Consider the following 144,179-nt stretch of genomic DNA (forward strand, 5'->3'; position numbering starts at 1 on the left):
AAGAATGAAGTAGTGAATTTTTTTCACTGCTTCATAAATGGACACCTAACGCGGTAGTAAACTCAGATACTTCTACCACATTCTTTTTTGTAAAGCTCTTTTTCGGTTGCAGACGCCGCCATACTGACTGCTGTGTTCTGCGTTCAATAGGATTTTTACTCCCACCCTTGCTCCCTCTCCATAATCTCGGGCGTGCTCTCTCGGGCTCAGTCCTGTGCTGCACTCATCACCTCCACAACCCCTGTGACGTAGCGAGTCACATGGAGTTAAGGCTCAGTTTGTGAATGGGAAACTAGTCTTGCGGGATCTCGGACCTGACAGGCAAAGGGAATGACGTAGCCCCGGCATGTAAACACCATTTTTCAGGTGTTCTATAGGATAGTGCCCACTATTGAGAAAGTGCCCGGGAGGAACGGCGCATGCGTGGCACAGAGAGGGCATATGGAGCAGCACAACAGCTGATTTTATGATCAGCTGTTGTGACGGCGCCTGCGCACAATAGCCTAATTGTGCCCCGTGCTGGCGAGGTGTGTTCATGTCAGTGAGGGGCAGATTATTAAATGATGGGCAGTGCTGCTAAACATATCTTTTTCTGATAGAAAAACCCACCCTTCAGTTGGCTAAACGCCCCGCAAGCGTCCAGGAAGAATAGCAGAAAAAGATATGTTTAGCAGCACTGCTCATCATTCGCCCCCCATCATGTACAAATCCGCCCCTCAACGACATGAACACACCTCGCCAGTGCGGGGCACAGTCTGACACAAATATTTTACCATCGGCTATTTTGCACAGGCGCCGTCGCGCCGTCACAACTGATTTTCGTAAAATCAGCTGTTGTGCTGCGCAAGCGCCGTTCGTCCCGGGCACTTCTCGATAGCGGGCACTATCCGATAGAACACCGGCATGAAGAGCCTGCCGGAAAAATGGGACTAAGTGCACATGTGCCAATTACGTCATTGCTCAGAAAAGGACTGACTGCACAGAAAGGAAGAAGAAAGGAAGAAGGTAGGAAGCATTGTAAATAAAAAGAAGATTTTGCCAGCCACGATGGTATATTGCCTCAAATATGGAGATCACCTAGCTTCCCGCGCAAAACATGTTTCATATGCCGTGCAATCCAATGTATACAATAAATACGCTGCGCTAAGGTGAAAGTATCAATCTGGAGATTATTAATGCATATGAGGTATACTGGAAATGCCTCATAAATGGCTTATCTAGCCACAGCAAAGGCACAAAATATGTATAAAACCAAGTGTTATTTAAAGTGCAATGTGTAGATAATATACTGGATGTATAACATCCGAATAAGAGTAGCGATTACTCAACTGGCGCCTATATATATATTGAATGAAAAAAATAATTTATATTGCATAACAATACCGTGTACAGAAATATATCACAGTTATAAGTGCAAAATCCAAAAAGTGCCAAGTGCCACACAATAATGCCCCGTACACACGGTCGGATTTTCCGATGGACAATGTCCGATCGGAACGTGTTGTCGGAAATTCCGACCGTGTGTGGGCGCCATCGGACATTTTCCATCGGATTTTCCGACACACAAAGTTGGACAGCAGGAGATAAAATTTTCCGACAACAAAATCCGATCGCGTCAATTCCGACCGTGTGTGGCCTGTTCCGACGCACAAAGTGCCACGCATGCTCAGAAGAAATTCCGACACGGGACAGCTCGTTCTGGTAAACTTAGCGTTCGTAATGGATACAGCACTTTTGTCACGCTGCAATGTTAAAAATGGTTTAATACAGCGCACTCTCTTCTTCTTTATAATGTGACAAGAATAAAGTCGTTTTGCTGCTCATATTCACACACACTTCTCACAAAGTTTTATTTGTGTTTTTTTAGTGGGATTCCCTCAATATGTTGTTATTAGTTGTCACATCTGACAGTTTTATATATTTTTTTTTTTTTTTTTTGGATTTTCAGCCTTTTTTTTTGTTTAATGTTTGTATTTTTTCCAAGGCTGATCTTTGTTCAATGTTATTTTCATTTTTACTCCAGAATATTTTTGTGTGTATTTTGTGTGTCAAGTTACCCCAACACCATTGATATCTTTTATTATTTAATCTCCAGGAGATTGTTTGTTGTTGGTGTCCCTTGTTCATTTCACATTGTATATTTGAAATGTACCTGAATCCTCACAAACAAGCTGTCATTTTTGAAGTAAAACACATAGGAGAGTATAATTCAAAACAAAAATCCTTTATTAAGGGAGCAGAACCAAACAAAGAGGAAGGCAACACTGGATCAACATGAGAAATTAGTGAAGCCTGGGACCCCCACGGCAGACATAAATTCTTCAACATCAAAATTGGTAGCCTGAGGAGTCCATATCTAAGGGAGGACAGTCTGGTCCGGGATTCGCAGAGATCCGGATAGCAGCAAATGACATCTGTGTCCCCAGGCTGTGGTACCACAAGAGGCTGCATCTTTTGGCCGACCAGACTGAACCCAGGGCAATCACTGTCTGGTCTTCCTTCCACGCTTCCTTCCGGGCTGTGGCTGTGCAGTTGGAGATGTGGCAGGAGGAGGAGCAGGACCTGGAGGAGGAGGAGGAGGAGGACTGGGAGGACCTGGAGGAGGACTGGGAGGAACTGGAGGAGAGGGAGGAGGAGGAGGAGGACCTGCAGGAGGAGGAGGAGGACCATCCCAAAGCTGTGTGTGAGGTGTAATTTGGCCCCTCATACCTTTCTCCAGAGCCTCTGATATGAGGGCCTCACACATGGCTTTTTGGCCCTCCTCCATCCTCTGCATTTTATATGCTATGAATGCAGCAATGTTCTCCTGCATGGTGTGTGGTGCTCCCAGGACCTCTGTAGCCCTCCAAAAGAATCTGATAGCCGCCTCCTCTAGGGTACTTGTCCTACTGCCACTTTCTGTTTTCAGGTGTGGTGGAGGGACCTTGATATCAGCCAGCCGGCTCGGCCCGGCCACCTCCTGGCTGAGACTTCCCTGTGTATGAAAAAGGGACATGGTTGTAATGTTTTGCATCATCAATCACAATCCTAAATTAGTACTCCCAACTAACATCTAGTTAACATCATTGATTGGACAAGCAGAAATATTTAGAGGAATGCTATACCTGGCTCAATCTGGGCTCCTCCACATATGGCCTGGAAGGCCCAGGTTGGGCGTCAGAAGCCTCAGCCGGGGGGGGAAGGAAGCGTGGAAGGAAGACTGGAGAGGGATGGCCTGGGTTCATTCTGGCCTGCCAGAAAGTGCAGCCTGTCGTAGTACAACATCCTGGGGACATAGATGTCATCTGCTGCTCCGGATCTCTGTGAATCCAGGACTTTCTTGCGCTCCCTCAGATATGTGCTCCTCAGGCCACCAATGAAAATCTTTAAATAAGTGATGTCTGCCGTGGGGATCACCTGCTTCACAATTTCACACAATTGCTCCAGTGCTGCCTTCCTCTTTGCTTGGTTCTTGAAATGGGGGTGGGTAATCTCCCACAGACAGGGCAGCTCACTTAGCATATCAATGAATAGTGACATGAAGTCAGTATCTCTCATTAAGATATCCATGTTCACTGCAAGACACAACACAAGACAAAGCCTAATGTCAGACAAAACTCTCCTAATCTTGTAACAATATAGGCCTCAATCTAGAAGCAGTATAGGCACAAGTTTGTCTCTTACCTTCGTTGTTACGATCGGCGCGTCCAATGCTCCTTCCTCCGCTCACAGATCGTACGTAATACGCACGCGCTCCATATGCTTTTAGTAATTGTAACGTTTAAAAAGGTCAACTTTAATGTTCATGGGCCCATTATTCGTTCGTATCAAACATTTTTCTTTCGGCCTCTAGAACACCATTGCATTTTCACACATTTTTTGGGGCCTACTTGGATGCCAAATGATTGTTTGTGTAGATGGGTTTGTTACTAGAATGAAATGCCAACTAGATTGTGTGTAAGGAGAGGACACTGAGCAGCTGTTTTCACATCTGGACACTGGAGCACTAGTGTGGGACACAAGAACACCATTTTTATTAGGGGGGGCACACAGGTGCTCCAGTGTATACTATAGGGGGGGCTACATCTGTGAAGCTTGTACTAAACAGGTAAAGTATTGCAGCTTGACAAAGGGCAATAAAAAATATACATCTTGGAACTCGGCTAAAATAGACAATTGTACCCCACTTCCAAGCAATGTTTCCTAGTTCTAGTTCTGCCATCAAATATCTGTGTGCTAATTATACCATTTTTGTTTTACATAGGGGAGAAAAGACTCGGAGGACACCCCTCATCCGAGGAGACCAGAGACCCCCCACCTCTGGAAGAAGGGGAAATACCAACACAAGAAGCTGAGCAGGAGGAAGAAGAAGATGTGGTGGAGATTGGCACCACAACAGGTGAGTGTCTGCGACCACAGACTCAGGTAAAAGAGATGGATGGTGGCAGATTTTTGAGACCTTTTTTTTTGTTCTTTATCTCTTTTTAGGTGATCGTGATCCAGAACGCTTTACATCTGAAAGTGCCCAGATACTGATCGGGGAGATCATAGGGTGTAATCTCCAATTGCAAAACATCCAGCAACAAATCAGTGATGTTATTAAAAAAAATAATAACATCATTGATGTTTTGGGGCGAATTTAAACCCCACAAAATCACCTGTTTTATCCTACTAAAATTTTTACAATGTTTAGAAAAGCCAAATTTGGAGGATGCACACAGTGTGCCAACATGTGCTATCTGCCATCACGGGAGATCAATGGACGCGTTTTGGGGGTGCAACCCCTTCCTCAATTATAAAGTCGCATTGAGGAAGGGCTTGCTCCCCCAAAACATGTCCCTTGATCCCCCCTGATGGCAGATAGCACATGTTGACATTCGTAAATTTGTGTGCATCTTCCAAATTTGGCTTTTCCAGGGGTGATTTCCCCCCATCTGAACGCTATATCAAACACAGTTCCTAAATACTCATGTCTGATATAGCCTTCAGGTTTTACCATATGTGAACTTTGTAAGTTCAAGTTTTTTGGCTTTCTTGTTGGTTTTACACATGCCTGTTTTATCTGAAATGGACATTTCGATTTTTGATAATGCTACTGCAAACATTGTTATACAACAAACATGTTGGTTTGTTTTAAAAACCTTTCGTAAATGCACATGTGATTGTGCAGGTATAAAAAAGTGCCTTACTCAAGAATGTGTGGATTATTGTCTCAACACTACAACACTTTTGGGGTGATGTAATTGCTGTTTTATGAAAAAATGGGGGTTATTTCCTAAGGGCAATTACACTTTGCACTACAAGTGCAGGTTCAGTGCAGTTGCAAGTGCACTTGTAGTGAAATGTGTTTTGGCATTTAGGAAGTACCAGCCAACACTATTTTTTATAAGGTTACCCAATCACGACATTTTCTGCACTCAACACATTTCTGTCAGGGTCAGCTAAAACAAACACAAGCAGTAAATGTCCACCAAGAATTTCTTTTGTTTGTTTTTTATTTGAAAAAGGTGTCACAGATTGTCTGGCATATTGATAGCCCCCCCTACCCGCAAAGAACTCCAGGTAGCGTAACCGGTCATCACGGGCATTCAGGGAGGGCAAGCCAGGACGGCCACTTTCAAGCGCCGTCAGTGTTGATGGATTTGGGATTCCGGCCTCAGGCCCAACTGAGCCAGCATAGTTGGCTGAATGTTTTCTTAAAAAATTATGGAGAACACAGCAGGCAAGTATTATATGGTTCAGTTTATACTCCGCCATATGGATGGGTGTCAGAAATAATCGGAACCGGCTGGCCAGGATTCCAAATGTGTTCTCCACCACTCTTCGGGCTCTGGCCAGCCGGTAATTAAAAACCCTCTGTTCCGGGGTGAGGGTCCTCATCGGGAATGGCCGCATCAGGTGGTCCCCCAGCGCAAATGCTTCATCAGCAACGAACACAAATGGGAGACCTTCAACATTGTCCTCTGGAGGTGGCAAGTCCAAGCTGCCATTCTGGAGACGCCTGTAGAACTCCGTCTGGGCGATCACTCCACCATCGGACATCCGGCCATTCTTCCCCACGTCCACATACAAGAACTCGTAATTAGCCGACACCACCGCCAACATATATACTATTATAACAACAATACTATTAAACCCCTTGTAATTATAATAGTACGACCCCGAGTTGGGTGGTGGGACGATGTGGACGTGTTTCCCATCAATTGCCCCTCCGCAGTTAGGAAAGTCCCACCGCTGGGCAAAGTGGGAGGCCACAGTCTGCCATTCCTGTGGCGTGGAAGGAAACTGTTGAGGAAAAAACAATAAACATTACTATTTTTTCACAGAAACATGGCAAGCAGATTATACACAAACATTATGGGGCAACCTCCAGATAGCATTTATTAAGGGGAATTTAACAACAACAAAGTATAAGGTACACCATATCATATTCCCCCTCCCCCCTCTCATGGGCCATTTCTAACATTATAGGGGGGGGGGAACTCTTGGACAGGTAACCCTCTTCACTTCATTGAGAGATGAATGCCTAAATACAGGGTATTACTTGGAACAGCCCCTCCTTAGTTACACTATTGGCAGACCACTGGACAGGTAAGAAGTGTCTGAATACAAAGATATAAATACACACTGTACACATTTGAGGACATTTGGACATTCTACTATTACCTATCAAGATAATAATAGGATACAAAAACTTTAAACAGTTCCATTGGAAAGTATACAGGCAGGCCCTTGCACTACATGCTTTGGGGAATTCATCCATAAATCTGAGCACAAAAGAGATGGGTATAGTGTGTATGGGTTTGGCAAAGTCAGCAGATAGATGATTGAGGATAGAGAATTGGGATCAGCTGACTTAGCAGTTGGGGGGAGGGAGGGTTACCAAAAATTTGGGGACACCACAAAAAAAGCCTTTGGCACTCTGCCTGAATTTAAAGCTAAAATAACATTAACAAATATTTTAGGGGGTGTTTGGGGTAAAGCACTACTATATAGCTGATAAAATACATTGTTAAGTGACTACATGAGGTGAATATAGGGCAGGAGACACCATGCTGGAGAGGTTATTGAAGGGCAAATATGTATGAAGGACATAAAATAATAATTACATAAAAATCCAGCATGCATGAGAACAAAGGGGACATTCACAGCATATTACAATCATGGTAATTAGGGAATGAGGAAAGAAATACAATATATTAGCAAACATTCAATACAATAAAATGTGATATAAAAGGAAAAAAATCTTACCTTCATATACCTTCTTGCAAAAAGACCTGAACAAATTAATGGGGTGGGCGACTACATGGCAAATGAGGTTCAATGTAGAAAAATGTAAAATAATGCATTTGGGTGGCAAAAATATGAATGCAATCTATACACTGGGGGGAGAACCTCTGGGGGAATCTAGGATGGAAAAGGACCTGGGGGTCCTAGTGGATGATAGGCTCAGCAATGGCATGCAATGCCAAGCTGCTGCTAATAAAGCAAACAGAATATTGGCATGCATTAAAAGGGGGATCAACTGCAGAGATAAAACGATAATTCTCCCGCTCTACAAGACTCTGGTCCGCCCACACCTGGAGTATGCTGTCCAGTTCTGGGCACCAGTCCTCAGGAGGGACGTACTGGAAATGGAGCGAGTACAAAGAAGGGCAACAAAGCTAATAAAGGGTCTGGAGGATCTTAGTTATGAGGAAAGGTTGCGAGCACTGAACTTATTCTCTCTGGAGAAGAGACGCTTGAGAGGGGATATGATTTCAATTTACAAATACTGTACTGGTGACCCCACAATAGGGATAAAACTTTTTCGCAGAAGAGAGTTTAATAAGACTCGTGGCCACTCATTACAATTAGAAGAAAAGAGGTTTAACCTTAAACTACGTAGAGGGTTCTTTACTGTAAGAGCGGCAAGGATGTGGAATTCCCTTCCACAGGCGGTGGTCTCAGCGGGGAGCATTGTTAGCTTCAAGAAACTATTAGATAATCACCTGAATGACCGCAATATACAGGGATATGTAATGTAATACTGACACATAATCACACACATAGGTTGGACTTGATGGACTTGTGTCTTTTTTCAACCTCACCTACTATGTACTATCTATACTCCTTCTGCAGGACCTGTATGATGGCAGAACAGGTCTCTGGGATAATGATCCCCAGAGCCTGGGGGGAGATGCCTGTCGAGAACTTGAGGTCCTGCAGGCTTCTCCCTGTGGCCAAATACCGCAAGGTAGTGACCAACCTCTGCTCCGGAGTGATGGCTTGCCTCATGCAGGTATCCTGCCTGCTGATATAGGGGGTCAGCGAAGCCAACAAACGGTGAAACACGGGGTCCGTCATCCTGAGAAAGTTCCTGAAATCATCAGGATTATTCTCACGGATATCACGGAGCAAAGGCATATGACAGAACTGGTCACGCTGAAGCAACCAATTCTTGGTCCATGAACTCCTCCCCACCCTGTTCATGGACTGGACTTGTGTCAAGGTCAGGACCCCAACACCAAGCCCCCGCACAGCACGAACTCTACGAGGAGTACGCATACGAAACATGGCTAGAAAACGGTCGGCTGCTCAGAACGAAGTAACAGAACGCACTGAAGAACAGCAAGGCCTGTGAAGAGCGACCTGAAAACCAGTAACGAACGAACAAGAATACAATGACTCCTTAAAGTCACGCTGAACTTGCTTGCACGCACTGAAGAGCAGATACAAACCCACAAGCACAAACTGAACGGCAGAAAACGATCTGAAAGCCACGAGTCTGAAAAAGCGCGAATCGTCTCTCACCAAACTTTTACTAACATGAGATTAGCAAAAGGAGCCCAAAGGGTGCCGCGCTTGGTTCTGAACCGGCCTTTTCTAGTCTCGTCGTACGTGGTGTACGTGACCGCGTGGTTGGCGATTGGAAATTCCGACAACTTTGTGCGACCGTGTGTAGGCAAAACAAGTTTGAGCCAACGTCCGTCGGAAACAATCCTAGGATTTTGTTGTCGGAATGTCCGATCAATGTCCGACCATGTGTACGGGGCATAAGTGTAAATATCAAATCCTCAATAAATATAGTACATGATTATTAAGTCCAATGTATGAAAAAATGTATATAAAGTCCATAAAACAATTCCTAAAAAATCCAACATGCGCGCAATAATCTTAGTGTTTGGTGCTCAAAATTCCATGCTCAAGTGCCATCCAGTGACCCCCCGGGACAACCGCTCACCTCAGTGCGTGTGACTCAGCTGTGAGACTGAGTCTAATCATGCTTAGGAGCCATTCCACGGCTCAGTGATGGAATCCAGATACACAGCTTTCAGCAGTAACTCCACAGTTAGAAATAAAGGAAAAAAAAACTGGATAGTGTGATATAGTTTATAAAATATTTATTAGAATAAAGCTCCCCACAATAGGGTACTCACATTTATAAGGTGCGCAAGTGCACCAATCTAATAACAGTCTCTAAAGTTTGCCTGTTAGGAGGAATAATCTTTGCGTCGCATCTCAATGGAGTGGATAGTTCTGTGCTCCGTCCTGGCCCCTCCCCTACGCGTGTTCGACACAGGGTCACGTGTCTTCATGAGGGGGTTCTCCATCACTGAGCCTAGGATGGCTCCTAAGCGTGATTAGACTCAGTCTCACAGCTGAGTCACACGCACTGAGGTGAGCGGCTGTCCCGGGGGGTCACTGGATGGCACTTGAGCATGGAATTTTGAGCACCAAGCACAAGATTATTGCACGCATGTTGGATTTTTTAGGAACTGTTTTATGGACTTTATATACATTTTTTCATACATTGGACTTAATAATCACGTACTATATTTATTGAGGATTTGATATTTACACTTATTGTGTGGCACTTGGCAATTTTTGGATTCTGCACTTATAACTGTGATATATTTCTGTACACGGTATTGTTATGCAATATAAATGATTTTTTCATTATATATATATATATATATATATATATATATATATATAGGCACCAGTTGAGTAATCGCTACTCTTATTCAGATGTTATACATCCAGTATATTATCTACACATTGCACTTTCAATAACACTTGGTTTTATACATATTTTGTGCCTTTGCTGTGGCTGGATAAGCCATTTATGAGGCATTTCCATTATACCTCATATGCATTAATAATCTCCAGATTGATACTTTCACCTTAGCGCAGTGTATTTATTGTATACATAGGAAGCATTGTACACAGAGCAAGAATTTCACTAGTTAGGAAAGCTTCATGTGGCAGAAATAGCACAAGATGGGTTTACTACCGCTTTAAAGGTACCACGGCATACGTTTTACATTATGGAAGAGATTATCTCCACTGCTCAAACTGTTAAAACTCAGGGCTCCTCCCCATTCCCATCATTACCAAGTGGGGGTGGGGGGGAAGGGAGGTATAAAGACACAGGTAGGAAGCCAGGAGAGCACAGTTGCAGGCATGACGCTGGTGGAGGAGAAGGGAGAGCAGGTCTCTTTGGAGGATGACCAACAGAGCCGGGTTACGATGCTGGAGGACACCTCAGATCAGGGACAGGTAGGAACCTGGGAGAGGACGGGGATGGAGGGATCGCAGACTCCACATATCAGAGGGACATTTATCAACTCTGTCACACAGTACGGCAATGTTATACAGGAACAATGACCAATGTATTATAATGTCATATTTTGTGCACATTTTTGAAAAGGCGGCGAAGGATTGTACTTAAGAAGACTTACGATCCAGATCTACTGATAACAGTGTCCATACATGGAGTGATTTTTATATAGAATTGTAAAGTCAATCAATTTACTGTCAGGGATTAAAATTCGATCACACGATTGACCAGGCACCAGTACTAGAATACTTAAATGACTCCACCTCTGGAATAGCAGATAACCTCTGGAATAGCCTTCAAGATCACAACAAAACTTAAGGCTCCATTCACACCTCAGCGTTTTGGAGCTTCAAGCTCCAAAACGCTGGAGAGGAAAAAAAATCAATTTATTCTTTATTGAGATGGTTCACATCTCCACTCCAAGTCACCTGAAGCCAAACTCCTGAAGCTCAAAAAAGTTCTGGAGTTTTTTTTTGTAGCTCGAATCGGACAGATTTGAGCATTTTTGGGGCGTTTTTATTCTAATAGAAATGGATGGAAACGCGACATTCGCGCGTTTTTATGCGCACTCTGTCGTGCATTTTTGCGTGATTTTCTGCTCAAATACAAAAATATAAAAAAAAAAAAAATAGTAATAAAATATGAATAAATAAATGTAAAAAAAAATACAAAAAAAGCTAAAAATCATCATAAATAAAATCAATTATAAATATGTAATACTACATATAAATAAATATTAACCCCTAATGTTAAAATAAATATTTTGTTATTATTATTAGTAGTATTATTAATAAAATAACAAACACCCGAACAAAAAAAAAATATATTAATACTAATTATTTATTTATTTTGTGTTAGGGTGTTTAGTTAATTATTATTTTATTTTTTTAAGGGGTAGGGGTTAAAGCTGAAGATTAATTATTTATTGTTACTTAGTATTAATTTATTGAATTATTTTTTTATTTGTGTATTTTACATTTATTTATTAATCTATCATTAGTAGTAGTAGTAGTAATAATAATATTATTATTATTAAATAACCCCAACTCCTAACCCTAACTAAACTGAACTCTAACCCCTTACCCTAACAAAAAAACATTATAATAAATGAATAATGAAAGAAGAAATAAAAGCTAATGGAAAAGCTAAAAAAGCTGAAATACCTAGCAACAGAATAGTTTTCTATATTGGCTAATTAAAAAAAAAAAAAAAAAAGTCTGTGTAACTCTGCCGGCTCTATACACATCCCCACCCTGCCAGTATGCAGCCAGCTGTATATGGAGCATGACATTCACTCCCCCCTCCCCTTCTGCAGTGACAGTGTGTTGACTGCTCACTTCTGCTTCGCCCTTCTCCTACTAGCAGAACAGATCAGGTTCAGCAAGAGCTGCAAAGGACACTGGAACTTGCATTTCTTGAAGGGGCACAACGCAATACAAGCAAATGGGGGACAGATGAGCTCTGAATTGCAATTCTCAAACAGCCCTGTTTATAGAGGAGGAGAGAGCAAGAAGTTTTTGTCCAGGCAAATTCTTCAGGAAAGGATTAGTGTACAGGGGCTCAGAGTGCAGTGAGGAGGGGCATAGCTCCTGGCTGTCCCGGATTTCGAGGGACAAGAGAGAAAGAAAGAGAGAGAGAAAGAAAGAAAGAAAGAGAGAGAGAGAGAGAGAGAGAGAGAGAGAGAGAGAGAGAGAGAGAGAGAGAGAGACACCTTTTTTTGCTGTGGAAAGCCGTGGCCTGTGGTGTAAGGAGCAGAGTCACTGACAGGATATAGATCTGCCACTGTCAGACAATCCAGAATGAGCTGACATCTGATTGGAGGGCCACCTTCTGCTGTGTTGCAGCCACTGTTTGCTACCACCCCTAAAGACTGAGCCATTAGGTACTACCTAACCAGCTACTCTATAGCTCTAATGCTGCCTGCAGGCCTTGTTGACTGCCTTTAAGCATGCCAATGTTTACCGGGCCCCAACGTTTAACTGGCTGAAGAGTCAACACTAAAGACTGCCCCTAACAGTTGTTACCTAGAAGCCTTTTGCTTCCTTTGTCCAGTCAGCCACTTCCCGCCAGGAGGGCGTACATGGACATCCTCCCGTTTCAGTGGTTATACCGGGCTGATGCCTGCACCTACACGCATCAACCTGGTATCATTCTCTTCAGCCGGTGATTCCCTTCACCGTAAGAACAACCATAGCCACTTGATTGTTCTTACTGGCAACGGGAGAGGACATCTGCCGCCTTCCGGTACTTCTTCCAACTCACCTGTGCGATCGGTGAGCCAGAGAAGGAATCCACCAGCGGCAGAAGTTGACCATAGAGATTTCCGTGGGAAGAGATGGTCCCCGATCACCTCTGATTCTCGGAGGTCCAGGCACGATGTCATGCCCGGTCTGGCAGTTGTAAATACTGCCATGTACTCGGCTGGAAAGTTTTTTGATCTTGGTCTTTCCAGCCTGGAGGAGAGATGTGGGGTCTTATTGACCCCACATCTCTCCATAAAGAGGAAAACTAAAAGTGAAGGTCCTTCGAGCTACCAAGTGAACTAATACTAAAAACGTGAATGAATTAACAAAACTGTGATAATCGAACTCAAAACTAGCTGCAAAACCTATTTGTGTTCACAATACACAGATAATAAATAATAATAAACAAATGATCTTGCGCAGTAATAAATGATCACAAACAATAATCTAATATAAGTGTGCAAAATGGTTTAATAAATCAAGTCCCAAAAACATCTAATCCAAATGGTTCTTAATGCTAGAGGTGTCTCTAATCTGTATTCATTTTGTGCCTTCACACAACTGTTATGTGCTCTCAAAACTCTCACCTTAAACCAGTGAATATCCAGCCTCAAATTATAAGGGAATATCCAGCCTTCAAGTATATCACTCCAGGATCCTCTTACTGGTATATTCACGCCTTCCTGAAACCCATAGGATAAACCAGCATGGTGACTCCAAAACACCAGACTTTAGAACTGCTACCAAATCTCCGTAGGCTCCTTTTAGGTTCAGGCCACAGCCAGGGGAGGCCAAAGTATATAAAAGTTCCACTTCTTTGGAAGTTTGCAGTCAGGGTGTCCAAGCCGAGGTATCCTCCCACACACCAATAAACAAACGGTCATCAAGAAAAAGAAGCATCCGGCAACTTCATAACATCAAGCGTATTTATTGTAAAGCCTTCATAGTGAGTACAGTCCCTGATTTGGAGCAATGTCCCTTTGTCCCTCTGCCCTCCATTTGTCCCTCATTTTGGTCAGATCTATATAGTTGTGTATAAAAATGCACTTTTTATCTTTCAAAAAGTGTTTCCCAGTTCTAAACCTTTCATCAAATTTCTAAATTGCTGCATTTGTACATTTGAAAAACCAATATAAAGGAATAGTAGTTGTAAAAAAGCCCTTTTTTTTGGTTAATTCTTATTTCAATCTTAATTTTATTGGAAAATTATTATATAAATAGACAAATGTGCATACATTAATGGCATAATCATACCATCATTCAATTTACAAAGACATTATACAAGCTTACAAAACAAAACGTGGGGGGAAAATGATGGAAACACATAAAGATCATGTTTTGAAAGATTATGTCTTATTAAATTCCCATAAATCATTCTAATTTCCTGATGACTCCCTATAAGTCCTCCAGGGGGGCCATACCTGATGGCATTTTTCATATGTATTCAGTTTGTGTGCCAGGAGGGTCTCCATCCTCTCAATGTAATCCATTTCCATTATTCATTCCTTCATTGATGGCGATTGTATTGATTGTCAATGTCGTGGGATAACCAATCTTGCTGCTGTTAACCAGTGTCTAAGTAGACCCTTTTTATTATTTTTATAATAGCCTGGGAGAATTGATAGCAGAGTCATTTGTGGTGTATTGGGGACTAGCTCTCCTGTAACTGTAGTATGCAGCTGCCTGATCCTTTCCAAAAAAATATGAATCTGGGGGCATTCCCACCAAATGTGTATCAACGAACCCTTAGCAGAATGACACCGCCAACATATGTCAGATGCATCTGGGTATATACGCTGCAGGGATGCTGGACATATCGATACCAACAAGGAACAAGCTTATAGCTTGTTTCTTTGGCTTTAGTCGTCGGTGACAAGCAATGTGTGAGAATGTCAATGTAAGAAAAGTTGCGCTACATGAAATATTTCTTAGAAATAGTGTGAACCAATGCCATACAGAAAACAGGGACACACCCGAATCAGGAGTGCACCCTGAGCATCCTAAGCTCCTTCAGGTGATGTGTACATAAATGAATTGTGAAATAAATAAAATAGCAACAGTTGAAATAAATCATGTGCATATCAATCAATAAATGAATAAATAATGTCCATATGACCATTAGTGTCCATATAAAGATTAAATGAAATGAGCAGCGTTTTCTTTAGATGTGATAAAAAAAGTAAAAAATATGTGAGTTATAATCCACAGCAGGTAACAAGGTCCAGGTATTCAGCCTTAGTGCCGGTTCACACAGGGGCGATTTGTCGGGTGACCTAGCCGCCTGACAAGTCGCCTCCCGTTCTGTACTACGGAACCGTTCTAATAGGAGCGAAACAAGTCGCTCCGACTTAGAAAAAGGTTCCTCTAGTATTTTGGGGGCGACTTCAGGCGACTTGCATTGACTTCTATACAGAAGTCATTTTGCAAGTCGCCGCTGAAGTCGTGTGCAGGACGCCTCGGTGAGGCGACCTGCATGTCGTGCCGCCCATGTGTGAACCGGCACTTAAAGTGTCCACAAATGAGAGACAGCTTGATGTAAACTCTGTATGTGATAACCCTTACCAGAGCCGGTGGACCCCCTAAAGAGCAGGGTCATACGAGCAGACAGATAAAGCCCTCTGCGGTGACACTTGAATCCTTTGGTATCTGGAGTCCTTTGGTTGCCTTGAGCGGTCCGCAAGGATTTCGCCAAAAAGCAGTAAATGCTTAGCAGCTGGATATCCCCAACCTGAAAAGAGAAGCACACTCGGCTCCCAGCGATGACTGAGCAGACAGAAAGGGACTCCAGTCGTGTAGTAAGTTAAAATTCAAAATCTTTAATGCTCCAGGAAAGGAAAATTACGGAAAGGTGAGTATTCAATGTTCCATTTTTTTGTCTTCAAAAAGTGTTTTCCAGAGCTAAACCTTTCATCCAATTTCTAAATGCTGCCTTTGAAATAATAGGACATAGATATAGATAGAGAGAGAGAGAGAGACTCTGACTTTTTTGCTGTGCTTATCTGGAAAGTGGAGCAAGGAACAGATCCACTTCCAGGATACAGATCTGCAGTGCTACCTATCGGACAATCCAGAGTGAGCTGACATCTGATTTGAAGGGCCACCTGCTGCTGTGTTGCGACCACTGTTTGCTACCACCCCTAAAGACTGAGCCATTAGGTACTACCTAAACAGCTACCCTATAGCTCTAATGCTGCCTACAGGCCTTGCTGACTGCCTTTAAGCATGCCAACGTTTACCGGGCCCCAACGTTTAGCCGGCTGAAGAGTCAAGACTAAAGACTGCCCCTAACAGTTGTTACCTAGAAGCCTTTTGCTTCCTTTGTTCAGTTAGTCACTTCCCGCCAGGAGGGCGTACATGGACATCCTCCCGTTTCAGTGGTTATACAGGGCTCATGCCTGCACCTACACGCATCAACCTGGTATCATTCTCTTCAGCTGGTGATTCCCTTCACCGTAAGAACAACCATATCCACTTGATTGTTCTTACTGGCAAGGGGAGGGGACATCTGCCGCCCTCTGGTACTTCTCCCAACTCACCTGTGTGATCGATGAGCCGGAGAAGGAATCCACCGGCGGCGGAAGTTGACCATAGAGATTTCCGAGGGAAGAGATGGTCTCCGAACATCTCTATGATTCTCGGAGGTCCGGGCGCGATGTCATGACATCACGCTCGGCCTGGCAGCTGTAAATACTGCCATGTACTCGGCTAGAAAGTTTTTTGATCTCTGTCTTTCCAGCCTGGAGGAAAGATGTGGGGTCTTATTGACCCCACATCTCTAAATAAAGAGGAAAACTGTGAAGGTCCTTCGCGCTACCAAGTGAACTAATACTGAAAACGTGAATGAATTAAAAAAACTGTGAAAATCAAACTCAAAACTAGCTGCAAAACCTATTTGTGTTCACAATACACAGTTAATAAATAACAAACAAGTGATCTTGCGCAATAATAAATTATCACAAACAATAATGTAATATAAAATGTGCAAAATGGTGTAATAAATCAAGTCCCAAAAACATCTAATCCAAATGGTTCTTAATGCAAGAGGTGTCTCTAATCTGTATTCATGTCGTGCCTTCACACAACTGTTATGTGCTCTCAGAACTCTCACATTAAAGCAGTGAATATCCAGCCTCAAATTATAAAGGAATATCCAGCCTTCAAGTATATCACTCCAGGATCCTCTTATGCCGTGTACACACCGCCGGACTTCCCGACAGAAAAAGTCCGATAGGAGCATTTGGTTGGACATTCCGACAGTGTGTATGCCCCATCATTTATCTGTCGGCATTTCTGACGGACTCAGATATAGAACATGTTCTAAATCTTTCCGTCGGAAATGCAGACGGAGTTTAGCCCGTTGACAAGTCCGCTCGTGTGTACGCGGCATTACTGGTATATTCACGCCTTCCTGAAACCCATAGGATAAACCAGCATCCGGACTCCAAAACACCAGACTTTAAACTGCTACCAAATCTCTATAGGCTCCTTTTAGGCCCCATTCACACTAGCGCGTTTTTTGATGCATTTTGCATTTTGCAGAAATGCACGGGAATTTTTTAACATGGGTTCCTATGGAACATGTTCACATCAATGCTTTTTTGTATCTCCGCGTTTTTGGAAAGGGTCGGGGACTTTTTCTCATGCAAAATGCAGCGTTTTGCATGTAATGGTTTTCAATGGACAAGCATCAAAAACGCAAGTGCACCTTTTTTGCAGCGTTTTTGATGCGTTTTTGATGCGTTTTTGGTGCGTTTTTGCCGTTTTTTTTTTTTTTTTTTATTTTTTTTTTTTTTTGTAATTTTTTTGTAAGACTGTAAAAAAAATGAAACAAAAAAAAAAAAAAAAAAAAAAAACGCAAAACGCAAATCGCGGCAAAAACGCGGCAAAAACGCCGCTAAAACGCGGCAAAAACGCGGCTCAAAAACGCGGCAAGCATGAAAAAAAAACCTCCAAAAACGCTCAAAAGCAACATGCATAGGTGTGAATCGAGCCTTAAGGTCCATGCCACAGCCAGGGGAGGCCAAAGTATTTAAAAGTTCCACTTCTTTGGAAGTTTGCAGTCAGGGTGTCCAAGCTGAGGTGTCCTCCCACACATCAATAGAAAAACGGTCATCAAGAAAAAGAAGCATCCGTCAACTCCATAACATCAAGCGTATTTATTGTAAAGCCTTCACAGTGAGCACAGTCCCTGATTTGGAGCAATGTCCCTCTGTCCTCCTCATGTGTCCCTCATTTTGGTCTGATCTATATAGTTGGATATAAAATGCACCTCTTTCATAAAGTGTTTCCCAGTGATAAACCTTTCATCAAATTTCTAAATTGCTGCATTTGTACAACTGAAAAGCCACTATAGAGGAATAGTAAAGGTAAAAGCATTTTTTTGGTTAATTCTCCTTTTAAGGGGGTGTGTCCTATGCCTACATATGTTTGCTAGTAGGTGTGCCTCATTTCCATCTCAAAATGTTGGGAGGTATGCACGTATCTGTCTACCAGCAAAAGCCATCATTCCAGTATATTCCATAACTCCTGAAATAATAATAGCACAGTCATAATAGGGACATATTTACTTTCCTCAGATAATTTGTAACGTTTCAAGTCCAGACACCCCTATGTCAGACCATATGGGGAACCACTTGCACACCTTATTCCTCCTAAGTAAAATAGATATCGAAAACCTTCCATATTTATATTCGTTTTGAACCAAATTTCACGCTGGACCATAATATGGACATTAGCAGTCTGTAAACAGTAGATATTCAGAGATATGAATACTTATCACAAACTGTAACTGGGACATGGTCATGAATGTGGTGACCTCTTAGCAACCACCCCTCAGACACTTAATTGGTCAGAGGGCCTCTGTCAACACCCCTTTGATCCCAAATAAAAAAGGAATGCCAAGAAAATCTGTCAAGTTTGAGAACCGATAATACCTGGCTCATCAACTGAACTCTAATAACACCCAGGACCCTGCAAGTATACAGTGCCTTGCAAAAGTATTCACCCCCCTTGGCTTTTTACCTATTTTGTTACATTACAGCCTTTAATTCAGTGTTTTTTTTATCTGAATTATATGTGATGGATCAGAACACAATAGTCTAAGTTGGTGAAGTAAAATTAGAAAAATTATAAAAAACTGATAATTGGCGTGCGCGTATGTATTCACCCCCTTTGTTATGAAGCCCATAAAAAGCTCAGGTGCAACCAATTACCTTCAGAAGTCACATAATTAGTGAAATGATGTCCACCTGTGTGCAATCTAAGTGTCACATGATCTGTCATTACATATACACCTTTTTGAAAGGCCCCAGAGGCTGCAATACCTAAGCAAGAGGCACCACTAACCAAACACTGCCATGAAGACCAAGGAACTCTCCAAACAAGTAAGAGACAATGTTGTTGAGAAGTACAAGCTAGGGTTAGGTTATAAAAAAATATCCAAATCTTTGATCCCTAGGAGCACCATCAAATCTATCATACCCAAATGGAAAGAACATGGCACAACAGCAAACCTGCCAAGAGACAGCCGCACACCAAAACTCACGGACTGGGCAAGGAGGGCATTAATCAGAGAGGCAGCACAGAGACCTAAGGTAATCCTGGAGAAGCTGTAGAGTTCTACAGCAGAGACTGGAGTATCTGTACATAGGACAACAATAAGCCGTATGCTCCATAGAGTTGGGCTTTATGGCAGAGTGGCCAGAAGAAAGCCATTACTTTCAGCAAAAAACAAAATGGCATGTTCTGAGTTTGCGAAAAGGCATGTGGGTGACTCCCAAAATGTATGGAGGAAGGTGCTCTGGTCTGATGAGACTAAAATTGAACTTTTTGGCCATCAAAGGGAACGCTATGTCTGGCGCAACCCAACACATCACATCGCCCAAAGTACACCATCACCACAGTGAAACATGGTGGTGGCAGCATCATGCTGTAGGGATGTTTTTCAGCAGTCGGGACTGGGAAACTGATCAAAGTTGAGGGAAAGATGGATGGTGCCAAATACAGGGATATTCTTGAGCAAAACCTGTACCACTCTGTATGTGATTTGAGGCTAGGACGGAGGTTCACCTTCCAGCAGGACAATGACCCCAAACACACTGCTAAAGCAACACTTGAGTGGTTTAAGGGGAAACATAAATGTGTTGGAATGGCCTAGTCAAAGCCCAGAATAAAAGCCATAGAAAATCTGCAGTCAGACTTAAAGATTGCTGTTCACAAGCTCAAACCATCCAACTTGAAGGAGCTGGAGCAGTTTTGCAAGGAGGAATGGGCTAAAATCCCAGTGGCAAGCTCATAGAGATAGCCGCAAAAGGTGGCTCTACAAAGTATTGACTTTAGGGGGTGAATAGTTATGCACATTGACTTGTTGTTTGTTTGTTGTTGTTTGCTTCACAATACAAAAAAAAACAAAACATCTTGAAAGTTGTGGGCATGTTCTGTAAATTAAATGATGCAAATCCTCAAACAATCCATATTGATTCCAGGTTGTGAGGCAATAAAACACGAAACATGCCAAGGGAGGTGAATACTTTTGCAAGGCACTGTACTTCCTTTTCAACTCTGTTTTATTTCTCTGTTGCTGTATGTCTTTATTTCTTTTAAACGCCTTTTTTTTTCTGTAAATATTTTATTTGCACCAATTTTACCCTTTTCATTATCAAAACTTCACAAACCAACACTAACTGGTACTGACACTGGAACTAACTGATATTTACACTGCCAATATCTGACCCTAAGGACTCATTCACACCATACATGCATGCATGAAAACTGATGGGAAAATCGCACAGATTTCATTTGCAGAGACATCAGTTTACATCAGTTTTTATGCACACTGACATCAGTTTTCATGTGCGTCAGTTATTTGCACTGTTCACACTAAATGTTGATGCCATGTCAGTTTTTCCCCCCATGCAGAAAACTGATTCCTGCGCCACATTTGATCAGCACAGGAAATATTCCAACAACATTTTTTTTTGCCTTTATATGCGTTTATTTGCATTTGTACATGCGCTTTTACTAGTCGACTTGCTATGCAAATTTACTATAAAAAAACTCTGAGTCTTTTTAGATTTAATATTCTGACTTTTGTAAAGAATCGTTCAATCACATTGATCGGACATTCCGATGGATGTTGGCTCAAACTTGTCTTGCATACACACGGTCACACAAAGTTGTCGTAAAATCCGATCATTCTGAACGCGGTGACGTAAAACACGTACGTCGGGACTATAAACGGGGCAGTAGCCAATAGCTTTCATCTCTATTTATTCTGAGCATGCGTGGCACTTTGTGCGTCGGATTTGTGTACACACGATCGGAATTTCCGACAACGGATTTTGTTGTCGGAAAATTTTATAGCCAGCTCTCAAACTTTGTGTGTCGGAAAATCCGATGGAAAATGTGTGATGGAGCCTACACACGGTCGGAATTTCCGACAACAAGGTCCTGTCACACATTTTCCGTCTGAAAATCCATCCGTGTGTACGAGGCATAAGAAGAATGATGATGCAAGCAAACTTTGCATGCAATATACCAATGTCTCTGATAAGATATGAGTTACAGTATGTATTATGAATATGGGTATTTATTGGAAAATGATGATTCAGTTAAGCATTTTGTGGCAAGAAAGCCCAATCATAGTATGTGGGAGTGCAAAATGTATCCGGTTTGCTTTGGTGTACAGTTGTTTTACATACAAAAAGAGAGGCAACAAGATGAGCTAAGTATTATTTCCATTTATTCTTTGCGACATCCAGGGGCCAAATGCTGTAATTTTCCTTTTTAAATCAATTAAAAACAAACATTCATCCACTATACATTTATTGGGGGATAGTAGGGGTACATTAGCCTCAATACACATTTTTCTGGGATGGACAAATATAAAAGTAAGAACCCTTTTTTGGCAGACATCCCAGCGTGTGGCTGATGTGTTCATACATGAGTGTTGGTAATTGCACATCTTTAATTGTAATCTGTAAATGTATTTAACTGTAAAGCTGACATTAGATTTTTTTTGTTTTACAATAAATTGTGTTAAATTAAAAAAAAAGAACAAAAGAGAAATAAATGTAAAATTGGGATCCAAAATGAGTATAATACAGTGAGGGGGAAAAAAGTATTTGATCCCCTGCTGATTTTGTACATTTGCCCACTGACAAAGAAATGTCTATAGGTCAATAATTTTAATGGTAGGTTTATTTTAACAGTGAGAGGCGGAATAACCACTTCATCCACAAGCCTCATTTTGAGATTTGGTGTTAACAAGTTAAACTTTTTTTTTGCTAGAAAAGTACTTAGAAAAAAAAAATATATATAATGTTTGGGGATTCTAACACCCTAGAGAATAAAATGGGGGTCGTTGCAATACTTTGTCACACCGTATTTGCGCAGCGGTCTTACAAGTGCACTTTTTTGGGCAAAAATACACTTCTTTGGATTAAAAAATAAGACAACAGTAAAGTTAGCCCAATTTTTTTTTTATATTGTGAAAGATAATGTTACGCCGAGTAAATTGATACCCAACATGTCACGCTTCAAAATTTTGCCCGCTCGTGCAATGGCAACAAACTTTCCCCTTAAAAATGCTAGAATTATTGCTCCGCTCTAACGATTGCGGTGATACCTCACATGTGTGGTTTGAACACCGTTTTCATATGCGGGCTCTACTCACGTAAGAGTTCACTTCTGCAGGCGAGCTCTGCAGGACGGGGCGCGTTAACATTTTGAATTTATTTTTTTCTTATTTTTTTACTTTTTATTTTGCTCTTTAAAAAAAAATTGTGTCACTTTTATTCCTATTACAAGGAATGTAATTTTATGTGTTTAGTTTGTCCCATTCCCAAAAATATTTTGGAAAGTGCAGTTACTCTTTGAAGTGTAAAATACACCTTTTTTCTGAAACTACATAGATTGTACATTGCTTTCTTTTCTTAAAATGTTACTCAACAACATCATCGCATGTGTTTTCTTGCAGACCGAATCCGACTGCCCTGTGTGGAAGAGACCTTGGTGCATATGGGTGATAGCAGCCATGATTGTTCTAATATCCATCATAGTAACTGTGGCTATATGCAGAACTACAGTTCCTGGTAAGCCAAACATCTGAATAGCTCTATCAGACTGCAGACCCTTTGTTTGGCCATGAGATCTGGAAGGTGCTCTGGTTTGACGGCTCAAAGAAGGTGAAGAGCACAGGGTCTGATGTATAAACGTACAAGGAAGAATATTTTTTCTTGACCTTAGCAACTTTTTGTAGAAGAATCCAGACCACTGCAGTGTAATTACAATCCAAGTATATTAATTGTATATACATGGCACTTTAACATCAAAGAGTACAGTGCTAAATTGTTTACATTTCAGGATATACAGTTAGGTCCATATATATTTTGACAGGCACAATTTTAGTTTTTCAGGTATTTACCAAAACATATTCAAGCTATATTTATATAATGGATATGGGCTGAAAGTGCACACTCTCAGGTTTAATTTTGAGGGTTTCAGGGCTGGGTTCAGCCCTCCTTCTCAAAGCTGGCCACTCAACTGTCGGCTAATTGCCAGCTGCTTTCTCTCCACAGTGACTCACCTGTTGATGATATCCTGCTCGTCAGTCCTGCCTACTTAAGCCGTCCAGCCCAGATGATCTCTGCCTTCACCTTGGTGACATCTCTAGAGACGCTCTCCTGTGTTTCTGTTAACCACTTCAGATTTACCCCCTTCCTGACCAGAGCACTTTTTACAATTTGGCACTGCGTCGCTTTAACTGCTAATTGCGCGGTCATGCAATGCTGTACCCAAACGAAATTTGCGTCCTTTTCTTCCCACAAATTGAGATTTCTTTTGATGGTATTTGATCACCTCTGCGGTTTTTATTTTTTGCGCTATAAACGGAAAAAAAAACGAAAATTTTGAAAAAAAATATATATTCTACTTTTTGTTATAAAAAATCCAATAAACTCAATTTTATTCATACATTTAGGCCAAAATGTATTTGGCCACATGTCTTTGGTAAAAAAAATGTCAATGTTGGTTTGCGCAAAAGTTACAGCGTCTACAAACTAGGGTACATTTTCTGGAATTTACACAGCTTTTAGTTTATGACTGCCTATGTCATTTCTTGAGGTGCTAAAATGGCAGGGCAGTACAAACCCCCCCCAAATGACCCCATTTTGGAAAGTAGATATCCCAAGGAAATTGCTGAGAGGCATGTTGAGCCCATTGAATAATATTTTTTTTTTCCCAAGTGATTAAATTTTTGATTTCACTCCTCACTACCTATCACAGTTTTGAAGGCCATAAAATGCCCAGATGGCACAACCCCCCCCCCCAAATGACAACTTTTGGGAAGTAGACACCCCAAGCTATTTGCTGAGAGGCATGTTGAGTCCATGTAATATTTTATATTTTGACACAAGTTGCGGGAAAGTGACAAATTTTTTTTTGCACAAAGTTGTCACTAAATGATATATTGCTCACACAAGCCATGGGCATATGTGGAATTGCCCCCCAAAATACATTTAGCTGCTTCTCCTGAGTATGGGGATACCACATGTGTGGGACTTTTTGGGAGCCTAGCTGCGTACGGGGCCCCGAAAACCAATCACCGCCTTCAGGATTTCTAAGGGTGTAAATTTTTTATTTCACTCTTCACTGCCTATCACAGTTTCGGAGGCCATGGAATGCCCAGGTGGCACAAACCCCCCCCCAAATGACCCCATTTTGGAAAGTAAACACCCCAAGCTATTTGCTGAGAGACATGGTGAGTATTTTGCAGCTCTCATTTGTTTTTGAAAATGAAGAAAGACAAGAAAAAACATTTTTTTTTCTTTTTTCAATTTTTAAAACTTTGTGACAAAAAGTGAGCTCTGCAAAATACTCACTATACCTCTCAGCAAATAGCTTGGGGTGTATACTTTCCAAAATAGGGTCATTTGGGGGGGGTTTGTGCCACCTGGGCATTCCATGGCCTCCGAAACTGTGATAGGCAGTGAAGAGTGAAATAAAAAATTTACGCCCTTAGAAAGCCTGAAGGCGGTGCTTGGTTTTCGGGGTCCCGTACGCGATTTTCTAGGCTCCCAAAAAGTCTCACACATGTGGTATCCTTGTACTCAGGAGAAGCAACAGAATGTATTTTGGTGTGTAATTTCACATATTCCCATGGCATGTTTGAGCAATATATCATTTAGTGACAACTTTGTGAAAAAAAAAATTGTCTTTTTCCCGCAACTTGTGTCACAATATAAAATATTCCATAGACTCGACATGCCTCTCAGCAAATAGCTTGGGGTGTCTACTTTCCAAAATGGGGTCATTTGGGGGGGTTTTGAACTGTCCTGGCAATTTATGCACAACATTTAGAAGCTTATGTCACACATCACCCACTCTTCTAACCACTTGAAGACAAAGCCCTTTCTGACACTTTTTGTTTACATGAAAAAAAAATTTTTTTTTGCAAGAAAATTACTTTGAACCCCTAAACATTATATATATTTTTTTAAGCAAATGCCCTACAGATTAAAATGGTGGGTGTTTCATTTTTTTTTCACATAGTATTTGCGCAGCGATTTTTCAAACGCAATTTTTTTGGGGAAAAAACACACTTTTTAAAATTTTAATGCACTAAAACACACTATGTTGCCCAAATGTTTGATGAAATAAAAAAGATGATCTTAGGCCGAGTACATGGATACCAAACATGACATGCTTTAAAATTGTGCATAAATGTGCAGTGGCAACAAAATAAATACATTTTTAAAAGCCTTTAAAAGCCTTTACAGGTTACCACTTTAGATTTACAGAGGAGGTCTACTGCTAAAATTACTGCCCTCGATCTGACTTTCGCGGTGATACCTCACATGCATGGTGCAATTGCTGTTTACATTTGACGCCAGACCGACGCTTGCGTTCGCCTTAGCGCGAGAGCAGGGGGGGACAGGGGTGCTTTTTTTTTTTCTTTATTATTTTTTTGCTTTTTTATCTTATTTTTAAACTGTTCCTTTCATTTTTATTTTTTTTTAATCATTTTTGTTGTTATCTCAAGGAATGTAAATATCCCCTATGATAGCAATAGGTAGTGACAGGTACTCTTTTTTTGAAAAAATTGGGGTCTATTAGACCCTAGATCTCTCCTCTGCCCTCAAAGCATCTGACCACACCAAGACCGGTGTGATAAAATGCTTTCCCAATTTCCCAATGGCGCTGTTTACATCCGGCGAAATCTAAGTCATGAAATGCTCGTAGCTTCCGGTTTCTTAGGCCATAGAGATGTTTGGAGCCACTCTGATCAGCTCTATGGTCAGCTGGCTGAATCACCAGCTGCATTCTCAGGTTCCCTGTTGAGACAGGAGAGCCAGAGAAAAACACGGAAGACGGTGGGGGGGGGGCATTCCCTCCCACGGCTTGTAAAAGCAGTCTAGAGGCTAATTATCCACTAGGATTGCTTTTACATGAAAGCCGACCGCTGGCTGAAAAGAATGATACCAAGATGATACCTAAACCTGCAGGCATCATTCTGGTATAACCAGTCAAAGTCGTGAATAGCGTACCTAAAGACAAAAAAACGGTTAACAATAAAACACAGTAAACGGTAAAGTATAAAAAATTGCATACCTGAAAAGCAAACATGATAAAACATAATAACAATAAAATATTGCAGAATAGAATACAGTAAAAAAGAGCAGAACAATAGAGAGAGAATAGAGAGAGAGAACAATAAAACGACAACTATTTTTTTTTAATTTTATATATTTTTTAGTTTTTTTGTTTTTTTTTACCCTTTTATTCGTAACTGTAACTTTTATAACTGTAACCGGTTCCAGGTTCGGGTCTCTCAAAATGCGATGGCATCTTGGGAGACCCTGTGAAAGTGCGCCTAGTCTGTGCAATGCTGTACCCTACGCTAATACTCAACTAGTGAATGGTAGCGTTCAAAATATTCACCAATGCAAAGACCAGGATTGTCAGGACAGGAGGGACAATAATAGCGGGTGTCACGCCTATATCCGCACTTGCTGCAGACACGACATCTTTTTGGGGGGGGTCGTTGGGTAGGGGTACTCGGGAGGACCTAAAAATGCCTCTCATGCAGCCAACTGCATTTGGTTGGGGATGTGAATGACGGGTGCTGCAGAAGCGATGGGTTCCCAATTAGGATTGATGAATGCAGCAGGAAGGGCACTATGGGCACGACGGGCCTGTTTGTCTTCTTCTTGGTGGCAGCGGGACACTACTTGTGCTTGCCACCTCACCAGCTTGAACTGCACTTATGGGACTCGCCACGTCACCAAGTGTTACTGCAGTGCTGGTTTGACTATGACCGGGGTGTACTAGGCCGCTGGTGCTTGCCACTTCACCAAAACGCTACCAAAAAAACTGTTATGCCCCGTACACACGGTCGGATTTTCCGATGGAAAATGTCCGATCGGAGCGTGTTGTTGGAAATTCCGACCGTGTGTGGGCTCCATCGGACATTTTCCATCGGATTTTCCGACACACAAAGTTTGAGAGCAGGATATAAAATTTTCCGACAACAAAATCCGTTGTCGGAAATTCCGATCGTGTGTACACAAATCCGACGGACAAAGTGCCACGCATGCTCAGAATAAATAAAGAGATGAAAGCTATTGGCCACTGCCCCGTTTATAGTCCCGACGTACGTGTTTTACGTCACCGCGTTCAGAACGATCGGATTTTCCGACAACTTTGTGTGACCGCGTGTATGCAAGACAAGTTTGAGCCAACATCCGTCGGAAAAAATCCATGGATTTTGTTGTTGCAATGTCCGAACAAAGTCCGACCGTGTGTACGGGGCATTAGCGATCGCAGGGATCAGGCCTGACTCTGCGAACGCTGCAGTTATGTGTGTTTAGTGTTTTGTGAGTGACAGTGATCGATTGATACTGCACTTGGGTGGGCTGGGGTGGGCCGGGCGGAGGGGCAAAGTGCAGGTGCTAGCAGGTATCTGGGATGATCCCGCTAACACTGCGTTTTTGGGAACCCTAAACTGCTGGGGACGCTAGTATAGATCTGATCAGATCAGATATTGATCCGTTCAGATACTATACCACTAAGGGAGGTGTACGGTGTGTGCGTGGGTGTTAGCGGTACTGGCGCTAACCTGACGCTGCTTGGGGCTGGTGCTTGCCAGTTCACCAAAATGCTACCAAAAAAACTGTTAGCGATCGCAGGGATCAGGCCTGACTCTACGAACGCTGCAGTAATGCGTTTAGGGTTTTGTAAGTGACAGTGATCGATCGATACTGCACTTGGGTGGGCTGGGCTGGGCGGAGGGGCAAAACGCAGGTGCTAGCAGGTATCTGGGCTGATCCCGCTAACACTGCATTTTTGGGAACTCTAAACTGCTGGGGATGCTAGTATAGATCTGATCAGATCAGATATTGATCCGTTCAGATACTATACCACTAAGGGAGGTGTACGGTGCGTGCGTGGGTGTTAGCGGTACTGGCGCTAAACTGACGCTGCTTGGGGCTGGTGCTTGCCAGTTCACCAAAATGCTACCAAAAAAACTGTTAGCGATCGCAGGGATCAGGCCTGACTCTGCGAACACTGCAGTTATGCGTTTAGTTTTTTGTAAGTGACAGTGATCGATCGATACTGCACTTGGGTGGGCTGGGCCGGGCGGAGGGGCAAAACGCAGGTGCTAACAGGTATCTGGGCTGATCCCGCTAACGCTGCGTTTTTGGGAACCCTAAACTGCTGGGGACGCTAGTATAGATCTGATCGGATCAGATATTGATCCGTTCAGATACTATACCACTAAGGGAGGTGTATGGTGCGTGCGTGGGTGTTAGCGGTACTGGCGCTAACCTGACGCTGCCTGGGGCGACGCATATCACCGCCGGGCGATCAGGGGGCTAAACCTTTATTAGGTAATAAACGGCGGGTGCCCTGACACTATAAGAAATAAACTAACTAACCAGCGTCACCCGTAACAGTTATACGGTGATCACTGGTGAAAGGGTTAACTAGGGGGCAATCAAGGGGTTAAAACCTTTATTAGGTAGTATATGGGGGTCCCTGACGCTATAAAACGCTGACGGCGAACCTATATATTTACCTCAGTAACTAGCGTCACCAATGACACTAATACAGCAATCAGAAAAATGATCGCTTAGTGACACTGGCGACGGGGGGTGATCAAGGGGTTAAAACTTTATTAGGGGGGGTTAGGGGGGTACCCTAGACCTAAAGGGAGCTAACAATAACTGCCCTAACACACTAACTGTCACAAACTGACACCAATGCAGTAATCAGAAAAAAAAAACTGCTTGGTGTCAATGTGACGGGGGGGAGGGGTGATTAGGGGGGTGATTTGGGGGTGATCGGGGGTGTAATGTGTGCCTGGCTTGTTCTACTGTGTGTGTGTTGTGTTTTACACTCACATTGATGTCTTCTCTCCTTGACGCCGGAACAGAAAATACCGAGCCGAGGAGAGATGACATAATTTCCTCTGCTGCTGTTTACTATACAGCAGCAGAGGAATGATCTCATTGGCCCGGAGCGATCGTGAGGGGGGGCCACGAATGGATGGCCTCCCCCTCACCTCCGACCACCGGGGGAGAAATGCCGACCGCCTCGGGCACCGGGGGGGTCCGATCGGACCACCCGCCCACGGGAGGCAGATCACGTACAGGTACGTGATTCTGCCTGCCCGTGCCATTCTGCCAACGTATATCGTCGTGAGGCGGTCGGCAAGTGGTTAAAGACTTGCTTGGCTGACATTCCTTCTGGCTCTAGATCCTGCTTGCTGTTCTACTATGCTCATCTCTGGTTTCCAGACGTTTTGGCTTCTCTGACTATCCGTTCCAGTTCCTGAACTTTGGCTATGTTTTGACTACGTTTACTCTGTTTACCTTTTTATTATTATTAAACAAGTGTGATTTAGCTGTACTTTAACTGTACTTCTGTCTCTCTGTCTGATTCATGGCTTCTGACAGAGGGTATGTACATCCAAATCGAGAAAGGGTTTATGAATTACAGCTCTTAAGAATAACCACCCCATAGCAACATATAAAGGCCTGGACATCCCTGGAAGACAACAGTGGTGGATGATCGCAGGATCCTCTCTATGGTAAAGAAAAACCCATTCACAAAATCCAGACAAGTGAAGGACACTCTCCAGGAGGTGTGCGTATCATTGTCAAAGTCTACAATCAAGGGAAGACTTCATGAGAGCAAATACAGAGTGTCCACCACAAGGTGCAAACCATTCATAAGCCTGAAGAATAGAAAAGCCAGATTAGACTTTGCTAAAAAAACATCTAAAAAGGCCAGACCAGTTCTGGAAAAGCATTCTTTGGATGGATGAAACAAAGATTAATCTGTACCAGAAAAAAAGTGTGGCGAAGGCTATAGCATGGGAAAGATACAAATACAGAGAGATAGGGTTGCTGCACACCCCGGATAATATAATATGGGAAGATTCCCCCAGAAAGGGTTTTTTTAGTAGCAAAATACAGAGGTATCAAGAGATTGAGAAATTCCAAAAGAAGTATTTTAGTAGTAGTAAAAGTTTATTGGCGTATTACATACCATGAAGGTTAAAATACAAGCTCAGCATGGGGGTATACCCATGAGGTGCAAATATTACAACCTAAATATATACATGGCATTATGTAGCAAACATGTAAAAAAAATAGAGAAACTGATGCGTTTCGACCCATTTGATTCGGGTCTTCTTCAGAGGATGAGTTTGCTGCAAAGAGACTACATTTAGCATGCAAAAATGGGAAACACGCACAAAGGATCATACAAGCGCAATTAAAAGCCACTTCATACATTTACCTATATGCATGTGGAGGGGACCTCCCAACCGAAATTCCCAAAAGAACTGTCAAAACAAATCTATGTGCCGACAGGCCGGAAGACACACTGGGGTAGGAACGAACGCTGCTCCGCGCAACTTACAAGGAGTCAAACACTGTTACGGGGCCCGCCAGGCATGAGGGGGGGCCCGACACCTGCGGCACAATTCCAGAGCATCAATACACGTGGTATATGTATAAGTTTTGTTGTATAACATTACTATTAAGTTATTGAATATAAGGTTATTTATATTCATATACTATATTATATGGCATGGTCAGGCATATAAGCCAAAAGGGAGTGAATAGAGTTTTATAGGAAGAAAACCATATATGAAATGTGAACCCGTTGAGGGATAGGAGCGAAAGTCAAATAGGTGAACATGAATAGAGGTGTGCACAGGGGAGCATGGGGGAAGTGAACCAAATGAAAAGGAAAAAAAGAAGGATTGGGATCAATGGTGGGAAGATGAAGCGGGATGGGGTACCAGGGGGAGGTGGAGGGACAAGGGGACAGATGTGATAAAAAAAATGTGGAAAAAGAGGAAAGAAAAACAGGGGAGGGAGGAATAGAGAGGAAGAAAATAGCAGGGAAAAAAGTGCGAGTGGGAGAGAGGAGATGGGAGGAAAGGAAAATGAATGAAAGAAGAAAAGAAGGTGAATAAAAAATAAATATAAAGGATAAAATATAAAAAATGCACAAAAATGGTGTGGTGTAGGTGAAAGGTTAGAGCAAGGAAATGGAAAGAAGGGCAGGTATGTGAGGAAAGAGAGTGATTGGAGTGTGAAAAACAAATGTGTGTGACAAAAATAACAAAGGGGGTGAGTGATGAGTGGAAGGTGGTAAGAAATCAAACTGATGTAATGATAAAAAGGATACCTGATTACTGAAGGAGTGCAGCGAGCATCCCAAAAGTGAAAAGAATGTAGATCCAGTGTGGAGAAGGCTTGGAACAGCTCATGATCCAAAACATACACCGTCACCTGTAAAACATGGTGGAGGCAGTGTGATGGCATGGGTATGCATGGCTTCCAGTGGCACTGGGTCATTGGTGTTTATTGATGATGTGACTGCAGAATTCATCTGGCTGCTTCTGTCGTCTGTGTTTTTAGATATATACTGTCAGCCCGGATTCAGCCAAATGCAGCAAAGTTGATTGGATGGCGCTTCACAGTACTGATGGACAATGATCCAAAACATACTGCAAAAGCAGCCCAGGCACCTTTGAAGGAAAAGTGGAAAATTCTGCAATTGCCGAGTCAATCACCTGATCTCAACCCAATTGAGCATTTCACTTGCTGAAGGCAAAACTAAAGGCAGAAAGACCCACAAACGAATAACTGAAGACAACACCCAATACGAGGACAATATGCGACCGGTCTAAACTATGTGGCATGTTCACCAATGCCAGGAGCATGGCGGACAAGATGGGTGAACTAGAGATACTGTTGTACAAGGAGGATTTGGATTTTGTGGGAATTTCAGAGACCTGGTTCAACAGCTCTCATGATTGGCTGGCAAACATTCAAGGGTATACCCTATACCGCAAGGATAGAGAGGGTAAAAAAGGGGGAGGGGTATGCCTATATATCAAGAATAATGTACAAGTGAATGTGAGAGATGACATCACTGAGGGGGCTAGGGAGGAGGTGGAATCTTTATGGGTAGAGCTCCAAAGGGATGAAGCTAAGGGGAAAATAATACTGGGAGTATGCTATAGGCCCCCTAACCTGAGGGAGGAAGTGGAGACGGATCTCCTATCACAAATTGGATTAGCAGCAAGGATGGGAAGTGTTATCATAATGGGGGATTTTAATTATCCAGACATAGATTGGGCGGAGGGAACCGCGCATTCATTTAAGGCTCGCCAGTTCCTTAGTGTCTTGCAGGACAATTTTATGGGTCAGATGGTAGACGCACCAACTAGAAATAAAACATTACTAGATCTACTGATTACCAACAATACAGACCTGATAACAGATGTGGAAATACGGGGCAATTTAGGTAACAGCGATCACAGGTCAATTAGTTTCAGTATAAATCACACAAATAGGAAACATGAAGGGAACACAAAGACACTGAATTTCAAAAGAGCCAACTTCCCTAAACTACAAACCTTGCTAAAAGGCATAAATTGGGATAAAATATTAGGAACAAAGAATACGGAGGAGAGATGGGTTTGCTTTAAGAGCATATTAAATAAGGGCATTAGCCAATGTATCCCATTGGGTAATAAATTTAAAAGAGCGAACAAACATCCTGGATGGCTTAACTCCAATGTAAAAATGCATATAAAAGCAAAGGAGAAGGCCTTCAAAAAATACAAGGTTGAGGGATCATCCTCAGCATTCAGAATTTATAAAGAATGCAATAAGAAATGTAAGGGTGCAATTAGGATGGCTAAGATAGAACATGAAAGACACATAGCGGAGGAGAGCAAAAAAAATCCCAAGAAATTCTTTAAGTATGTAAACAGTAAAAAAGGGAGGACAGACCATATTGGCCCCATAAAGAATGAGGAAGGACATCTGGTTACAAAGGATGGGGAGATGGCAAAGGTATTGAATTTATTCTTCTCCTCAGTCTTCACGAGTGAATCGGGGGGCTTCAGTAACCAAAACTGCAGTGTTTATCCTCATGACACAACACAGGAAGCACCTACATGGTTAACAGAGGACGGAATTAAAATTAGACTTGAGAAACTTAACATTAATAAATCACCGGGACCAGATGGCTTGCATCCGAGGGTACTTAGGGAACTCAGTCAAGTGATTGCCAGACCGTTGTTCCTAATTTTTACAGTCTATTGACTGGAATGGTACCAGCTGATTGGAGAAAAGCCAATGTAGCACCAATATTTAAAAAGGGCCCAAAAAACATCCCTGGGAATTACAGACCAGTTAGCCTAACATCAATAGTATGTAAACTCTTGGAGGGGATGATAAGGGACTATATACAAGATTTTAGTAATAAGAATGATATCATTAGCAGTAATCAGCATGGATTCAAGAAGAAGAATCGTTCTTGCCAAACCAATCTATTAACCTTCTATGAGGAGGTGAGTTGCCATCTAGATAAAGGAAGGCCCGTAGACGTGGTGTATCTGGATTTTGCGAAAGCATTTGACACAGTTCCCCATAAACGTTTACTGTACAAAATAAGGTGCGTTGGCATGGACCATAGGGTGAGTACATGGATTGAAAACTGGCTACAAGGGTGTGTTCAGAGGGTGGTGATAAATGGGGAGTACTCAGAATGGTCAGGGGTGGGTAGTGGGGTTCCCCAGGGTTCTGTGCTGGGACCAATCCTATTTAATTTGTTCATAAACGACCTGGAGGATGGGATAAACAGTTCAATCTCTGTATTTGCAGACGATACTAAGCTAAGCAGGGCAATAACTTCTCCGCAGGATGTGGAAATCTTGCAAAAAGACCTGAACAAATTAATGGGGTGGGCGACTACATGGCAAAAGAGGTTCAATGTAGAAAAATGTAAAATAATCCATTTGGGTGGCAAAAATATGAATGCAATCTATACACTGGGGGGAGAACCTCTGGGGGAATCTAGGATGGAAAAGGACCTGGGGGTCCTAGTGAATGATAGGCTCAGCAATGGCATGCAATGCCAAGCTGCTGCTAATAAAGCAAACAGAATATTGGCATGCATTAAAAGGGGGATCAACTGCAGAGATAAAACGATAATTCTCCCGCTCTACAAGACTCTGGTCCGGCCGCACCTGGAGTATGCTGTCCAGTTCTGGGCACCAGTCCTCAGGAGGGACGTACTGGAAATGGAGCGAGTACAAAGAAGGGCAACAAAGCTAATAAAGGGTCTGGAGGATCTTAGTTATGAGGAAAGGTTGCGAGCACTGAACTTATTCTCTCTGGAGAAGAGACGTTTGAGAGGGGATATGATTTCAATTTACAAATACTGTACTGGTGACCCCACAATAGGGATAAAACTTTTTCGCAGAAGAGAGTTTAATAAGACTCGTGGCCACTCATTACAATTAGAAGAAAAGAGGTTTAACCTTAAACTACGTAGAGGGTTCTTTACTGTAAGAGCGGCAAGGATGTGGAACTCCCTTCCACAGGCGGTGGTCTCAGCGGGGAGCATTGATAGCTTCAAGAAACTATTAGATAATCACCTGAATGACCGCAATATACAGGGATATGTAATGTAATACTGACACATAATCACACACATAGGTTGGACTTGATGGACTTGTGTCTTTTTTTCAACCTCACCTACTATGTAGCTATATGTAACTGCAGTTAGAGCCTGGCAAAGCATCAGAAAGGAGGAATCCCAGTCTTTGGTAATGTCCATGGGTTCCAGACTTCACGCAGTCATTGCCAGTAAAGGATTCTCAACAAAATATTCAAAATGAACATTTTATTTATGATTATATTCATTTTTCCAATTATGCCGCGTACACGTGACCAGACTTCCAGATAGTACAAGTCCGATGGGAGCTTTCGGTCGGAAATTCCGACCGTGTGTATGCCCCATCTGACTTTTTCTGTCTGCATTTCCGACGGACTCATATATAGAACATGTTCTAAATCTCTTTGTTGGAAATGCTGACGGAGTTTAGACCGTTCGCAAGTGCGGCCGTGTATGCGGCATTACATTTGAGCCCCTGAAAATGGGGGGACTGTGTATAAAAATTGTTGCAGTTCCTAAAATTTGTACTTGATATTTATGTTCAACCCCTTGAATTAAAGTCTGCATTTCAAATTCATTTGGATTGTTTGTTTTTAATTTTATTCTGGTGGCATACAGAGCCAAAAGTATGAAAATTGTGCCTGTGTCAAAATATATATATGGACCTAACTGTATTTATACCAGTTTGATCATTTTTGCAAAGAAGTTGATTAGCGTTTGACATACCCCTCCTTAGTAGCAGCCAAACCCACTTATGTACTCTCCAGACCTCAAACTCTGTGAATTTCCAGAACACAGTGTCATTTAGCCATAAAAAGCTCCCTTGGATCAAGGTGGACCAGAATCTCCCTTCCCGCATAACCTTTCACACATTCTTGTTTAATAACTCTATACAAAGTTGGAGAGAAGAAGACCATGAGGTATGTAGCTTGACTAAAGCAATGTTCATAATTCCACAACACAACAAATCAGCTTTCAATTCCTATTTTTAGGGTCCAGGTTCAAAAACAAACAAAAAAATTAATTCTGATGTTTGACTTGGGCAACAAGAACTCTTTAGGATATGTTTATACATCGAGTCCCTTAGCAGTTTGGTAAGGCTGGGTGGGCAGGGTACTGGAAGCTGTAGAGCTGCAAGTTATGGATAATTGTTATATGAATAATTGTTATGATGTTATGGGTCATTTTTATATTCTCCCCCATTGGATGCCCCCCCCCCTTTTTTTTCCCAAGCGATTGTTGGATAAGGTCGCTTTGTTAGCTAACGCTTTATTATATTACAATTATGAAACTCTATGTAGATTGCTGCCATATGACGTGTTGAAATTTTTACCTTTGGTGGTTGGCCTCTAGTAGCGTTAACAATATTAATAAGAATTCTTGATGTTATAACACTGCATTTTCCAACAACAATAAAAAAGTATTAAATAGAAAAAAAAAGTTTAGATCATTGTGGATTATTGGAGGTTACGGATAATGTTGTTGCACTTTGACTACAAAATGTGGCCAAGGTGTGCCAGTCACAAAACTGGCTAAACAAAGTAATGTATCATTTACCAGAAAAGACTGGTAGGAGATGTGTAGTTTCACAGTCTTGTCTAGCTGTCTGTGTTCCATTTTAAGTCCATATCAAGGTGATGTTTTTTTTTTCTTAGTGCATGAAAATCCATGCTGCCCCAATAAGTGGACACAGTATGAAAAAAACTGCTATTTTGTGTCGAAGAATGACGCTGCCTGGAAATCTGCCCAAGAGTACTGCAAGGAAGAACAAGGGTCATTGCTGGTCCTGGACAACACATCACAGGTAGGTAAAAACACCTTAAACTAAGGGAGGAAAGGCAACTGGCACAAATGAACTCCAGGCACAGAGGGAAAGTCTCCCACTGGATTACTGCACAGTAGGGATGAGCCGAACAACCCCCCCGGTTCGGTTCGCACCAGAACCTGCGAACGGACCGAAAATTCGCACGAACGTTAGAACCCCATTGACGTCTATGGCAGTGTTTCTCAACTCCAGTCCTCAAGGCACCCCAACAGGTCAGGTTTTCAGGATTTCCCTCAGATTAAACAGCTGTGCTAATTATTAAGGCAGTGAAATTGAGCAAATCACCCATGCAAAATAATGGAAAGCCTGAAAACATGACCTGTTGGGGCGCCTTGAGGACTGGAGTTGAGAAACACTGGTCTATGGGACTCGAACGTTCGAAATCAAAAGTGCTCATTTTAAAGGCTAATTTGCATGGTATTGTCCTAAAAAGGGTTTGGAGACCCGGGTCCTGCCCCAGGGGACATGTATCAATGCAAAAAAAACTTTTAAAAACGGCCGTTTTTTCGGGAGCAGTAATTTTAATGATGCTTAAAGTAAAAAAAAAAAAGTGAAATATTCCTTTAAATATCGTACCTGGGGTGTGTCTATAGTATGCCTGTAAAGTGGCGCGTGTTTCCCGGAAAAAATCTCATTTAAAACTGCTTGCGGGTTTAATGTAATGTCGGGTCCTGGCAATATGGATGAAAATCAGTGGACAAACGGCATGGGTACCCCCCAGTCCATTACCAGGCCCTTTGGTACTTGTATGGATAATAAGGGGAACCCCGCACCCAAATTAAAATAAGGAAAGGTGTGGGGCCACCAGGCCCTATATACTCTGAACAGCAGTATACAGGCGGTGCAAACAAGACAGGGACTGTAGGTTTGTTGTTAAGTAGAATCTGTTTGTAATTTTGAACGGGTACATTTTTAACGTGTTTAGCTCCAGCCAAAAAATCTTTTTTTAAGCTTTTTGGAAAACATAGGGAAGGGTTATCACCCCTGTGACATTTGTTTTGCTGTCTGTGCTCCTCTTCAGAAGATTTCACCTCACTTTTTGTCCCAATGACAAATGTTTTTTGTGGAACAAGGATTGGAAAGCATCAGTGGAAAGGAGAAATGTTTTTCCCATATTAACTCTTACAGGAGAGAATTTCCCTTCCTAGGGGTAGATTTCATCTCACTTCCTGTTGTCTCCTTCCGTTTGCAAATAGGAGTCATTTGTAAGTTAGATGTTTGAAAGTAGGGGCCTGCCCTATATACTCAGCAGAAATTTGGGCCTTTGGTGTTGTTGTGGCCACAACACTGTAAGCCCTCACAGGACCCTGCTGTGAAATATTAGATCAAGAATTGTAATTACATGCCCCTGTTGAACAGGGGCAGAAAAATTGGGCCTTTGGTGGTGGTGGTGCTGGTGCCACAACACTGTAAGTCCTCATTCGCTCTTGGTGGGCGCAGAAATGGGCCCTGCTGTGAAATATTAGATCAAGAATTGTAATTACATGCCCCTGTTGAACAAGGGCAGAAAAATTGGGCCTTTGGTGGTGGTGGTGCTGCTGGTGCCACAACACTGTAATGCCCCGTACACACGGTCGGATTTTCCGATGGAAAATGTCCGATCGGAGCGTGTTGTCGGAAATTCCGACCGTGTGTGGGCTCCATCGGACATTTTCCATCGGATTTTCCGACACACAAAGTTGGACAGCAGGAGATAAAATTTTCCAACAACAAAATCCGTTGTCGGAAATTCCGATCGTGTGTACAAAAATACGACGGACAAAGTGCCACGCATGCTCAGAATAAATAAAGAGATGAAAGCTATTGGCCACTGCCCCATTTATAGTCCCGACGTACGTGTTTTACGTCACCGCGTTTAGAACGATCGGATTTTCCGACAACTTTGTGCGACCGTGTGTAGACAAAACAAGTTTGAGCCAACATCCGTCGGAAAAAATCCTAGGATTTTGTTGTCGGAATGTCCGAACAAAGTCCGACCGTGTGTACGCTCTATAAGTCCTCACTCGCTCTTGGTGGGTGCAGAAATGGGCCCTGCTGTGAAATATTCGATCAAGAATTGTAATTACATGCCCCTGTTGAACAAGGGCAGAAAAATTGGGCCTTTGGTGGTGGTGGTGCTGGTGCCACAACACTGTAAGTCCTCACTCGCTCTTGGTGGGTGCAGAAATGGGCCCTGCTGTGAAATATTAGGTTAAGAATTGTAATTACATGCCCCTGTTGAACAAGGGCAGAAAAATTGGGCCTTTGGTGGTGCTTGTGCCACAACACTGTAAGTCCTCACTCGCTCTTGGTGGGTGCAGAAATGGGCCCTGCTGTGAAATATTAGATCAAGAATTGTAATTACATGCCCCTGTTGAACAGGGGCTGAAAAATTAGGCCTTGGGCACTGGTGCTGGTGCCACAACACTGCAACCCCTCACAGACACTCTAGTTGGAACGCAGGAACGAGCCCTGCTGCAAAGTATTGCATCAAAAATTGTAATTACACGCCCCTGTTAAACAGGGGCTGAAAAATTGGGCCTTAGGAACTGGTGCTGGTGCCACAACACTGCAACCCCTCACAGATACTCTAGTTGGAACGCAGAAATGAGCCCTGCTGCAAAGTATTGCATCAAAAATTGTAATTACACGCCCCTGTTAAATAAGGGCTGAAAAATTGGGCCTTAGGCACTGGTGCTGGTGCCACAACACTGCAACCCCTCACAGATACTCTAGTTTTAATGCAGAAACGAGCCCTGCTGCAAAGTATTGCATCAAAAATTGTAATTACACGCCCCTGTTAAACAGGGGCTGAAAAATTGGGCCTTAGGCACTGGTGCCACAACACTGCAACCCCTCACAGATACTCTAGTTGGAACGCAGAAATGAACCCTGCTGCAAAGTATTGCATCAAAAATTGTAATTACACGCCCCTGTTAAACAAGGGCTAAAAAATTGGGCCTTAGGCACTGGTGGTGGCCCCCAGAACCAAAAATGTTCCTACAAGCTATCAGCATGATCATTGAGGAGGAAGAGGATAATTACTCAGGGATAGTCACTCAGCATCAGCATAGGCAGTCTTTGAAGGGATCTGAGATTTCAAAAAAAATTATTCGGTTACATCAGCATCAGGTGCTTGGTAGCTGGTGGTGATCCAAGACTGATTCATTTTTATGAAGGTCAGTCGATCGACCGAGTCGGTGGACAGACGCACCCTGTGATCGGTTACAAAGCCACCAGCAGCACTGAATGTGCGTTCCGAAAGAACGCTGGATGCAGGACAGGCCAGTAGCTCAATTGCATACTGTGCAAGCTCTGGCCAGTGATCCATCCTCAAGACCCAGTAACCCAGAGGATTTTCAGTGGGAAAGGTGTCCAAGTCAGATCTTGCCCCTAGGTATTCCTGCACCATGAAAAACAGACGCTGGCAATGGTTGCTGGAACCGATCATACTTTGGGGCTGCGGACCAAAAAATTGTCTGAACGCATCGGTCAGACGGCCACCTTCTCCACCGCTCCTTCTTTGACTGACCGAAGCCTCAGCAACACGTTGTCCAGAAACAGGAGTTTGTAACCTCCCAGTCTCTGGGAACACGTTGCACAGACCTTTCTGCAAGGCCTCCCGAAGATGTTTCATCCTCTGCTCCCTCTGCGATGGCAAGATAAGGTCCGCAACCTTACCCTTGTAACGTGGATCAAGGAGGGTTGCCAGCCAGTATTGGTCTTTCTCCTTGATACCACGAATACGAGGATCCTTACGCAAGCTTTGCAGGATCAGGGAAGTGTAGGTTTGCTGAGGCATTCGGTCCGGAGTCCTCTGGGTCACTAAGGACGACATGGTCCGCAGCCACCTCCTCCCAGCCACGTACAAGTTCGTGTGTTTCTTGGGACTGATCCCTTAAAGACTGCTGCTGATGCTGAGTGCCAGGCTCCACATCTTCCTCCTCCTCCTCCTCGTCCTCTTCCTGTGTGATCAGCGGACACGCAGGAACACTGTCTGGATAAAGGGGGCCTTGAGAGCTAAGGAAGTCCTCCTCTTCCTGCCTCTGTTCTGCCTCAAGTGCCCTGTCCATTATTCCACGCAGCGTGTGCTCCAACAGGTGGACAAGGGGGACAGTGTCACTGATGCATGCACTGTCACTGCTCACCATCCTCGTGGCCTCCTCAAATGGTGACAGGACAGTGCATGCATCCCTGATCATGGCCCACTGGCATGGGGAAAAAAAAACAAGCTCCCCTGACCCTGTCCTGGTGCCATAGTCGCACAGGTACTCATTGATGGCCCTCTGCTGCGTGTGCAGCCGCTGCAGCATGGCCAACGTTGAGTTCCACCTGGTGGGCATGTCATAGATTAGGCGGTTCTTGGGCAGGTTAAACTCCTTTTGGATTAGAGGAAAATGAACATATTGGGGCTCAAGACTTTATAGGCACAGTAATTACTAGATGTATGATTAAAATTCTAGTTTATTAGAAAATATTAAAATAAAGAGTAAAACAGAGAAACATATGGAATTCAGTTCATGGTCACACAGTTTTACAAATTAGGCACTCCATACATAGCTAAATGGTTATATAAAACAGTTTGAGCAGTGTTGAGAGTCGAAAATTCTGATCAATATAGTTACATTATGTTGAACCAGAAGCTATGTGGTGGTAACAATCAGATTCTGTATTGGCTCGACATGTTGCACGCCACATGCGCTTCTTCAAGAGCACAGAACTGAATACCTCAGGGGCTTTTCGGCTATATCTAGTAAAAACAGCAACCTCTTAGCTATATATTTCTAGCTCTCAGTAGTAGGCTGGCATCATCAGTTTTAGTTTGATTGACAGAGGGGGATCTGGTGTCAGTCAGGGGTTAACAACGGCTTGCACCGAGAATCATATGAGACTTGCTGATTAGGAAATCACTATTCCTGATCCCCACTTCTGCTGAGGCTTATATTGCAGTTAGAGGTAATAGGCAGCAAGGGTTGACAGCGTGGAGCCACACAGCCGCCTAATAGAGAGCGACTGGTAGTGTGGATCATGACCCTGTCCTGGTGCCATAGTCGCACAGGTACTCATTGATGGCCCTCTGCTGCGTGTGCAGCCACTGCAGCATGGCCAACGTTGAGTTCCACCTGGTGGGCATGCCACAGATTAGGCAGTTCTTGGGCAGGTTAAACTCCTTTTGGAGGTCCGCCAGCCGAGCACTGGCATTATATGACCGGCAGAAATGCACACAGACTTTCCTGGCCTGCCTCAGGACATCCTGTAAGCCCGGGTACCTGCCCAAGAACCGCTGCACCACCAAGTTAAGGACGTGAGCCAAACAGGGCACATGGGTCATTTGTCCCTGTCGGAGGGCAGAGAGGAGGTTGGTGCCATTGTCGCAAACCACCATTCCTGCCTTAAGTTGGCGTGGCATCAACCACCTCTGAGCCTGCCCCTGCAGAGCTGACAGAACCTCTGCCCCAGTGTGGCTCCTGTCCCCCAAGCACACCAGCTCAAGCACCGCATGGCATCTTTTGGCCTGCGTACTTGCGTAGCCCCTTGAACGGCTACGGAGCACCGCTGGTTCAGAGGACAAAGCACAGGAAGAGGCCATGGAGGAAGAAGAAGAGGAGGGGGTGGAGGAGAGAGGTGTGTCACAATCATTAGCATTTTGGAGGCGTGGTGGCGGAACAACCTCCAATATTACTGCACCTTGTCCTGCATCCTTCCCAGCTGCCAGCAGAGTCACCCAGTGCACCATGAAACTTAGGTAACGTCCCTGTCCATGCCTGCTGGACCATGAGTCAGCGGTAATATGCACCTTACCGCTGACCGCCCTGTCCAGCGAGGCATGGACATTGCCTTCCACATGCCGGTAGAGAGCCGGAATCGCCTTCCGTGAGAAAAAGTGGCGTTTGGGTACCTGCCACTGAGGAACCGCACATTCCACAAACTCACGGAAGGGGGCAGAGTCTACCAACTGAAAAGGCAGCAGTTGAAGTGCTAGCAATTTTGCCAAGCTAGCATTCAACCGCTGGGCATGTGGATGGCTGGGAGCAAACTTCTTTCGGCGGTGCAGCAGCTGGGGCAGGGAAATTTGCCTGGTACAATCTGACGTCGGTGTACCAAAAGCAGATTGCCCACAAGTACTTGGCTGTGACACACCTAATTCTACACCTTCATTCCTCTCAGTGCAGGTCTCAGAGAGGACTGAAGGTATAGTGGGGTTGGAGATCTCAGCTGATGAGGAGCAAGGAGAGGTCCTCTTTGTTCTTTGGTGTGGGTCTTTTAGATACGCTTGCCAACGAACTGCATGGCAGGTCAACATATGTCTGGTCAAGCACGTGGTACCCAAGCGGGAGATGTTTTGGCCACGCGAGATACGCTTGAGACATATGTTGCAAATAGCAGCGGTGCGATCTGATGCACTCGTCTCAAGAAAGGCCCACACCAAAGAACTTTTTGAATAACGCGCAGAGACTGCAGCGCCCTGCACATGTGGAGCTTTGGGGTGTGATGCAGTCAATGTGCTGCCCTTAGGCTGGCCCCTGGAGGGCATCCTGCCTCGTTGGTGATGTGCCGCCTCCTCCTCCTCCTCCTCTCTCCTATCAGGCACCCACGTTGAGTCAGTGACCTCATCATCCCCTCCCTCCTCATCACTGGAGCAAACCTGGCAGTATGCTGCAGCAGGGGGAGCATGACTGCCAGATTGCTGTCCTTCTTGGGCACCCCCTCTGTCCGTGCTCATGTTACTGCCTTCATCGAGCTCAGCATCATCATCAGAGCCTTCCAAACGCTGGGCATCCTCCTGGAGCATGTACCCAACACTGTGGTCAAACAGTTCGAGGGACTCCTCAGGAGGACATGGTGGGGCTAGGGAAGGAGTCACTAATGACATTGAGCCAAGGGAAGAGGCCGCTGCTTTGCCAGACAAAGTACCCTGGGCATGGGTGAGAGAGGATGAGGAGGATGAGGACGGCTCGGTCATCCATTAGACCAAGTCTTCCGCATGTTGCGGCTCAACACGGCCAGCTGCTGAAAAAAAGGCCAAGCGTGTCCCACGGCCACATGCTGAGGAGTATGCACCGTCTCCACGACCAGCACTAGACAATGAGCCTGCTTGCCCTCTCTGCCTGCCTGTAGTATGAGAACACCACCAACCTTCTACAGGTAGCTTTAGCTGAACACTGTGCAGAGCTCGCAAAAAACTAACTTGTAGCTTTTTTAGCTGCCTGCGGTAGTGATAGGATCAGGAAAACACCACCAACCTTCTACAGGTAGCTTTAGCTGAACACTGTGCAGAGCTCACAAAAAAATAACGTGTAGGTTTAGCTGAACACTGTGAGGAGGATGCACCCCACTAACTTGTAGTTTTAGCTGAACACTGAGCAGGACGCACCGCACTAACTTGTAGTTTTAGCTGAACACTGTGAGCAGGACGCACTGCACTAACTTGTAGTTTTAGCTGAACACTGTGAGCAGGACGCACCGCACTAACTTTTAGTTTTAGCTGAACACTGTGAGCAGGACGCACTGCACTAACTTGTAGTTTTAGCTGAACACTGTGAGCAGGACGCACTGCACTAACTTGTAGCTTTAGATGAACACTGTGAGCAGGATGCACCGCACTAACTTGTAGTTTTAGCTGAACACTGTGAGCAGGACGCACTGCACTAACTTGTAGCTTTAGATGAACACTGTGCAGAGGTCTCACTACACTAACTTGTAGTTTTAGCTGAACACTGTGAGCAGGACGCACCACACTAACTTGTAGTTTTAGCTGAACAATGTGAGCAGGACACACCCAACTAACTTGTAGTTTTAGCTGAACAATGTGAGCAGGACGTACTGCACTAAATTGTAGCTTTAGATGAACACTGTGCAGAGGTCTCACTACACTAACTTGTAGTTTTAGCTGAACGCTGTGAAAAGTACACACTGCACTAACTTGTAGTTTTAGCTGAACACTGTGAGCAGGACGCACCGCACTAACTTGTAGTTTTAGCTGAACACTGTGAGCAGGACGCACCCCACTAACTTGTAGTTTTAGCTGAACACTGTGAGCAGGACGCACCGCACTAACTTGTAGTTTTAGCTGAACACTGTGAGCAGGACGCACCGCACTAACTTGTAGTTTTAGCTGAACACTGTGAGCAGGACACACCCCACTAACTTGTAGTTTTATCTGAACACTGTGAGCAGGACGAACTGCACTAACTTGTAGTTTTAGCTGAACACTGTGAGCAGGACGCACTGCACTAACTTGTAGCTTTAGATGAACACTGTGCAGAGGTCTCACTACACTAACTTGTAGTTTTAGCTGAACACTGTGAGCAGGACGCACCGCACTAACTTGTAGTTTTAGCTGAACACTGTGAGCAGGACGCACCCCACTAACTTGTAGTTTCAGCTGAACACTGTGAGCAGGACGCACCGCAGTAACTTGTAGTTTTAGCTGAACACTGTGAGCAGGACGCACTGCACTAACTTGTAGCTTTAGATGAACACTGTGCAGAGGTCTCACTACACTAACTTGTAGTTTTAGCTGAACACTATGAGCAGGACGCACCGCACTAACTTGTAGTTTTAGCTGAACACTGTGAGCAGGACGCACCGCACTAACTTGTAGTTTTAGCTAAACACTGTGAGCAGGACGCACTGCACTAACTTGTAGTTTTAGCTGAACACTGTGAGCAGGACGAACTGCACTAACTTGTAGTTTTAGCTGAACACTGTGAGCAGGACGCACTGCACTAACTTGTAGCTTTAGATGAACACTGTGCAGAGGTCTCACTACACTAACTTGTAGTTTTAGCTGAACACTGTGAGCAGGACGCACCGCACTAACTTGTAGTTTTAGCTGAACACTGTGAGCAGGACGCACCCCACTAACTTGTAGTTTCAGCTGAACACTGTGAGCAGGACGCACCGCAGTAACTTGTAGTTTTAGCTGAACACTGTGAGCAGGACGCACTGCACTAACTTGTAGCTTTAGATGAACACTGTGCAGAGGTCTCACTACACTAACTTGTAGTTTTAGCTGAACACTATGAGCAGGACGCACCGCACTAACTTGTAGTTTTAGCTGAACACTGTGAGCAGGACGCACCGCACTAACTTGTAGTTTTAGCTGAACACTGTGAGCAGGACGCACCCCACTAACTTGTAGTTTTAGCTGAACACTGTGAGCAGGACGCACCCCACTAACTTGTAGTTTTAGCTGAACACTGAGCAGGACACACCGCACTAACTTGTAGTTTTAGCTAAACACTGTGAGCAGGACACACTGCACTAACTTGTAGCTTGAGATAAACACTGTGCAGAGGTCTCACTACACTAACTTGTAGTTTTAGCTGAACACTGTGAGCAGGACGCACCGCACTAAATTGTAGTTTTAGCTGAACACTGTGAGCAGGACACACCCCACTAACTTGTAGTTTTAGCTAAACACTGTGAGCAGGACGCACTGCACTAACTTGTAGTTTTAGCTGAACACTGTGAGCAGGACGAACTGCACTAACTTGTAGTTTTAGCTGAACACTGAGCAGGACGCACCGCACTAACTTGTAGTTTTAGCTGAACACTGTGAGCAGGACGCACCGCACTAACTTGTAGTTTTAGCTGAACACTGTGAGCAGGACGCACCGCACTAACTTGTAGTTTTAGCTGAACACTGTGAGCAGGACGCACCGCACTAACTTGTAGTTTTAGCTGAACACTGTGAGCAGGACACACCCCACTAACTTGTAGTTTTAGCTAAACACTGTGAGCAGGACGCACTGCACTAACTTGTAGTTTTAGCTGAACACTGTGAGCAGGACGAACTGCACTAACTTGTAGTTTTAGCTGAACACTGTGAGCAGGACGCACCGCACTAACTTGTAGTTTTAGCTGAACACTGTGAGCAGGACGCACCCCACTAACTTGTAGTTTTAGCTGAACACTGTGAGCAGGACGCACCCCACTAACTTGTAGTTTTAGCTGAACACTGTGAGCAGGACGCACCCCACTAACTTGTAGTTTTAGCTGAACACTGTGAGCAGGACGCACTGCACTAACTTGTAGTTTTAGCTGAACACTGTGAGCAGGACGAACTACACTAACTTGTAGTTTTAGCTGAACACTGTGAGCAGGACGCACCGCACTAACTTGTAGTTTTAGCTGAACACTGTGAGCAGGACGCACCCCACTAACATGTAGTTTTAGCTGAACACTGTGAGCAGGACGCACCCCACTAACTTGTAGTTTTAGCTAAACACTGTGAGCAGGACGCACCGCACTAAGACAAGCCTGCCTGTCAGTAAGAAGATAACAGGAACGGATCTAGCTAAACTGAATACAGTGTATATATATATATATATATATATATATATATATATATATATATATATATATATGCAACACCTGGGATGCATATATATATACACAATACACTGTAAGTGCAGCTAACTCACTGATTGTCCTGCCTAATCTAGCTAACTCAAATGAAATGACAATGTCTCTCTGTCTATCTATCTCTCTTTCAACGCCGGAACACACACTACACAGAGCCGCCGTGCAGGCGGCCTTATATAGTGTGGGGCGTGTTCTAAACCCCCTGAGCCATAATTGGCCAAAGCCACTCTGGCTTTGGCCAATTACAGCTCTCTCTACTGACGGCACTGTGATTGGCCAAGCATGCGGGTCATAGTGCATGCTTGGCCAATCATCAGCCAGCAATGCACTGCGATGCCGCAGTGAATTATGGGCCGTGATGCGCCACACGAATTTGGCGCGAACGGCCCATATCGTTCCCAATTCGGCGAACGGGCGAACAGACGATGTTCGAGTCGAACATGGGTTCGACTCGAACACGAAGCTCATCCCTACTGCACAGATCTGGGAGAAATACACAAAATACACCAAGATTCAAAGAATACACCTGACAAGTGGATTTAAACAATATGTTCTGATCCCTGAGTTCAGCTTTAACACAGCAGTGTTACAGTAGTTCTTAATCCACCCTATATTATAGTTTTATTACTTGTTGACCCCACCAGTATATCCTTTATTTATCTAATATGTCTAACAGGCCAAGCTGTCCAGAAAAAGGGGCAACTACCAAATTGCTTGGTTGGCATTCTCCTAAAGGAGCTGCTATATTATGAATAAGGTTTGTATGAATTAGATTGTAAGCTCCTCCAAAACACCATGATTGGGTCTATGTATTCTGTTTACCAGGATCTCACATTATCTTTGTTAAAAAAAATGTACAGTTTATTGAGCCATTTGAATGTCCCCCACCCCTCCTTGTATTACAGCTGCATATTAGTGAACTGTTCACCCTGAAGGGAGATCATTGGATCGGCCTAAGAAAAGTCAGTGATGAATGGATGTGGACAAACGGATCAATCTACACAGGCACAGTAAAGTAAGTGCTATATACAGTGTGTGTGTGTGTGTGTGTGTATATACACACACACACTTCTCCCCCGATAGCTCAGTTTGGCCGGACGGCCAGCTCTAGGAAGGGTTCTGGTCGTCCCAAACATCTTCCATTTAAGGATTATGGAGGCCACTGTGCTCTTAGGAACCTTAAGTGCAGCAAAAAATACATAAAGCCGTGACTCCAGCGCTGTGGGAGGTGATTTCACCACCACAGTTAAAAAAAAGAGCATATATGTCGAAGCATGGGGGCAGCAGGGGCGGAGGAGCGATTTGCTCCTAACTTTTGGGGCGGATGCCCCCATGCTTCGGCCTATATAAATGGTGCAAGTATGTCCATCGTTAGAAGTGGGTGGATGAAGGGAGGTACTCTAATGGTGGGCATACCCACCGATTAATCTATTTTTTTCGTTCAGCCCACAGGCTGCATGAAAAAAAAGATTACAATATATGCCCAACAAGGACCAGCAACGTACTGGTATGTTGCTGGACTTTGAGTGGTTATACCAGAATGATGCCTGCAGGTTTAGGTATCATCTTGGTATCATTCTTTTCAGTCAGCGGTTGGCTTTCATATAAAAGCAATCCTAGCGGCTAATTAGCCTCTAGACTGCTTTTACAAGCAATTGGAGGGAATGTCGCCCCCCCCCCCCCACCGTCTTCCATGTTTTTCTCTGGCTCTCCTGTCCCAACAGGGAACCTGAGAATGCAGCTGGTGATTCGGCCAGCTGACCATAGAGCATGTCAGAGACCAGAATGGCTCCAATCATCTCTATGGCCTAAGAAACCGGAAGCTACGAGCATTTCATGACTTCGATTTTGCCGGATGTAAACAGCGCCATTAGGAAATTGGGAAAGCATTTTATCACACCGATCTTGGTGTGGTCAGATGCTTTGAGGGCAGAGGAGAGATCTAGGGTCTAATAGACCCCATTTTTTTTTTAAAAAGAGTACCTGTCACTACCTATTGCTATCATAGGGGATATTTACATTCCCTGACATAACAATAAAAATGATAAAAAAAATATAAAAAATGAAAGGAACAGTTTAAAAATTAGATAAAAAAAGCAAAAAAAATAATAAAGGGAAAAAAAAAAAAAAAAAGCACCCCTGTCCCCCCCCTGCTCTCGCGCAAAGGCGAACGCAAGCGTTGGTCTGGCGTCAAATGTAAACAGCAATTGCACCATGCATGTGAGGTATCACCGCAAAGGGCAGTAATTTTAGCAGTAGAACTCCTCTGTAAATCTCAAGTGGTAACCTGTAAAGGCTTTTAAAAATGTATGTAGTTTGTCGCCACTGCACGTTTGTGCGCAATTTTAAAGCATGTCATGTTTGGTAACCATGTACTCGGCCTAAGATCATCTTTTTTATTTCATCAAACATTTGGGCAATATAGTGTGTTTTAGTGCATTAAAATTAAAAAAAACTGTGTTTTTTCCCCAAAAAATAGGTTTGAAAAATCGCTGCGCAAATACTGTGTGGAAAAAGAAAAAATGAAACATCCACCATTTTAATCTGTAGGGCCTTTGCTTTAAAAAAAGATATAATGTTTGGGGGTTCAAAGTAATTTTCTTGCAAAAAAAACATATTTTTTCATGTAAACAAATAGTCTCAGAAAGCTTTGTAGTAGCAACTGCAGATTTAAAATCTTCCTTTTAGAACAATCCAAGCATAGTCCCTTCTATAAGAATTGGATAGACTGAGCTTTTCAGGACATCAATACAATGTTCCCTTTTACACACAGCTGACTCTCTGGCACCAGAGGAGTGGCAACAGCCCACAGTCTCTAGAACAGGGGTCTCAAACTGGCGGCCCTCCAGCTGTTGCGGAACTACAAGTCCCATCAAGCCTCTGCCTATGGGAGTCATGCTTGTAACTATCAGCCTTGCAATGCCTCATGGGAATTGTAGTTCTGCTAGAGCTGGAGGGGCGCCAGTTTTAGACATCTGCTCTAGAATCTTTCACACCAGTCTGTACTCACAAATGTCTTCAGATGTCAGTTGCCTCCAGAGTTCAGCCAATATCTTCCTGACACCTCTTTCCCAGTGACTTCAGACTAGATCCTCAAAAGACAGCCCCTCAGTCAGCTCCCAGTGACTTTCATCATCCAGACCCCTCGGCTAACCCAGCTGAGGCCTTCAATATTTTGTATAATGTTAAACTTAATTAAATGTAAATTTAAAAAAAGGAACCCAAAGCATTAAGGCAACATATGGGCAATGTGGCAAAAGTTTTATGGTCCAATTTTTGTGATGTTGTAGTGCAACAAAAACCTGTTGATTTCAACAGGCTGTCTTAATGCAACAGACGTAAACACACATTATTGCATTGCACAAATGTAAATGGGCCCTGAGGCTGGGTTCACACTGGTCCGACAAACGCTCCGACATTGGGAGCTCATGTCGCATGACGTGTGAAATTTAATGTTTCCCTATGGGAGCCGTCCTAACTGGTCCGACACAAGTCGTTCCGACTTTAGAAATGCTCCCTGTACTACTTTGGTCCGACTTTGATCCTACTTCAGTCTATTGACTATCATTGAAGTCGGATCAAAGTCGGATTGCCGTCTTGCATGATCCGACTTTGGCACGCGACTTGTGCTCAGATGTTCTTGAGGGGGAACTCCGCGCCAAATTTTAAATAAAAAACCGGCATGGGTTCCCCCTCCAAGAGCATACCAGGCCCTTGGGTCTGGTATGGACCTTGAGGGGAACCCCCTACGCCGATAAAAACGGCGTGGGGGTCCCCCCCAATCCATACCAGACCCTTATCCGAGCACGCAGCCCGGCCGGACAGGAATGGGGGTGGGGACGAGCGAGCGCCCCCCCCCCCTCCTGAGCCGTACCAGGCCGCATGCCCTCAACATGGGGGGTTGGTGCTTTGGGGGAGGGGGCGCGCTGCGGCCCCCCACCCCAAAGCACCTTGTCCCCATGTTGATGAGGACAAGGGCCTCTTCCCGACAACCCTGGCCGTTGGTTGTCGGGGTCTGCGGGCGGGGGGCTTATCGGAATCCGGGAGCCCCCTTTAATAAGGGAGCCCCCAGATCCCGGCCCCCCACCCTATGTGAATGAGTATGGGGTACAGCGTACCCCTACCCATTCACCTAGGAAAAAAGTGTCAATTTAAAAAAAAAACACTACACAGATTTTTAAAGCATTTTATTAGACAGCTCCGGGGGTCTTCTTCCGACTTCGGGGGTCTCTCCGGTTCTTCTCCACGCTCTCCGGATCTTCTGCCGGGCTCCTCCGCTCTCTTCTGCTCTTTTGCCGCTCTTTTGCTAAAGCGGAGGAGCCCGGTCTTCAATCTTCTGCCTTCTGCCTTCTGCCCTCTTCTCCTGATGTTGACACGACGCTCTCTGGGGCTAGAATGCTCTCTGTGCGCTCTGCTCTGACTTATATAGGCGGTGACCCCGCCCCCTTATGCCGTCACAGTCCCTGGGCATGCTGGGACTGTGACGTTTTAGGGGGCGTGGTCATCGGGTGATGACCACGCCCCCTAAAACGTCACAGTCCCAGCATGCCCAGGGACTGTGATGGCATAAGGGGGCGGGGTCACCGCCTATATAAGTCAGAGCAGAGCGCACAGAGAGCATTCTAGCCCCAGAGAGCGTCGTGTCAACATCAGGAGAAGAGGGCAGAAGGCAGAAGGCAGAAGGCAGAAGATTGAAGACCGGGCTCCTCCGCTTTAGCAAAAGAGCGGCAAAAGAGCAGAAGAGAGCGGAGGAGCCCGGCAGAAGATCCGGAGAGCGTGGAGAAGAACCGGAGAGACCCCCGAAGTCGGAAGAAGACCCCCGGAGCTGTCTAATAAAATGCTTTAAAAATCTGTGTAGTGTTTTTTTTTTAAATTGACACTTTTTTCCTAGGTGAATGGGTAGGGGTACGCTGTACCCCATACTCATTCACATAGGGTGGGGGGCCGGGATCTGGGGGCTCCCTTATTAAAGGGGGCTCCCGGATTCCGATAAGCCCCCCGCCCGCAGACCCCGACAACCAACGGCCAGGGTTGTCGGGAAGAGGCCCTTGTCCTCATCGACATGGGGACAAGGTGCTTTGGGGTGGGGGGGCCGCAGCGCGCCCCCCTCCCCCAAGGCACCACCCCCCATGTTGAGGGCATGCGGCCTGGTACGGTTCAGGAGGGGGGGGGCGCTCGCTCGTCCCCACCCCCATTCCTGTCCGGCCGGGCTGCGTGCTCGGATAAGGGTCTGGTATGGATTGGGGGCGACCCCCCACGCCGTTTTTTTCGGCGTAGGGGGTTCCCCTCAAGGTCCATACCAGACCCAAGGGCCTGGTATGCCTCTGGAGGGGGAACCCATGCCGGTTTTTTATTTAAAATTTGGCGCGGAGTTCCCCCTTAAAGATTCATACCAAACACAGTGCCGGCATTGGCGGGGATCCAAGTCGGATCCCCGTTCATTGAAAGTCGGACACATGCCGGCTTCATGTCGCAGGGCAAAGTCGGATCCAAAGTAGGACGGCTGTCGTGTCGCACCAGTGTGAACCCAGCCTCACTCTCAGGAGCTCAAAGAATTCAACCGTGGTACCGTGATAGACTTATTGCACAGGTGGCAACCTGTCTGAAATTTCCTTGCTACTAAATATTCCACAGTCAACTGTTAGTGGTATTATAACAGAGTGGAAGCAAGGGGGAACAACAGCAACTCAGCCATGAAATGGTAGGCCAGTAAAACGATAGAGCGTAGTTAGCGCATGCTGAAGTGCACAATGCTCAGAAGTCGCCAACTGTCTGTAGAGTCAATAGCTACAGACCTCCAAACTTTGTGTGGCCTTCAGATTAGCACAACAATGAGCAGAGAGCTTCATGGAATGGGTTTCCATGGCTGAGCAGCTGCATCGAAGCCTTACATCACCAAGTGCAATGCAAAGAGTTGGACGCAGTGGTGTAAAACACGCTGCCACTGAACTGTAGAGCAGTGGAGACATGTTCTCTGGAGTGACAAATCACTCTTCTCTGTCTGGCAATCCAATGGATGTGTCCAGGTTTGACGGCTGCCAGGAAAACAATGCTTACCTGACTGCATTGTGCCAAGTGTAATGTTTGATGGAGGGGGGATTATGGTGTGGGGTTGTTTTTCAGGTGTTGGTCTTGGCCCCTTAGTTCCAATGAAGGGAACTCTTAAGGTGTCAGCATATCAAGACATTTTGGACAATTTCATGCTCCCAACTTTGTGGAAACAGTTTGGGGATGGCCCCTTCCTGTTCCAACATGACTGCGCACCAGTGCACAAAGCAAGGTCCATAAAGACATGGGTGAGCGAGTTTGGGGTGGAGGAACTTGACTGGCCTGCACAGTCCTGACCTCAACTCGATAGAACACCATTGGGATGAATTAGAGTGGAGACTGCGAACCAAGCCTTCTCATCCAACATCAGTGCCTGACCTCACAAATGCGCTTCTGGAAGAATGGTCAAACATTCCCATAGACACACTCCTAAACCTTGTGGACAGCCTTTCCAGAAGAGTTGAAGCTAATATAGCTGTAAAGGGTGGGCCAACTCAATATTGAACACTACAGACTAAAGCCTCGTACACATAATTGGCTTTTCGGCAGGGAATTGTGTGATGACAGACTGTTTGCCTAAAATCCGACCGTTAGTATGCTCCATCAGACAATTGTTTTCCAACTTTCCGCCAACAAATGTTGGATAGCAGGCTAGTAAATTTTTGGCTTTTTTCGTATCGTCTGTACACAAGTCCGTCACACAAAAGTCCAAAGTACAAACACACATGCTCGGAAGCAAGGATGAGCCAGAAGCGGTCAGTCTTGTAAACTAGCGTTCATAATGGAGATTTAACGTTTGTGACGCGGCAAATTATGAATTGTCGAAATGCAGCGCACAATTCTCTTTAATGGGATAAAAATGAAGCTGCATTGCTGGTGATACTGATGGAGTTATGCCAAATGTATTTTAAAAGGCATTTGTTTCGTACGATCTGAAAATTGCGAATCAGCGCTCACCAAACTTCTACTAACACAAAATTAGCAGAAGGATCCCAAAGGGTGGCGCCTGACAATTGAACTTCCTCTTTATCGGCTCGTAGTACATCACCACGTTCGTGTTTGTTTGGCTCACAATTGTGTGCCGTTAGTATGCAAGACAAAATCCAGGCACACGCCCTTCAGACAAAAGTCTGACGCTCTGTTGGCCAACAATCCGATCGTGTGCACGAGGATTTAGACTGGGATGCCATTAAAGCTCATGTGCGTGTAAAGGAAGGCAATATAGTGTATGATAAAGCACAGCCATGGCCCTCTAACTGGAACTTACTGCAAGCAGAATGAAAGCATTCATAGTGCAGAATAAGCATGAGAGCAGGTGTGTTTGGATCCCATCCTGAACTCACTTGAGCGACCTCGCCAAGAAACTGAACAAAATATTACAGCGTGCACATACAAAAGTTTGCCAAGAAACTGTCAGCTGTACTAGGCCAATTGTCTGCAGTCAGGGCATTCCCTGCTCTGCAGCCACATGTATATAAGGGGTGTGTATACACCTGTCTTTGGAATGTGAAATGCCACAGCTAGTTATGACTGGCCCAGTACAGTGAGCAAGCTTGTAGAATAATTATTACATAGTTGGCAACATTGTAAAAAAAATTTTAGGGACACCTTTTTGGCTGTAGGCGAAGCGTGCAGTGGTGAAAAATGGGCGTGGTTTATGCGAAATAGTGGGTGTGTCTTAAATGGGCATGGCTCAAAGGTTGTGTGGTTAGAGTCTGAGATGAATGAGGGATGGAGAGGGAAAGGGATGGAGAGACAGCGGCCCAGATCCTACACAACAATGGAAATATGTGTATTCTAGAAAGTTTAACAATCAGCAGATAAAGATACTCCAAACACCTGGTTAGCACTTCAATCATCCCGGCACCATGGTTGTTATGGTGTCAGGATGATTGAAGTGCATTATTTCTATTATTACATTGTAATATAAAATGAAATAACTCAACTCACCGTAATGCTGAATCAGTGGGATCCCTGAGCATGTCACCAGCCGTCCGTCCTTGCATCAGGTGTCCCAGCAGAGTCCGTCCTTGCATCAGGTGTCCCAGCAGAGTCCGTCCTTGAATCAGGTGCCCCCAGCAGAGTCCGTCCTTGCATCAGATGTCCCAAGCGGAGCCCCCCTTACATCAGGTGTCCCCAGCGGAGCCCCCCCTTACATCAGGTGTCCCCAGCGGAGCCCCCCCTTACATCAGGTGTCCCCAGCGGAGCCCCCCCTTACATCAAGTGTCCCCAGTGGAGCCCCCCTTACATCAGGTGTCCCCAGCGGAGCCCCCCCTTACATCAGGTGTCCCCAGCGGAGCCCCCCTTACATCAGGTGTCCCCAGCGGAGCCCCCCTTACATCAGGTGTCCCCAGCGGAGCCCCCCTTACATCAGGTGTCCCCAGCGGAGCCCCCCTTACATCAGGTGTCCCCAGCGGAGCCCCCCCTTACATCAGGTGTCCAGAGTGGAGCCCCCCCTTACATCAGATGTCTACAGCTGTGCCCCCTTACATCAGGAGTCCCCAGCGGAGCCCCACCTTACATCATGTGTCCCCAGCAGAGCCCCCCTTACATCAGGTGTCCCCAGCGGAGCCTCCCCTTACATTAGATGTCCCCAGCGGAGCCCCCCTTACATCAGGTGTCCCCAGCGGAGCCCCCCTCACATCAGGTGTCCCCAGCGCTGCCCCCCTCACATCAGATGTCCCCAGCAGAGTCCCCCTTTACATCAGGTGTCCCCAACGGAGCCCCCCTTTACATCAGGTGTCCACAGCGGAGCCCCCCTTTACATCAGGTGTCCCCAGGGGAGCACCCCTCACATCAGGAGTCCCCAGCGGAGCCCCCCTCACATCAGGAGTCCCCAGCTGAGCCCCCCTCACATCAGGTGTCCCGAGCGGAGCCCCCCCTTACATCAGGTGTCCCCAGTGGAGCTCCCCCTCACATCAGGAGTCCCCAGCGGAGCCCCCCTCACATCAGGAGTCCCCAGCGGAGCCCCCCTCACATCAGGAGTCCCCAGCGGAGCCCCCCGCACATCAGGAGTCCCCAACCAAGGCCCCCTCACATCAGGTGTCCCGAGCGGAGCCCCCCTTACATCAGGTGTCCCCAGCGGAGCTCCCCCTCACAGCAGGAGTCCCCAGCGGAGCCCCCCTCACATCAGGAGTCCCCAGCGGAGCTCCCCCTCACATCAGGAGTCCTCAGCGGAACACCCCCTCACATCAGGAGTCCCCAGCGGAGCCCCCCCTCACATCAGGAGTCCCCAGCGGAGCCCCCCTCAAATCAGGAGTCCCCAGCGGAGCCCCCCCTCACATCAGGAGTCCCCAGCGGAGCCCCCCGCACATCAGGAGTCCCCAACCAAGGCCCCCTCACATCAGGAGTCCTCAGCGGAGCCCCCATCACATCAGGAGTCCCCAGCGGAGCCCCCCTCACATCAGGTGTCCCCAGCGGAGCCCCCCTCACATCAGTAGTCCTCAGCGGAGCCCCCCTCACATCAGGTGTCCCGAGCGGAGCCCCCCCTCACATCAGGAGTCCCCAGCGGAGCCCCCCTCACATCAGGATTCCCCAGCGGTGCCCCCCCTTACATGAGGAGTCCCCAGCGGAGCCCCCCTTTACATCAGGTGTCCCTAGCGGAGCCCCCCTCACATCAGGAGTCCCCAGCGGAGCCCCCCTCACATCAGGAGTCCCCAGCTGAGCCCCCCTCACATCAGGTGTCCCGAGCGGAGCCCCCCTTACATCAGGTGTCCCCAGCGGAGCTCCCCCTCACATCAGGAGTCCCCAGTGGAGCCCCCCTCACATCAGGAGTCCCCAGCGGAGCCCCCCCTCACATCAGGAGTCCCCAGCGGAGCCCCCCTCACATCAGGAGTCCCCAGCGGAGCCCCCCGCACATCAGGAGTCCCCAACCAAGGCCCCCTCACATCAGGAGTCCTCAGCGGAGCCCCCATCACATCAGGAGTCCCCAGCGGAGCCCCCCTCACATCAGGTGTCCCCAGCGGAGACCCCTTCACATCAGTAGTCCTCAGCGGAGCCCCCCTCACATCAGGTGTCCCAAGCGGAGCCCCACCTTACATCAGGTGTCCCCAGCGGAGCTCCACCTCACATTAGTCCCCAGCGGAGCCCCCCCTCACATCAGGAGTCCCCAGCGGAGCCCCCCTCACATCAGGATTCCCCAGCGGTGCCCCCCTTACATGAGGAGTCCCCAGCGGAGCCCCCTTTACATCAGGTGTCCCCAGCGGAGCCCCCCCTCACATCAGGAGTCCCCAGCGGAGCCCCCCCTCACATCAGGAGTCCCCAGCGGAGCCCCCCTCACATCAGGAGTCCCCAGCGGAGCCCCCTCACATCAGGAGTCCTCAGCGGAACACCCCCTCACATCAGGAGTCCCCAGCGGAGCCCCCCCTCACATCAGGAGTCCCCAGCGGAGCCCCCCTCAAATCAGGAGTCCCCAGCGGAGCCCCCCCTCACATCAGGAGTCCCCAGCGGAGCCCCCCTCACATCAGGAGTCCCCAGCGGAGCCCCCCGCACATGAGGAGTCCCCAACCAAGGCCCCCTCACATCAGGAGTCCTCAGCGGAGCCCCCATCACATCAGGAGTCCTCAGCGGAGCCCCCCTCACATCAGTAGTCCTCAGCGGAGCCCCCCTCACATCAGGTGTCCCGAGCGGAGCCCCCCTTATATCAGGTGTCCCCAGCGGAGCTCCACCTCACATTAGTCCCCAGCGGAGCCCCCCCTCACATCAGGAGTCCCCAGCGGAGCCCCCCTCACATCAGGATTCCCCAGCGGTGCCCCCCCTTACATGAGGAGTCCCCAGCGGAGCCCCCCTTTACAACAGGTGTCCCCAGCGGAGCCCCCCCTCACATCAGGTGTCCCCAGCGGAGCCCCCCCTCACATCAGGAGTCCTCAGCGGAGCCCCCCCTCACATCAGGTGTCCCGAGCGGAGCCCCCCCTTACATCAGGTGTCCCCAGCGGAGCTCCCCCTCACATCAGGAGTCCCCAGCGGAGCCCCCCCTTACATCAGGAATCCCCAGCGGAGCCCCCCCTCACATCAGGAGTCCCCAGCGGAGCCCCCCTCACATCAGGAGTCCTCAGCGGAGCCCCCCTCACATCAGGAGTCCTCAGCGGAGCCCCCCTCACATCAGGAGTCCTCAGCGGAGCCACCCTCACATCAGGAGTCCTCAGCGGAGCCCCCCCTCACATCAGGTGTCCCCAGCAGAACCCCCCCTCACATCAGGAGTCCCCAGCTGAGCCCCCCTCACATCAGGAGTCCCCAGCGGAGCCCCCCTGAAATCAGGAGTCCCCAGCGGAGCCCCCCTTTACATCAGGTGTCCCCCGCAGAGCCCCCCTCACATCAGGTGTCCCCAGCGGAGCCCCCCTCACATCAGGAGTCCCCAGTGGAGCCCCCCTCACATCAGGTGTCCCGAGCGGAGCCCCCCCTTACATCAGGTGTCCCCAGCGGAGCCCCCCTTACATCAGGTGTCCCCAGCGGAGCCCCCCTTACATCAGGTGTCCCCAGCGGAGCCCCCCCTCACATCAGGAGTCCCCAATGGAGCCCCCCTCAAATCAGGAGTCCCCAGCGGAGCCCCCCAGCCATCTTCCTGGTCTTCTTAAAAATGACGGCCGCGGACATTTCCCGGGAAACAATAAAATCAGGAATAGAGTCTAAATCCTGGGAATGTCCCAGGAAATCCAGGACAGTTGGTAACTATGTTATTTTACCGGATTTAAAAAGCATAGTTTGTGCAGCGCTTAACAAAATGAAGACAAACATTACAATACAATTTAGTACAAAAGGAATCAGAGGGCCCTGAATATTAGAGCTTACAATCTAAGAGGAAGTGATACAAAAGATAAGATCCAAACACACCTGAGCTCATCACTAATGCAGACCTGGGATACTAAATGTTTTTATAAAATCACATAGGCATTACAATCAAAAGTATCACAACTATATTCTAGATGTAGAGTATTTAAAGTGCTTGTAAACCTCTGAGATGAAATATCAGCAAAGCGTATCTCTCTATAGTGTTTACGTGTCTCAATCCAGAGCACCAAATGTCATTTTTGTCTGCTGCTTCCTTCCTCAGCTATAAGCATGCGTTACACCTGACAAGTTTTCCTGACACCAAGAGAAAAATGTTTTTTTTGTCTTTCTGTTTTTCCCTCTTTACTCTGCCCTCTATTTCCCACCCTTTCTCCGTTACACAGATTTGTTTTAATCCAATATGGTGATTACAATGGTTTTATGGTGTATGTTCTTGAGTATGTTTCTATTTACTAATATAACACTAACATAACACTAAATAACACTTTGCAATGTTCTGAATAAAAGAATTTTGACTGAGTACAGAGTGCGGCCATTTCTTCTTTTTAAGAGAAAAATGGTGACAGTGGTGGGAGCTCCAGCAAGCAACCTGTGGTTGACAGCTGTAGCTGTTTCTGTGTGCTGCTTGAAAGGGGGGGTGTTCCTTCCCTCCAATTAGCTCTCAGCCATCCCCACTGAGATCTGCTGAGTGCAACTTCAGCTCCCCACCCCCCTGCTTTCTGAAAGCTTGGAGATCCTCTGTAAATTCTGGATTTTGAATGGCTGTAAAGATGAGAAGACTGTAGATAAACGGGTACAACATACGTAGGAGAATTTGTTACATCTGTGTATCACCTGTGTATCACCTACAGATGACAAGGAGAAGGCGGCTGTGGTAAATGCTTTCTTCTCCTCAGTCTTCACACAGGAAAAGGAGGGATATACTGACCACGACAGTATTGTTAGCAACATGCCCAAGGATCTACCCTTGTGGCTAACAGAGGCCAGAGTCCGGAAAAGGATTAGAGAAGCTAAACATAACTAAATCCCCAGGATCAGATGGCTTACACCCGAGAGTCCTTAAAGAACTTAGTCAGGTTATAGCCAGACCACTATTCCTAATCTTCAAGGACAGCCTACTGACAGGATTGGCACCAGGTGATTAGCGAAAAGCCCAGGTGGTACCAATATTCAAAAAAGGCAGAGATATATTCCTAGGATCTATAGGCCTGTCAGTCTTACATCGGTAGTTTGTAAACTATTTGAGGGGATGATAAAGGACTATATCCAAGAATTTGCTGATGAAAATCGTATCATTAGCTGTAATCAGCACGGGTTTCCGAAAGGTTTCTCTTGCCAAACCAACCTTAACATTCTACGAGGAAGTGAGCTGCCATCTGGACAATGGTAGGCCGGTGGATGTGGTGTATCTGGATTTTGCAAAAGCATTTGATACAGTCCCCCACAAATGCTTAATCTACAAGCTGAGGTCTGTAGACATGGACCATAAGCTTTGCTCTTGGATAGAAAACTGGCTACGGGGTCGTGTCCAAGGGTTGTGATAAATAACTTATACTCAGAATGGTCTAGAGTTGTTGTGGGGTACCCCAAGGCTCTGTCCTGGGACCAATTCTGTTTAATTTATTTATAAATGATATAGAGGATGGGATAAATAGCTCGATCTCAGTATTTGCTGATGACACAAAAATATGATGCAAGCCATCATTAGGCTGAAAAAACAAAACAAACCCATCAGAGAGATAGCAAAAAACATTAGGTGTGGCCAAATCAACTGTTTGGAACATCCTTAAAAAGAAAGAACGTAGCGGTGAGCTCAGCAACACCAAAAGACCCGGAAGACCACGGAAAACAACTGTGGTGGATGACCGAAGAATGGTGAAGAAAACACCCTTCACAACAGTTGGCCAGATCAAGAACACTCTCCAGGAGGTAGGTGTATGTGTGTCAAAGTCAACAATCAAGAGAAGACTTCATCAGAGTGAATACAGAGGGCTTACCACAAGATGTAAACCATTGGTGAGCCTCACAAACAGTAAGGCCAGATTAGAGTTTGCCAAACAACATCTAAAAAAGCCTTTACATTTCTGGAACAACATCCTGTGTATAGATAAGACCAAGATAAACTTGTACCAGAATGATGTGAAGAGAGCAGTATGGAGAAGGAAAGGAACTGCTCATGATCCAAAGCATACCACCTCATCAGTGAAGCATGGTGGTGGTAGTGTCATGGAGTGGGCATGTATGGCTGCCAATGGAACTGGTTCTCTTGTATTTATTGATGATGTGACTGCTGACAAATGCAGCAGGATGAATTCTGAAGTGTTTCGGGCAATATTATCTGCTCATATTTGGCAAAATGCTTCAGAACTCATTGGACGGCGCTTCACAGTGCAGATGGACAATGACCCGAAGCATACTGTGAAAGCAACCAAAGAGCTTTTTTAAGGGAAAGAAGTGGAATGTTATGCAATGGCCAAGCCAATCACCTGACCTGAATCCGATTGAGCATGCATTTCACTTGCTGAAGACAAAACTGAAGGGAAAATGCCCCAAGAACAATCAGGAACTGAAGACAGTTGCAGTAGAGGCCTGGCAGGGTATCACCAGGGATGAAACCCAACGTCTGGTGATGTCTATGCATTCCAGACTTCAGGCTGTAATTGACTGCAAAAGATTTGCAACCAAGTATTAAAAAGTGAAAGTTTGATGGATGATTGTTAATCTGTCCCATTACTTTTGGTCCCTTAAAAAGTGGGAAGCACATATACAAACTGTTGTAATTCCTACACTGTTCACCTGATTTGGATGTAAATACCCTCAAATTAAAGCTGAAAGTCTGCAGTTAAAGGACATCTTGTTTGTTTCATTTCAAATCCATTGTGATGGTGCATAGAGCCAAAAAAATTGAATTGTGTCCATGTCCCAATATTTATGGACCTGACCTGCCACAGCCTTTCCAACAACAGCTTGGAAGGAGATGGATGCTCCATAACGCTGGATTGTCTCAGCTTTAACACTTTCCTGAGACAAGCAACAGCAAGAGGACTGCAAAGGCTGACACATCCCCACTCCCTCTAGATTCCTCTTGGGCTGTTTGTCTTGGAAATATCCTCAGAACAGAGATAATCTGCCATTATGAATTGTCCTTCCTAGCTGTTGTCAGATCGGCCGTGGCAGAAGGGGAGCAGGCAGGTCAGACCTTATAACTACAGCTAGAAAGCACCTAGCAATATAGTACAAAATATAACGTGTACATTGATAGAGAAGAGAACAGTATCAAAAATATGATAGATCTTTAGGAATATCATAACTCTCCTTCTTCCCACTATAAGAAATTTGCAGACTGTTGACTGAGAGCAACTCAGCAGAGCTTGATTGGCTCAGAGTGTTGCCTTTTCCTCTCACAATCTGTCTGCTCTGCAGAAGATTACAGATGGCTGACATCAGGGCAGATTCAGGGTTCTACGTGATGTCTATGTTGGATATAATGAAGTTCATCTTATATCATTAAAACTGAAAATTGGATTTAATAAACGTTCATAACTTTATTGCATTCTTTCAAATTTTGTTGCATTCTTTCAAAAATGGTGGCCATGCAACTCCTTAAATTTCCATTGGCGAGAATTCTTTTTTGGTAAATAGCATTGTGTTGTCTATTGTAAATCTACAATAACTTGTTCTCTTTATCTACAGCTATGATGGGCCACAGATGGACTGTGCATACCTTAACGGTGAGACTGGTGCTCTAGAGTGCTCTTCACAAAGGCCATGGATATGTAAGAAGTCTCTGTAATGGGTCAGACATGTCCACGTGGGTGGCACTGACCAACAGAAAGTCTCTTATGATGGAACCGTACTCTGGAGTCCAGATATGATTTCTCAACCTGGGAAAGAAGGACACTGAAGGATTTGTACTGTATCTAGAAGAGACTGGAACAATTCAAGAGCACTGCACTTTTAATTGCTTCCCATGAGCTTTTGCACTAGCAATAATATGTTAGGATTGGATGGTGCTCCCGGGGTCAAAATGTGGTCTTTTTTTTAAACCTAGGACTGAATGATACCATAGGGCATGTACAGTAGAGACTGGAAGACGTAAAGAAAACTTGAAAGAATACCCAGCAAAGGCAGGCCAAATGTGAATATTGGGTGTATGTGCACATCATCCTCCATTTGTACTTCCCATTCTGGTGCTCATTGCCCTGTTACCTGCTTCCCAGGGAGATGTGCTAAGCCCTATGACAAAAAATCATTTGAAAACAGGAAACCTGTATAAATGAGCCTACAGCATCAGCTATTGACTGGGAATTGTTATTGAAGTTTAAAAGTTAAAGCTTCTAGCTTGGAACATCTATTATTATTATACAGGTTTTATATAGCGCCAACAGTTTGCGCAGCGCTTTACAACATGAGGGCAGACAGTACAGTTACAATACAATTTGGTACAAGAGGAATCAGAGGGCCCTGCTCGTTAGAGCTTACAATCTATAATGAAACTGTACACCGTGGTCCAGACATGACGTCCGTTTACAAAAATAGGAGACTGAATGACACTAAGTGGACTTTGCATCATTAGTTTTTGCTTTTTAAATAATTTAAATAAGTATTTTTGCATTGAAATAAACTTTTGTTTGTCTGTATGTGTTACCATTATTTATACATGATATTTGCTTATTCCATAGGCAGGCTTTGCTTCCTACTTAGAAGTGTTTAATATTAAAAGAGACCCTAAAAGAAATTACCAGCAGTTAAAGTCTTTTGTTAGAGGAGACTGGGGAAGTAGCTATTTTTTAATCTGTACACTGACTGCTGAGCATGTGCATTACAGTGTACAGCCCTATCTTGGTTTTTCTACTGTTATTTAGTAAATTTGAATTGCTGCATGGTATTAGTTCATATTTATCACTTCACAGCATAGCAGTCAATCATCCTTGTGGAGAGGCTCTGTTGTTTCACATTCATGACCTAGCAACCAGACTAACTCACTGCTATGCTGCGAAAAAACTAAAGTAGCAAGACGTCATTACACTCGCTACTGTATATGTCAGAGGGGCGCAACTCTTCCTCAATTGGCAGATATGAACTGTCTGAATTTTTAATATGTAGTAAGATTCAACAAGTACTGGTAATGCTGGGCTTTCCTGTCGAAGTCCAGCATGTTTTCTAAGCATTTTGGTGGTGCAATGTTTTATATATATATAAAAAAAACAGTTTGTAAACCCAACAAAAAATTAAATCCATGATCCAGTATACTTCCCTTTAAAAAGTGCTGGCCACACTGCTGGTTTCACCATATGAGCCACATACCTGCAACAAACATGCAGCCAGGAGAGTCAAACATTTCTTAATCTAGTGTATCTTGACTATTTCTAGGAACTGGATGACAGGCCCCTGATCAGCCTTTGGGTAGTAGTCAGAATTTGGGGCTTTCTTTCTTTGGATGTTAAGAATGACAGCCCTGGAACCAGAAGCAGAAGATGAAACAACCCTCTGTGTGAAAACACTTAGGACCTGCATAAAAAGGCTTTTGTTTTCATCAACAAGCTCTGCTTTTCCACATTTATGGAAATACAAAACCCACTTCAAGAAAGTCAAATGCAGGTCAGGAGGTCAATTGCAGGTTAAATGCTTCTGTCAATGAATTCTGAATGTTCAAGGAAGCAGGTCAAACTGGATTCAAACTGATGCCTCAACTGCTTGACACAAGACTTTGGCCTGTTGACACAGGCCTTTTCTGTTGTTGGGGTCAGTGTGGCTCCAACAGCTCCTAGGATGTAGAGGAATTCAAATTCCTGGCATGTCTGTGTGGTTTTATGAAGATTATTTTTGATAGGTCGATCTCATAGAAGCGTTCCTATTAGTGGCGGCCCATCGGGGGTGCATGGGGCCGCCCCCCCCCCTATCGATGCATCCAGCTCGCCCATCTACATACAGGGCGCCGGACTATGGATTCCAATGGGGGGTGTGTTTTTTTGAAGCATGTGATTAGAGTCAGAGGCTCTAATAGGCTTCAAAAAAGGGTGGGCTCGGGGCACAGAGCACTGTTACAATAGCAAAATAATATTCACCATTTTCACACTGATCCTCCTCCTGGCCAATCAGGAAACAGGTCATGAGACCCGTCACCCGATTTACCAAAAGGAGATCCAATCTGATTGGCCACCAGGAGAAGGAGGGAGGAAAGGCTGGGGAACCGAGACCCGTCCGCAACCTGGGAAGAAGCCGCCACCACTACCCAAAGTGCTGCCCGCGAGATCGGGTAAGTTCTGCCCCATCTTACTGACTGAACAATGGGGGGGTGGATTGTTTGCCGCCCCCCCCAAAAAAAACCACCAGCCGCCACTGGTTCCTACAAAACTTGCATCCGTTGGCAGCATGAACGGGCTGTGCTTCTCCTTTTTAAAGTGATATTTCTTAAAATAAAAAAGATGTTATATTTACCTGCTCTGTGCAATGATATTGCACAGTAGAAGTCCTTACCTCCTCCTTTGGTGGTCCCCTGCCAGAGCTGTCAGTTACGCTCTCCTCTGAGCGCTCCTTCAGCAAGCTCTAAGAGGGCATTCTTGCAGGCACTATCTTGGGATGGGTTGTATGCATCTATAGACACACACAGTACCAGCAAGCCACGCCCCAACTCACTTCTCACAGAAGTTTGACAGTCAGCAGCAGGAACCTAGGAACAGAGGAGACCAAAAAGTGAGGAGACCAAAAAGAGAGGAGAGCGGTGCTGCAGCCAAGCAGGGCCGGTACAAGGCAGGGGCGGAAGGGGCGGATGCCCTGGGTGGGACAGTTTACTAGAGGAAGGGGGGCGCAGGTGAAATGGCTGGACTATACACACAGGCTAGAATACTGCACAGCCAGTCAGAGCTGCTATGATGATGTCTATGCCATGCGCTCCTGCACCCGGCACAAGTGAGGACAAGCCCTTCACTTCCCTGTCAGGCGGAGCAATCTCCGCCCGACTGCTGTTGTTCTGACGAGAAAGTCCCCCCTCCATGGGATAGTGTTAGGCTGTCCGCCCTGTACTGCGCAGGCGCAGCGCTGTTCTGACAAGAAACGTCCGCCCTGAACAGCCGTTCATCTTCAGAGACTTTCGGCGTCTCCTTTGTGCGCCTGCGCAGTACAGGGCGAACACTATCCGATGGGGGACGTTTCTCATCAGGAGCGAGTATGATCTGGAGGAGGAGGAACCGAGCAATAGTAAGTAAGCCATCTGCAGATGAATTCGTTTTTGTTAACTCCTTTTTTGGGGGCCGGTTAATATATTACCAATGGTATTTTTTTAATATGCATGAAGGGTAGTTAATGTGTATTATCAATGCTGCATTAGTGGCAAGTGGCAGTTATTTAACCCCCTTGGGCTGCATTAGTGGCACCAGTGTCAGTGTTAATTAACCCTGATGCCACTAATGCAACACAAAGGGGTTAATTAACTGCCACTTGTAACTAATGCAGCAGTGATAATACACATTAACTACCCTTCATGCTGCATATTACTGATACCATTGGTAATTAACCACTTGCCAACCTGTCGCAGTACATATACTGCGATTGGGTGGCAGCTACAAGCACCGCGACATACCCATCACTGCCTGTTTCAGCCTAGGGTCACACTGTAGCGAACACAGAGATCACATATGATTCACACTCACACTGCTGATCACATGCGATGTCTGTGCAATGCGAGTTCAGCCATACAGTTGTGTGGCTGAACTCGCATTGGATTTGCACCAAAAAGATGCAGGGACTTTTTTTTTTCCCGCACTAGAATCAGATCGCATGTTCGCGTGTTCTCACCCATGCGATCCGAATCCTGTCCAAATCCACAGTTCGCACTGCAATCTGCAAACCGATCTGGGGGTGTCATTAACATTCTATTGACACCCGTAGCGGTTCGCAGAGGGCAGCGTGAACTGCCTGCGGGAGAGGTGCGATGTGGGAACCGGCGCTGGAATCGCACTGGTTCTCACATTGCTACAGTGTGAACCTAGGCTTAGGGTTTCGGGTGCATGGCCCTGCCCGCCTACTCCCCTGTGATTTGAAACAGTGGGAGTATGTCAGCAGGTCCCAACCAATGATTCATGGCCGGGACCTATTGACTGGCTGTGTCCAATCACAGCCCAGAGCCCTGTGTTGACAATCAACACAGGGCTCTATACAAAGGAAATGTTCGCTTGCAAAGCAGGGAAAATAAACAAACTAGTCTATGGTAAAAATCAGTACACACATTGTTGGGCACACAATTAACCCCTTGGATGCCCCTAGATATTAACCCCTTCTCAGCCGTTGTCATTAGCACAGCGTCGGTGCATTTTATTAGCACTGATCAGTATATAAAGCTACATTCATGACCTAGGCATTCCAGAGCTTCTTTGGGCAACAGGCGTCCCACAATTTTGACACAATTTGTTGAGGGACAATTGCCACAAAATCGCACCGCGATTGGGGTGCCATTGAAAGTAATGGGATCGCATGTGTGTCTGTGCGTCAATTTGGGAATTGCGGGCAGAACTACAGCAATTCCGCCTGCAATCCGGAACGCCTAGGTGTGAACTGAGCCTTAGTGTCACTGGGTCCCACTATAAGTTGCTCCTTCTTTACAACCGGGGATGGGGGGGGCACAGTTTGCCATCTTCGCCCTGGGCACCAGATGACCTTGTCCCAGCACTGCACAGGAGTGCACTTAGTTCTGCACTCCTGCGTCCCAGGCTCGGCCAATAGCAGGCTAAAGTCTGCCGTCAGCTGATGTCACAGAGCCCATCCAGCATCTGCAGGGATCCCAATAATAATGTCAGTGACTTGGTTAAATTGATGATAGGCAACTCCTATCCTCATATTGATTAGTGGTTCCAAATTAATAATAACTACTGCAGTAGGGAACAGACACAAAAGATACACTCAGCATCTTTCCAAATAACTGTTCTGCTTTATTATGACGCAATTGAAGGTTTTTATGCACATGATTACGTAGGTATCACATTAATATTACAATTGTAGGTTTATCGTAACAAGGGGCGTTACATAGGCAGGCTTATTCTAATCAGGACTCGAAAGAATGTAAACATTTACTGAAAACATTAGTGCTGTTGCACAGTGAGGGCAATGTGCAATACATACAAAATACAATACAATTATATACAGAACTTACAAATTTCCATTACAGTCTCCCCTCTTGTGATCAATATTTTGATCACTAACCATACCTGCTATCACCTTTAACCTGGAACCTCCACACGCTTAGGTAGAGGTAGTCCTGGTCAAAGAGGCAAAAAAACTCCATTGTGGAGAAAATAATAGCTGAGCAACTTTTTCATTACAAAATCACTTTTCATTGTGAAAAACAAATGATTGATAAGACATATTTACAGAGTACTGGCTGTACACTCCTGTGGCCAGAATGGCCTTCTAGCTGAATTGTGGACATGCTGACTTATCAGCATATGTAAACACAGACAATTCTACATAAAATGGAAGACGTACAAAAGACAAATATGACTTCAACATGGCTGAACTACTTTTCAAATATATATATCCCTTACAATTAAAGTAATTGAATCAAAAAGTACCCTAGACTGTGATCACAAGAGGGAAACAAATCAAACACAGAGATTTCTTTAATTTAGTCATTTTTGCAGTGTCTGGTGTGGATCCAGGTGACTTTTCCTTCAAGTTTTGCAAAAACTGTACATGAAATAGATGCTGTATTGAGTCTCCAAACATTTCCTTATATATAAATGTCTCTTAACAATCCACAAGTCACCTGGCTTTAGTTTTAGATCCTTCCAAACTTTTAGGATCTGGAATTGGGGAGAAAACACATAAATGAGTTTGTCAAAAAAACTTAAAAGATCAGCAACATTCTCTGTGAGATCCGAATGGAGGACTTCAGCTGCTGAGACAAAATATAAGCAAGTGAGTAACACACTCCCAAACCAAATCCCATAGGGAGAGAGTCCAACATCTCCCTTAGGGGCTTCATAAAATATAAGAAAACATTCAGGCAAAAGTTTTCTAGTTTCTTACTCTACTTTGTCCGCTACATTGTAGACAGTAGGGGGTGTAAAAATAAAACCTCAAAACTTCTAGTAAGGACTCTCCTATAAAAATGATTTCCTCTGTTACTCTCTGTACTTTCTGGCACTCTGTACTTAAAACTACTTCTGATAACACTTTTTACTGTGGCCTTTGCAGTAGCATTTGCCACTGGACATCCAAAAAACATGTCCATACAGACAAAATGCATACTTGTAAGATCCTGACTTGGGCATCTGGATATATCTTTTTTGTGATCTTTGGAAGGGATGTTCAGCTTTTGGTAACACCTTTGGTAACAGGTAAAACAAGAAGTGGTATGTTATAAAAACAACTGTGGAGAACCCTGTCTCTATCCCATGCTCATTTACTAAGGCAGCCATAACTGCTTGTGGCTGATGACACGGTCCATGTGTCAAGCTGGAGGGAAAAAAGTGGCTGACAGACATAAATAATCACCTTTTCCAAAGTCCTGTTTCATAAGAAGTTGCCCCCTGTGGACCACTTGTTCTTCTCGTTCTGGGGTCCTTAAAGTTGAATTATTAATCCCAGCTATACTGGGCCAGAACTAGGGTGGAATCTGTGAGTTGCACAGACCCATCAAGTGTCCAGGGCTGTAAATGCAGCATCCTTAGTCACCTGGTCTGCTTCCATGTGTGAAAGTTAATATGGCTACCTCAGCAAGAACCTGGAAGGCTGAAAACAGCCGATCAAATTAACTTGGCATGCTTGGTTGGTTTACCTGCCGAAGTAAAAACAAACTTCTGGCCCTTTAAATGGAACCAAAAGCTCTCTATATCTCGACTATCTATATAAATATACACTCTTTTTATAGCTCACAGGCTTTGCTAAAACATGGAGCTCTGCTTCTTGAGCTGGGGAAAAAGGATCCAATGACTTTGAATACAGAGTATCCTTCTGGGTGATAAACTGCATACTCAAATCTACAAAAAATGTAATATCTGGGTCTTCAGGGAGTGCGTCCTGCACTGGGCTCACAGCAGCTGATTCCTACACCATCAATTTAACACATGTGTCTTCCTTTGTCTCCAGCCTCCTCCAATAGAGGCAATAAGGTGTCTGGATTCAAATGTATGCATTTTTCATTGTTAGATTTGTACATAAACAAACTCATATTTTAAACCTTTCATTAGACAAACATTTAGTTAGCTGTATATTTGCTGCACAGAATGTCGGACCATTAAAAATTAAATGTTTGACCAAAACAATATCTAACTTTGTCTAATAGCACCTTTGCATAAAAGCTACAGCTCTGATATATCGGGGTGAACCATTTATTACTGGGTCCAGCTTGCATAAATATATTACAATGGCTGGTTTTCTATCATGCTATTTGTGTAAGAACTCCAGTTTCATGTTTCAAAAGACAACTTTTTGCTGGCAATATTATAATAAATGATAACAATACCCTGCGGTCATGCAGAGATGCCCATAAATCCAAAATATTCTTCTGCTTATACCACTGTACTTACAAGGAAAAGGGGCACATCATTTCACAATCCACACATTCAGCTTTGGATTTCAAAAATAAAAATAAATAAAACAAAAGGATCAACAATCTGTATGATGGACCAGAAAGCATCAAAAAGTATAAGACAACTGGCTGCAGGTGGCATCTATCCTAACAGGGTGTGTGGACTTGATGTGATGGGTCTGTTATATTTAAATTTTATTTATTATTACTCTCACATCATGGACCGCACATCAAGTTATTATCAAGAACCTTGAAATTTCATTTTTGTAGAAAAACTTCTTATGTATTCCATCCATCTTGACTTTGTTAAATATTATGGCAGCTTTATTCAAAATAACAACCTTATCTTAATCTTTTTTTTCCCTCAATAAGGGCTTATTGTATAAATGTAAAATTACAAAATTGTTATCTTAATCTAAACTAATCCCATTTTTACAAATTTCCCCAATAACCTGGATTTCATTTCCAACCAAAGGTTGTCTAAACCAGTTTCAATATATCTATATAATTAATAAAATTGTTAAACTCATATTAGAAATTAATACTCATTATTACTTAATTTTACTTAATTTCCCTTTTTTAAATGCACTGTTTCCACTATCAAAGGATATTCAATTTGTGCAATACACAGTTAAATGCAACCTTCATTTTACCATGTTTAGAAAACAGATTCAAAATAATTGTGATCACATTGTTTACCATTAGATTTGTTAACCCGGCACATGTTTTGTCTAAAAAACTGGAATTGGCATGGTGTCCTTCCAGCTTATCACTAACCTCTCAGGGACATTCTTTCAGGAGAGCACAAAGGAGGGGGTCACATCTGCGTACATGACACACACAAGCAATAGAACTAAAGGTCCCAGCATTCGCACACACATACACCAATATCTCTCTAAAATCACTTACATTTTTCCCATTTGTACACAACACATGCATATCATTCTCTCACTTTCTTTTAACTCTCATTAATATTTCCCTGCCTAAATTCTGCATTCCTTATTTTGTTCAGATATCTTTTATATCTAGCTTCTATGATCAGATGGGCAGCCAGAGTGCTCATCCCATCTTCTCTCTCTGACAACATATAAAGTATTCTGTTTTAATTCTCATTTCTCTGTTTCTGACTTTTAATAGTTGTAGTGCCTGACCCCAAATTCATCCCACAACTTAACATGAAAATGTCCCTTTCTGTCTAGTGTTAATGTCACCCTTGATCCATCCTGCTCACATAGATAGCTGTTTCTTTAGCTATTTACTCTGCATGATTCTTAGTCCCTGTGGACTTTGGTAACCCAGTTACCCAATGTGGATCCCTGTCCACTCTAACCATTAATCTAGGGGCTCAATATAGGCGGAACCGCACCTTTGGTTCATATATAGCGCTCCTCTTGCGCTGGGCATTTTTGAGGGTCTCTTACCCTTCATTCCCTTACTTAATTCAATGCCCATAATGACTGGCCAGTCTTCTCTCTTCTCTACTTGTGCCTATACCCTCTTGCCTCTAAACTACTTTATCTAGCAGATGTACTACATATACCTGTGAACAGCACTATTCTTCCCTTTCTTATCTATAACACTCCGATGGACAATAGACAGGGACAACATAACATATAACCACCAATCAATACAGTTCGATTAAGGGGAGTAAAATAGGTACCCTTTGTCCCGAAAATGCCTTACCGATCAAGGAAGTCTGATAACTCAAATGTAAGCAAAAGGCTTACCTCAGCCGGCTGATTATCAGAAATTCCCGGATCGTCTCAAGCTCCTCGTTTCGGATACTCAGGGTCACCTGGAATCCCCTCCTAAGGCAAAGCTCGCCATGCTGACTTGGTTAAATTGATGAAAGGCAACTCCTATCCTCATATTGATTAGTGGTTCCAAATTAATAATAACTACTGCAGTAGGGAACAGACACAAAAGATACACTCAGCATCTTTCCAAATAACTGTTCTGCTTTATTATGACGCAATTGAAGGTTTTTATGCACATGATTACGTAGGTATCACATTAATATTACAATTGTAGGTTTATCGTAACAAGGGGCGTTACATAGGCAGGCTTATTCTAATCAGGACTCGAAAGAATGTAAACATTTACTGAAAACATTAGTGCTGTTGGCAATGTGCAATACATACAAAATACAATACAATTATATACAGAACTTACAAATTTCCATTACATCAGGATCCGTCCAGATGTCTGGCTCAGCCTCTCACTGGGCTGCTGATAGCCTGAACCATTCACTCTTGCCCCCTCTATGGCCCAGAGATCCAGTGACTGCTGGAGAGACAGAGCAGAGAACTGGTGACTCTGCTCACTGAAGACTGAGTGATCAGCAGTCTTTGATCACACAGTTCTCAGTGTAGAGCCAGTGGGGTACAGCTGTTGCATTGGATCGATGATGCATCATCTAGGTGAGTATTTTTTGTAAACTTAGACTTCTCAATAACTTTAATTCTATAATATTATTATGGTTGTTGGCTTAAAAAATGATTACAACATATTTCCTCATATTTAATTTGTGTGTTGCATTTTTGACTGACTGGCTGCAGCAGTTTGTAAGAAACAAATTTTCAGTTTTGGTTTGGGAGAAATAAATCCCCTTAAGTGCCCGATCACACCAGAGAGCAGTGCAGGAAACCCATGTTTTATACGCATTTCTCGCACCATGTCCTGTACGCACTGGGTGTGTAATCTGCTGTGGGTGTTAATAGATTTCTAATGACACCCCAAATGCAGAACCATTTGATCCTGTTGCAGTATGCTTTTAACAGTTGTCAATGAACTACTTTTGGTGTGATCCAGTGCAATTTCAACTCGTTAAAATAAACGGGCAGAGAATCCTATCACACTGAATCACACATCATGTTCCTGTACAATTCTGGTGTTAACTGGCACATCCACTGTTTATGTGTTTAAGCAAAGATTATTGCAGATCGTTATAAGAATCTGTTCTGCTGATATTGATGCAAGACTTGCCAGCACTTCTTTGAAACTGACTGCTAAGTGGGAGAATCTGTCTTCATTGGTGACCATTAAAGCAGTAGTAAAATCCCCTTGATGATTTTTTTTTACCCACAGGTAAGCCTATAATAAGGCTTACCTGTAGGTAAAATGAATATCTCCTAAACGTGCACCATTTAGGAGATATTTTCCCTGGATGCAGCCAGTTACGTAACCAGCGCATGCGCTCTGAAGGTCCAGCATATGCAGGAGTGACGTCATGGTGGCCAATCACATAGCTGCAGTGCGTGAACCGGGAAGAAAGACCGGAGGAAGATGTCAGCCCTCTCAGCGGTGACAACACACTGCTGGAAGGCTTTGTTCCAAGGTAAGTATTTCATAATGTGCTAGTATGCGATGCATACTAGCACATTATACAATTGCCTTACAGGTTTTTTTTTTTTTAAAGCAGCTGCTATTTACTACCACTTTAACCAATAACCATTGGTGCAGTCATAATTGTAATAAAAAAGGGAAGCAACCCTGGAATTGAAGGCTCTTTAAAATAATTTTCCCTAAGATATCTGTAATTTGAATTCAAACTCTGTGAATGGGTGAGTCAATAACACAAGCAGGAAATTAGATTTGGAATAGAGAATCCGAATATTGGATGTCCTATATGACCAGCAATTTGGGTGATTTATTAACTCTGTCATCATATAATACACCATAGACTAGTTGTGACATGTTTCAAGTGCAGACTTTATTTTTTAATTGCATTACAATCTAGTGGCTGCTGCAATGGACCTAAGGCCCCTTTCACACGGTCGGACCGTTCAGGTCCGTCTGTCAGTTTTGACGGCGACGGATTTCAGCGGAGACATGTCCGCTGACATCCAACACGGTCCGATCTGCTAAAAGCAGATGGATGCCTCTACGTTCGGATCCGTCGCTGGCGGATCGCATCGGGTGAGATTTGATGAAAACGGACATGCTGCCCGTTTTCGGCCAATCTCTCCATAGGCAACAGCAGCGCTTGACAAGCCCCTCCCCGCTCAGTGAGCAGGGAGGGACCTGTCATCCACCGGCTCAGCGGAGATCAACGGAGAGATCTCCTGCTGAGCCGGCGGACTCCGTGGAAGGGGATCCGCCTCGTGTGAGAGGGGCCTTAAAGTTCAATTTTGGGATTTGGATTTTTTCCCTATGAAGTCAGGAATTTTTATAAAGATGCCTCAAGTGTTTCAAAACTAAAAATAAAACGAAGCACAAGTTGCAATAACTCCTCCCCGGAGAGTTCCTTTGCAGTATTTCTATTCTGCTGATAGATGTCCTCAGTTATCCAGAGTCATTCAACCTGAAAGAATGAGGACATACAGTCCACATTTTAAGAACATTAACCAAATACAGAAAAAAACACATAAAAGAAATGCTATAAATTAGGTTACAGTTCAGTGAGTAAAATAAGTATTTTATCCCCAAGCAAAACATGACTTAGTACTTGATGGAGAACCCCTTGCTGGCAAGCACAGAGGTAAGACATTCCTTGTAGTTAGTGACCAGGTTTGCACACATCTCAGGTGGGATTATGGTCCACTCTTCTTTACAGATCTTCTCTAAATCCTTAAGGTTTCTTGGCTGTCACTTGGCAACTCGAAGTTTCAGCTCCCGCCATAAACCTGACCACAGCACTTTCTCCCAATCCTTCTCTGAATCATTTAGATGTTCATTGGCATAACTGTATATGTGCCTTCTTGAGGAGGGGGACTCACCATGTTTGGAGGAAGAAAAATGCTGACTATGACCCTAAGAACACCATCCCTACAGTCAAGCATGAAGGTGGAAACATTATGCTTTGAGGCCGTTTCTCTGCTTAAGGTACAGACCGATTTTGCCGCATAGAGGGGCCAACAGATGGGGCCGTAAAATCTTGGATGAGAACCTTCTTCCCTTAGCCAGAACACTGATGATGGGTCATAGATGGGTCTTTCAGCATGATAATGACCCAAAACATACCACCAAGGCAACAAAGGAGTGGCTCAAGAAGAAGAACATTAAGGCCATGGAGTGGCCTAACCAGTCTCCAGACCTTAATCCTATAGAAAATTTATGGAGGGAGCTGAAACTTCGAGTTACCAAGCGACAGCCAAGAAACCTTAAGGATTTAGAGAAGTTCTGTAAAAAAATAGTGGACCAAAATCCCTCCTGAGATGTGTGCAAACCTGGTCACTAACTACAAGAAATGTCTTACCTCTGTGCTTGCCAACAAGGGTTTCTCCACCAAGTGCTTGCCAACAAGGGTTTTTCCACCAAGTACTAAGTCATGTTTTGCTTAGAGATCGTATAGTTATATTACTCACTGAACTGCAACTCAATTTATAACATTTGTATTATGTTTTTTCTGGATTTTTGGTTGATATTCTGTCTCTATCATTTAAAACCTATGATAACAATTATAGACTTGTATTTCTTTGTAAGTGGGCAAACTTACAAAATCTTCAAGGAATCAAATAATTATTTTCCCCACTGTACTGTAAGTGCAGGGCACGCACTATGGATCAGCCTCTTCAGAAGATGTCACCACAGCACCCTACACTCACAATGTAACAATGTGTCAGCACAACTTTTTTCATCGTGGAGGATCACCTCCAAGAGAGGATGCAAGGGGAAGAGGGCCCTGCTTATCACATGACCAGGCTGAAATCATCTAAATGTATTTTTATAAAAAGCATAAAATACTGTAGAGGGGGGGGCGTGCCCGGACGAGCAGCAGGAAAGACGTGCGAGTACTGAGCTCCCTATAATTAACAGGGATCCAAGCCCATCCGCCGCCTCTACTCGCCTTTTTAGGGCTATAAACACCACACATCGGGTTGCAAACCCGTCTGGCTCTGCTTCCTGGGGTTATTTTGGACATTTGCAGGCTAGATCTGCCTCTAGGCTGAGACTGCCTTTACACGGCCGCGGCCCGGCGCCATCTTGAGGCCTACAGCCTGCTCGGGAGTCCCTGAGGCCTGTGTCAGGGATCTGCGGTGGACACGGACACCCAATAAACACCTAACTAACATCCCACTACCGGACAGTACGAGGAGCAGACCCCCAGCCCAGAGGGGCCACCTACGGTCGGCTCTGGCAATCGGCGGCCTTCCGCCCGGCGGCAGCCTGCAGACTCGATTTCGGCCTTCATCCAGGAACGCAGTGAGTACCGCTCCACACATCTCCCTAGAAAGCCCAGACCCACAGAAGGAGGGGTGCATCAAGGCCCTATCGCTGCTCACATCCAAAGATCTCTAGGGCCTAACACACAAAACAGTGGAGTTTACTTGTCCGCCGGCCGGCCATTCCCTCAGGAAACTCTGCGGCTTCGGCCTACCTTCCGAGGACGGCGGCCATCTTGCTGCTCCAGAGACACCCAATCTTTCACCTGCTCCGTTTTTATACAGCAAAACCTGCATTTGAACTTTCCCTTATCTACTTAACAAAATAACATAGGCACTGGATACCTGCTGGCCCTGCAATACACTCTCTGCTGCACGGTTCTCACATTCTTACTGGACAGCCTCCCCCACCCATGAACTCTTAATTACACCAAAAAAAAGTGCTAAGGAGGGAGAGTGGATTAGCAATGGCCGAGTGAGGACTTTCCTTGGGGGGGTTCCCGGCCTCACTCAGCCCAAACCGACCACAAAACCACTAAACCCAGCTTTGAGCAAGGAATGAGCATCCCCCGCAGATACAGGACAAGATCTGCGAACCGGGGACACGGAACACAGAACTCCCAGACCGGGATACGACACTACTTCAGGAACGAACAGCTCCCCTCCCCCGGCGCCATCGCTACGGTGCCAAGAGTCAGCAGCAGGAGGATGGATACAGTTACACTGACAGACTCTACAATGCCCTCCATTCCGCACGGCGATCTCCCTGGGACACCGACCGTATTTCGACCTGAACCAGAGGTACCGTCACAGAACTGGAGCCACCTAGATGAAGACCTACGCTCCCTGTTGCAGGCTCTCCCCACACGTGCGGACATTGAGGCCTTGATACTACGAATAGAGGAGGCACACAGCAGAGACCTGACAGAGGTGAGAGCAGATCTACACACACTCACAGATCGTGTGGCCAATGGAGAATCGTCGGTCTCCTCGTTAGAGAATCGTGTGCAAGCATTAGAACGTGCACAAGAGATACATGCCATGGAATCCCAGGAGATGCAGCTACATCTAGAGGAAATGGAGGATCGCAGTCGCCGCAATAATCTGCGATTAAGGGGAATACCAGAGGCAACAGGCACAGAAGATCTAGCAGAGACAGTTACAGCTATTTTTCGTAGACTTCTGGAAACACCTCCGCCCTCTCTAGAAATCGATCGAGTACATCGTACGCTCGGTCCAAAATCAGCAGACCTAGACAGACCTCGTGATGTACTCTGCCGCCTACATCGCTACTCGCAAAAGGAAAACATCCTCCGCAAAGCGTGGGAACATGGCGACATTGAATTCGATGGAGTACACATCCAGATCTTACCAGATCTATCTAGAGCAACTTTGCAGAGGAGAGCCCTGCTGAAACCAGTGCTGGAGGTGGCAAGGCGACATGGCTGTACCTACAGATGGGGATACCCATTAGCAGTGATTTTCCGCAAAGCACAAAACTCCTTCACGCTGAGAACACCAGCAGACCTACCGACATTCTTCACATTTCTGGAGGCGGAACCTGTTCAAGTTCCAAACTGGCTTCAGAAGATTCTAAAGCCAACAGGCCGCTCGGGGCCGAACAGAGGCAGACCATACAAGCCTCCACGAGATCGGAGACCCAGAGGGAGATCCCGAGCGCCTTCCAACAATAGGTCACGTGAGTCATAAAAACACTCTTTAGTCATTTCACTCTCAGGTTGCACACAGACTGTTTGTTTGTTTATCCCAATGATAGCCCTTCATCCCAATGAAGAGAGATAGCCCCACTGGATTTCCAAGAAACAGGAACCCCACTAAACACTCCTCTGAAACCAGGTCTCCTGTGAGAGATGACAACCTGACTGAGTGTTCATGTTGAGCCGCCCTCTCCCACCCTCCCCCTCTGATGGACTCACATGTTTGTACCTGCAAGTAAGGACTACACACAGTACCCTCTGGACGCATAGGGGTTTGGAATAGTAATTGACTCTGCTTGCTTCATAATCCTGCGGACTCACGGAAAAACGTCCTTGGCCTCCTCTCAGAACAAGAATTAAGGGACTTTGGAGACGGACCGTCGGCAAGAGGCCAGGGGAGGAATAAAAGTATTGGCAGACCCTTCCGAACGTCGATAGGCCCACCCCTAAATAGGAAGCCGCTCAGGGAAGTACATGAGGGGATGTATACACTTACAAGCGGAGAGACGCTCCCAGCCCACATGGTACCTGATAAGGCAGGAAGACCAACTTCTAGTTGCTTAATTATGGTCTTGATTCATGAACAACTCAGGACTACAATAGCCTGAATAACAGACTCACAAAGGGAGTCATAATTTCTCAATGAACTTCCCGAGTTGATAAAGACACCCTAAACAGTATAGAGTACCAAGTATTATACCACATGCAGGAGAGATGTTAGAAGGGGGAGAGGGACTAAGTGATAGATCTCCAAGGAGTTAATATGTCGGGTGGTTGTAGACATAGACCCATAAAGAAATAGCACAACGGGTTGCAGGATTTTGAGAGTGTCCATAGAGGGGTGACAGCTAGTTAGGGGCAAGCTTAAGAATATTAAGTTATTGGGGTGGTTTACTTACCTGTGTGTGTTTTATTTGAGTTTCTTTTATTTTATGACTGTTATATTGTCATTGTTGATTTCCTGTAATGTTAATACAGATAACGGAATGTTTGAGGGCAATGAATTGACTATTAGAACTATTCTTGATCTATGAACATATTCTCCTGATAGTATACGGAACACATTAGTAGCTCACATCATAAGCAATAACAGTGGTCGCAAGGGCTGGGGCTCCTCCCACTGGCTCTTGCTGAACATAATCCCACATAGGAATACGCTCATAGAACAGTTGATTTCGTTCAACTGGAGAGCGTGATAGCAAAGTATTGCTAACACTTTAGTAGTATTCTTGACCGGGGGGTGCCCATATAGGCCACCACTTACGGCAAGAAACTATTCCTTACCCCTAAGGGGCTGTATTATTGTTTCTCTATATCTCTATTTCTTCACCCCTCATAACTACTTACCTATTCTTTCCTTCTTATCTTGACACCCGTACCCCCTCCTCACCACCCACCCCAAACTCCCCACGACAATGGAGGCACTAAACATTATGACGTTAAATACTAAAGGACTAAATATCCCTGAAAAGAGAAGAATGCTATTACATGATATGCGGCGTATGAAAGTGGACATAACCCTGCTACAAGAGACGCACTTTCGGGGTGATACATTTCCTGTACTAAAGAATAGATATTACCCCACAGTGTATCACTCAACATATTCAGAAACCAAATCTAGGGGGGTCTCAATTTTAATCTCAGCTAAAATTCCCTGGTCACTAATTGACATGAAAACAGATCCTATGGGTCGGTTTTTGTTCCTCAAGGGGTTGATAGGAGATGTGAAGGTAACAATCGCAAACTTATACACACCAAACAGTAACCAAGATACCTTCATCAAAAAACACCTAGAACAACTACAGAAATTTACAGAAGGGCAGCTTATAGTGGGAGGCGACTTTAACATCCCTCTAGACCCAGAAGAGGATACCTCGACAGGAAAGACGTCCATACCTAGAGGCCAGCGGAAAAAAATTCAAACAACTCTCCACAACACCCAATTGATTGACGTATGGCGCCTGCTCCACCCAGGCGAGCGAGACTATACATTTTACTCCCGCCCACACCACACCTACTCAAGGATAGATTACTTCCTAATTCCCCACAGTCAATTACAAGCAATCAAAGACTCCAGCATAGGCTCTATCACGTGGTCAGACCACGCCCCGGTCATACTCAAGTATGCTTTGACAGACATCCAAAACAGGCAAAGGAAGCCTTGGAGGCTCAATGAGAGCCTTCTGCAAAACGCAGAGGTGCTGGCAGATGTGACAAAGGAAATAGGTCACTTCTTCCAAACAAACGACACCACAGACTGCGATGTGGGTGTGATTTGGGAGACCCACAAGGCAGTAATACGAGGTATACTCATTAAACACGGTTCGAGAATCAAAAGACAGAGAACGGCCCAACTTACCTCACTACTCTCCAAACTGCAACAATTAGAGACTAAACACAAACAGACTCAGACCGGAACATTGGAGAGTGAACTGAACATCACACGCAAACAGATCACAGACTTTCTCCAGTTCAAAGCAAAAGCGGCACTCCAAATTTGCCACAGAAAGGTCTACGAATCAGGGAATAAATGTGGCAGATTCCTAGCTCAGACATTGCAGACACAGAGAACGGCTTCATACATACCGCGGATATCAGCATCTGCGGAGCAGACTGTCACCCTTCCCCAACAAATTTCCCAAGCATTTAAAACATACTATGCATCGTTATATAACCTGCCCACACCTTCATACCCTCCTGAGCAAATGACGGAATACATAACATCCTCCCTTATGCCGACCTTACCGACTGAAGCACGCGAACAGTTAGAAGAACCCATTACCCTTCTAGAACTACAGACAGCAATAGGCAACACCAAACCTGGGAAAGCCTCCGGCCCGGATGGACTAACAACACAATACTATAAGACCCTACTCCCTTCACTAGGTACACAAATGATCAAACTTTTTAATAATCTAAGCAAGGCAGGTAAACTTCACGATTCAACTCTACTAGCCCATATATCTGTTATCCTCAAAGAGGGTAAGGACCCGACTCAGTGTGGGAGCTACCGCCCAATATCTCTCCTCAACACCGATCTAAAAATCTTCACTAAAATATTAACCACCAGACTACAACAACATCTGACCCAACTGATACACCTAGACCAAGTAGGCTTTGTGCCTACCAGGGAAGCCCGAGACAACACCACTAAGGTTCTTAATCTACTATACGCGGCCAATCTTAGGAAACTTCCAAGTGTCTTCATAGGCACAGACGCAGAAAAAGCGTTTGACCGGGTAAACTGGGATCTTATGCTGGCTACACAGACATATAGGTTTGGGAGACAACATGACAAATTGGATCAAAGCAGTGTACTCAAATCCTACTGCGAGGGTCAGAGCCAACGGTGTATTATCGGACTCGTTCCAGATCAGAAACGGGACAAGACAGGGCTGCCCACTTTCACCGTTACTTTTTGCCATATCCCTAGAACCCTTTTTATGCCATATTAGACTCAATCCAGACATCACCGGCATTGAGGTAGACGGGTCCCCACACAAGGTTTCGGCATACGCTGATGATATGATGTTCCCACTCACAAATCCTACCATATCCATACCAAACCTACTACGAGAATTTACAAAATATGGCGAACTTTCAAACCTAAAAATTAACCTCTCTAAATCGGAAGCAATGAGTGTCGAGATACCCCAACCACGACTAAAACATCTCCAATCGAGTTTCCACCTAAAATGGACCAATACAGCACTGAAATATTTAGGCACATTAATCCCACAAAACTTTTTTAAACTATACGAACTTAATTTTCCACCCCTCCTAAAAAAGGTCAAAACACTACTAAGTCAATGGCACACGGGACTCCACTCGTGGATGGGTCGCGGCAATATCCTAAAAATGACTATACTTCCCAAATTTCTGTATCTCATGCAGGCTCTACCTATCCAGATACCTGCGACTTATTTTAAGCAGGTACAATCAGTCTTCACAGAATTCATTTGGGCCCGGAAGCGACCTAGACTCGCAAAAAAAAATACTTATCCTCCCTAAACCTCACGGAGGTTTAGCATTGCCGGATGTCCGCACCTATTACTATGCAATTCATTTGAGTAGATTAGTGCATTGGTGCTGACATCACAAGACTAAACTGTGGACACAGATTGAACAGGCGCAAAGCAAGATACCCCTGGGTAGAGCCCCATGGTGTTATACCGCATTACCTGCACAGATTACACGGCATCCTCTGATCGGCACCACTGCCAGAATCAGCGCTCACCTCCTGTCTCAGGCATCTCTCTCTACCCAAAACTCCCCACTACGCCCTATACTGGGTAACCCTCAATTTACCCCAGGTCTCAATGACGGGATCTTTCGTTGTTTGAGCGAGGCGGGCTTGTATCAGGTGTCGCATTTCAGCTCCGGAGGAAAATGGAAGTCGATTACAGAACTCACTGACCCTGCGGGGCCGTTCCGCTTAGACTTCCTGAGATCACACCAACTGAAACACTTTCTCCATACTATGGAACCCCCGCCCGCAAATGACCAACCACTCACGACACTAGAGGAACTCTGTACTGATAACGGAGTACTACCACATACTCTCTCATTGACATACCAACTCCTGATTACACCCCCAACAGACTCATCCCCCCGGGACTTCTCAATTGGGAAAGGGAACTGAACCGACAGTTTGACACTTCCACAAGAAACCAAATACTTAGATTCACACATAAATCCTCTATATGCGCAAAAACCCAAGAAACCAACTACAAAATCATATCACGATGGTATAGAACCCCGGTAGTACTACACAAGTTATACCCGACAACATCTGACCAATGTTGGAGATGTCAATCAGATAAGGGAACCCTTCTACACATTTTCTGGACTTGTCCCAAACTAACACATTTCTGGCAAACAATTAGAGAGACAGTCCAAAGATTCACTGAACGTACAATAACAGACGACCCAGCTTTTTTCCTTCTACACGCGTCAAATATACCGGAGCGAACATACAAAAAATCTGTGATCCGACACTTATTGGATGCAGCCAAAGCCTGCATTCCTCTAAACTGGAAATCCCCACACCCTCCCTCGATTGAACTTTGGTTCACAAAGGTGGAGGAAATCAGAAACATGGAGGATCTCATCCTCACAGCCCAAAATAGACAGGAGACATTCTCCAAAACATGGCAACTGTGGAACATGTTTTTTTACTCAGCAGAAGGCCAGTCACTAAGAGGCATTACTTCCTCACCTCCACCAAATACAACCACGGTCTGACTTAACAAGCTGCCCACCTGATATTCGAACACAGTCTAGACGGTAACTAATATCAATACATACAAGTGGGGACCCTTTACCCCCCCCCCATTTCACCCCCCCCTTTCCGTCCTTTTTCTTCCCCGCTTCCTCTAACACCTAGATATCCTTTATCTCTTTCAACTATCCAAAATAACGAAAAGAAGTGGAATTGGTCCTGAGGGACTGCTTGACAACACAATTGTGCCCAGTAGGGCTATAATAACCCTGACTCCATAAAGTTAGAAACAGTTACCACAAGATTAACTTTGCAAAATGATGCTATACGAGTTTCAACGGGAAATAAAGAACACACCTTCTATATACGACACAACTGCTAAGTTACAATGATTGTATGTTGTCATGTGACATGATATATACCTGTTGATACATGTTAAGTTTTTCTTTTCTTGTTTGTGTGTAATAATGTTCACTGGCGGTCCATGTGGACCTTTTTCGCTACATAAATAAACAATTTAAAAAAAAAAAAAAAATACTGTAGAGGAGGCGGAAGATCAAATGAGGGAAGGGTTCAAAACCTGAAGATGGGCTTTAACCACTTCCCAACCAGCTGCTGCAGTTATACTGCGGCAGGTTGGCTCCCCTGGGCAAGCCCATCGTAGCTATATGTCGGCTCGCTTCAGACCACTAGGAGGCGCTCATGCAGAGACAGAATGGAGATCTGTCAATGTAAACAGACAGATCTCCGTGCTGTCAGGGGAGAGGAGACTGATCTGTTGTTCATACTAAGTATGAACAACGATCGGTCTCCTCACCCAGGCAGCCCCATCCCCCCACAGTTAGAATTGCTCCCTAGGACACACAGTTAACCCTTGATTGCCCCCTACTGTTAACCCCTTCGCTGCCAGTATCATTTATACAGTAATCAGTGCATTTTTATAGCACTGATCCCTGTATAAATGCCAATGGTCCCAAAAATGTGTCAAAAGTGTCCAATCTGTCCCCCACAATGTCGCAGTCCTGATAAAAATCACTGATCACTGCCATTACTATTTACTAGTAAAAAAATAATAATAATAAAAATGCTATAAATATAGCCCTTATTTTGTAGACACTATAACTTTTGCGCAAACCAATCAATATACCCTTGTTGCAATTATTTTTTACCAAAAATATGTAGAAGTATACATATTGGCCTAAACCGAGGAAGAAATTATTATTAGTATGTAGCACTAACTCACGGTGGGGCTGCTGATTTAAAGCGGGCTGTTACCGTCACCTTGTTACCTGTAATTTCACCAACACCGGTTCTAGGAGTCCCCGTTGAGCTTACTGCGAGGCAACCAGTCACTTAAGTACTTTTTCAATGCTTTAATGGGGATAACTGGAAGAAGTAGCAGGAAAGAGGTAGAAGGAGAGTTGCGGGGGTGTTCAAATATCTTTTCTTGGCGTAGCGTCAAGGAATGTAAATCTTTAGGATGGATGTATCCTCAGCTTAGGATTAAATCTTTGCCCGCCCGGATAGGTTTCTCTCACTGACCTAGCAGCCGGAACGCAGCACGAACAAAAAGTCTCTGCCACAGACTTTGGTGGGACAAACTCATACGATCCTCTGCCACAGGATGTAGTAGTTTTCGATGAACAGCAAACACAGTACCAGAACCTTTAAGCCGACCCAGTAGTACTTGTGCGGTAGGGTAATTTAGGATGCGTCCTCTAATTGAGTCACCAGGCCCTTGTCCAGACCAGCGCTCCGCATCGTCCCTTCCAAGACGGGCCCTCCCCTGGATTCTTCTCAATTGTCCAGCTTCTTCCCACAGGACAGACAGCACAGGACCATTCCAGCAGTAGCAGGCCCCAGACAGGCTTCTGGGCCTACCTGCACGGCTGCAGCTGCGTAACCCTCCAAGCCGGAGGGCTACGAGATAGCACTCACTGACACATACCTCTAGGCCAAGAGGGCCACGAGGCGAAAAGCTCCCCAAAACATGGCGTCTGCCCCATAAATACCCTCTCCCAGAATGCAACTCGGAGGACCCCCTTCGCCGAGTTATCTCCGGGACAGAAGAGAAATATTACACTTCAGCTTGTTGCTTTCCAACATTGACCCACGATGATAACGACACCAACAGGCGCAATGTGGAACTGCACGCAACACAGCCAAGCTGGAAAAGAGGCTAAACTAACATTAGATTAAACCTGAACAATGTATAGCACAGATGATCCATTAAATTTACCTATAAGCGGTAGATTAGAAATCTACCAGCACTACAATTAAATTGCGGGATATTTATTATAGCAAAAAGTAAAAAATATTGTTTTTTTTTCAAAATTGTTGCTCTTTTTTTGTTTATAGCGCAAGAGATAAAAATCGCAGAGGTGATCAATTAACACCAAAAGAAAGCTCTATTTATGGGGAAAAAAGGACGTCAATTTAGTTTTTGTACAAGTTTGTACGCCCGCGCAATTGTCAGTTAAAATGATGCAGTGCCGAATTGCAAAAAATGGCCTGGTCATTAAGGGGGCAAATCTTCCAGGGCTGAAGTGGTTAAAGTACATTTTTTACTTTGACCATTCAGGGTAATAAAAAATGATAGGTTCTCTTGGCAAGACTCTTCCCCACCAACACCTTTGTCACTCTACACTACCACCAAAGACCTTGAAAATACCTGGTACTTGGGTACCGAACTACCCAAGAGTTAAGTCCTAGCCTGTCTAGCTTTTTTAATGTGATTATTATGTGGAACTGTATAAAATGATTTGCTGAAATCAAGATAGGACATATCCACAGCACCACCCTTGTCCAAAAATATTGTGATATGGAAAAAAATTCAAACAGATTAATCTGACATGATCTGCCCTCAGTAAAGCTGATTTGGGTCCAGAAATCTGTGTGTTTTATGTGATTGTTAGCTCTTTTTAGGAGTGAGTTTGTGGGGAGGCGGTGGCAGAAAACAGAACTTGTATTAAAGTGGTTGTAAACCTCAGTCATGGAATCTGAGCAAAGCACATATATCTGCAGTGTTTACTTATCTCTCTCCAAAGCTCAAAGTATGGTTTCTCTGTGGTGTTTCCTTCCTCTGTTATCAGCATGAGCCACTTCTGAGAAGTTTTGCCCACACATAAGATAAATTTGTGTGGAAGAGGGAGATAAGGAGCATGGGGCTTGTCTATTTAGAACACAGTTCCTCTGCTGTGTGAGGGGGGAGTGTGTTCTTTTCCTCCAATCAGCTCTCACACACTGTAACTGCAGCCTCCCCATCCCCTCCTCTGTGTTCCTGACAGATGAAGAAAGATTTTAACACTTTTCTTCCCTTTTAAAGGGGTATAGTGAAGAGAAGGCGGCAGATAAACAAACAAAACCTATGTAGGAGGATTTGTTTCATCTCTGTGTATCATCAGAGGCTATTTACTTCACTGGGTACATGTGAGAGTTTACAACCACTTTATTGTCAGAGTTCAATAATTCAAAACAAGGCCAGTGGAAAGGCGTCCGACTGGGAACACTCTCAGAAGGTATGAGCAGTGTGTACCAGAGCAGGTCTCAGAGATCCCAACAGCATCTGCCTTGAGGGGCGAAATGCAGCCTGGCTGGTCCATGCCCAAATGGGGAGGTCTCCAGGAGGATGGTGTGTTCCTATCTTGACCCTATTCATCTCAAACCTCTCCCTGTCAGACCGGTGATCTGTCCCTACACTACCCACACACAAAATGCACACCAAGCTGGGGAGCCAGGGCCCTAAATAGGCTCTGCCTGACCCAAGTTGGCTGCCAGAGTCACATGGGGTGGCAGAGTCCAACTGCAGAGCTTCCCCAGTGACCCAGGAAACCATAGGAGAACCATGTTCCTCTTGATTTCCCCTCCATCTGCAATGCCACTGCAGTCGTGTGCCACCTACAGTTGAGAAAATAGACTGCACCTGCATACAAGTCAATTAATTTAACTACAACAGATGTTATACTCACTGGAATGTAGTTGTCATTGTCTTTCTTACAAATAGGTACAGTATTAGCTGTTTGTCAGTCACAGAGAACTACTATTGAACAATCAAACTGATCTTTTCAGTCAATCTTGTAACAACTATACCTCAAAGTTCTCTTAGAACTGTGGGATGAATACCATCAGGTTCCATTGCTTTATTAAGCTTTAACCAAGAAATCATGAAAATGAACATTCATCACTAAAATTAATATGACCCCCAACTCAGTTTTGTTAGTGTAACTTATTTTTGAGAAGACTGAACAGTTGTTTGAATGATTTTCTATCCGGGACTCCCTTTTCTTTCAGTCACTGATGAACGTAAAAAAAGATTTTGACTCCTTTCTTAATAGATTTAGCCATTTCCTCCTTTTTGTGCTTTGGCAGCACATATAATGTTTGGCCTCCTTTTATCTATTTTTATACACTACATTCCCGACACAGCATGACAGCATGTACGTATGGGTAGGCTCCGCCCCCTGCCCTATCACAGGACCGGTTATACTATAAGATTGGGTCTCCTCCCTACTTGCAGTATTCTCTTTTTTTCCTCACTACTAACAGCTGGTTATGCTGCTGCTGAAAGAGCAGGATTTTTAATTTTTCCCTCACCTTGTCAGACACTTCTGACCAAGCCACACAGGTTCAAGCCTCTCCTGTGTCGAAGCTGCCCGCTGTAAAGGCTGACACGAACGCCTATATGGGGGAGACCTCCCCCCTAAAGCATCCAGGAAGATAGGGTGGTGAGGACATATGGTATCTAGGGATTGCTCCTTTATCATGTTGCCATGGATGGACCTAACGACATCAGAAGACAAGCACTGGCCAATGAAGACAATCGCAGGGGTGCGGATCAAGTCAGTCAAAGGGCTTAGATGGCTAGGACAAATCTATCACATAAGGGCAGAGACCGCTCTTCCAAACTGATTGCGCATCCATAGGCAGAACTCCAAAGGAGTCCCTCCAGAGTTAATATGTAAACTAAGACCTGGTCTACATTCAATACGCTGGGGGTCCATTCTTGTGGACCAGCAGCCTTAACTATAATACATCTCAGTCGTTAGTGGGGATAGATCTAATCCTCAACTTGAACGCTTCAACAGTACCCACCCTTATCGTCTGGTGAGTTGGTACAACCCATACGTATATGCTGTCATGCTGTGTCAGCATAAGAATGAGGAAAATTTTATACTTACGGTAATTTTCCTTGCCTAATGCAAGCATGACAGCATATAGGTCCCTCCCATTAAAAAAAAAAAAAAAATGAAAGAAAGAAAAACAAAAGGCCTCGCAGTGATACTAAATTACGAGAATACTGCAGATAGGGAGGAGACCTAATCTTATAGTATAACCGGTCCTGTGATAGGGCAGGGGGCGGAGCCTACCCATACATATATGCTGTCATGCTTGCATCAGGAAAGGAAAATTACCGTTAGGTAAGTATAAAGTTTTCCTCATTTCTGTTTCCTTGAATCTTCTATATGCTGTTTTTTTTCTCCTTTATTATCCCACTTACCTCATTAGTTGAACCACTAAAGTACACACTGATTACTGACTTCTGTTCATTATACTCCAACCTTTTGATTCATTTTTTAGAAATTCACCATATTCAGCAAAATTTGTCCTTTTGAAATTCAAAACGTTTGTTTTTGAATAGGATTCTTCAGTTCTTGTTTTAATATCAAACCAAAGACATTGATGATCACTAGAACCCAACTAGGTCTAGAATATGATCACCTCGGGTTGAGATTTTACTTGCTGTTTTAGAGAAACTCCATTTATTACCTACATTACATCCCTGCTCCTGCTTCTAAGTGAAGATTGAGAATTTGAAAATTGAAAATATTTAAAACCCTTCCTTTGATTGTGATTTAAGTTATCTCATTCATCAATAGGTTATCATAATCTTCAGACTGGCCATGGGGTCTGTATGCTACACCATTTTAAAGGGAAGATATCTTTGGTTTGAAGGCAGACCCAGAGGGTTTCAAGTATTTTATTTGTTTTTTAGTTAATATTAGCCTTATGCTATTTTTGACATATATGCCAAAAAAGGAGAAATCACGCTACAATTTTTTTAAACACAGCGGACTTTAGCTTCACAACATGAGGCGGTATGTGTTTTATAAAAATAATACTTCATCAACAAGTTAAAATATAACCAGATAAAATTATTTTTACTGTATATCCATCTATACGCATCATGACCAAGATATACCCAACCCTAAGTATGGAGATATACATGCAACCACGAAGTATTCACTTAATATTGAACAGTCCATCAAGTTGGAATATGGCTTATATTGTGAGTGTGGATGCCAGGATGCTCCATACTTGGGGTTGGGTATATCTTGGTCATGATGTGTATAGAGGACATAAGATCGATTTTATCTGATTATATTTTAACTTGTTCATAAAAAAGTATATTGTTATTTCTATAAAACACATACTGCCTCATGCTGTGCCGCTAAAGTCCGCTGTGTTTGAGAAATTGTAGCTCGATTTCCTATTTTTTGCTATATATTTTGGATGTGGCACGCTGGGGGTCTCCCCTCTTTTCTGTATAATGTGTACCCTGGTATACAGTGCCTTGCAAAAGGATTCATACCTCTTGAAATTTTCCAGATTTTGTCATATTACAACCAAAAATGTTTTTATTTTGTTGGGATTTTATGTGCTAGACCAGTGATGGCGAACCTTGGCACCCCAGATGTTTTGGAACTACATTTCCCATGATGCTCATGCACTCTGCAGTGTAGTTGAGCATCATGGGAAATGTAGTTCCAAAACATCTGGGGTGCCAAGGTTCGCCATCACTGTGCTAGACCATTGCAATGTAGCACATAATTGTGAAGTGGAAGGAAAATGATAAATGGCTTTACATTTTTTTTACAAATAAATATCTGAAAAGTGTGGCGTGCATTTATATTCAGCCCCCTTTACTCTGATACCCCTAACTAAAATCTAGTGGAACTAATAGCTTTCAGAAGCCACCTCATTAGTAAATATTCCACCTGTGTGTAATTTAATCTCAGAATAAATACAACTGTTCTGTGAAGTCTTAAGAGGTTTGTTAGAGAACCTTTAACCTTCAAGTGAAGAAACAGCATTATGAGGCCAGAGAAAACACCAGTCAGGCCAGGGATAAAGTTGTGGAGAAGTTTAAAGCAGGGTTAGGATATAAAAAATATCCCAAGCTTTGAACATCTCATGGAGCACTGTTCAATTCATCATCCAAAAATTGAAAGAGTATGGCACAACTGCAAACCTACCAAGACATGGCCATCCACCTAAACTGACAGGCCAGGCTAGGAGTGCATTACTCAGAGAAGCAGCCAAGAGCCCCATGGTAACTCTGGAGGAGCTGCAGAGATGCACCACTCAGGTAGGAGAAACTGTCCACAGGACAACAATTAGTTGTGCACTCCACAAATCTGGTTTTTATAGGGGAGTGGCAAGAAGAAAGCCATTGTTGAAAGAAAGCCATAAGAAGTCTCATTTGAAGTTTGTGAGAAGCCATGTGGGGGACACAGCAAACATGTGAAAAAAGATGCTCTGGTCAGATGAGACCAAAGTTTAACTTTTTTTCCTAAAAGTAAAAGGCTATGTGTGGCAGAAAACATTGCACATCACCCTGAACACACCATCCCCACTGTGAAACATGGTGGTGGCAGCATCATGTTGTTGGGATGCTTTTCTTCAGCAGGGACAGGGAAGCTGGTCAGAGTTGATGGGAAGATGGATGGAGCCAAATACAGAGTAGTCTTAGAAGAAAACCTGTTAGAGTCTGCAAAAGATTTGAGAATGGGACAGAGGTTCACCTTCCAGTAGGAAAAGGACCCTAAACATATAGCCAGAGCTACAAAGGAATGGTTTAAATCAAAGCATATTAATATGTTAGAATGGCCCAAAGCATATTAATATGTTAGAACAGTCCAGACTTAAATCCAATTGATAAACTGTGGCAAGACTTGAAAATTGCTGTTCACAGATGCTCTCCGTCCAATCTGACAGATTGAGTTTCTTCAGACTAAGAACCTTGGATTCTTTTAAGCCTGAAGCACTAATTGCTTGAAGATGTAGTTCAGGCCAGAAGAGATGTCCATAATATTGCAAGCAAGAGAAACTAAAAGACCCAGTGTACCTAGAGGCAGGAGGGGCCGTATAAAAAGAAAAGCCTGGGAAAGCTAGGTAGCAGTTTTGGGTTTTTTGGGTGTGAGGAGGAGGGAAGGTCCTGTGTTAGAGGGAGCTGGATAACTTTGTTCTGCATCAGTTTTGGGACCCGCACGTTCTGGATAGTGGGGAGATCAGTTGCAGACTGCTGGACTGAAACAGAGTGGTTTCATGCCACCGAAAATTTTTGCTTCGAGCGCTTTAGCTGGTGCTGCCGCTGAACCCAGCCTAACCGACTGCTGTTGCACAAAGTTCCATCAAGGCTCACAGCTGCACTGCAGAATCCAACATCTGTCATAGAGCTATAGAACACCATTGGAGATCCAATATCATCTTAAAGGGGGGGCCCATCTGATCAAGGGAGCTTGATTCTTTGAGTACAGAGGAGCTGGAGAGTGGACTATTATAACCCATTACTGATCACTTATATTGACTTTGTGCTTAATTGTCTGGAGAACTTTTGCTGAGATATATCTCAGAGTGTTAACCCTCATCTGGCCATCCCCTTGTTAGTGCTCCAAGAAGTCCATTGTTTATAGAACTGATGTGCTGTTACTGGGATATTACTCCCCCCCCCTCCAACAAGCGTGACAAATTCTTCAAGGGCCCTGACATAGCCAACTGAAGATTAATATTAATTAAACTGTGTTCTATAGTGGGTAAATTATATACAGTCTTTAATATTAAAGACTGTACATAATTTACTCACTATAGAACACAGTTTTCTTCATTTCACTGTTTCAAGATGGAATAGGCTTAGCTCTCTCAATCCAATTGCTCATAGGCAACATAGCCCTAATCTGCATTGGTACCAGTCTGTTGTTGCCCTATGCTGTTCATTTAGTGTGAAGAGCTACAGTTTATGCTAGTTTGGTTTGAACTTAAGGTAGCACTCTAACCATATTGAGTAAATCCTTATTATATAGTATTCTGCAAAGAATCCTCACTATTTTATTTTTACTTGTATGAACATTAATTGCAATATACTGAACTTTGTTACCATACCACAGGGTCTCGGGTTTCATTTCAGGGTGACCCTAAGGTATTACCAAAAGCTATTAATCTCTATTGTAGTGTACACCAGAGGTATCAGTGGTGCTGAGGTCTTTGCCAAGGCCAAGGTAAGAACAGAGGACCCAACATAACCAGTGGCTCTTGCAGGGGTAGAGCTACACATTGATCAGTACCCCCATCCTCACCAGTTTAATCAGCATTCATAGAAAGGAAGATCATTGCAGTTCTATATACAGTATATGGATTACACTGTGGTTTTTGAGGATTTTTCTTTTGGAATTATTGCTATTGAAAAAGTCTGCAACCCAATAGTCTGGGAAATCTCTATTCCCATATTTTATAGGATTTAATAAATATTGCTATAATAAAATTGGTTTATTTTAAGCACAATACATTGTTGTATATCAGTTGTCCCAAGGTCATCTTTTTTGGTTTATTTATTAGAAGGGATGTAATGAGTCATGCATACACCAATATCCTTCATTACATACACATCATCAAATTACAAAAAAAAAACAAAAACAAAGTGGGGTGGAATGATGTAGTACAGCTTGGCCTGGATAACAAACAAAAAAAAAATAACGGAGGCTGTGTACGGTTCTTAAGGTTTTATATGACATTTTTACTAGAATTTTAATTAAAATTAAATCTTTTTCGCATATATTGTAAAAACTGATTAATAAAATGATTCTGTTTGCATAGATCAGGGGTCGGAAACCTATGGCTCTCGAGCCAGATGTGGCTCTTTTGATGGCTGGATCTGGCTCTCGCCTCTCAATCCGCGGATCGCGTGGTGTGCCGATCCGCGGATTGAGCCCATAGGAAAGGCCCCGGCTTCGGCCTAGCTCCGGAGCGGCGGCCATCTTGGTACACCCGGCGGCGGCCTAGGTGAGCGGCGCGCTGACGTCATCATCACCTGCCTCAACTGCTCGTGGATCTGCCTGCTTGTGTAGTGGTAAGCAAGCAGACAATCGTAGGGGAGATGTGGATAGTATAGTGGGGGAGATGTGGATATTACAGTGGGGGAGATGTGGGGGGATGTGGATATTACAGTGGGGGAGATGTGGGGGGATGTGGAAATTCCAGTGGGGGAGATGTGGATATTACAGTGGGGGAGATGTGGATATTACAGTGGGGGGAGATGTGGATATTACAGTGGGGGGAGATGTGGATATTACAGTGGGGAGATGTGGATATTACAGTGGGGGAGATGTGGATATTACAGTGGGGGAGATGTGGATACTACAGTGGGGGAGATGTGGATACTACAGTGGGGGAGATGTGGATATTACAGTAGGGGAGATGTGGATATTACAGTGGGGGAGATGTGGATATTACAGTGGGCGAGATGTGGATATTACAGTGGGCGAGATGTGGATATTACAGTGGGCGAGATGTGGATATTACAGTGGGGGGAGATATGGATATTACAGTGGGGGGAAGATGTGGATACTACAGTGGGGGGAAGATGTGGATACTACAGTAGGGGAGATGTGGATATTACAGTGGGGGAGATGTGGATATTACAGTGGGGGAGATGTGGATATTACAGTGGGGGAGATGTGGATACTACAGTGGGGGAGATGTGGATACTACAGTGGGGGAGATGTGGATACTACAGTGGGGGAGATGTGGATACTACAGTGGGGGAGATGTGGATATTACAGTGGGGGAGATGTGGATATTACAGTGGGGGAGATGTGGATATTACATTGGGGAGATGTGGATATTACAGTAGGGGAGATGTGGATATTACAGTGGGGGGAGATGTGGATATTACAGTGGGGGGAGATGTGGATATTACAGTAGGGGAGATGTGGATATTACAGTGGGGGAGATGTGGATATTACAGTGGGGGAGATGTGGATATTACAGTGGGGGAGATGTGGATATTACAGTGGGCGAGATGTGGATATTACAGTGGGCGAGATGTGGATATTACAGTGGGCGAGATGTGGATATTACAGTGGGCGAGATGTGGATATTACAGTGGGCGAGATGTGGATATTACAGTGGGGGGAGATATGGATATTACAGTGGGGGGAAGATGTGGATATTACAGTGGGGGAAATGTGGATATTACAGTGGGGAGATGTGGATATTACAGTGGGGGATATGTGGATATTACAGTGGGGAGATGTGGATATTACAGTGGGGGAGATGTGGATATTACAGTGGGGGAGATGTGGATATTACAGTAGGGGAGATGTGGATATTACAGTGGGGAGATGTAGATATTACAGTGGGGGAGATGTGGATATTACATTGGGGAGATGTGGATATTACATTGGGGAGATGTGGATATTACAGTAGGGGAGATGTGGATATTACAGTAGGGGAGATGTGGATATTACAGTGGGGAGATGTGGATATTACAGTGGGGGAGATGTGGATATTACATTGGGGAGATGTGGATATTACAGTGGGGAGATGTGGATATTACATTGGGGAGATGTGGATATTACAGTGGGGAGATGTCCTCCCCATGTATCAACCAGACTACAAAGCCATCAGCAAAACCATGCAGCACCAGAAGTCGCATTAATGGTAAGAAGTACTTTATTCATCATTGGTTAGCAACAGCAAAACAACGTTATTAAAAAGAATCCAGAGACTTATTTACTTTAAAAGTGTTGGTCTTACATAAAATGCACACATTTACTTGTATTTAGTTTTAAACATATTGTATGGCCCTCATGGAATTACATTTTAAAATATGTGGCGTTTATGGCTCTCTCAGCCAAAAAGGTTCCTGACCCCTGGTATAGATGGTCTGGTCTAAAAAAACACGATACAAAATGTTTTCAGTAAGAAATCATCTAAACCAGGGAGTGTTTGCTTTACTAATGTTATTACGGTGCTCTATGGTTTGTTTAATCTCTAGTAATCTCTAAATACATACACATTGCTTAATTTTTTCACAAATTTATTTTTTCACAAAAATAATTTTTTCACATTTGCACGTAATCACTATGTGTGGGGCCATTGTACCCATTTCCGGAGTACACACTTTGCTGGCTCCTTGCTTCCAGTTGGCTAGAAGTCCAGCACGTGTCCTCCGGATTAAACACACGTCGCCTAGGCACTTGTCATCGGTGACGTGCCGTCAACTATGCGCATCCTATTTTTTCTATATTGACACAGCGAGAGGGATGACCTCTGAGTGGCGTGGACGAGCCCCTTTCTGCTGGGGTCGAGGCGCATGCGCACTGCGGAACGCTGAGTTGCTTTGGAACACACAAGGTAGCGAGTGGAACGCATCTCTCTCCGTCATGGCTAAGGCGCATGTGCACCATGGAATGCCGAGTCTCCTTGGAGCGCACAAGCTCCGGGAACATCTTCCGCATTTACGTTTTTTTATTGTTTTTTATTGTATTTTTCCCATCTTTTATTTAGACATTTCGCGATATCACATTCATGATAATTCCATTCACAATCAAGTAATACGTAATAAAATTTACACACCGTAGATCACAACAAGCACACTTCCTGCTCCCTCAAGGGGCCGGAAGTGAGGCGTGGAACGCACGCCCAGCGTCCATCTTGTCCGCTCACCATAAGTGGTAATTGACACCGGATGTACGCATTGTAGAGCTGATTCTCATTAATGTGGGCATACTATCTATATATACTTGGTTGGCTGCAGTGGGGGGACCCCCCAGACGACATCTAAGAGGATGAAATGCGTCGGGTAGGACCTCACTGCCGCCATTTTTACTATTTACAGTGCTGTTTTCAAGATTTACATGTGAGTGTATTTCCTGTTTTTTTAATAAATTTGCTACATAATTTTACGGATTCACACTATGTGGCTTTTCTTTTTCCTTCCCCATTCATTGTTGTCATCACCTGTTTTTTGACATCTTCTTGAGGGATACACCAGCCCAGGGTTTCATCCAAAAGACCCCCACCTGTCCATCTTTTCCGGATCTCCTACAGTGGTTCACCACCCAAGTCTATTTGACCCGACCAGACGTACGCCTTTTTCGGGTCCAATTGATCTGGTAAGCCTTTTTATTGTCGGTGGTGGTGTTCCCCTCAGATCCGCCAGATGTCACGCATTTATTGATATATTCCACATATGAAGCCACGCAATACCTATGGACCATACTCTATATGAACTATATGGATACTTTTGTCCAATTTATATCTAGAGATATATTGGTTCTTGGACTATACCATTTCCATCTTTCGGACATCTAGGGTTGTTTTAGCGCTACACTTATTTTGTTTTATCCTTGTATGCACATATCCTACTGGCTGTGTTAGCTACTTACTTCCCCCTTTTTATAGGGCAGCGCAGAATTATTTGGTATATTTGTTTAATCTTTAGTACTAGTGCTTCTGAAACAAATAAGTAAAACATTCCTTTGAATGAAATGTTTTCAGAAGGGTTATTTTTAGACAAGTTCAGTGGTTCAGTTACCATGACAATCAGTTTTAGGTAATTTGTGGTAAAGGTGAGAGCAAACACACCTCTAGTCATTAGTTATATACAGCATGTGATTGTTCTAGTTATAAAAGTAAGTTGCTGGAATTGTTTGTTAATGAGTAATATGCTGTTAAGTTGCAAAGCAAACACTTTACATTTTAGATGTTAGCATATACAACCAATTCTTATTAGCATTCTTACATAGCTGCATAGAAAATGGCACAGAATGTTTGGAGTTCTGCGGGAAAAAGATCTAAAACGTATGGTTGATCTGGACTGAGAATAAGTGAAATTGAGAGTTCTTTGTAAATTTGCTATTTTGGATAAATCTATCAATAGTGAATGTGTTTTTGTACTGAGCCCCCCCAATAGCCATTATTTGTTTTTTTGTAGTCAAATAAAAAAAAATTCAAGTAATCGTTTATAAATACAAGAAAAACAACACAACTGCAAAGAACACAGAGGGGTACATTAAAAAAAAAAAAATAGTGGTATGATGGACCTCGGGCATATCACTGCTTTTAAAAAAAAAAAAAAAAAGCTCTGCAAATTTATAGAACCTCGTGGAGTCCAAAGTCAGCAGAGCACATTTAAAAAGAATAGGAGTTTAAAAAAATGCCTGCAGGATCCGCCAGCTATGTGACCTGTCAAAAGTCACATGACCAACTCTCCTCCAATCACAGAGTTTTCTCTGCTGCTATAAGCAGAAAGAACTCCTAGAAGTACTGCAGGCTCAATACCCTGGCCCTTGTTTCATGAAAAGCATATTTGTTTTTTTTGGTAATTATATGTACCTACAGTTCAGCTTTTATGTGCATATATAGTATTGCACATGGAAACCTTTGGATTTTTTTTCTGCCTGTAAACTTCCCTGCCACTAAATTCCTGAAACTACATATAGTGTGCAATGGGCTGACATGGAGGGGAGGAGTTAATAACAGGCAGAAAAAAAGCTCAAACCGCTGAAACGCCTTGAGGAGCAGCTGCTTTGAGCTGCATTGTACAACTGTGCAGTCATGTTGTGCAGGCATTATGCCTTGAAATTGAAAAGCTCAAATTTCACAGAACATGAAATATTATGTCATCATTGATGACGTCACGAGTAAAACAAAAAACATCACAAGTTCACAACCAACCCAAGTGCAATACAGTTAAATAATGTTAGGCATGATGAGGAGCAACTAGAACAGTACCTCAAAACTTACATTATTTTGTAAACATTTTTAAAATTCTAGTTCAACTTCTTACGAAACTCGTGAAAGAAACATTTCACAGAACAAAATTATTTTTTTTGTTCAAAGAAACATTTCGGTTGTGGAGTCAGGAGACTGGATGGTTTCCATCGATCTTGCGGATGCATATCTTCATGTTTCCATAGACGCATCTCGTCATCGCTTTCTTAGGTCTTCCGTAGAAGGCTCTCATTTTCAATTTCAATGTCTCTGCACGGCTCTGAGAACGTTTTCAAACCTACTATCTGCTATCGTCGTAACTCACAGGGTCAAGAGAGTGCAAATATTCCATTATCTAGATGACATGCTAATTCTGGGTCCGTTAAAAGAGCTCCTTCTAGTTCTTGTGAATCTCACCTGCCAAACACTAGCTCATTTTGGTTGGTTGATCAACTTTCGGAAAAGCCAGATGCATCCGACCAAAATGTTGGAGTATTTAGAAGTACAATTCGACACGGATCGAGGTCATGTTTTTCTTCCTCAGAGGAAGGTCCAGGAGATCCAGTCTCAGACAAAAGCAGTGATGGCCAGGCCTTCTATGATGGTGAAGGAATGCATGCAGTACCTGGGGGTTCTATCAGCCACGACTCCAGTAGTCCTGTAGGTCAGGTGGCGCAGAAGGAGGTTTCAATGCAACTTTCTTCTTCAGTGGGATCGTCACTCCTTGTTCCAGAAAATCTATCTGCCAATTCTGATAATCTGGTCCCTTGTTTGGTGGTCAGTAGCTTGCAATCTTTCCCGCGGAGTTCCGTTGAAGGCCTCAGAACCAATAGTGGTGACGACCAATGCCAGTCTGGCAGGCTTGGGGGCACACTGCCTGGGACAGCAGGTTCAAGGCAAATGGAACCTTTGTGGGGCGAAGAGTTCAAATTTCCTGGGATTGGATGCTGTCAGACACGCTCCCTTAGTGTTCCAACCTATGCTGCGAGGTCGAGCTGTCAAGATCCTTTCGGACAACAAAACTACGGTGGCTTATGTGTCTCATCAAGGGGGCACAAGAAGTTGCCCTCTCCTTCAGGTGGCATGTCAAATCTTCCTATGGGCAGAAGAAGAATCTCGGCTCTCTTACAGCATCTTATCTCCCAGGGCCCGAGAATGTTTTAGCAGATAGCTTGAGTCGAAGCTTTGGGGATCACAACGAATGGGGCCTCAACCCCAAGTACCTACGCAAGATCTTCAGAGTCTGGGGGACACCTTCAATAGATCCTATGGCATCAGAGGAGAATTGTCTACTTCCTTGCTTCTTCTCCTGGACCTGGCATCCACAGGCGTTGGGTCAGGGTGCTCTGTCCAGGCCTTGGAACTTCCCCTTGGTGTATGTGTTCCCGCCACTTCCATTGACTCTCAGTCCTGCTGAGGATTCAGCGAGAAAGGGTCACAGCAATAGTAGTCCTACCTCACTGGCTCAGGAAGCCGTGGTTCCCCCTGGCTTGAAGGATAAAGTTGAGCTCACCAATCCCACTTCCTCCTTGTCAGAATCTCCTTCTGCAGAGTGGGGCCTGATACCCGAACCCCAGGAGGTTGAAGTTAATGACTTGGAAGTGAGAGGGGGGCTTTAACTGGCTTGGATCTCTCGGGCTGTGTAGTGGAGACATTCTTACAGGCTCGTAAGAGGTCCATAAATGTAACCTATCACCGGATTTGGAATACTACAGAAAGGGGTTGGGACCTTGGATCTCCTTCAGTATCAAACATTTTGAAGTTTGGAGTTTCTGCAGAGTGGTCTCGATAAAGGGTTAGCTTATAATTCCCTTGTCGGTTATGTCGTGTATAAAATGTGTTCTACATCCTTTGGTGATCTGATTTTTAGGGGCAGCCATAGAAATCAGACCTCCATTGAAATCGTTTTTTTTCCAAAATGGGACTTAACGCTAGTCTTGAGAACCTTGCTGATTCCTCCGTTTGATCAAGCTTTCTCTTGTTCATTATTTCTTTTAAAATTTTTTTGTTTTTTGCTAACCGTTGCCTCGTCCAGAAGAGTCTCCGAGTTGTGCGCCTTCTCATCTAAAGAACCATATTGCTTGGTGCTCCTAGACAAGATAGTCCTTAGGCCGGTACCAAGCTTTCTACCTAAGGTGGCCACATAATTTCGTATGAACTGGGAGATCATTCTCCCAGCCTTTCCGGCGGATACAGCTGATGATGAGTGGAGTAGGTTAGACCTGGTCTCTGGTCTCAACCTACCTGAGAAGGATTAAAAGCTTTTGAAAACAAGATCAGCTGTAGGTTTTCCCAATGGGGCCTTAAAAGGGTTTGCCAGCAACATCTAGAGTTGTGTCTTCCTGGATTGTCAAGACCAGGCATATTGCATACAGAACGCTGGGCCTTCCTCCTCCTTCAGAGATCAAAGCACATTCGATGAGGGGTATGGCAGCATCCTGGGCAGCATACGCGAAGGTCGTCCCTGAGGTAGTTTGCAGAGCAGCAAGCTGGAGCGCGCCCAACTTTTTATTAGGCATTACAGGCTTAATTTGGCTTGTCCGTCTGAGGAAACATTTGGCTCTACGGTTATTACGGCGGCTGTTGGCCATTAAGAAATTTGAGTAGCATTACATTGAGGGTTTGGCTTATTTTTTGTCTTCCCTCCCTTCTTAATATTGCTTGGTACATCCCATAGTAGGCTGACATGGGGAGGTCCAGGAATAAGGAAAATTGTTATCCATACTTACCGTAATTTTCCTTTCCTTGATCCTCCCCATGTCAAGCGGGGATTTTCACCCAGTTTATTCGTCACGAGGGGGGTATTTTTTAACAATGGTGTGGGCAGACAGCCGCCCTTTATGGGCTAAGAAAAAGGTGGTACTGGAGGGGTCAGAGAGGGCAGAGCTGACCCATAGTAGGCTGACATGGGGAGGATCCAGGAAAGGAAAATTATTGTAAGTATGGATAACAATTTTCCTTAATTCTGCTTTCACTCATCAGTTTAGGAACAATAAGGACTATGATAGACAGCTGTGAGCCACTACAATTTTCATATTGGTATTTTCACTAAATAAAACCATTAAGATGAACCTTTTTTTCACAGAGAAAAATCTACACTTCTGGTACATTTTAAGCTGTCTTGTTTCATCTTCCACCTACATGTTGAAGTATTTGAGAGCTAATGCCTTCCCTTCCTTTGTCACTTTTTAAAATGGACCAATTTGTTTCCACATGATTGACTTTCAGTCTTCACTGTATAACATTTTTATTCAGAAAATATCTGATTGCCTTCAGAGATCAGGAAGGAATTTTTACCACCTGTTGAAGCAAAATGGACCACGCTTTACATACTTTTTTTTTACTGCAATTGGATCAACTGTAGGTTTAGGATTCTGTATAAGGAGGTGTTCTACTGGTTTATTAATTTTTTCTATTGGTTAAACTCCATTGGGCTCATGTTTTTTTCCACTCTCAATATGAACTACATTAAGTCCAAGTCCAACTTTAAAAAATGCTTTGCCCTGCAGGTCTTAAACTGGTCACAGATGGGCCAAAATTTAGATCCATGTATGGCTGTCCTCGCTTGAGAGAAGCTGATTGTTAGATCGGCTTCTCTCAAAGGGACACTCTGGAAAATGTTTGTCGGTCAGTGGCTGCCCCGCTGTCAGAATACAATGTCCTGGCAGGGGGGGGTTGGTGTGGGTCCTTCATTCACCTCGCTTGTATGGATGGAGAATTATTTTTTCAGGCCTCTGACTAAACAAAAAAACAAATCAGTCTTCCTTTAAAAAACAGCTATAGTCAAAGTGAAAAAGTATGTCCTCTGCCAGAATACCGCAGAGAACACTTGCTCTCTGCGTAAACAATGGTCTCTCTGCAGAGATCTGATATATCCCTTGAAAAGCCAAAACCACATGTCTCTAATCAGCAGAAAACAGTGTTATTTCCTGTTAACTCACTTTTTCCAGGAATCTTCCAGGAAGACTTACAGAGAGATAGGCTCCTCCCACCTAGCACAGGAAACATATGATCCACATTATAAAAGTACACCCATATGCAGTAGCCCCTCAGTATTAACAAATAACAAAAGGTTCAGAAAAAGTATTAATTAAATACTCCCATTAGCGCAGCTTCATTTATGTTTACACACAAAAAGTAGGGAGGGAATTGACGCCATCTCGGAAGATTCCTGGAAAAAGTGAGTGAACAGGTAATAACACTGTTTTTCCAAGTCATCTTCTAGGGTGGCTTACAGAGAGGACAAAATAGGACTACCTGATCAGGGTGGGACCACAGCCTGCAGCACTTTACTGCCAAAGGACTGGTCTTGGCTGGCAAGCAGGTCCACTCTGTAATGTTTTACTAATGTCCGGAACATGGACCAGGTTGCAGCCTTACATGTCTGGAGGGGAGACACTCCGGCCCTTTCAGCTAAAGAAGTGGAAACTGCTCTTGTAGAATGAGCATTTATTCTTGAAGGTGGTGTCAAGCTGTTTTGTATGCTTTTCCATGATGGCTGATTTCATCTACCTTGCAATGGTATTTTTAGATGCCTTTTTACCCGTTGTTTTGCAAACAACACAAACAAGCTCGTGGAGTCTCGCCATTCCTTGGTGCGCTCTATGTAAGCGACCAAGCATCTCCTGACATCTATTTTTATTAAATCCAGCCTCTTTATAGTTTTTAGGGTCTCTGCAAAATGAAGGTATTACGACCTCTTCCGATCTATGGTAGTTAGACAGTACTTTCAAGAAAGAGGATAATCTTGTCTTGCGAAATGATGCAGAAGGGCTCAGCCATTGAGAGAGCTTGGATCTCGCTAACCCTTCTAGCAGAGACCAGTGCCACCAAAATCACGGTTTTCAAGGTTAATATCTTTATGGGTAGATCCTCTAGTGGCTCAAATGGTACTTTACAAAGACTTTGCAACACCTGTGTAGTAGAAAAAACAACAGCCACAATTCAGCCACAATTCTTCAACAAGCAGGAAGAACATCGATTTCTTTACAAGTGTTGAAGAATTGTGGCTGTTGTTTTTCTACTACACATTGGGACTATCGTTCATGAGATGTTGTTTATGTTAATAGATACTCTTTATCTCACTAACTTCAGAGTTACATTGTATCACAATTTGTTTCATTTTTACACTCCTCATTTTTCCTATTCTGTTCATTACGTTAGAGTCATATTAAGGTATTAGGTTACACTTTACATATGTCTTTACCACACAGGTTATGATGAAATGGGTGTTGACATATCTTGTCTGGTATAATATATTTGTGATATTTTTTGTCACAATATCTCACTAATTTCAGGGTTACATTGTATCACAATTTGTTATATTTTTACACTCCTCATTTTTTCCTATGCTGTTCATAACGTTAGAGTCATATTAATGTATTAGGTTACACTTTATATATGCCTTTACCACACAGGTTATGATGAGATGGGTGTTGACATATCTTGTCTAATATGTTTGTGATATTTTTTGTCACATTTTTTTCACACTCTTTTTCACTTAAATATTAATTTTATTTTTAGTAATCACTTGTGGATATGTTCTTGTATTATTTTATAAGCCCTCCTGGAAGATGACTTGGAAAAGTGTGAGCTTTGCTGATTGCAGAGGTATAGGGCTGACTCATTAGGGTGTGTCTTGGAGCTCAGCAGAGAGAACACTGCTTCCACACAGAAAAATACATTCCTTCTCTGCAGCTGCTGGCACCAGACAGGCGTTTTCACTCAGGCTATGGCAGAAAATGAATTGCAAACTTTTGAATACCTTTTGTTTTGATTCACCTAGAATATATTTAGATAATATACACTGAAAGCTCTGTTGGGCTTTAAATATAATACACTGGGGGGAGAATCTCTGGGGGAATCTAGGATGGAAAAGGACCTGGGGGTCCTAGTAGATGATAGGCTCAGCAATGGCATGCAATGCCAAGCTGCTGCTAACAAAGAAAATAGAATAATGGCATGCATTAAAAAGGGGATTAATTCCAGAGATAAAACAATAATTCTCCGGCTCTACAAGACTCTGGTCCGACCACACCTAGAGTATGCTGTCCAGTTCTGGGCACCAGTGCTCAAAAGGGATGTACTGGAAATGGAGCGAGTACAAAGAAGAGCAACAAAGCTAATAAAGGGTCTGGAGGATCTTAGTTATGAGGAAAGGTTGTGAGCACTGAACTTATTCTCTTTGGAGAAGAGACGCTTGAGAGGGGATATGATTTCAATTTACAAATACCGTACTGATGGCCCCACAATAGGGATACAACTTTTTCGCGGAAGGGAGTTTAACAAGACTCGTGGCCACTCATTAAAATTAGAAGAAAAGAGGTTTAACCTTAAACTACATAGAGGGTTCTTTACTGTAAGAGTGGCAATGATGTGGAATTCCCTTCCACAGGAGGTGGTCACATTGGGGGGCATCGATAGTTTGAAGAAACTATTAGATAAGCACCTGAACGACCACAACATACAGGGATATACAAGGTAATACTGACATATAATCACACACATAGGTTGGACTTGATGGACTTGTGTCTTTTTTCGACCTCACCCACTATGTAACTATGTAATATGTGGTTCTGGATGCAATTGCTCACCTCCTCTCCCATGATTTCCCCCTGCAGACTCACTGCTTTGTAGTCAAGCACTGGACCTCTTCTGGATTGAATCCAACTTACTTTCTGTAACCCCAGGACTTGCTCCCTAAGGATGCATCATCAAGCCAACCTGGACTCACAGGAGAATGCTGCAGTAATTGGTGTCACAGCATTACTTGGTGCTATTCTCAACATTCAGGACCCACTCACTGCCAGAGGATCAGAGACATTTTTTTTGTGCAGCTACATGACAGTGCTTCACTGTCTCCCTTCTAAAGTGTAGCACTGCACAGTCTGAATTAACTTACTTGGTTTGAGTGCCATATGTCGCACCAGCTCAGTGATCCTCCAAGTCTATTAGCACAGAATACCAATGAATAACATCTGTGCAAAAGTTTAGGAACTCTTGGTTAAATAACATTATTATTATTATACAGGATTTATATAGCGCCAACAGTTTGTGCAGCACTATACAACATGAGGACAAACAGTAAAGTTACAATACAATTCAATACTGGAGAAATTAGATTATTTATTTTTGAGTGAAAATACATTTTCAACACCTTAATTTACATGGCTGAAGTATATGAATTGTTATCACATATAACATTCCAAAAATAATGCATTAATAACATCTCATCTGACAATAATTCACACCTCCACCCGTGTAAATCAAAGGATTAACATTCATGAAGAAAAAAGGGTTCCAAATGTTCACTTCATTGAAAAACAGTCCAACGCAAAGCAATATGCTGATGCATTTTTGTCTCATAGTGCCTTAGTCACAGCTGGATTGTGAGAGTCAGATACATATTTAAAAGTAACCACCTGTTATAGGTAGGAACAAACTTAGATTACCAGTCAATTAAAAAGTGGAAAGTTTACTATAGATGGGAAACACCAAAACAAATAAACATAATAATTCAAATAAATTTTAAAGATAAATGTATGTTTCACCTGTAGCTAAGATCCAATAGAACTCTTGTCTGTAAACAAAAGATTTACTGGGCTTCTCTCTGCAGCAACCTTCTATGGACATCTTCCCCTCTCAGATTTGGAAGCACCCTTTATATACCATAGAATGTCACCATAATGAATGTTTCTAAATTGCTGGGACACATTCAAAACTTTCAACAAAGATGTACCCTGACTTTCACAGTAGTGTTCGCCATCCCTAGTGTGGAAATTGCGCATAGTGCATCCTAAACATTGTTATTTGTGTCATCTCTTGCTTGCAACATATAATGTGCATTTTCACATCAACAATAAAAAGAAACATAGGGAATCTATGATCTGAAACACAAGAAAGAACTTCATTTGCTAACGCCACCTTTCTTACCACCTTACTAATTATACCCATATTTAGGAAGAATCGCAAGGTTCTTCTCCCTGACACTTCCTGACGCTTTTTGAATTTGGGATGGCTATGCCCGCACAAATGCATCATTCATTCACAGAGATCTGTCTGCCACTGTGGCAGAGGGACTTATGGTTGCCAATGCAATAGAAGTGTAATGATCACTTCCTACAGCCCTGTGGGTGAAGATTTGTACTTCAGTACAGACCAGCGGCTGCAAAGAGAGTCTGCAGAAGCCTGTACATTGCACCCGTAATCTACTGATCGCGTTTGCAATCCTTTCAGCCTCCTATGCAATGCATAATAAGTTCACATTTTTCATGAAAATATGGGCGCATTTTATTTATTTTTTCTCAGAAAGAGGACTTAGCCTTTAGGACACTGACAATACCTACACGTGACCTTACCACATCTATAGGAACCCTTGGTGGACAAAAGTTCTTTTTTTTTTTTGCGCTCAGATCAGTGAATAAAAAAGGTGAAAAAAATAGATCCTAAGGGCTTTGCAGCTGACAACTCTATAATCTTTCTTTGATAGCTCAAATCTTTGTGGATCTACATATAGCATAGGGAGAGCTTTCTTGATGATACCAATCACTTCTTTTTATTTTGTTTTCGGAGTATGTAGTAACCATTGTATGTGTTCTTGTCATATTCCATTTGTTTGAAACTGGATTAGCGCCTTCCTGGATCTTAAAATTGCTCATCCGGTGTCTAGCAACCAGCTGGGATATCCTCTAACTCTCAATTGAGAGGCGATGACCTCAGCCGCCTACTGAAACAATTCAACTGTTCTGGAGAGCCCTGACAAACTCTCTTGTGGGAATAGCTTTATTCATATGAACTGGATAGCAACTAGTGGCTCTCTAAATTGAGTTACCAGTTGTAAATGTACAGAAAGTGGAGTTATTGATAGTATCAGACATAATAGCAATTGTCAACATAAGACCCAGAAAACATTTATGATGCCTTCTAGACACAAAGGATGGGATTATGTTATTAGAACAGGGTGGACCCACAATATTCACACCCCTCATGTCCTGCCTTTCCAGAGTGACTGGATTAAGGTGCCCATTTGAATTTAGATATAAATGCTGGGGTATTTTTCTGACAGTCGTTAGAACTGAAGTGCCATGGAGAAGCTACAAAACCTCTAACATTACAGAACAATTCCAGTTGAATGTGATTAACTGCTACTAGATATAACATGGTACATACTGTACTTTATTTTTGCAATTGAAAACATAATAATTTACTTTGTAAACAGCATTGGTGGTAAAGGAAGGATATAAACAGGAAAACACTGCAGGGATTCGAACGCCGTCCTGAGTTTCAGGAGTGCCAGACAAGTGTTTTTTGCTTTTTTCTTCCTATATGGGCAAAAAGCAAAACCTAAGAGAAAAGTAAATTCTCTTAGGAAAAGAAAAACCACACAATGCTTAAACTAGTGGAAAAAAAGCATTGGAGCAATGCTAATAAAGGATTAAAAAATTATAAAACTGCAAAATCTCTTCATAGCAAAGCACTATTGCTGATAAGGTCCATGACATCACACATGTGTGTCACAGACCGCAGTGCTCACTAGTGTTTACAGGGTAGGTGCTCAAATGAAATGCAATGATACTCTATTGAGAATTACTTTAGTAGTTTTGGTTGAAGGAATTATAGTAGATTGCCATATTACTTGTTCCTTTATTTTGACAAATTATTTTCCTGTTGCAATAATAGACACTACATTAACATCAATGCCAGAGCATAGAAACGTATATATATTGTTTTTATTAAATTGTTTAAAGGGGGATTGTGGGATTTTATTTTAAGGGGCTGATTTACAATGGAGAGAGGAAACTTTTCATGGGGTGTAGAATACCTACCTGGCAACTCACCAAAGCAAAACAAACAAGCTCTGAACTTTTCTTTAAAAAAAATGCCTGTGAGTAAAGACATCAGTGAAGAAATCCAAAAAAAAAAATCTGACTGTCCATCCCCACCCAGAAATCTTTTTATTTGCCATCGCTTGTCCGGGAAATAATAAAGTATATTCAAGTGAAAAAAATAAACGTGCATTACAAGAGATACAAATTCTTACAGCAATGATGGACAAACTGAAGGGGTTCCTAAAGTCTGACAAATAAACAAAATGGAAAAAAGCAGACAAAAATATCCTATCATCATCATATCATCAAACGATACAGGAAAACTGCTAGAAAAAACATCATGGCTAAAAAAATTATGAAAAGGCAGGATCGACCTAGAAAAGTAAAACATCTACCCAATCAGTTGTAAAAAAAAACCCTCACGCTTTCGACATATTCTGAAAACATTGAGAAAATTTGGCCCAGAGTACCTTTCAACTCACCAATGCTGAAGAACTAAGTTCTTAATGTGCCTTTCAGGAACTTCTGCTAGTAGAGATATCTGTGAAGAAGTCCAAAAATTGAGACTGTCCTTTCCCACCCAAAAATCATTTCATCTGCCATCACAACTGAAGGAAATGTTGAAGTATATCCCAATGTACAAACAAGAAAAAAAAAGAAAGACCTTACAATAATGGTGGATGAATTGGGATGCTTCAAGAATGTTTCCAATGCCTGAAATAGTAAGATGGAAAAAAGGCACAGACAGACACAGGACATCATAACATCTGTATGAAATCAATACAGTCATAATAAACTAAATAATAGGCTAAAATGGCAACTATGATTATAAACAAAGTACCTCCTCATCAATTACATGGTAGCATTGCAGTAATATGGAAACTGTTCCAAGCTTCAGAAGTCTTCTTCTTCATGGAGAAAAAGCAGACAAAAGTACCTGGCAGCTCACCGAAATAGGACAAACCGGTTCCAAAATAGTTTTCCTTAAATCTCTGCTGGCTAAGACATATGGAAGACATCCAAAAAGCAGCCTATCCTTTCCCCCTCCGAAATCATTTTATTTGCCATTACTTGTCAAGGTAATATTAATGTTTGTCCAAGGGAATAAAAAGGGGAATTACAGGAGATTAAATTGTATACAATAATGGAGGATGCACTCAAGGGGCTCCAACACATTCTGAAAAAAAAAGGTGGACCTGAATACCTGGCAGGTCATCAAAGCTAAAGAACAAATACATTTCCAATGTGTCTTTCAGGGACAACTGCTAGTAGAGGTATCTATGAAGAAGCCCAAAAAAGAAAAAAAAAAAAACTGTCACAGCCCCCCAAAAAAAGGCCACAGGCTGGGACAGTGTGAGATCCATCCTACACGGCACACTGGTATATGCATTTTGTCAGCCAGGAGTGGATGCTTACTGGAGCAAGTACTTTTGTTTTACAAGACTTACAATAAAGGAACTTTTAAGCTGCATCCTATGGGCTAATGGTCTATTACTGGTGAGCCCATTGGGATACCCACTGATTGTCTTCTGGTTTCTGGACACATTTGAGAGCTGCATTATTGTGAGCACAGACTTCGTGTGGAGACTACCTCATCTTTCACCATTGGTGTTATTGTATTTTATATAGACAACCTAGCAACTTAGCATTTCCCAACAATTGAGTGTACTTTATACTGCTTCTCTTTTGCATTGCTACCAGATACTCCTTGGTTTTATGAAGCAGCACCAGCACATTTTTTGGAATAAGGCGTCATTTATTTTTCTTTCCACATTCATTTATTTTGCTATGCATTGATCATTTTCTTTTCCTTTGTTCCAAGTCATTATACGGTTTTTGGTGCCATCACATCATGTGTTTGTATAATTATAAACAAAATTACCACGGCAGAAATTACATGGCAGCTTTCACGGGTGATTGCTTTATCATCCAGGTAGCTGTATATGAAAATTTGTTGACAACCATACAAACATACAGGTTTTCTTCTGCAAAGGCAATACAGAGATATGGAGACTGACCAAGCTTCAAAATCTTCTACAGAAGTCCTGAGTTATTCACAGATAACCCATCTTGCTATCGGCCAAGATCTGTCAAAGACAATGTAGAAAAATATCTCAACCACCCCTAAATAAAAACTTTTCATAAAGCATCCGGAAACACATGCAGAAATATCTGACCAGCATACCTGGCAACTTAAAACTGAAGAGCAAACAAGTTCTGATCTTTTCTTTCAAAAATTTTGCTAGTAAAGATATCTGAAGAAATCTAAAAAAAACAAAACAAGACTTTCCTGTCACACCCTTAATTCATTTCATTTGCCATCACAAGTCAAGGAAATGTTGAAGAAAAATCCAAAGTACAGAAAACGAAAATAGAAAATCCTTACAGTAATGATGGAGCTTCAAGAATGTTTCTAACATTTAAAAAAAGTAAAATGGGAAAAATACAGAGACACGGAAATAGCACATCCAAAGATTGTATTCTGGGCCTGTTCAAGCTTCAGAAGTCTTCTGCAGGGATGCTGAGATTTTCACTGATAGCCTATCCAGATAGCGGCCATGTACTGTTAAGAAAAATATTCCAAGAGTCCCCATATGACAACTCATTCAATAATCCATAAACCATCAGCCATTGTACTTGCACCCAGTGTGTGTGGTCCATTCCTTATTTCATAGCTGTGTTTTACTGAGGCTCAAATGCTTCCCTACACATCCTGAATAAGACTGATAAAAAGGAGGATAGAATACCTGGCATGTCACTGAAGCTAAACAAACTGGTTCCAATTTCTGCTAGTAAAGAGACATTTATACAGAAACCTAAAAGCAGACTGTCCTCTCCCATTTAGAAATAATTTCATCTGCCATCACTTGTCAAGGAAATATTAATGTTTATCCAAGGTAACAATATAAAGGTGCATTACAGGAGATAGAATTGTTTTCGATAAAGAAGGATGCACTAGAGAGGCTCCAGAAATGTTTCTAAAGTCTGAAAAAAATAGTAAAGGTGGAAAAGAAGGCAGAGACACAAATATGACATCCTAAGGTCCCCATCACTTTAGACATTATAGGCAAAAATAACTGCAACAAAGAGCTAAAACATCATAAAAAAGAGGACCAATTTAAAAGATGACATCTACTTGATCGGTTGTTAAACACAATACATAGGGCTTCGATACAAGGCATCTGTCGTACTTGCGCTCTGCGTGTGCTCCATTTCTCATCTCATGCTTTCCAACTCATTCTGAAAAACACTGAGAAAAAGCAGACAACCATACTTGGCAACTCACCAAAGTTGGATGACAAACAAGTTCCCAACATATCCTTCAAGCATTGTCTGCTACTAGAGATATCTGTGAAGACATCCAAAATAAGAAAACTGTCCTTTCCCACCCGAAAATCATTTAATTTGCCATCACATAAATATTGAAATATATTGCACTGTACGTAAGAGAAAAGAAAGATATTCCTGACAATAGTGAAATTGAACTACTGTATACATCATGGCTAAAACATAATGAAAAGGGTGTAACAATGAAAACAAATCCACCTGATCAGTTGAACTAAACTACATATTGATATGCTACAATGGCAAAACTAATTATAAAATAACCTCCACAGCAATTACATGGTGGCCTTTACGGGTGATCGCAATGCTATCTGGGTAGCTGTATATAAATAAAGAATTGTTGACACTAACCATACAAAAATATTTTATATCATCTGCGAAGGCATTACAAAAATATGGGAACTGCCCAAGCTTCAGAAGTCTTCTGAGATTTTCATGGATATGTCATCTTATGATCAGCGAGGATCTGTTGAAATCAATCCAGAAAAATATCCCAACAACTCCCAAATGACAATTCATTCAAATTGGTCCAATTTTTAAAGCATCTGCCATTGCCTTCGTCTCACACTTGTTTTTTTTTTTTTTTACCGCAGCTAAAATAATTCATAATGCATTCTGAAAAACACTGAGAAAAAGTGGGACCTGGAAAAATCACTGCAACTGAAGAACAAATCCGTTCCTAAATGGTCTATTTGAAACTTCTACTAGTGAAGATCTTTGAATAAATCCATAAAGCAAACTGTCTTTTCCCTCCCAAAAGTACTTTCATTTGCCATCACTTGTCAAGTCAACATATTTATTCAGTGGAACAATATAAATGTCATTACAGTAGATACACATTTTTGTAATGATGGACATGCGGAAGGGGGGCTCCAGGAATGTTTCTTATGCCCCGTACACATGATCTGAAATTCCGTCAGAAAAAACTTGGATGGTTTTTCCGACAGAATTCCGCTCAAGTTTGCTTTGCATACACACGGTCACACAAAAGTTCTCTGAACTTTCGACCGTCAAGAACGCGGTGACGTACAACACTACAACGAGCCGAGAAAATTAAGTTCAATGCTTCCGAGCATGCGTAATTTTTTGCGTGTCCGAATTGCATACAGACGAACGTATTTTCGGATAGGAACTTTTTCCGACCGAAAAATAGAGAACCTGCTCTCAATCTTTTGCTGGCTGGAATTCTGCCAGCAAAAGTCTGATGAAAAACACTGAGAAAAAAAGGGGACCAGAATACCTGTACATTCACCAAATCTAAAAAACAAGGAAGTTCTCAGTGTCTTTCAGGAAAATCTGCTGGTTAAAAAGTGTTTGTAACCCCAAAAAAAAAAAACAAAAAAAAAAAGAAAAAAAAAATACAAGAAAAAGTGAGCTCCTGTTCCCTTATAGCAGATTAACCACTTAAAACCCAGCTGCCGCAGTTGTACTGCGGCAGGTTGGCTCTATTACGTGAATCACGGTCATTGTACGTTGCTTCGTGTAATAGATATAGCAGGTGCACACGTGCCCTTGGGCCTGCGGGCGCAATGTCCGCCGGCCTCCCGTGTTCGCTCCACAGAGGAAGAACGGGGATCTGCTTATGATAAAACGCGGTAGATCCCAGTTCTGAGAGGGGAGCTGAGAATGATTGTCTGTTCCTAGTGATTAGGAACAGCGATCTCTCTCCTCCTCCAGTCAGCCCAGCCCCCATACAGTTAGAAACGCCTCCCAAAAAACACATTTAACCCTCTGATCACCCCTGGTGTTAACCCTTTCCCTGCCAGTGACATTTATACAGAAATTGGTGCATTTTTTTTAGCACTGATCGCTGTATAAATGTCACTGGTCCCAAAAACGTGTCAAGAGTGTCCGATCTCTCTGCCACAATGTTGCAGTCCCACTAAAAATCACAGATCGCCGCTATTACTAGTAAAAATTAAAAAAGCCATAAATCTATTCTCTATTTTGTAGACACTATAACTTTTGTGCAAACCAATCAATATACGCTTATTGCGTTTTTACCAAAAATATGTAGAATACATATTGGCCTAAACGGAGGAAGAAATGTGATTTTTTTATATATTTTTTGGGGATATTTATTATAGCAAAAAGTAAAAAATAACAAATTTTTAAAAAATTGTCACTCTTGTTTATAGCGCAAAAAAAAAAAAAAATGCAGAGGTGATCAAATACCACCAAAAGAAAGCTCAATTTGTGTGAAAAAAAGGACGTCGATTTTGTTTGGGTACAGCATCGCACGACTGCACAGTTGTCAGTTAAAGCGACGTAGTGCTGTATCGCAAAAAATGGCCTGATCATTAAGGGGTTAAATCCTTTCGGTCCTTAAGTGGTTAAATAGCACATTGCTTGTACTGTCTAATCTGCCCCTTTCTAATCTGTAAAAAACATGGCTGATAATGCCAGTTCCTGTGTCCCCCTCTGTGTACTGGCCACGGTAATCAGGGCTGCTGAGCCCTGATTACCGTGGTCAGTTTACGTGTCTCCATCATCTGCAGCTCTCCTCTGTCCCCCGCACCCCCTCCCTCCCAGCTCTGTATCTCCTCCCCCCTTCCTGTCGCTATTAGTAGTTAAAAAAAAGAGGAACACAGAAAGCAGACATCATAATTTCATTATCCAGTCAATCTGAAATTCTGCATACATCATGGCTTTTAAACTACATATCGACAAGTCTAAATGGCAACTATAAATATAAACAAAGTGCCTCATCAATTACATTGTAAACCTTAATGGGTGATCACTATGCTATCCGGGTATATAAATGATTGACACTAACAATACAAGTATATTGTAATACCTCTGCGAAGGCTTTACAAAAATATGGAAACTGTCCAAGCATCAGACATCTTCTGCAGAGGTGCTGAGAGATTGTCACAGATAATCCTTAAGGCAAGGATCTGTTGAAATCAACCCAGAAAAATATCCCAACTCCCACATCGCACTTCATTCAAATAGGGTCATTCCCATAAAGCAGGGCTCAAAATTTTAAGTCCTGAGCCACTAACCAGGCCTTAAGAGTTACTCGCCACCAAAAGAAGTAAGCTAGAAAACACAAGCACAAATAGAACACCCTAAGATCAAATTCACGTCAGACAATATAGGCAAACTGAATTGCTATAAACAGCATGTCTAAAGCATCAAGAAAAAAAAATCAGGACCAACTAAGAAAAGAAAAATATCTCCAAGATCAATTGCAAAAAACACTACATAGGACTATATAGCATCTGCCATTTTACTTGTACTCCTACGTACCTCCAAATGACAATTAAACAGGGCCATTCCATAAACCATCTGTGGTTGTACTTATGCCTAGTGTGTGTGGTTAATGCCTCATCTCAGTTATTACCACAACTCAAATACTTCACAAGCCATTCTGAAAAACACTGAGAAAAATGGGGACAGAATACCTGGAAACGCACTAAAACTAAAGAACAAACCCATGCCCAAATTGTCTTTCAGAAACTTCTGCTAGTAAAGACATCTGTAAAGAAACTTAAAAAGCAGACTGTCCTTTTCCCACCCAGAAATAATTTCCATTTGTCAATGTATTATTAATGTTTACCTAAGAAAATACTAACGCGAGTTACTGGGGATAAAAACGTTTAGGATAATGGTGGATATACTGGGAGAGCTTCATATAAGTTTCTAAAATCTGAAAAATAGGTAGGTGGGAAAACAAAAAGTATACACACAAACAGCACATCCACAAATTATCAACACTTCAGACAATATAGGTAAACTGAACTGCTATAAACATCATAGCTAAAACATCAGGAAAATGCAGGACCACATTAGAAATGTTAAAACTACCTGATTAATTGAAAGAATTACATAGGACTACTCTATATAGAATCTGCTTTGTATTGTGCTCTACATATGCTTCATTTCAAGCTTTCAAACATCTTCTGAAAAACACGGAGGAAAAGTGGACAAGAATGCCTAGCAACTAACCAAAGCTGAAGAACAAAAAATGTCAACGTTTCTTTCAGGAACATATCTGTGAAGAAATCCAAAAAAGAAGGCTGTCCTTTCCCACCCAAAACTCATTTCATTTGTCATCACAAGTCTAGGAAATGTTGAAGTATATCCCAATGTACACAAGAGAAAAGAAAAGTCCTCACAAATTATGGTGGACATATCGAGAGGGCTTGAAGATATTCTCTAACACCTACAAAAGAAGAAAGGTGGGAAAAAGACAGACACAGAAATAGGACATCATAACATCAAATCAGACAATACAAACTGAACGTCTGTATACATCATGGCTAAAACATAATGAACAGTCAGGAACAATTTAGTAAGAAAAAAAAAATTACATCTGATCAGTCGTACTAATCTACATATTGATATGCTAAAATGACAATTATATTCAAAGTAATATATCCTAACTCCCAAATGACAATCCATTCAACAGGGTCATTCCATAAAAGCATCTGTCATTGTACTTGCGGTCTTGGTGTCTTGTCAGTTCTTTATCATAGTCGTTTGTCTACTGCATCTAAAACACTCCACAATGCATTCTGAAAAACACAGAAAAACGGGACAAAGTACCTGGAAACTCACTGCTACTGAAGAACAAACCAACTCTCAAATGGGTTTATCCAAAGCTTCAACTAGTGAAGACATCTGGGAATAAGTACAAAAAACAGACCGTCTTTCTTCTCCCAAAGGTACATTAATTTGCCATCACTTGCCATGGTAATAATGTATAACCCAGGGAATATAAAGGCGCAATACTGGGGCTCAAGGATTGTTTCTAAAAATCTGAAAAATAAGATGGAAAAAATGCATAGACACAAATAGGACATCCTAACATCACTTCAGACAACATAGGCAAACTGCTATAAGGATCATGGCTAAAACATCAAGAAAAAGCATCAAGTTGTACTAAACTTCATAATGAAATGCTAAAATGGCAACTATAATTATAAACATAGTACCTCCTCATCAATTACATTGTGGTCATAACGGGCGATCACTATACTATCCGGGTAGCTTTGTATGAAAAGGAATTGTTGGCACTAACCGTACAAATACATGTATGTCCTCTGTGAAGGCATTGCAAAAATATGGAAACTGTCCAAACTTCAGAAGTCTTCTGCAGGGAAACTAACAGAATTCATCTTATGATCAGCAAGAATCTGTTGACATCAATGCAGAAAAACATCCCAACTCCTTGCAAATGACAACTAATTTAAAATGGGTATTCTGTAAACCATCTGCTGTTGTACTTGCGGTCTGTCTGTGTGTGTTGTCAGTTCTTTGTCCTTTCTACAACAGCTAAAATACTTCACACTGCATTCTGAAAAACACAGAGGAAAGGGGACAGAATACCTGAAAACTCACTGTAACTGAACAAATCAACTCCCAAATAGTTTATCTAAAATTTCTATTAGTGAAGAGAAGACATCTTGAAGAAATTCAAACAAACTTTTTCCCCCTCCCAATGGTACATTTGCCATCACTTGCCAAGGTAACAATAAGGTTATCCCAGGGAACAAAATAAAAAGTGCATTACAGAAGATACATATTTTTGATAGCGGTTTACATACTGAAGGGGCTCCATGAAGGTTTCTGAAAAAATAAGGTGGAAAGAAATACATAGACAAAAATAGGACATTGAAAGATCAACATCACTTTAGACAATATAGGCAAACTGAACTGCTATAAGCACCATGCCTAAAGCATCAAAAGGTGGGACTAGTTTTGCAAATGAAAACATCCACCTGATGAGTTGTACTAAACTACATAATATGCTAAAATGGCAATTCTAAACAAAGTACCTCCTCATCAATTACACTGAGGCATAATGGTTAATTGCTATACTATTCAGGTAGCTTTACATTAAAAACTGTTGGCACTAACCATGCAAACACACTATGTCCTCTGAGGGAATTACAAAACTATGGAAAATATTTCATGGCTAATCCATCTTACAATCAGCAAGAATCTGTTAAAATCAATCCAGAAAAATATGCCAACTCCAAAATGATACAACTCATTTACATGTACTTGCGATCTCTCTGTGTTGTCAGTTTGTCTCACAGTTGTATTTACTGCAGTTACCATACTTCACAACACAATCAGAAAAACACTAAGAAAAAGGGGATAGAATACCTGAAAACTCGCTGCAACTGAAGAACAAATTCGTTCCAAATGGTCTATCCAAAACTTCTACTAATGAAGACATCTGTGAAGAAATCCAAAAAGAAGACTGTCTATTCCCTCCCAAAATTACCTTGCCATCACTTATCAAGGTAATATTGAGGTTTATCCAAGAGAATATAAAAGGCACATTTCAGGAGATAAAAATTGTTATGATAATGAGGGATATACTGAAGAGGCTCCAGAAACGTTTTTAAAACTGAAAAAAATATATATCAAACAACTGCTATAAACAGCACGGCTAAAGCATCAAAAAAAAAAAAAAACTACATTTGACTTCTCTATATAGCATCTGTCATTGTACTTGATCCCGGCATGTGCTCCAATTTCTCCTCTTATACTTCCCAATGCATTCAAAAAACATTGAAAAAAGCAGGACTAGAATACCTAGCAAATTACTGAAGCGGAAGAACAAACCAGTTCCCAATGTGTTTTTCAGGAAGGTCTGCTAGTAGACATATCTATAAAGAAATCCAAAAAAGTAAACTGCCCCTTTCCCACTGAAAAGTTATTTCATTTACAATCACAGGCAAGTGTTGACGCATATCCCACAAGTAAAAAAAAAATCCTTACAATTACAGTGGACAGATAGAGAGGGTTTAAATATGTTTTCTACCACCTACAAAAGTAGTAATATGGCAGAACAAAAAGGAACAAGCACAGAAATAGGACATCATAACATTTTCAAATCATACAATACAGGCAAACAACTACATAATGGCTAAAGAATAAAAAGACCAGTTTAGTAAAAAGGAAAAACTTCCATCTTATCAGTCCCACAAATTATATACTGATATTATAATATGATAACTATACCTCATGGTGTCATTACAAAAATATGGTGATGATCCAAACTTTAAAAGTCTTTAGCAGGGGTGCTGAGATTTCTATGGATAATCCATCTTACAATTGCAAGATCTGTTGAAATCAATCCCAAAATGTATCCCAACAACCTCCAAATTACAATTTATTAAACAGGGCCATTCCATAAACCTTTTGCTGTTGTACTTACTTTTGTTGTATGTAGTTAATGCCTCATCTCAGTTATTACCGCAACTCAAATACTTCACAAGGTATTCTGAAAAACAATGAGAAAAGGGGGACAGAATACCTGGAAAACACACTGAAACTGAACAAACCAGTTCCCAAATGGTCTTTCAGAAACTTTTGCTAGCAAAGACATCTGTAAAGAAATCCAAAAAACAGGCTGTCCTTTCCCACCCAGAAATCATTTACCGTATATACTAGAGTATAAGTCGAGTTTTTCAGCACATTTTTTTGTGCTGAAAGTGCCCCCCTCGACTTATCCTCGAGTCCAGCACTTTTCTGCAGCAAAAAATTTAATTTTCCAAACCAACTTTGGAGCCCCGTATCTCAGGGCCACTTGGTGCTAGGAACCCCAAATTTGGTGTGCAAACCCAGTGGACCTGGTACCATAACATATCCAAGCTGGGGTTCCTAGCACCAAGTTGCCCCGAGATACAGGGCCCCAAAATAGGTTCGGAAAATGTCATTCTCTGCTGCAGAAAAGTGCTTGACATTTTCTGAACCGATATTTGGGGCCCTGTATCTCGGGGCCACTTGGTGCTAGAAATCCCAGCTTTGGATATTTTATGGTGCTAGTTCCACTGGGTTTGTACACCAGATTTGGGGTTCCTATCACTAAGTGGCCCCGAGATACGGGGCCCCAAAGTGGGTCAACTGTGTCCATCTGCAGCAATGTCATTTCGGGACACTTTGGGTTCAGAGACCCCAAATTTTGGCTGCAGCTAGGGGGCATCTAGGAACCCTTAACTACCGAGTTTGAAGTTCGGGGGACCTATGGCTGCAAATGGGCAAAGTGAGGCATGCAAACAGGCACAGTGAGGCTGCAAATGGGCATTGTTGACCCTCTTTTACACTTACAGTAGCTGTGCATTTCTCACCCTCGTCTTATACTCGGGTCAATAAGTTTTTCCCATTTTTTTGTGGTAAATTAGGGCCTCGACTTACACTCGGAACGACTTATACTCGCGTATATACGGTAATTTGTCATCACTGGTCAATGTATTATTAAGGTTTATCCAAGAGAATATTAACGCGCATTACCAGAGATAAAGGCGTTTATGATGGTGGATATACCAGAGGAGATTAAAATAAGTTTCTAAAGTCTGAAAAATAAGTAGGTGGAAAAAAAACAGACAAAATAGGACATCGAAAGATCAACATCACTTTACACAATATAGGCAAACAACTTCTATAAACATCACAAAAAGGCAGGACCAAGTTAGAAAGGTTAAAACTACCACCAGATTTATTGAAAAAAATGACATAGAAGACTTCTCTTTATACTAGCATCTGCCATTGTACATGTGTTCTACAATATGCTTCATTTTCTCATTTCATGCTTTCAAACATCTTCTGAAAAACACTGGAGAAAAAGCAGACAAGAATACCTGCAGATAACACAGACCTCAAGTGCTAAAAATGGCGGTCATTAAAATCATCATAGTGTCATGACCAATGTAACAAATAAATGACTGGAGTCCAGAGCAGCTGTCTACTCTGAGGAAAGGATGAGCAACAGTGATATACAGTGCTCAAATGAGGCCAGAAAAATAAAAGGACTGAAAATATAAAACTAAGATTGGTTTAATAAAATACACGCCAAAATAGATTGAAAAGGGAGAACATCAATTCCATAGATGAAATGAAACAAAATGAAAAATTATGTATTTCAACTATGGAATTGATGTTCTCCCATTGAGTTTTTAGATTTGATCTTTTTCATTCGATTGTTGTGACTTTTCAATATATTTTGGTGTGTATTTTATTAAACCAATCTTAGTTTTATATTTTCAGTCCTTTTATTTTTCTGGCCCCATTTGAGCGCTATCTGTTTGTATATCACAAGAATACCTGGCAACTCACCAAAGCTGATGAACTAAAAACTTCGTGTTTTTCAGGAGCATCTGCGCTAGTAGGGATATCTGTGAAGAAATCCAAAAGAAGACTGTCCTTTCCCACCCAAAACTCATTTAATTTGCCATCACAAGTCTAGGAAATGTTGAACTATATCCCAATATACACAAGAGAAAAGAAAGTGATTACAAAAAAGGTGGACATATTGTACTTGTGTTCCCTGTGTGCTGTCAGTTTTCCATCAGTCATTTTTCTACTGCATCTAAAACACTTCAAGGTACACTGAAAAACACTGAGGAAAAAAAGGGGACAGAGTACCTGGAAACTCACTGCAACTGGAGAACAAACCAGTTCCCAAATGGTCTATCTGAAATTTCTACCAGTGAAGACATCTGTGAAGAAAATTAAAAAAAAACAAAAAAACAGATCTTTTCCCTCCAAAAGAAAATTTGACTTCACTTGCCAAGGTAATAATGGTGATCATTTCAGGGAACAATATAAAGCTGCATTACAAAAAATGTTGATAGTGGTGGACATCTGGAAGGGGCTCCAGGAAAGTTTCTGAAATCTGAAAAATAAGTAAAGTGGAAAAAATGCATAGACACAAATAAGACATCCTAACTAAGATAGTCATCAGTTCAGACAATATAGGCAAACTGAAATGCTATAAGCACCATAAATATAGCATCAAGAAAGATGTACTAAACTACATATTGATATGCTAAAAAGGCAACTATAATTATATACAAAGTACCTCCTCCTCAGTTACGCTTTGGCCATAACAGGTGATCACTTTGCCATCAGGGTAGCTTTATGTGAAAGAATTGTTGGCACTAACCATGCAAAATATGGAAACTGTCCTAGCATCAGAAGTCTGCTGCAGAGGAACCGAGATTTTCACAGAAAATCCATCTTACGATCAGCAAGAATCTGTTGAAATCAATGCAGAAAAAAATTCCCAACTCCCAAAATGACGATTCATTCAGGGCCATTCCATAAACCATCTTCTGTTGTACTTGCAGTCTGTGTGTTGTCAGTTATATTTTACTGCTGTTACAATACTTCACCAGGCAATCTGAAAAATCCTGAGAAAAATGGGATAGAATACCTGGAAACTCGCTGCAACTGAAGAAAAAAATGGATTCCCAAATGTTGGTCTATCTAAAACTTCTACTAGTGAAGGCATCTGTGAAGAAATTAAAAAAACCAAAACAGGCTGTCTTTTCCCTCCTGAAGGTACTTTCATTTGCCATCACTTACCAAGGTAATCAAATTTATCCAGGGAAACAATATAAAAGGTGCATTACAGCAGAACGTTGTAAAAAGGTTTATAATTTTGACATATGGAAGGGGCTCTAGGAATGTTTCCAAGTCTAAAAATAAGTAAGGTGAAAAAAAAGGCATAGACACAAATAGGACATCCTAATATCACCATTACAATATAGGCAAAATGAACGGCAAATAGCATGGCTTAAGTATTATAAAAAGGCAGGACCATGGTAAAAGGTAAAACATCCAACTGATTTATTGAAAAAATTATACAGAACTTCTCAGTATATTATCTGAGATTGTACGTGTGCTCAACATATGCTTTATTTCTCATCTCATGTTTTTAAACATTCTGAAAAACACTGGAGAAAAAGTGGACAAGAATACCTGGCAACTCACCAAAGCTGAAGAACAGACATTTTCCCAGTGTTTTTCAGGAATATCTGCTAGTAGAGAGATCTGCGAAGAAATTTTAAAAAAAGAAGACTGTCCTTTCCCACCAAAAACTGATTTCATTTGTCATCACAAGTCTAGGAAATGTTGAAGTACATCCCAAGAGCAAAAAAGAAAAGCCTTACACAGTAATGGTGGACATATTGAGAGGGCTTGAAGACATTCTCTAACACCTACAAAAGAAGAAAGGTGGGGAAAAAAACGGCACACACAGAAATAGGACATATCAAAGCAGACAACTGAACTTTATCAGTATACATCATGGATAAAAGATTTAAAAGACAAGACCAGTTTAGTAAAAAACAAAACTACAACATCCATCTCATCAGTCATAATAAATTACATATTGATTTGCTAAAACAGCAACTATAAGTATATACAAAGTTCTCAACTACATGCTGGAATTGCAGAAATATGGAGACTGGCCGAGCCTCAGAAGTCTTCTAGAGGAGTGCTGAGATTTTTTACGGATAATCCATTTTACGGTTCTCAATCTGTTGAAATCAATCCAAAAAATATTCCAACAATTCCCAAATGACAATTTATTCAACATGACCATTCTATGAAGCATCTGCCATCGCACCTTAGGTCTCTTGTCAATTCTTCATCTCAGTCATTTTTTTACAGCAGCTAAAATACTTCACACTGAATTCTGAAAAACACTGAGAAAAAAGGGGGACAAAGTACCTGAAAACTCACTGCACCTGAAGAACAAACCAGCTCCCAGACGGTTTATCCAAAACTTCTTTTCCCTCCCAAAGTTAAGGTTATTTTCTATCACTTGCCAAGGTAATAATAAGGTTTATCCCAGGGAACAATGTAAAGGTGCATTACAGGAGATTAGGATAGTGGTGTACATACTGAAGGAGTTCCAGGAAGGTTTTTAAAATCTGGAAAATAAGGTGGAAAAAAAAAAAAAAAAAAAGCAGAGACAAATAGGACATCTTAAGATCAGCATCACTTCTGACAACATAGGCAAGACTAAATTTCTATACCTTGCATGGCTAAAGTATTTCGAAAAAGCAGGACCAATTTAGTAAATGAAAACCTCCATCTGATCATTTGTACTAAACATCATATTGATATGCTAAAATGGCAACTATAAACAAAGTGCCACCTGACAATTACATTGTGGCATAAATAGGTGATCACTATACTATCCGGGTAGCTTTATATGAAAAAGAATTGTTGGCACTAACCATACAAGTACACTATGTCCTATGGACACACGCAAGTCTTCTGCAGGGGTGCTGAGATTTTTATGGATAATCCTTTTTACGATCAGCAAGAATCTGTTGAAATCAATCAAGAAAAATATCCCAACAACCTCCAAATGACAACTAATTTAATGTGGCCATTCCATAAACCATCTTCTGTTGTACTTGCGGTCTTCTGTGTGTTGTCAGTTCTTCATCTCACAGTTATATTTTACCACAGTTACAATGCTTCACAACACAATCTGAAAAACACTGAAAAAGGGGATAGAACACCTAGAAACTTGCCGCAACTGAAGATAAATCTGAATAAAGGCATAGACACAAATAGAACATTCTAAGGTCACCATCATTTCAGACAATATAGGCAAAATTAACGGCTATAAAAAAACAATACGGCTAAAGCATCCGGAAAAAGCTGAAGCAACCAAAAGGAAAACATCTACCAGATCAGTTATTAAAAAAATACACAAGGACTTCTTTATATAGCGCCATTGTACTTTAAGGCTCGATTCACACCTATGCATGTTGCTTTTGAGCGTTTATGGAGGTTTTTTTTTCATGCTTGCCACGTTTTTGAGCAGCGTTTTTGCGGCGTTTTTGCCGCGATTTGCGTTTTTTTTTTTGTTTTTTTTTACAGTCTTAAAAAAAACAAAAAAAAAAAACGGCAAAAACGCATCAAAAACGCACCAAAAACGCTGCAAAAACGGTGCACTTGCGTTTTTGATGCTTGTCCATTGAATTCTATTACATGCAAAACGCTGCATTTTGCATGAAAAAAAGTCCCTGACCCTTTCCAAAAATGCAGAGAAACAAAAAGGCATTGATGTGAACATGTTCCATAGGAACCCATGTTAAAAAATTCCCGTGCATTTCTGCAAAATGCAAAATGCATCAAAAAATGCGCTAGTGTGAATGGAGCCTAAGTGTGCTTGGTTTCTCATCTCACGCTTTCCGATGCATTCTGAAAAACTGAGAAAAAGTGGACCAGAATAGGTGTACACTCACCAAATCTGAACAAAAGTTCCCATGTGTTTTTCAGGAGAATCTGATATTTAAGAAATCTGTAAAAAAAAAAAAAACAAAAAAAACAAAACACGGTTCTTTCCCACCCAGATATAATTTCATCTGCTATCACACAGGTAAAATGTTGAAGTATATCCCAATGTACACAGGAGTAAAGAAAATAATGGTGGACTATTGAGAGGGCTTCAAGAAGTTTTCTATCGCCTAAAAAATAATTACATTTGGAAAAAAAAGGCACAAACACAGAAATAGGACATTATACAGTAACCTTGTTCTCAAATCAGACAATACAGGCAAACTGAACATCTCCATACATCATGGCTAAAACAATGAAAAGGCAGGACCAGTTTAGTAAAGGAAAAAACATCAATCTGATCAGTTGTGCCAAACTGGCAACTCTAATTGTAAACAAATTACCAATTAATTACATTGTGGCAATAACAGGAGATAGTTACACAGTTAGTAAGGTTGAATAAAGACACCAGTCCATCCAGTTCAACCTGAGTGAGTACACACTCACATCAGTCCCTACCCTCAAGGAGCCCACAATCCAAGGTCCCCAACTCATATTCATATACTAGGGCCAATTTGTGGACAGAAGCCAATTAACCTACCAGCATGTCTTTGGAGTGTGGGAGGAAACCGGAGTACCCGGAGGAAACCCACGCAGGCACAGGGAGAACATGCAAACTCCAGTCAGGTAGTGTCAAGGTTGGCATTCGAACCAGCGACCCTTTTTACTGCTAGGTGAGAGTGCTACCCACTACACCACTGTGCCGCCGATATTAATTTGCTATTTGGGTAACTGTATAAGAAAGAATTGACATTAACCATACTGTATATCCAAAAATATGGAAAGTGTCTAAGTTTCCGAAGTCTTCTGCAGGGGTGCTGAGATTTTGTTGGATAATCCATTTTATGATTGGCAAGGATCTGTAGAAATCAATCCAGAAAAAAAAATACCCCAACTCCCCCCAAATGACAATTCATTCAAACAGGGCCAATCTAGAAGGCATATGCCATTGTACTTGCTGTCTGTGTGTGGTCAGTTCTCCATCTCAGTTGTATTTTTTACTGCAGCTAAAATACTTCAGTGCATTTTGAAAAACACTGAAGAAAAATACCTGACAACTCAAAGATGAACAGAAAATTTCCCAGAGTGATTTTCAGGAATTTCTGCGATTGCCAGTAGAGACATCTGTGAAGAAATTTCAAAAAGATGGTCCTTTCCCACCCAAAACTCATTTCATTTGACATCACAAGTCTAGGAAATGTTGAATTATATCCTAATGAACAGAAGTGCAAAAAAAGAAAATCCTTACAACTAAATGGTGGACATATTGAGAGGGCTTGAAGACATTCTCGAACACCTACAAAAGAAGAAAGATGGGAAAAAGACAAACAGTACTAGGGCATAACATCAAATCCGACAATATAGACAAACTGATCTTCTGTATACATCAAACATAATTAAAAAGGCAAGACACATTTAGTAAAAAAAACCATCCATCCGATCAGTCGTACTAAACTACATATTGATATGCTAAAATGGCAACTATAAAATTGTATACAAAGTTCTCATCAATTACATGCTGGAATTATAGTATGGAGACTATCCGAGTCTCAGAAGTCTTCTGCAGGAGTGCTGAGATTATCACGGAAAATCCGTCTTACGATCATGAATCTGTAAAAACCAACGCAGAAAAATATCCCAATTCCGAAATGACGATCTATTCAACAGGACCATTCCATAAAGCATCCGTCATTGTACTTGTAGTCTGTGTGCTGTCAGTTTTTCATCAGTCGATTTTCTACTGCATCTACAACACTTCACAGTGCATTCTGAAAAACACCAAGAAAAAGGGGACCGAATACCTGGAAACTCACTGCAACTGAAGAACAAACCAACTCCCAGATGGTTCATCTGAAATTTCTACTAGTGAAATCTATGAAGAAATTCAAAGAACAGTCTTTTCTCTCCCAACATTTGCAATCACTTGCCATGGTAATAATGAGGTTTATTACAGGAGCTAACCTTTTGATAATGGTGGCCATACTGATTGAAGGTGCTCCAGGAATGTTTCTAAAAGCTGAAAAATAAGATGGAAAAAAGGCAGACACACAAACAGGACATCCTAAAAGCATCACAATTTTAGACAAGAGACAAACTGACCTGCTATATAAGCACCACAGCTAAAGGATCAAGAAAGTTGAATTAAACTACATACTGATCTACTAAAATGTCAACTATTTACAAAGTACCTCATCAATTAAATTGTGGCCATAATGGGTGATTACTATACTATCCCAGTAGCTTTATGCAAAAAAGACTTGGCACTAACTATGCAAATATATTGTATGTCCTCTGTGAGAGGATTACTAAAATAAGGAAACTGTCCAAACTCCAGAACGCTTCTGCAGGGAACCAAGATTTTCACAGAAAATCCATCTTACGATCGTCAAGAATCTGTTGAAATCAATCCAGAAAAATATTCCAACTATTCCCAAACGACAACTCATTTAAAATGGGTATTCCTTAAACCTTCTGCTGTTGTATTTGCGGTTTGGGTGTTGTCATTTCTTTATCTTATAGTTCTATTTTACCATAGTTACAACACTTCACAACGCAATCTGAAAAACACTGAGGAAAAAAAAGGGATAGGATACCTGTAAACTCGCTGCAACTTTAGAACAATTGGGTTCCCAAATGGTGTATCCGAAACGTCTACTAGCGAAGACATCTGTAAAGAAATTCAAATAGACTGTCTTTTCCCTCCCAACATTTGACATCACTTACCAAGGTAATAATTATTTTTATCCCAAGGAACACTATAAAAAACGTGGATTACAGGAGATAACCTTTTGATAATGGTGGACATAGTGAAGAGGTTCCAGGAACGTTTCTAAAATCTGAAAAATAAGGTTAAGAAAAGGCAGACACAAATAGGACATTCTGAAGATCACCACAATTTTAGATAATATAGGCAAACTGAACTGATATAAGCACCATGACTAAAGCAGCAAGAACTTTGTACTAAACATACTTTTATACTAAAATGGCAACTATATTTACAAAGCATTAACTATGCAAATATACTGTATGTCCTCTATGAAGGCATTACTAAACTATGGAAACTGTCCAAACTTCAGAAGTCTTTCACAGAAAATCCATCTTACGATCGTCAAGAATCTGTTGAAATCAATTCAGAAAAATATCCCAACTCCTCCCAAATGACAGCTCATTTAAAATGGGTATTCCATAAACCATCTGCTGTTGTACTTGCTGTTTCTGTGTGTGTGATCTGTACCCCGTCTCATAGTTTTATTTTACTGCAGTTACACGTCACAACGCAATCTGAAAAATACTGAGAAAAAAAAAAAAGACGGAATACCTAGAAACTCACTGGAACTGAAGATCAAATCGGTTCCCAAATGGTATATCCAAATCTTCTACTAGTGAAGACATCTGTGAAGACATCCAAAAACCAGACTCTCTTTTCCCTCCCTATGTACTTTCATTTGCCATCACTTGTCAAGGTAATATTAATGTTTATTCAGAGAACTATAAAGGTGCATTACAATAGATAATGTTAATGATAGACATACGGAAGGGGCTACAGGAATGTTTCGAATCTGAAAAATAAGGGGGGAAAAAAGGCATAGACACATAGGCTATCCCAAGAAAATATAGTAACTGCTGGCGCAAAGACAACGTATACGTGATTACTACTATAATAGGGCACATTCAAGACAGAAAATAGTCCATAAGCAATACTAATGAAACTTAAAGTCCATATATTAAAATAATGGTGGCAGCTATCCTCAGCGCCAGCTCTGTGGCATGAAGCAAATGAAAGAGGGATAGGAAGCACCACCTTGAGTGGAGTGGTGCTATTAAATGATTTAATAGCAAAGACTCAAAACACTCACAGGAAGTAGGTTAAAATATGTTCATCTGTAGTAAAGGGTCACTCATGTCTCTCCAGGCCGCAAACACTGCACTGGATAGGCTACGCGCTCGGATTATCAGCTCCTTCTACTGGCCTAAGGTTCTTGTAGTCCCATGGCCAGCACATCTACATTAACGGACCTGTAGAGACATTTATCCTTGGACCAGTAGAAGGAACTGATGCTCCAAGCACGTAGCCTATCCAGTGCAGTGTTCCCGGCCGTCTCCCCGCTTCCGGTGACATCATTTCTGTGCATTACACACTGGTTTTGTTGGACTTCCTGGTGGTCACAGGACATACTACAGACCTCTCTACCCCAGCAGCCCATGGATAGAGTGTGAGGACGTCAGAGACTTGAGTGACATTAATACAGATGAGCATATTTTAGGTTACTTCCTGTGAGTGTTTTGTATCTTTGCTATTAAAACGTTTACACTAATACTACACTCAGGTGGCGCTTCCTGTCCTTTCCTCCTTTGATACAAAAAAGGTGCATTACAGCAGAACGTTGTAAAGAAGGTTTATAATGTGGACATACGGATAGGCTCCAGAGAGTTTTTCAAGTCTGAAAAAGGTGGAAAAAAGGCATAGACACAAATAGAACATTCTAAGGTCACCATCACTTCAGACAATATAGGCAAAATGAACGGCTATAAAACAGTACGGCTAAAGCATCAGGAAAAAAGCATAACCAACCAAAACATCTACCTGATCAGTTGTTAAATTACATAGGACTTCTCTATATAGCACATACCATTGTACTTTACGTGTGTATGCTCCTTTCCCACCTCATGCTTTCCATCGCATTCTGCAAAACACAGAGAAAAGGTGGACCAGAATACGCATACACTCACCAAAGCTGAACAAAGGTTCCCATGTGTGTTTAAGAGCATCTGCTATTTAAGATATCTGTGAAGCAATCCAAAAAACTGTCCTTTCCCACCCAGATACCATTTCATCTCATATCACATGTTGGAGAAATATTGGAAGTATATCCCAAAGTACACAGGAGTAAAAAGAAAACTTACAATAATGGTGGCACATTGGGAGGACTTCAAAAAGTTTTCTGTCGCCTAAAAAAGAATATTGGGGAGAAAAGGCACAAACACAGAACATAAATTGTTGGCACCAACCATGCAAAGTATGGAAACTATCCTAGCATCAGAAGTCTTCTGTAGGGGAACTGCGATTTTTACAGAAAATCCATCTTACGATCAGCAAGAATCTGTTGAAATCAACGCAGAAAAATTTTCCCAACTCCCAAAATGACAATTCATTCAGGGCCATTCCATAAACCATCTGCTGTTGTACTTGCAGTCTGTGTGCTGTCAGTTATATTTTACTGCTGTTACAATACTTCATCAGGCAATCTGAAAAACACTGAGAAAAAAGGGATAGAATACCTGGAAACTTGCTGCAACTGAAGAACAAATTAGTTCCCAGATGTTGGTCTATCTAAAACTTCTACTAGTGAAGGTATCTGTGAAGAAATTAAAAAAACTGAAAGACTGTCTTTTCCCTTCTGAAGGTACTCTCATTTGGCATCAAGGTTATCATAAAATATGAATGCAATCTATATACTGGGGGGGGAACCTCTGGGGGAATCTAGGATGGAAAAGGACCTGGGGGTCCTAGTAGATGATAGGCTCAGCAATGGCATGCAATGCCAAGCTGCTGCTAATAAAGCAAACAGAATATTGGCATGCATTAAAAGGGGATCAACGCAAGAGATAAAACGATAATTCTCCCACTCTACAAGACTCTGGTCCGGCCGCACCTGGAGTATGCTGTCCAGTTCTGGGCACCAGTTCTCAGGAAGGATGTACTGGAAATGGAGCGAGTACAAAGAAGGGCAACAAAGCTAATAAAGGGTCTGGAGGATCTTAGTTATGAGGAAAGGTTGCGAGCACTGAACTTATTGTCTCTGGAGAAGAGACGCTTGAGAGGGGATATGATTTCAATTTACAAATACTGTACTGGTGACCCCACAATAGGGATAAAACTTTTTTGCAGAAGAGAGTTTAATAAGACTCGTGGCCACTCATTACAATTAGAAGAAAAGAGGTTTAACCTTAAACTACGTAGAGGGTTCTTTACTGTAAGAGCGGCAAGGATGTGGAATTCCCTTCCACAGGCGGTGGTCTCAGCGGGGAGCATTGATAGCTTCAAGAAACTATTAGATAATCACCTGAATGACCGCAACATACAGGGGTATGTAATGTAATACTGACACATAATCACATGCATAGGTTGGACTTGATGGACTTGTGTCTTTTTTCAACCTCACCTACTATGTAACTATGACATATAGAAGGGGCTCCTAGAATGTTTTCAACTCTGAAAAATAAGGTGGAAAAAAGGCATAGACACAAATAGGAAATCCTAATATCACCATTAAAATATAGGCAAAATAAACAGTCAATAGCATGGCTAAAGTATTATAAAAAGGCAGGACCATGGTAAAAATGTAAAACATTCATCTGAATTATAGAAAAAAATTACACAGAACTTCTCAGTATAGCATCTGCCATTGTACGCATGCTCAACATATGCTTCATTTCTCATCTCATGTTATTAAACATATACTGAAAAAACACTGGAGAAAAAGTGGAAAAGAATACCTGGCAACTCACCAAAGCTGAAGAACAGAAACTTCCCCAGAGTGTTTTTCAGGAATATCTTCTAGTAGAGAGATCTGTGAAGAAATTTCAAAGAGAAGCCTGTTCTTTCCCACCCAAAACTGATTTAATTTGTCATCATAAGTCTAGGAAATATTGAAGTACATCCCAAGAGCTAAAAAGAAAAGCCTTACAGTAATGGTGGACATATTGAGAGGGCTTGAAGACACATTCTTTAACACCTACAAAAGAAGAAAGGTGGGGGGCAAAAAATGCAGACAGAAATAGGACATATCAAATCAGAAAAAAACAGACAAACTGAACTTTATCAGTATACATCATGGATAAAAAGGTAATGAAAAGACAAAACCAATTTAGTTAAACAAAACCAACACATCAATTGTACTAAATTACATATTGATTTGCTAAAATAGTGAAAAACTGTATAAAATGTTGTATACATCATGGATTAAACATAATGAAAAGGCATGAACAATTTAGAAGGAAAAAAAAAAAAAAACATCTGACCAGTCGCACTAAACTACATATTTTATATGCTAGAATTAGAGATGTGGAGACAAGCCTCAGAAGTCTTCTGAAAGGGTGCCAAGATTTTCACGGATAGACCATCATACAATCCTCAAAAACCTGTTGAAATCAAGCCATAAAATATCCCAGCAACTCTCCCAAATGACAATTTATTCAACAGGGCCATTCTAGAAGGCATCTGCTGTTGTACTTGCGGTCTCTGTGTTGTCAGTTCATCATCGCAATTGTTTTTTCTTCTGTTTCTAAAAAACACTCCATGATACATTCTGAAAAACACTGGAGAAAAAGGGGACAGAGTACCTGGAAACTCACTGCAACTGCAGAACAAACCAGTTCCTGAATGATTCTTCTACTAGTGAAGACATCTGTGAAGAAATTCTTAAACAATCTTTGCCCTCCAAAACAGTTGCCTTCACTTGTCAAGGTAATAAAGAGGTCTTAGGGAAAAATATAAAAGGAGCGTTACAGGAGACGGTGGCGGACATAGTGAAGGTGCTCCAAGAAGGTTTCTAAAATTTGAAAAATAAAGTGGAAAAATGCATAGACACAAATGGGACAGCCCAAGATGATCATCACTTCAGACAATATAGGCAAACTGAACTGCTATAAGCACAATGGCTAAAGCATCAAGAAAGTTGTACTAAACTACATACTGATATGCTAAAACGGCAACTATAATTATAAACAAAGTACCTCGTTATCAATTAGATTGTGGCCATAACTGGTGATCACTTTTCTATCCAGGTAGCTTTATATGAAAAAGAATTGTTGGCACTAACCATGCAAATATAGAATGTCCTCTGTGAAGGCATTAAAATATGGAAACTCTTCAAACTCCAGAAGTCTTCTGTAGGGGAACTGAGATTTTCCACAGAAAAATCTAATTTTACGATTACCAAGAATCAATTTTACGATTACCAAGAATCTGTTGAAATCAATCCAGAAAAATATCCTGACAACTCCCAAATGACAACTCATTTAAAAAGGCCATTCCATAAACCATTTGTTCTTGTACTTGCGGTCACCGTGTTGTCAGTTTTTTGCCTCACAGTTGTATTTGCCACAGTTAAACTTTACAACGCATTCTGAAAAAACGGAGAAAAAGGGGATAGAATACCTGGAAACTCACTTCAACTGAACAAATTGGTTCCCAAATGATCTATCCGAAACTTCTACTAGTGAAGACATCTGAAGAAATCCAAAAAGAAGACTGTCTTTTCCCTCCTGAGGGTACTTTCATTTGCTATCACTTATCAAGGTAATATTAATATTGATCCAGGAAAGCAAATATAAAGATGCATTACAGCAGAACGTTGTAAAGAAGGTTTATAATGTGGACATATGGATAGGCTCCAGGAGAGTTTTTTAAGTCTGAAAAAGGTGGAAAACAGGCATAGACACAAATAGAACATTCTAAGGTCATCATCACTTCAGACAATATAGGCAAAATGAACGGCTATAAAACAGTACGGCTAAAGCATCAGGAAAAAAAAGCAGAACCAACCAAAACATCTACCTGATCAGTTAAATATAGGACTTCTCCATTGTACTTTAGGTGTGTATGCTCCATTTCGCACCTCATGCTTTCTATCGAATTCTGAAAAACACAGGAAAAGTGGACCAGAATACGCATTCACTCAAAGCTGAAGAAGTTCCCATGTGTGTTTTTCAAGAGCATAAAATCCAAAAAAGAAAAACGTTCCTTTGCCACCCAGATATCATTTCATCTCATATCACACGGAGGAATGTATGAAGTATATCCCAATGTACACTGGAGTAAAAAGAAAATTCTTACAATAATGGTGGCATATTGGGAGGACTTCAAGAAGTTTTGTTGCCTAAAAAAGAATATTGGGGAAAAAAAGGCACAAACACAGAAATAGGACACTATACAACATGGTTATCAAATCAGACAATACAGGCAAAGTGAACTGCTCTATACACTCACCGGCCACTTTATTAGGTACAACTTGCCATTACCGGGTTGGACCCCCTTTTGCCACCAGAAGTGCCTTAATTCTTTGTGGCATAGATTCAACAAGGTGTTGGAAACATTCCTCAGAGGTTTTGGTCCATAGTGACATGATAGCATCATGCAGTTGCTGCAATTTGTCTGCTGCACATCCATGATGCAAATCTCCTGTTCCACCACGTCCCAAAGGTGCTCTATTGGATGAGATCTGGTGACCGTGGAGGCCATTGGAGTACAGTGACTTCATTGTCATGTTCAAAAAACCAGTGGTGAGATGATTTGAGCTTTGTGACATGGTGCATTATCCTGCTGGAAGCCATCAGAAGATGGGTACACTGTAGTCATAAAGGGATGGACATGGTCAGCAACAATACTCAGGTAGGCCGTGGCATTTAAACGATGCTCAATTGCCACTAAGGGGCCAAAAGTGTGCCAAGAAAATATCCCCCACACGATTACACCACCCCCCCCAGCCTGAACCGTTGATACAAGGCAGGATGGATCCATGCTTTCATGTTTACACCAAATTCTGACCCTACCATCTGAATGTCATCGCTGAAATCAAGACTCGGACCAGGCAAGATTTTTCCATTCTATTGTCTAATTTTAGTGAGCCTGTGTGAATTGTAGCCTCAGTTTCCTGTTCTTAGATGACACGAGTGGCACCCGGCATGGTCTTCTGCTGCTGTAGCCCATCTGCTTCAACGTTCAATGTGTTGTGCATTCAGAGATTGTATTCTGTATACCTTGGATGTAACGAGTGGTTATTTGAGTTACCGTTGCCTTTCTATCTTCTTGAACAAGTCTGCCTATTCTCCTCGGACATCAACCAGGCATTTTTGTCCACACAACGCCGCTCACTGGATATTTTCTCTTTTTCAGAACATTCTCTGTAAACCCTAGAGATGGTTGTGCGTGAAAAATTCCAGTAGATCTGCAGTTTTTTAAATACTCAGACCAGCCCGTCTGGCACCAACAACCATGCCACGTTCAAAGTCACTTAAGTCCCTTTCTTCCCCATTTTGATGCTCGGTTAATACTTCAGCAAGTCATCTTCACCACGTCTAGATTTCTAAATACATTGAGTTGCTGCCATGTGATTGACTGATTAGCAATTTGTGTTACCTAGCAATTGAACAGGTGTAACTAATAAAACCTGACCGGTCAGCGTAAAATATGAAGACATTTTAAGAAATCCAAAACGCAAACTGTACTTTCATTTGCCATCACTTGTCAAGGTATAACGATTAATGTTTATTCAAGAGAATATATATTACGTGCATTTCAGGAAATTAACATTTTTATGATAATGGTGGACATACTGAAGTGGCTCCAGGAATGTTTCCAAATCTGAAAAAAATGTAAGGTAGAAAACACAGGCACAAATAGGACATCCTAAGATCAACATCAGTTCACATAACATAGGCAAGCTGAACCACTATAAACAGCATGTCTAAAGCAAAGACCAAGACAAGAAAAAGCAGAACCAGCTTAGAAAGAAAGAAAAACCATCTAGCTTCTCTTTATAGCATCTGCCATTGTACTTGATCTCTACACGTGTGCCATTTCTCATCTCACGCTTGCCAATGCATTCTAAAAAACACTGAGAAAAAGTCGACTAGAACACCTGGCAAATCGCCTAAGTTCCCAATGTGTCTTTCAGGAAGGTCTGCTGGTAGAGATGTCTGAAGAAATTCAAAAGAGAAGACTGCCCTTTCTCATTTAATTTGCAATCACAGGGAAGTGTTAAAGTATATACCACAAGAAAAAAAAAGAAAGTTTTTAAATAATGGTGGACTTATTGAGAGGGCTTGAAGGGGTTTTCTAACACCTACAAAAGAAGATGGGGGACAAAAAAAAAAAAAAAAAAAAGCACAGACATGGGACAGAACATTATTAAATCAGACAATAAAAGCAAACTGAAATTCTATACAAATCACAGCTAAAACATAATAAAAAAAATAAAAAGGCAACGATTTAGTAAAATGAAAAAACATTAATCTGACCAGTCATTTTAAACTTTATATTCATATACTAATATGGAAATTATACCTCGACTACATGGTAGGATTACAGCATTATGGTAACTGTCCGAAAGTCAATAGCCTTCTGCAGGGGTGCTGAGAATTTTCAGATAATTCATCTTAAAATTTTGCAAGGATCAGTTGAAATCAATCCAGAAAAATAATCCCGAAAACCCTCAAATGACAACTCATTAAACAGGGCCATTCCATAAAGCATACAATGTTGTGGTCAATTCCTCATCTCACAGTTGCTACTACCGCAGTTTAAATACTTTCCAAGGCATTCTGAAAAATACGGAGAAAAGGAGGACAGAATAGCTGGCAACTCAATAAAAAGGAAAACATTTTTTTTTTATTTCATCTTTTTATTTTTTTAAAAACTGCTGCTAGTAAAGGCATCTGTGAGGAAATCCAAAAAATAGGATTTTTTAAAACAGCTTACCTGTAAAATCCTTTTCTTTCTAAGGACATCACGGGACACAGAGCCACAGTAATTACTGATGGGTTATATAGGTATCACTGGTGATTGGACACTGGCACACCCTATCAGGAAGTTCAACTCCCTATATAATCCCTCCCCCTTGCAGGGATACCTCAGTTTTGTAGCCAAGCAATATAGTGTATTAGAAGAGGGGCGGGACCTCTGTGTCCCGTGATGTCCTTCAAAAGAAAAGGATTTTACAGGTAAGCTGTTTTAAAAAATCCTATTTTCTTTCTCGAACATCACGGGACACAGAGCCACAGTAATTACTGATGGGATGTCCCAGAGCAATGCTACCTGAGGGGGGGGAACCACGACCAAGTAGGGTGCAATCAGACCTGAGGACCCTGTACCGCTGCCTGCAGCACACTACGCCCAAAGGCGATATCCTCATGCCTTCTCACATCCACCTGATAGAATCTGGTGAATGTATGAACTGAAGACCAGGTTGCGGCCTTGCAGATTTGAGCCATAGAGGCCCGGTGATGCACTGCTCAAGAAGCACCAATAGCCCTTGTGGAATGTGCCCTGATCTGAAACGGAGGAATCTTCTGTTTCAAACCGTAAGCTTGAATGATCAACTGTCGAATCCATTTAGAAATGGTAGCTTTTGACGCTGCCTGTCCTCTATTGGGACCCTCTGGCAGCACAAACAAAACATCCGTCTTGCGGATCTGAGCAGTTGCCCCTAGATAGGCCTTAACTGCTCTTACTACATCCAACGAATGTAGAGATCTCTCTTCCGGAGAACAGGGATCTGGAAAAAAGGAAGTCTTGGTTTAAATGAAAATCAGAAACCACCTTCGGTAAAAAACTAGGATGAGGGCGTAGTACCACTCTATCCTTGTGTATAATCAAATAAGGCTCCTTACAGGAAAGAGCTGCTAATTCTGATACTCTTCTAGCAGAAGAGATGGCCACCAGAAAAATTAACTTCCTTGTCAACAAGACCAAAGGAATCTGACTTATTGGTTCAAAAGGCTGTTTCTGTAACACAGCCAGGACCAAGTTCAAGTCCCAGGGGTTTAGGGGCGCTTTAACCAGAGGATTAAGACGCATCACCCCCTGCATAAAGTTTCGGACCAAAGAATGCGAAGCAAGTGGCCGCTGAAATAATACTGATAAAGCAGAGACCTGGCCCTTGATGGTACTCAAGGCCAGCTTCATCTCTAATCCTAATTGTAGAAAATCAAGAATTCTACCTATGACATATTTTCTGGGATGCCAACCTCTGGATTCACACCAGGTTATATAAGCTTTCCAGACTCTATGATAAATCATCCTGGAAGCTGGCTTCCTTGCATTAATCAAGGTAGATATGACAGGACCTGAGAGCCCACGACTCTTCAGAACGTGGGTCTCAATAGCCAAACCGTCAAATTTAGCGTTTGTAAGGCAGGATGGAACACTGGACCTTGAGATAACAGGTCTGGGCGTACCGGTAGTGTCCACGGGGAACCTACCGTCATCCTTACTATTTCTGCGTACCAAGTCCTTCTGGGCCAAGCGGGGGCCACCAGAAGTACCGACTTCCTTTCCTGCCTGATCCTGCGAAGGAGTCGTGGTAATAGCAGAATAGGCGGGAATGCGTAAATCAGTGAGAACCGATGCCACGGAATCACCAACGCATCCGTCCCGCATGCAAGAGGATCTTTTGTCCTTGCCACAAATCTGTCTATCTTTTTGTTGAATCGGGATGCAAAGAGATCTACATCTGGAACCCCCCATCTTTGGCATATGGCCAAAAAGACGTCGGGATGCAGAGACCATTCCCCTGGAAGTAACTGCTGGCGACTTAGATAGTCCGCCTGCCAATTCTCTATTCCCGGGATGAAAACTGCCAATATGCATGGCACATGCATCTCTGCCCAGGCTAAGATCTGGTTCACCTCCTTTTGAGCAGCTCGGCTCCGGGTGCCTCCCTGATGATTGACATAAGCCACTGCTGTGGCATTGTCGGACTGGATCCTGACCGGACAACCATGTAGCCTGATAGTCCAGGCTTTTAGAGCTAGATGTATCGCCCGGATCTCCAGACTGTTGATGGGTAAGGTCCTCTGTTTTGGACCATACCCCTTGGACCGCAGCCTGTTCCAGAACTGCTCCCCAACCTGACAGACTGGCATCTGTTGTTACTACCGTCCAGGTAACCGGTAGAAAGGATTTCCCCTTCTGCAGGTTTTCGGGTATGAGCCACCAATTGAGGCTCTGACGCACCGCATGCGACAGGTGCATCGGAAAGTCTAATGCCTGAACTTTCTTGTTCCAGGTCGACAGAATACTGTGTTGCAGCATTCTTGAGTGAAACTGAGCATAGGGAACTGCTTCGAATGAAGACACCATCTTCCCTAGTAGCCTCATACAAAGGCGGACTGAGGGACCCTTCTTGGTCCTTACTGCCAGAATCAGCTCTCTTAAAGCAGCGGTCTTTGCCTGGGGTAGAAATATTTTCTCCTGGCTTGTATCTATAATCAGACCTAAATACTCCAGTCTTCTTACTGGTTTTAGGAAAGACTTTTCTAAGTTGAGGATCCAACCCAGGTGTTCTAGATACCTGACTGTGGTCCTCAAGTTTCCATTCAAAGAGGCTACCGACCGGTCTATCAAGAGCAGGTCATCTAGGTATGCTATGACAGCTATACCCTGAGCCCTTAATCTGGCCAGAGGAGGAGCCAAGATTTTTGTGAACACTCGAGGTGCAGTGGCTATCCCGAAAGGCAGAGCCACAAACTGGAAATGGCGCCCTCCTACCTCGAAGCGCAGAAACTTCTGATGAGCAGGAAAAATGGGCACATGCAGATATGCATCTCTGATGTCTATTGATGCCAGAAATTCTCCTCCCTGCAGGGTGGGAACTACTGTTCAAATTGATTCCATGCGGAAGGATTGAATCCTTAGGAATCGGTTCAGATCCCTTAAATCCAGAATGGGCCTGACATCCCCATTTGGCTTTTGGACCGTAAAAAGGTTGGAATAGAAGCCCAATCCCTGGTCCTTTGCGGGAACTATCATAATGACCTCCTACGACAAAAGTCGCTCTAACGCTAGAAGGAGCGACTGCTTCTTCTCTGGGTCTCTGGGGACACTTGATCTGAGGAACTGAGGAGAGGGAAATTCCTGAAACTCCAGCTTGTACCCTAAGGTTACCGTGGAGATTACCCATCTGTCCTGGAAATCCTCCTGCCAGAGCTCTGAGAACTGTCACAGTCTTCCCCCCACTCGAGTGAGCGGGGGCGCCCCCTCATGCAGAGGTCTTAGTGTTTTGCCTAGTAGGCTTCTTTCCCCAGGACTTCTTTTGTCCCTGGGGTTGACTCTTGTCTCTGGACCCCGATGGAGGCGGCCGTCGAGACTGCCTGGAGGCTGAAGCCCCCGGCGCTGGGCAAAGAGTCCGTTTGAAAGAGGGACGCTTACTCTTCTTCTTGACAGGTAAGAGAGTGCTTTTCCCACAAGAGATTCTCTTGATATAGTTATCCAAGTCCTCTCCAAACAACCTTGCACCACGAAATGGAAACCCAGCCAGTAGCTTCTTACATGGTGCTTTGGCTGACCAATTTTTCAACCATAGGATTCTACGTATATGCACCAACCCCAGTGAAAGACGGGAGGTTTGCACGATAGAATCTCTAATGGCGTCAACCACAAAGCATAAGGCCGCTGGAAGGTTAGCAAACCCCTGGGCCTGCTGTTCAGGTAATACTTTGATGACCTGCTTAACATGGTCTCTTAAGTATTGACAGACTCCAATCGCTGCTACTGCAGGTTGGGCCACTGATCCTGCTAAGGAGAAAACATCCTTCAATAGGGATTCCATCCTTTTATCTACAGGATCCCTGAGCATCTGAGCATTGTCTATAGGACAAGTCAGGCTATTATTTACGGAGGAAATGGCGGCATCAATAGCCGGTATTCCCCACATTTTAATAAACTTTATTTCATCGGATAAAGTGTTGAAAACTTTCTCGGCGGAAAAAAACATTTGTCTGGGTGATCCCACTCAGAATAAATGAGCTTTTCAAGTAAAGTATGAACAGGAAAAGCATGTGCTGCTTGGAAAGGTTTCAGTGACCCCAAAGCAGAAGAGGATTCTTTAGCGGTTTCAGGTAGGGGCAACTTAAATGTGGAGCGGACCAATCCAGTGAGGATCTGCACTAAGACTTTCTCCTCTTGGGAAGTCGCAGAGGGTCCCTCTCCACCTGATTCCGCCGAAGAGGAATCATCCGTCCCATCCCGATCCTCTGAAAGGGATTCGTCTCCTTTATCCCAGAGCTCCTCTTCCTGAGGGTCTTGGGGAACAGAGGAAAGCCTAGTGCGTTTTCTTCCACTGAGTGAAGACTTAATCACGGCCATTAATCTTTCCTCTAGACCATTAATGGTTGAGGAAAAAACCTCTTGTGTAATATATACAGGGGCTGAAGTGCCAGAAGCAGGTGTAGCCCCTGACCCCGATGGCTCTCCCTGGTTAGCCGTCCCTGGCCCATCTTTAGGGGGGGAGGATGCTGCCGACAGGGGGCCCTCAGAACCTGAACGAGATCCCCTAGTGTCTCTGGTTCCTGGGGTGCTAGAACCTCTTCTACCCATAGTGCAAAGCAACAAGGTGTGAGGTATATAAATGAACACTGCCTGCTGAGCGATGTAGTCTGGCTAAAAGCCTTGCTACCCAATGCTTAGTCTGGTGTTACTTCAGTAAATGCTGCCTAGGAGAATGCCTGTGTCCCACCTTACATGCGACCGTCAGCTCTGTGTCTCTCAGAAGGCTGAGTGCACCTGTACAGAGTGCCTCTAATAGCCTGCAGCTGGCCTGAGTGGGAGTCTAAGCACCTGTGCTGACGTCCCGCCCCCCCCTCTACCGCCCCCCCCCCCGAGTTTTGAAAAAAACTAGCGCTTCCCGCGCTGGCCGACTCTCCTGTCATGCTTCTGGAGGAAGGCTGGGGGCGGGGGAGAGAGAGAGAGAGGCTGGTAGTAAGGTCTGCCTGAACGGCCATAGTCATAGATGGTGGCCTGAGGCCACAGAGCCCGGGTGGTATAACCACTTTCTAGACCCCTGTGGCCCCACTCTAGCCTGGGGGGAACATTCAAACATGAGAAATCCCCCCTTCCATCTTACCTTGCAGCCGGCCTGAGACGCTGAGGAAAAACACCAGCGATGAGTCACTGAGACAGTCAGCTTGTGAAGGTTTGTGCTCTTGGCAGCCCCCGGTGGTCACAATAGGCATAGCATGCATTTACCTTAAAGGAGAAAAGCCACTAGAACTCAAAAATTCTGTGGAATCTCCTCTTACCTTATCCAGCCGCAGGGTGCTGTTTACACAGACCCAATCTTCACCTCTCACGGTGGGCTCCGTTTGAAAAAAACGTCAGAGACTGGGGCCCCCTACGAATAGGGGGATCCAACAGTTCTGGGACCGTAAAGCACCCTGCCAGAAATTAGGAAGTTTAAAGCCATTTTCTGATCTGCGGGGTCCAGCTCTCTAAAAAGAGAAGCGTTACGGGTAAAACCTCGTTTCTTCGGACACGAGGCCCGGGTACCATTCAATTCGGCCATGAAAAGACACTTTGAATGGATCCGGTTCGCCTGGCTTGCCCCAGTATAGGATCTTAGGATATTCCCTTTGGAGCTTCAGCACAGGACATCTTTACACGTCCATCACCTAAGACACTGGCGTAAAAACTGAGGTATCCCTGCAAGGGGGAGGGATTATATAGGGGGTTGAACTTCCTGATAGGGTGTGCCAGTGTCCAATCACCAGTGATACCTATATAACCCATCAGTAATTACTGTGGCTCTGTGTCCCATGATGTTCGAGAAAGAAAGACTGTCCTTTCCCACCCAGAAATTATTACATTTGCCATCACGTGTCAAGGTATTAATGCTTATCCAAGAGAATGTAAAGGTATGTTGCAAGGGTTAAAAAGGTTAAATGTTGGATATACCAGGAGGGCTTCAAATATTTTTGAAAGTCTGAAAAATAAGATGGAACAAGGCATAGCCACAAACAGGACATCCAAAAATCAGACAATATAGGCAAACTGAACTTCTACAAATAGCACGGCTTAAGCATCAAGTAAAGACAGGACCATGTTAGCTAGAAAAGTAAAACATCTACCTGATTTAAAAAAAAACTATTGTATTAAAATAATAGTATTGTACATTTGCTCTACATATGCTTCATTTCTCATTTCATGCATTCAAACAAATTCTGAAAAACACTGGAGGAAGTGGACAAGAATACCTGGTAACTCACCAAAGCTGAAGAACTAAAATTTCCCACCGTTTTTTCCAGGAAAATCTGCTTGTAGAGATATCTGAAAAAATCCAAAGAAAAGAAAACTGTTCTTTCCCACCCAAAACTCATTTCATTTGCCATCAAGTCTAGGAAATGTTGAAGTATATCCCAATGTACATGAGAGAAAACAAATCCTTACAAATGGTGGACATATCGAGATGGCGTGAAGACATGCTCCAACACCTACAAAAGAAGAAAGGTGGGAAAAAAAATGCAGACACAGAAATCGGACATAACACCTTTATCAAAATCACATAAACCGAACTTTATATACATCATGGATAAAACAATGAAAAAAGCAGGAACAATTTAATAAGAAAAACAAAAAACATCCATCTGATCAGTCACACTAAACTACATATTGATATACTAAAATGACAACTATAATTATACACAAATTAAGTTCCCATTATATATGCTATAATTAAAGAAATATGGAGACTGTCCGAGTCTCAGAAGTCTTCTGCAGGGGTGCTGAGATTTTAATGGACAATCCGTTTTACGATCCTCAAGAATCTGTTGAAATCAATCCAGAAAATATTGCAACAACTCCCAAATGACAATTTATTCAAAAGGGTCATTCCATAAAGCATCGGACGTACTTGCGGACTGTGTGTTGTCAGGCCTTCATCTCAGTTTTACTTCTTTCACAGTGCAATCTGATAAAAAAGGGGACAGAGTACCTGGAAACCCAATGCAACTGAAGAACAAACCAGTTCCTTCATAGTCTGAAACCTCTACTAGTGAAGACATCTGCAGAAATTCAAACAGATCTTTTCCCTCTAAAACATTTATTTGCCATCACTTGCTAAGGTAATGAGGTTTATCTCAGGGAATATAAAGGTGCATTACAGGAGATAAAACATTTTGATAGTGGTGGACATACTCAAGGGGCTCCAGGAAGGTTTCTAAAATCTGAAAAAAAGTAAGGTGGAAAAAATGCATAGACAAATAGGACATTTTAAGATTGTCATCACATCAGACAATATAGGCAAACTGAACTGCTATAAGCACCATGACCAGCATCAAGAAAGTTGTACTAAACTACAGATATGCTAAAAAGGCAACTATATTTATATGCAAAGTACCTCCTCAATTACATTTTGGCCATAACAGGTGATCACTATGCCATCGGGGTAGCTTTATATGAAAGAATTGTTGGCACTAACCATGCAAAATATGGAAACTGTCCTAGCATCAGAAGTATTCTGCAGAGGAACAGATTTTCACAGAAAATCCATGTTATAATCAGCAAGAATCTGTTGAAATCAATGTAGAAAAGATTTCCCAACTCCCAAATGACAATTCATTCAGGGCCATTCCATAAACCATCTACTGTTGTACTTGCAGTCTGTGTGTTGTCAGGTATATTTTACTGCAGTTACTATAGTACTTCACAAGGCAATCTGAAAAACACTGGAGAGAAAAGGGGCTAGAATACCTGTAAACTTGCTGCAACTGAAGAAAAAATTGGTTCCCAAATGTTGATCTGAAACTTCTACTAGTGAAGGAATCTGAAGAAATTAAAAAAAAAACAGACCGTCTTATCCCTCCTGAAGGTACTCTCATTTGCCATTACTTATCAAGGTAATATTTATCCAGGGAAACAATATAAAAGGTTCATTACAGCAGAATGCTGTAAAAAGGTTTGTAATTTGGACATATGGAAGGGGCTCCAGGAATGTTTCCAAGTCTGAAAAATATGTAAGGTGCAAAAAAAAAAAAGGCAGACACACAAATAGGACCATCTAAAGAATTAAATTAATGGCTATAAATAGCATGGCTGAAGTATATAAAAAGGCAGTTCTATGGTAAAAAGTAAAACATCTACCGGATTTATTGAAAAAAATTACACAAACTTTAGTATAGCATCTGCCATTGTATATGTGGCTCTACATATGCTTCATTTCTCATTTAGGTTTTTAAACACATTC

At 42.8% G+C, this 144,179-nt stretch overlaps 1 protein-coding gene and 1 long non-coding RNA gene across 2 annotated transcripts; one reads left to right on the forward strand and one right to left on the reverse strand.

Moving 5' to 3' along the window:
- Positions 1 to 10,384: 10,384 nt before the first annotated feature.
- On the forward strand, positions 10,385 to 63,465 carry LOC141141358 (C-type lectin domain family 2 member B-like). Its single transcript, XM_073629023.1, has 5 exons — positions 10,385 to 10,521; positions 22,802 to 22,916; positions 36,471 to 36,619; positions 47,896 to 48,005; positions 62,519 to 63,465. Exons 1-5 carry the CDS (start codon positions 10,426 to 10,428, stop codon positions 62,616 to 62,618), a joined length of 570 nt encoding a protein of 189 aa, XP_073485124.1. The 5' UTR covers positions 10,385 to 10,425; the 3' UTR covers positions 62,619 to 63,465.
- Positions 63,466 to 105,272: 41,807 nt separating this feature from the next.
- Positions 105,273 to 113,871, reverse strand: LOC141139150 (uncharacterized). Its single transcript, XR_012243725.1, has 2 exons — positions 110,180 to 113,871; positions 105,273 to 110,081 (listed from the first exon to the last, which is right to left on the reverse strand). It is a non-coding gene; the product is annotated as an uncharacterized lncRNA (long non-coding RNA).
- Between the last annotated feature and the right edge of the window lie 30,308 nt (positions 113,872 to 144,179).

The sequence above is a fragment of the Aquarana catesbeiana genome, linkage group LG04 (genome assembly GCF_042186555.1).
Source record: "Aquarana catesbeiana isolate 2022-GZ linkage group LG04, ASM4218655v1, whole genome shotgun sequence".
Taxonomy (NCBI): Eukaryota; Metazoa; Chordata; class Amphibia; order Anura; family Ranidae; genus Aquarana; species Aquarana catesbeiana.

What these genes read in the sequence shown, in the direction of transcription:
- LOC141141358 (XM_073629023.1), top strand. Translation starts at nt 10,426, where the DNA reads ATGACGCTGGTGGAGGAGAAGGGAGAGCAGGTCTCTTTGGAGGATGAC. An exon ending in ATGCAGAACTACAGTTCCTG is followed by an intron (nt 22,917 to 36,470) that starts GTAAGCCAAACA and finishes TTTTTTTCTTAG; the next exon opens with TGCATGAAAATCCATGCTGC. An exon ending in ATCTACACAGGCACAGTAAA is followed by an intron (nt 48,006 to 62,518) that starts GTAAGTGCTATA and finishes CTTTATCTACAG; the next exon opens with CTATGATGGGCCACAGATGG.